The 131,037-nt window shown below is 38.0% G+C and overlaps 5 protein-coding genes across 7 annotated transcripts; 3 read left to right on the top strand and 2 right to left on the bottom strand.

Moving 5' to 3' along the window:
- Positions 1-9,851: 9,851 nt before the first annotated feature.
- lrrc17 (leucine rich repeat containing 17) lies at positions 9,852-48,862 on the top strand. Its single transcript, XM_033990340.2, has 6 exons — positions 9,852-10,177; positions 22,004-22,068; positions 22,679-22,991; positions 24,902-25,400; positions 40,686-40,841; positions 47,687-48,862. Exons 3-6 carry the CDS (start codon positions 22,695-22,697, stop codon positions 48,103-48,105), a joined length of 1,371 nt encoding a protein of 456 aa, XP_033846231.1. The 5' UTR covers positions 9,852-10,177; positions 22,004-22,068; positions 22,679-22,694; the 3' UTR covers positions 48,106-48,862.
- Positions 48,863-50,376: 1,514 nt separating this feature from the next.
- Positions 50,377-61,008, bottom strand: LOC117391852 (ras-related protein Rab-19-like). Of its 2 annotated transcripts, XM_055231978.1 has the most exons (5): positions 60,778-60,998; positions 60,367-60,656; positions 54,559-54,742; positions 53,282-53,385; positions 50,377-52,664 (listed from the first exon to the last, which is right to left on the bottom strand). In XM_055231978.1, the coding sequence occupies exons 2-5, from the start codon at positions 60,562-60,564 to the stop codon at positions 52,482-52,484; spliced, it is 669 nt and encodes a 222-aa protein (XP_055087953.1). In that variant the 5' UTR covers positions 60,565-60,656; positions 60,778-60,998; the 3' UTR covers positions 50,377-52,481. The 2 variants fall into 2 exon arrangements, with proteins under 2 accessions (XP_055087953.1, XP_033845668.1); XM_033989777.2 differs by having other exon boundaries at positions 60,367-61,008.
- An 820-nt stretch (positions 61,009-61,828) lies between these two features.
- Positions 61,829-67,853, top strand: LOC117392254 (tetraspanin-8-like). The gene is made up of 9 exons (XM_033990291.2): positions 61,829-62,037; positions 62,680-62,745; positions 64,969-65,082; positions 65,886-65,960; positions 66,054-66,152; positions 66,224-66,310; positions 66,387-66,446; positions 66,574-66,657; positions 66,755-67,853. Exons 1-9 carry the CDS (start codon positions 61,957-61,959, stop codon positions 66,857-66,859), a joined length of 771 nt encoding a protein of 256 aa, XP_033846182.1. The 5' UTR covers positions 61,829-61,956; the 3' UTR covers positions 66,860-67,853.
- Positions 67,854-68,416: 563 nt separating this feature from the next.
- Positions 68,417-77,008, bottom strand: LOC117391452 (tetraspanin-8-like). The gene is made up of 9 exons (XM_033989273.2): positions 76,785-77,008; positions 76,038-76,103; positions 74,645-74,761; positions 74,057-74,131; positions 72,540-72,635; positions 72,366-72,458; positions 71,265-71,336; positions 71,047-71,130; positions 68,417-70,083 (listed from the first exon to the last, which is right to left on the bottom strand). The coding sequence occupies exons 1-9, from the start codon at positions 76,842-76,844 to the stop codon at positions 69,949-69,951; spliced, it is 798 nt and encodes a 265-aa protein (XP_033845164.1). The 5' UTR covers positions 76,845-77,008; the 3' UTR covers positions 68,417-69,948.
- Positions 77,009-85,590: 8,582 nt separating this feature from the next.
- On the top strand, positions 85,591-94,403 carry pus7l (pseudouridine synthase 7 like). 2 transcript variants are annotated; one of them, XM_033989537.2, is made up of 9 exons: positions 85,591-86,527; positions 87,454-87,613; positions 88,149-88,353; positions 88,428-88,526; positions 89,333-89,414; positions 89,503-89,668; positions 90,427-90,547; positions 91,294-91,347; positions 92,815-94,403. In XM_033989537.2, exons 1-9 carry the CDS (start codon positions 85,786-85,788, stop codon positions 93,169-93,171), a joined length of 1,986 nt encoding a protein of 661 aa, XP_033845428.1. In that variant the 5' UTR covers positions 85,591-85,785; the 3' UTR covers positions 93,172-94,403. The 2 variants fall into 2 exon arrangements, with proteins under 2 accessions (XP_033845428.1, XP_055087952.1); XM_055231977.1 differs by having other exon boundaries at positions 85,724-86,527; positions 88,461-88,526; positions 92,815-93,471.
- The last annotated feature ends 36,634 nt before the right edge of the window (positions 94,404-131,037 follow it).

Here is a 131,037-nt window from a genome sequence, read left to right as displayed (position 1 = left end):
TGACACTGCCATCTCTTTAAATGGCTTAACACTGTATTCAAAAGCTAATTAAAATAACATGAAGTGACGATACATTGTAGTAGAGTTTATGAGGCATGGAGACAGACTGGTTCTATTCAAAGGCACTGAAGAGAGTCTCTTTGAAAGTTGAAGGACACAAAAATTATGATGGAATGAAAGTTTCTGTTCATAATTCTGTCAGGACCCACAGCATTGATTAAACTGTTCTAACAGCTTGTGTATAATGAAACATATGTTTATAAAAATGTCTGATTGCACCAAAATAAGAGGTATGTATATCTGTAATCCCTCAGTCGTCCAGGTCTGATCCATAGTAAAAGCCAAAGTGAAATCTGTGAACTGGACAAAACGTTGTAGGAGTGAAGACGTTTCGCTGCTCATAGAAGCCGCTCCTTCAGTTCTGAACTGAATGGTCACTACCTAAACCCCAGCACCTGCAGCTAATCATTAGTCAGTGCTAGTGCCGCCTCTGCAGCTCAGTGAGTGAATTTTAGACGTTCCAAGCTTTCACATGAGGTAAGATCTGCACATACTGTGAATAGGAACATTTGTATGTGTCCTCTTACAGGTTAAAGCACTGGGAATGGTTCAGTTGTGATTGTAGAAAACCATCTTCAAAAAAGAAAAAGAAAAACAACTGTGCACATTTTCTTTTTCCTTTTTGAAGTAAATGTTTTAAATCAAGAGTGAAGGCTATACCATACATTTGAATGCCAGCAAGATGACATCATTAATGGACTCAAATCTTATGCATAGTTCATATACACACATAACGTCTGGTACTGTGACTCCAGTACAGCATCTGTGTTTCTCTCTCCTTTCTTTGGCAGAGAGAAAGATGAGTCTGGTGATGCAACCGTTTGGATCGTGCTTTGGACTGAAACCATCTCTGCTCAAGAACAAAGACGAACAGAGGTGAAAAGGATCCTGGGGCAAAGGGAAGAGGCTTTGGCTGTGAGTGGTGATTTTTCATAGCGCTTTGGCTGGATTCTTCAGTGGTGGCAACAGAAAGCAAAAACATAACACTTTTTGTTCCAAGATAAGCAGTTAATCATGTATGGTTTTAACATGAATATCCTCTATTAGGTCACTGTTTAATCTTGACAATATTAAAACAATGCGCAAAGAAAGATGCAATCATTTTCATAGTTCTCCATGTTAATTAATTTTGTATGTTAAATGAGCATACACACTAACAGTCAAAAGTTTGAATACACCCTCTCATTGAGTGTTTTTTAGTTTTTATCTTTCTGCATTTTAGATACATACAGAAGACATCAGATACATGAAGCAAGATATATGGAATTATGTAGTAAAGAAAAAAAGTTAAATACCTGTACTAAATATTTTTCAACAAAACCAAAGGTGGCTACAATGAGGAATGTTTTTTCTTTGCTATATAATTCCATATATCTTACTTCATGTATTTTATATCTTCTGTATGCATCTAGATAAAGGGGGAAAAAATTGAATCAGATGGTGTATCCAAACTTTTGACTCATATATTTTAAATAGATTAACTTAATATCCTTATTATACCTACAAAAATTAACATTTCATTTTTTGTGTATTTTGAATAACTGTCAATATTTCTTTTATGATTTCCCAATCAGTAGTGCTCAGTAGTGCTATCAGTGTGCTTAAGTCTGCCAAAACATACAAGCTCACACAGGCGACTATCTCCAACAGCACCAGAGTAGTACCAGAGACACAGCTTATAGTGAACATGTGCAGTATATTCAATTCAATTTAAGTTTATGTATATAGCACAATTAGCTTCATTTGACCAAAGTGCTTCACAAAAAACAAACAAACAAATTAAACCCAACAAATATACAGATAAGGCAATAACTAGGAAATGTACAATAAAACACCAAGATATGCTGTCTAACTAGTATTAAATGCCAGGGAGAAAAGGTGGGTTTTCAGTCAAGTCTTAAACTGAGCTAAAAACTGAGAGGATCTTACATGCAAAGAGAGGCTGTTTCATAGTCTGGGTGTTGCTACAAAACAGGTTCTGTCACCTCTGGTCTTGAGGCTGGCTTTGACAGCCAGCAGGAGCTGGTCAACTGACCTCAGGGCTCTGGGGGAATTATAGGGCTGCAGTAACTCCCTGAAAGTATAAGAGTAATTAGCTAAATATTTGCCGGAGAAGACTAAACTACCCTGTATTTCAGGTCCAATTAAATGTGGTGTGCCCCTGATATTGTCCACACGGACTTATTAGACTCCACACAACACGTTTTACTGCTTCTGTGAATGAACCCAGGTAGAGTAAAAAAACTATTTCCTGAAAATACCCTGTAGGTAAATTTTATTTCATTCTGAAGATTTAATACAGTTGTTTTGTACATTTCTAATTCCAAAGTGAAAGGTTTTTATTCTGCACTCCACTTAATGGTAAATTTATGATGACAAAAGAAACATGGACTGATGGACTTTTATTAGACATAGTAAAGTGACAGGAAAGTATTTGAGAAGTGACAGGAAAGTTTTTTTGTAAAGTAATGGGAAAGTTCTTAAACTAAGCAAGACAGTGTTTAAAGAGGGCGAGAGAGAGTTTTTAAAGGGTGCAAACGAGTGGGTGAGAGAGTTGCAGATTGGGTGATTTTTTTATATTTTGATTTGTGTGATTTTAATGTCTTTCTTATTGTGTAAAGCACTTTGAATTACCTTGTGTACGAATTGTGCTATACAAATAAACTTGCCTTGCCTTGAAATAGGAGAGAGAAATAACAAATATAATGTCCTTTAAAACTATAGGTAAGTAGTTACATGGAAAAGTCAGGCAGATGGGTCCAAAACATGTTTAAAGAGCCTATTTTACATTATTTTCTGATCATAACAACATCTGAGGTAACAACATTGTAACATAGTTTAAAGCTCGCAAGCTCGTCAATTTTGTGTAATAGAGGACCCTTAAGTCTTTTATAATTATATTCACAATATGCTCTGTACAGTTGCATCTTAAAGCAATACAAGTTTATTTTAAATCATACAAAAAATATTCCTATTTAAGTATTATTTGCAGCTGTTACTGACATAACTGCTCTTCAAATATACTATTAAATGCTTATTTCAGGCCATCTCATGTTTAGAAGTGAAAGCAAAAAAGATTCAGTTCTGATTTATGACCATCCTGCAAATTGTATCTCCTTTCTGATTGTATTTATATCATGGTAAATGGTCAGTCATCACATTTTTATATAGCGCTTTTCCACCTTTAAGGCACAAGCACTTTACAACGAGGAACCCCTCACACTGGGGGGAGAATCGCACCGCCAACTTGTGGGTCAGTGGATCTGACTGCTCTACCAAGGATTCAAGGATAGTTATAATTCACTGTAAACTTATTCATTTCAGATTTGTTGGTTTAGCTGGTTTTAATGATTCGCACATTCTTTGTGTGGGGGAAAGTTTAATTAGTAATACTATAACTGTAAAGTAAGACAGTTAGATCATAGTTTGGATATGCACTCAATACCATTTGCTAATTTGTTTCGGTCCTAACTCCCACTCATAACCCAGTTTCTTAAAGCTGACCCAAAGTACTGTACATTTCTGCGATGTGCTTCGAGGAGGCATGACCCGACTTTGAATCCTCATATACGATTTTGAATCTGCTGTGCTCCTCGTGTGTGGTGTCAGTGTGACTCTGAGCTGCTCTGTCATATCGTAACCACAAAACATCACCGTGGCAACAACCAATAAAACAGAGCACCAGGGGCAGAGGGAGTGAAGAACAGAGAAGCATGATACAAAGAAAGTCTAGAAATTGTGAAAAATAGTTATGTGACTTTACTACTCCCCCCCATAAAGTTGTAAAGTTAAACGGCAGTATTGTCGCCCATATTATGCATTAGAATTTGTCTTCCACAAATAACGACACCCAATTCACAAAACAGCGCAATTAAAAAGGCAATAACATTTTCCTCATGTGGCCTGTTTACATAAATTCATTATTAATTTTATTTCATATTTTTATTGTCATTGTAGTTCCGCATTTTGGAACTATAGCTTCTCAAGTATTTAATTTGTCTGTCGAATCCAAATGTAAACACAATTTTGCACACAATTTTAGTCAATGCAGTACAATCCTTACTTAAAGTCCTAAGTCAAAGTCTAAACTCACTACTTGGCTCACAGTCAGTTCACTTTTAAACACTAATATTAGCCAACATCTGAGAACTTTGCTTATTTTTGCTGTGACACAATAAACTCCTCATGTGGTTCTTATTACATAAATCCACACAGAGAGGATCGCGGTGAAGCTGCTGGTTTAGTAAACACGATCCTATTTCCTGTGTAGTTTATCGCCAGCCTCCTGTGCATTAAAAACTGTTATCTGAACTATTGAATCACATTTCACAAATAATAATAAAACAGTTTTGATTTGTATCGAAACGAGAAGTACAATGCTGTGATTTTTTGTTAGCTCATAACTTTTAGTTTGTGGTGTGCGGTCTCTTCGCTGCCTTATCCCACTGCAGTCTTTGCTCACGGAAATTTTAAATCTCATTTGATTCTCCTCATGTCTGTGGTCTGTGTTTTTGTTGCATGTTTAAAAATCATTTAAGACCAACCGGAAGTCCTGTAGTGTATGGCAGGCTTAAGGCTCAGTGAAATAGATATTTACATTTATCATTTTGATTAGATTAGATTAGCCTTTATTGTCATGCCACATATAGAGACATATAACATACAGCACATACACACAGTGGACACATCGATTAATGCAGTTCATAAGAAAAACAACCATTCAACATTTGATAATATTGCACCTTTCTCATAATTAGCATATTTTACACATTCCCTAGGGCCTAAAAGTGTAAGGGTGAGTATTGCACATTCCCTGGGTGCATATAATATTGCACAGTCCCTGATGGCCATACAGTGGAGCATTATTTCTTCAAGGTCAGTAAGGAAATTGAAAGGGGAATAAATGAGTGCTTAAACCTGTTTAGTGTGTTACTCCCCAGTTTCACTAGTGTCTCTTGAAAGATCTCCTGAAGAGGACAGGGGGCCATGCTAATTATTTTACCTGCCCTTTTAGCCAACCTTAAGATTTGAGCTTTCAATTTGACAGATAGGTTGCCAAACCAGGTAGACATCCCATAACGAATAATAGACTCAATACATGATTGATAAAAAAGAAGCATTACATTTTTGTTCACTCTGTAAACCCTCAATTTTCTTAAAAAGTACAGGCGCTGACTGATTTGTGAGCAAACAAATTCTACATGCTTGCTCCAGTTAAGTTGAGAATCAAAATAAACCCCCAAATACAAGTCACCTGCTCTATATTCTGACCCTTAACTGCAACAAAACTGTGATCACCAACAGATCTTGGATCAAAAATCATTTCTTTTGTTTTGTCAGCATTTAAGACAAGATTGTGTTCTTCACACCACTTTACCACTTGTTCAATTTCCGATTTGTAGACAGCAATGTCTGTGTTTTTATCAAGTAAGCTAAGCTTTTGACTTGGTCTTGCCTTAAGCCGAAGTTAACAACCCCTATAATTTCAGTCAAGTTTGTTTGTTTAGTTTTTTTAGGCAGTGGCTTTCTCATTGACATCTTTTATAGTGACATTGCAGGATAAACAGTGATGAATTGGGCCCTTGGATCAACACCAATCACTCGACTTGCATTCACTATATTAATACATGGGCAAGGTGGGAGAAGTGTCTTGCCCAATGACTCAAGAATTGATTTGGTGAATGAGTGCCGCAACCATTAAACCACTATTGCCCCAAATATGTTTTTTGTCTAGTTGTATACTGTATAAATATAATTCTGATTTATTGAGATCCAAACAGCACAGTATAATGCCAACATGTCCTTTTGCAGGTTACTTTATTTGACCAAGAAAGTTGTTATCGCACTTCCAGGAGAGTTCTGGCCCAGGTGACCCTGTGCTTGTTTCTAGTTGTAGGTGAAACCTGGATGGAAACTGTGCACAGGTACAGAACGGGCATGCAAACAGAAAGACCTAACATAATTTCAGAAATCAACCATTTTGTAGAGAGGCAGTAGTGGTAACCATGAGCAAGCACCACCATATTGTAAGTTATGCTATAAAACATGATATGCATTTGTATTGCTGTATATTGCTTAAATACAAAGAAAGTAAAGCTGAACCCGTGTTATAAAATGATTATTTAATTAGATGTAACACTATTCCCACAAAACAATATGTCCACACGAATAACAATACAATACCTAAATTGTGTGATGTAGTTGACAATTTTGATCTCATAACTTTTGATTAATTTGAATCTGCAGTTTGGGAACTACAGCTTTTCAAAATATGTAACTCATAGCATTTAACCCTTCTTTGTCTAATCCAAATATAAACTTACATTTATAATTTTTCCAAATATAATTTTACATTTTATCTTATCAGATCTTCCCCCTTCTCCAGTCACAATGCATTACACGTGCTTACCCACACACAAAATATACGGCATATGTTCTCAAAATACTAGCAGCATGTCTAAACTCACAACCTGGCTCGTACTCTATTCAACTTTTCACTGTTAAACACTATATTCAATATTCGCCAGCATCATCTGAACACTTACCTTATTTCTGCTGTGATGTAGTCGATTAATATTACTGGCACCTGCGAATCCTTTATATGTTCGCTGAAAATACAGTGAAAAGATTCAGGCTTGTAGAGATTATTGCTATGGCCAGAAACCACACCTGGTCTGAGCCCTCACATCTGGTTTTAGAAATACAACTGTACAGGAATGAAGCAGCATGGTTCAAAAAGAGATCTAGGGAGTCATTTTAACCTTAAAACGCTAAAAAACTAGAAAAGCAGACACCATTCACTTAAGATTTAAATGGGTTGACAGTAAGGGACTAGCACTGGTAACAAAAGTATCCAAATTGCAGGACAGGGTCTCATGTTTACATTATATCATGCTGCCAAAAACAATAATTTGAGCCAATAAACATGACAAGTGAAGTGAATTCTCTACCTCCCAGAAGGCTTATTCCTGAGGCTCATATTGACAAAGAAATACTTTTAGTGCAGCTATTAACATCTAACTTCCTACTAATTTGCATACTTGTGGTTAATTTTATGTTAATTATTTAATCAGCCCTAAAACTGCTTAATCTTATTCTGCTGCTAATTAACCATTGCTAACATGTTAACATATCTTCTTATCAATGCACTTGTTACATATAGTGCTATATTTATTAGCATTAGTAATAAGCTTTTTTAATTGTACTAGCCCTTAAAGAAGACGTATTGTGCTCGTGTTTGCTCTATATGTACACCTGTGGATCATTATGTTATAATTTGCACATTTTAAACTTTAAATATTCATCTGTAACGACTTAATAATAGAAACAAGTCCGTTGACTTCCGCGTTACGGTACTACGGTACCCAATGGGACCTGGCGTTGCCGTAAATGTCATCACAACAAAGAGCTGCCACCTCAGATAGACAGCTGCACATCACGCTAGCAAGTTTGCTTTTTTTTCATTTGAACCAAAATGACTACGCAATGCTGCCGAATCCTGCGCATATCACAGATTAAGAAAATAAAATTGGAGAACGAAGTGAGTACAGAATAGTGGGCGTATGCCGGTGGTGGTGAAAACGGTGGAAAAAGATTGGTCAAACATGCACAAATCACTACAAATGCGAGTAAATGATGAGGGGAAACAACTATAACAAGGTTAAAAGCTCCGAAAAGTGGATTTTGCATAATAGGTCTGCTTGAACAACACCCTTATTACCTTAAGCCTTTTTTGGTCAATTCTTGTAGGACAAAATCTCCTAATAAGTGGCTTATTAAAAGAAAAGTGTTTGTAAATGTCAAACGAGTTCTAATTATTGAATTAACTATTAACGTGTATGCGAATTAGCAGCTAGTAAGATTTTATACGTGTACCCTGAAAGAAAGTGTTACCAAAATCTTCTAATCCTGTATTGGTGCTGTTAATGGGAGCACAGTATTGAAAGCATGCACAGTCTTTGCAACATTAAGCTAATAGGCTGTGGTTTGTACATGATCCAAAAGACACGAAGCAAATGCACTATAATGTTTGTTTTGTCGTTTTCTTATTTTGACTGTTATTGTTGGAGACTACTGCCTGTCCACTGCTGATTTTATAGTCACTGGGTCTCCACTGTGGCCCCTCCCACTCAGTGAAAATAGTTACAAGTGCCTACAAATTGTTTGAAGTGTACGCAGTAAACAGAACATTCAGGACAGTACAGAAGGCTGGTCCTAATATGGAGGCTTAAGAGAAGATGGGTAGGAGAGGTTCAGCTGCATTTTGTTTTTTGTTAAGTGACCCCAACCAAATACTTGTTACAACAGATAGTATAATTCTTGTGGGAGTGGCTGTGAGTCAAAAAGCAACTGGTTTGTGTCAGTAACAAGTGGTGATAGTGTCCATGGTCCCTGTGGGAATGTGCAGTGTTTAAATATACAGACGAGCTGCAGAGTCAACTGATAACACAAAAGGTGTCTGGACATAAACTAGAGCACATGTGCCCTCCACATCATTTTATATGGCCCTCAACAGGGTAAATTAAAAGGTATTATGGTCTTAAAATGTCATTTTATTAGTAGATACACAGTTACAGAGCCATATTTTTACATCTAGGCAAATGCATATGTAATATTTGTAACTTGAATAAGTAATAAATACACAAACAGTTAATTAACTAGTTAAAAAAGTAGTTAGATGTATTTTACATCTGGCCCTTTGAGAGCAGCCATTTTGCTAATGTGGCCCTCAGTGAAAAATGTGTTTGACACCCCTGAACTAGAGGATAGTTTTGTTAGTATACAGTATATAAAATAGAATATCTGTTTAAATAAAATATATTGTAATGACCTGATATATTGTGTTTAGTTCAGAGTTGATGCCTTTTGTTCTTGTAACTGTTTATGTGTTGTTGTTAATGTAACTGCTTTTTTATGTGACACTTGGTTGCTATGCTGACAAGTTGACATAAATGTACTGTACTTCAGTTACTTGTCTGTTTTGGTGACTGGCTCTAGTGAGTTGAGACTGCTGTTGTTGTGGTAAAATTGATTGAAAATCATATTTATCAAAGCAAGCTGATGCATTAAAAAGTGGGCTTTTTATAAAACAGATCCATTGCATCATGTTTTTCTGTGTCCACTGGTCAGCTCAAGCTTTGTCCCTTAATACAGCTCTTAATACAATTTTGATTCTTGCAAGGATTGCTGTGCGCTATAGTGGTGTTGTAGCGTTCAGATGTAAAGAACCATGCTAAATTGCTTCTGGTTGTATATTTTCTGAACACAAGGGCTACTGTAGGTCATAACCCATGCCAAAACAACTGTAAAAATACTGCATTCTCAACTCACTAGAGCCAGTCTCCAAAAAAGACCCATAACTGACAAAAAGACCCTTCATATCAACTTGTCGGCATAGAAAGTGTCACATACAAAAGCGTTGCAGTATTTAAATAAAGAAAAAAGCAAGTGCTCACTGAAAAACTAAGACATGAATTCTTTATTCTAGAAATAGTATTAAAGCTATTATCAAAAGCAGATGTTGGGAATGCACTATAAGCTGCATTTTACCAATGCACTTTTCTGTTCTTTCTTTCTTTTGTTGATAGTAGACCAGCCTTTGCCACTGCCACCCAGTTCATTAACACAATACATGTTTTTTTTTTCCTCCCAGTCTAGCGGTCTGCAGTTGGAGGAAGTGCACTCATTTATTACACAGGGGACGAGAGCGGGGGTGCAGCCCTCCATGTGAGTGTAAAAGTGTAATTCTAAACCAGACACAGCTTTGTAGGTCCCTTGAGAATCAACTTTTACTTATAGCTCATACTTTTGTCTATCTCTTTCTTTTCGCACCAGTTGCAGCGTGATCCAGATGAGTGGGTGAGAAGCAAAGGAGCAAGAGGAAAGGAAGGAGAGAAAGAGGCTGAAAGAGGAGGAGGGAGAGAGAGAGAGGGCGAGGGAGAGAGAGAGATTGGAGAAGCCAGTTGTTCGTCCTGCAGTCCTGGCTGGCTCTTTTAGTTTACAGGCAGCCAGGCAGAGTTTCTTGGCTTGCACACAGCTCTCATGACAGGACTAGGAGTTGGGGACGCGGGACCAACCGGAGATCTGCAGGTCCGAGCCAGATTCTCTTCCTGTGCAGGTAAGAGCCTAAAAACTGACTTATGTTGAGAACTAGTACAATACATAATCAGAGGTAACAAAGGGATTTAGTCAGCTGCACAAGGGAATACACAAGCTTGCCACACGCACCAGCCAAGAACAGTTTTGGCAAAGCACATAAGAATACCATTGCAAGACATGGCTTTTTTAATCTCAGTGTGAAACAAGATGCAAATTGGGAAACTTTGATAGTAGATTTGAAAATAATATGCAAAAATGTGTCTTTGTTTCTAAATGCTCAGATGAAAATATAGCATGTGTTTTTGGAGCTATTCCAAAGCTGGTAGCTCATTTAGATTTGAGTCTTTTGATTGTTAGCTGGAAGGTCGTAAAGATAACATGCAAGCCTTCATTCATTCATTGTTTGCCCAAGGAGTAACTTAGTGCTCAATATCCACACACTTCTTGCACAGGTATTTGTTGGGACTGGTACTTAAAGAAGCATTCATCTTAATTCCCCTTCAGAATATCCAAAGAAAACAACCAGTCTATATGTTTTCCGTATGCTATCGTTACATAACTGGTCGGTGGTCTCATTCATCAAATCTTAAAAATCCTACAACCACAGACTGCCATGTTTACAGATGGAGTTTCCTGTCTAGTCCAATGGAGAGCACCCACCACACACAATGAGGAAGGATTCATTTCCTTTTTATTTGAGACTTGGACTGGCACATTCTCACAAAAAAATTAAGTTGGTCCTGGTCTAGTCCATGTTTGATGCTGATATAATCAGAATTTTTATGTGGTGAACACACCCTTATATTGACCCTAGTTAAAGGTACACTATGTAACTTTTCTGGTGGAAGTGTTCCATAGATGTTATTTAAGTTGTCTGTTTCCTTGAAGTGAGGCTTCTATGCCAAGTTACATGTCAGATCTGTGGAGAGGTGACCTATGAAACCCATGATCCATGAAACACCTGTAATTGAATAAATGCAAGATATACATGTTTAATGCCTTACTATGGAACATTCCAGGCATTAACATCTCCATGGAGACAAATAGATGACATACCCTCCACAAGATATCATACATAGTGTGATAGTTTGGATTTGTTCATTGGTTCAACCTGTTGAGTTTGGGTGTGTTTCTTTGAAATTTGATCTAATTTAATTAAAGATAAGATCTCCCATGAAAACCATATATTCTGTGAAATAATATTTGGTGTGAGAAGTTTAACTATTGGTTTTAAATTACAACCAAATGTGTGTGCCCCAGCTGTACACACTGGCACATGTGTTTGACCCTAAGCATGAAGCGGGACACGCTTCTCTGTGCATTTTAGTTGAATTCCAGTCTCTATGGAGAGCGGTGTGGAGTTTCACTGAAGAATTCTCCCTAAAAGAAGTGACTTCTCTGGATTATCATTACAGTGAGCAGGAGACCCTTCCGCCTGCGTTTCTGCTGGTTCAGCTGTGCCACAGTTACTAGTTCTGAGTGGAGCTCTTTGTAGTTAAAGTTTGAGGTTCAGAGTTGTCTGGCAGTCATCCAACCCAATCAGCGAAAAGCACAGCCTGGATCACAAACTGAATCAGGGAGCTGTTATGACCATTTAAAATGTCAAATTTTAGATGAACAAAAATATATTCAAGTATTAAATAGCTTGGATTTTTGAAAGCCTTACATTAGTTTCACAAAACTGAATTCACTGGTATCCTTTATTGAATAGTTGGCTTATTTTACATTTATCTGGAATAGATTTAAATGGCATTGAATGTATTTCACCTAGAGGGATGAAAGTATGTAAATGCACATTTACAGTACAGTTACAATACATTTGCAATAGTAGAAAACTTGCTTCATATTGATTTGGTTTTGATGAAATGGTAACATGCGTTTTTGTTTTTTTAATCTTTCAAAGAAAGGTACATTTATTTAGCTTTTGGCCAACATCAATTGACAGGTATGACGGTGGCGTCCTACACTGTATTTTAAATCTGCTGCCATTTCTATTTTTTGGAACCTATGGAATTCTTGGGCCGGCATAACACACATTATATGGTTCGGCTTACTACTGACAGCCAGTTACTGCCAGAAATAAATGACATCAACTGGGCCAAATTCAAACATGACAATAGTGATTCTGGCAGAACTAGAACAATTTAGTTTCTTTTCTTCTTACTTATTGGATCCAGAATTTGATTAAACTGATTTCTCAAAGAACAAAAAAGAACACAAATGCCGTCACTTCCAGCCTGAAGTTTTTTCTTTAATCTTAACTATTTTGGGTTCACCAGCACTTTTCTGTCTGTCTCTACACTCATTCCCTCTAGCCTCTGCACGGGCCAGTGAACTTGTCTGTTTTCAATTAGGTTCTCATGGATGCCAGAGAGAGTTCCCTTTATGTCTCCTGCCTCTCTCTCTACATGAATATATATGTTTATCTCTCTCCCTTTTGCATTTTTTTGACTGTGGTTAGACTTTTTTCCACAGTTTTTGCTGTGTCAGTCTTTCCTTGTACAGTATATTTATTATGTGTCATTGCTACGGCTGCATGTAAGATGGGAACTAGCTAAAGACCACTGGGCACACACTCAAATGAAACAAAATGGTGAAATGGATGGCTGTTTGGAACATAAAACCCACCTTGGTAACACTTTATAATACAGGTACACTTTCCAACTGACCGACTGACTTCCGTGGCTACTTTATCCACGCTTAGAAGGTGAATATTTGAGATTTTTCAGTAAGCAGAAAAGGCATATTCGACACATGTTTTCACAGACTCTCCTTCTTGTTCTTGTTTTGCTGCAACAGAGGTGGCCTTGTGTTTCTTTTTGAGGTGTTTCCATTAAAAGTGCCCTGTACAGCGTAATTAGAGCATGGAGGGGCTGCGCGGGTAACCACCAGAGAGGGCAACAACCACGTTGTCCATATGTGGGAGGGTTTGAAATGGTCTAATAAATACTTTTTCTCAACAGTTATTGTTTTTGGTTGGCCTGAAATGTTTTACAGTGTAGCATTAAACTTATAACTCCACTGAGGCAAGCAGTTGATGACACCAGGCCAAATAACAGGTCAGATCTACAGAAAGGAGAGCAAGCAAAAATGTTTAGTTATTTTGTAGCAATAAAAAACACCTGTAAGTGAATAAAAAACAGATTAATTTAATGCCATACAGTGAAGCATTCCAGACAAAGCAATAATATTACCATAAAGACCAGCAGTTGACAGAAGAGTTACTTATTGCATCTTTACAGTCCAAGAGTTATTGTTGAGTTGTAAGATTTTATTCCTGGAATGTAAACAAATGTATGCATTGTGTTGTATACTGTACACTGACAATTTGCTGTAGGTGGTTTTCAGATTCTGTGATGTGATAATGTCAACTCTCAGACAGGGAAAAGAGGCAGGTTTTTACTATTAATTACATTATACTTTGCCATGAGGTACAGGTAAATTCACAAATGTTGAACTTGATTGTCCAGTGAGATTCCTCTGGACTTCCAATATTTTATTTTAAATCGTGACCACTGCTAGTGAGAAGTCCAATCTGTCAGGTGTACTGTGATCTAATCTGAAAACCTAGCAATATATCAGAAAATTCAGAGTGATGGAGAAGTAGGACCGTTGCCATAGTGATTAACTAAACAAAAAAAATGTAATCTTGTGCATGTGAAATGGTCCTCAGATATTGCAGGTAACAGGAGTTGCTATGGGTTACCGCATAATCTTGCAAATAGAGGCCCTGGATTTATTTTAACATGCATAAAAACACCAACTACTGGCAGTAACTCAGTTGGTAGAGTGTTTGTCCACTGATCCAAAAGCTGGCAGTTCGAATCCCGCTCTAAACATAAAGATCATTGGTTGAGCGGTCAGATCCACTGACTCACAGGTTGGCGGATGTGATTCCAGGTCCCACAGATGAATGCTGTCGTTGTGTACTTGGGCAAAGCACTTAACCCACCTCCCCCCAGTGGCTGGTGGCTACACTGGTGGTTGAATGTGTGTGTGAATAGGTGAGTGGTTGCTTGATGTCAAGTGCTTTGAGTGCCCTGAAGGTGGAAAAGCACTATATAAAAATGTGACCATTTGCCATAATTGGACATATCTTCTATTTTTAACTTTTCCCTCAAAATATTATCCCCATTTAAGGTCAGGCCTTAGTGATTTTATGGGTGACCGCTGGGAATATCAAGTACCATAATGGGCCAGCAGTGGCTCTAGAGGAAACTGTTTTTGTGTCCTTAAGCAAGGCACTTCCCTCACATTGCCTAGTGTGAATATGTTTCAGCTGGGTTGTTTTAATTGTTTTTGTGCACATTTCAATGTTAAGGCAAACTCACGGGATGGCTCAATGCAACAACCAAGATCAGACGGGCATTTGAGGCAGGGTCCTGGTTGGGACGAGTATCAGAATGGTGAAAAATCAGAACCGTTGCCATAACAATTACCAATTTAAAACAAAATATTATACCTTCTGAATGGTGAAAAGTCCTCAAAATGCCACAAATAGGCTACGTAGAAGATTAGGAATAGGCTGATGAAGGAGAACCAAATAGGACATGCAAGTCCACACAGCCTGGAATTCAGACCCAGGAAATTTATACTGAGAGGCAAAAATCTAACTACATTCCCACTGGTCTTGTTATGTAATGTCCCACAAAAGCAAAGATGGCAGATAGTCAATTTCTTTTTTGGTTTAACTTGTTTTATTACGTCTAGAATTAATACTACAAGTTAAACCAAAAAAAAAAAAAATTACTATGTGCCATTAAGTTTTTATTATGTCTAGAATTAAAACTTGTGTTGTGGTGAAGAAGGAGCTGAGCCGGAAGGCCAAGCTCTTGATTTACTGGTCAATCTATGTTCCTACCCTCATCTATGGTCATGAGCTCTGGGTAATGACCAAAAGGACAAGATCACGGATACAAGTGACCAAATGAGTTTCCTCTGTAGAGTTGCCGGGTGCACCCTTAGGGATCCCATCAGAGGAGCTGGAGGACGTGTCCGGCGTGAGGGAAGTTTGGGAGTCCCTGCTTAGGCTGCTGCCCCCACGACCCGGCCCGGATAAGAGGATGAAAATGGATGGATGGATTAAAACTTGTCTTGAATTGGCTCATTGTTCAGTATACTCAGCCAATAGTGTAACATTCCCTGTAATGTTTACAGAGACCCTTTCTTCACTTGGTCAGAATGTTATTGTTTATTGAGCTCATTTCCATTGTGTTTACTTTCATTTTCACCCATGCAAATTTGTAGGAAAAAAAAACAAAAACAACACTCCGTATTGCTTTATTACATAAGATTTTGTAACTGGTTTGTTTAAAGTTTCATTATCTAACTTTTCTGGTAGCAGGTCGCCACCTGCTTGTCTCCATGAAGGTGTTATTGGTTGGCCTGAAATATTCTGCAGTGTAGCTCTTGTTCTGAGGTAAGCAGTTGATTCCACCAGGTCAAATTACAGGCCAGATCTGTAGAGAGGAGAGCAAGCAAGGAATGCATGTTTAGTTATTTTTGTGGCAATAAAGACACTTGTAATTGAATAAAAAACAGATAGATTCCATTAATGCCATACTGTGAGACATTCTGGACTAAGCAATGATATTACCACAGAGACCAGCAGTGAACAGAAAAGTTACATAGTGCATCTTTAAAGAGGAGGTATTATACAAAACAGATTTTTTGAGCATTCCAGCATGTTATAATATTGTTCCCTCATAAAAAAAAAACAAAACAAAAAAAACTGTACACAGCAACTCAACAAACCTGATGTGTAATAGTTTCATCAGCGAAATGGAAGCTGATTGTGAAGTGACTTAGCAGGGAGACCAAATTGAAAGTGAAACTTGTAAAATATACATTAATACATTGTTTTTCACTGAATATAGCATTTTCAAAGCAATAAAAGGTAACATGGTGACCTAAATATGTAATGTGTTAGCAGTTAATACCACAGAAGTAAAATATCCCTCTTTAAGGAAGCTGATGCATCTGTTCCTGTACTTCAATGAATCTTTTGTCCCTTGCCATTCGTGCATAGGCTGGATGTGGTGTTGAGAAACCATACAGTTTGACTGTGGGGATGCTAATGCCAAATGACCCATAAGGCAGAAGACTGGTTTAAAACATTCACGTTACGGTTAATGTAATGTACTTTTACACAGGTTTTGCTATGACCTCTGGCTTTCTTACAAACCAATACAACATCCTATTTCCTTGGCAAATGGCTCCACTGATGTCATGCCAAAATGTCTACTTGAGTTATACTTTTCCCCGAAGTTACATAAATGATTTTGCGTGAGCGTTGCTACTGAACTTTCTCCATGGGCACACCTATAACTTAATTTACTGCCCCCACTTCTAAACCAGGTCAACATAAATTGCTAGATATCCAAGAAGATTAGTGGTTCCCACAACCTTCATCCTACAACAAAATCTCATAAAGGTGCACTTTGTAACTTTTCTGTGTGCTCATGTCCGTGGAGATGTTAATGCTTTGCCTGCATGTTCCACAGTATGGCATTAAATTTAAAATCTATGTTCATGAAAAGGCGAGCACACTCACCATAACAATGCATGTATTTTTATTGACTAAATACAAGATAATAAGCTTTAAAGTTGCCTTCACTTTGTCTCAAGATTACATGTATTTTGAGTAAATTCTATATAAACTGTTTTGGATTGAGTATACGTCTTAACTGGATTTTCAAGTCATTGCTTTTTCCACTTGGTCGGCACTTGCAGACACAGTAGCAGTTCATTTTGTTTAGAGTTTAGCCCATTGTTTAGTTTTACACAGCTGACAACATGGCCGAGCAGACTGGCAGGAATCACACTTTGGAGTTTTGGACTTTTACTGCACTTTTACTGTTGAAAACTTCCACACGTAGACAAAAGGTGATGTAATTATTGAACTTGGTTTTAAAATAAATACATGGATTTATTGGTTGTTGCATTTTTCAATTGTGTGGTCCAGTTACAAAATCATTCATTTCTGTTATTAATCTGAAAGGGTTCATTACCATAGCAGGCTAGTTTCACATTTGCCATCTCACTTGTTTACCCCTGAAGTCCATGTTTCAAGGTTGATTCTTGGTCTGAAGATTATGGAGGTCTGTGTTCTCCATAACTGGATTGTGAAATTGGTTGAAGTGATTACTTTTTTTTAATGCAACATGGCATTTTCCTGGAATCCATAAAAATTCCCCTAAAAATGTCACCAGCTCAAAACTGAAACATATTGCTGCCACATTTCATAACTAGACCAAACTTTGAACTGGCTTTGGGCGTGCGGCATGCCACGGTCTGTCTCGTATTCTAAACTATAACGCACAGGAAAAACAGTGGAAGATCATTCAAAGTAGGGCTGTGTGGTCAACGGAAGAAATGACTGGTCCATTAAAGGCATGCCTTGTCGATTCATCAGTCAATTAAAGGAGGTGCGGCATGAGACTGGCAAAAGTTTAAACCTGTTTAGTATCTGTAAGATCTGACCATATCTGTACTCACTAGACTACAACTGCACAGAAGTTCACTCATGCAAAAACAAGTATTTGCACAGAAAAGTTCTAGGAAATTGTTAATTCATAGGTAAAAAGGAATATTAAATGCCTTGTAGCCATGTTTTTTCCATGTATTTGAGGAAAATGTGTCTTACCTCATAAACAGAATAAGAAGTATAAGAAGTCTTTTGCATGCTGTCTGCATCTAATTATTATCCAATAATCAGGAAGTGTGCATTAGCATGCTAATTGGTGTTACCTTTACCGTTATGGCAAAACGGTACTCTGGTCTCTAAGAGTGGTAAAAAAAATAATCATGGTGAAAAATTAGGATGCTCAGAATGCAAAGGTAAATGAGGGATAACTTTATACCACTGCCAACTGCAAACTTAAAATGCACTAGTTCTGTTTTTCACAATTTTAAGATAGTACAAATCTGGTACATTGCCTTTAAACTCATGATTCACTTCCAAATCGTCAGCTATCTCACTCCATGCTTTATCCTTTCTGCTGTTGTCCAATAAAAATCCAATAATACAGTCGACAAATACAAAGTTTGGCTGACAAAAACATTGACTGATGAATCAACTATAAAGCCTGACAGATCTAATTCAAAGGGATGTTTACATTGGACAGCCACTTTTGTTTGGGTTCCTTAGACTGTAGTTGGAGACTATTGTTAATCTAAGGAGCACAGGGAGAGCAGCCTGAGTGGGTTTGTTATGGACACAGCTGGACAGGGTAGTTTTCGTAAAAGGGCTTTTCCGTCAATGTAGCTGTGATGTGGCCCGGATCTAAGCAGCAGTCTGTAGCCCAAACAATTAAAAATAGCAAAGCCAGCGTCCACCGGTTTATTAGAGATCTTAAAAAAAGAATATGAGTCATGCAGTGAATCTGCCTTTAATTTGTTTTAGTTAACATAACAAAGCTCCCTGTTGCTGAGGGAGTTTGAACCCAGTTTAGTTTAGATGTGGACTTGGTTTGATCCTGTTATAGTCCTGGTTTAGCTCTGATCTATAGTCCAGGTTCAGTCCCCATTTTTGATGTGGTGAGTGTGCAATTTTTAATGCACCCATAACTTGCCTGAGGTTTACCAGTTACCATAGCTAGGGTTTAATTTTATGCCACTCCCATAGAAATGCAAAGGAATGGCAATCTGGCATATAAAAACTCAAATTTAATTATTGTATTGTTGTGGAACGGTCTAAAAAAAATGGGGAAAAAAATGTAATTAAAAATGAAGAAATTGGACTGAAAGTTTAAAGAAAAATATTACTAACTTTTATCGACAAACTGATCTCTTGGACATGCAGAAACAGAGCCAGCTTGTATTAAATCATTGTGGTGAGGTTTCTTTTGGGTGGCTGTTTTTTTCCATGGAGCTGTCATGCACCCAATCTTAACATTTAACTAAATTAGGCATGTTTAAGAGGATGCGGCTTCACAGCGAAGAGTGTTTACTATAGGCTGAAGCCATAAACTCAACTATATAAGTGCCACTAGCTCAAATTGTAGTGCCGCTTCTTTCCAAAACATACAAGTCCAAGAAAAGGCAGATGATTCCTCTCAGTTTGGTCGTTTTTCACCCCATGGTTCCAGTCTGTTTTAATTGGCACCATTTAAAGACATGTCCCTCAACATACGCCATCACCATTCAGGCTTTAATAGACAAAACGCAGACTAAATTAAAGGTGCACTATACAACTTTTCTGGAAGAGGGTCCTCCACCTGTTTGTCTCCATGGGGATCTTACCATCTTGCCTGGAATGTTCCACAGAAGGACATTAAACCTATCTGTCTTTATAGAGATAGTAGGGTTATTCCACAAGGCTAAGTTTCAGTTATATCTATAGAGAGTTGATTTTGGTTGCTTTTCAAGGTATTTTTTCCACAATAAAAACACCTATAATTGAACAAATATTTGATATGTTAAATGCCATACTGTAGAATATTCCAGGCAAAGCGCTAACAACTCCATGGAGACAAGCGGGTGGTGGACTCCTGACCAAAACAGTGACATAGTGAACATTTGTAGTACCCCATGCTTTAATATAAATATAAAAATGTAGACAGCTGTGACTTTAAAGATCATTAATATTGCATTAGGACAACTTATATTTCATTAGTTGTGTGTTATTGAATGGAACGGCTGCAGCGGAGTAAATGGCTCTTTTATTTGATGCGATTGATAGTTGTACAGTTGGACAGCTCTCAATAGACTGGAAAGTACGTCCCCCCCGGCTGATGCATTCCCAGCTGTGTCTGCTTCCACGGCTAACATGCCCTCACTGTTATATATGCACAATGGAATGGCAACATCTGCATTTGACAGCCTTGTTCCACTGTGGGAGAGACACTGGGAGGCTGTGGTTTGGTACAGTCGGGATAGGCGTGCGTGTGGGGGGAGCTGCTATTTATGACACTGTGGGGACTGCAATTCTGTACCCAGTCTCTTTATGGGGACTTTTAGCTTTGTAGGGACCAAAAAAATGGGTCCTCATAAGTAAATACTGCAATATTTTATTATTGACATACAGATAAGACATTGGTTAATTTGGTTCATGTTACGTTTTAGGTTAAGGTTAGCACAGTAGTCATTATGGTTATGGTTAGTCCCCACAGAATGTAAGTCGATGTAATGAGTAGCAAAGCATGAAAACATATGTGTGTACATGTTTATGTCTTATGGGGACTCACTTATGTTGTTATGGTGATTGCTTTCCACTATCAACCTAAAAATATGGACAATATGCTAATCCTTAAACTAATCAAGAGCCTGTCTCAAAATTGGGAAATAGTGTGGGTGGTGCACTGCACTGTTCCCCCAGTGGTATGAGCGAATAGATGGATCAAATATGGAGGAAAATCTTCATTCATTAGCCATTAGAACAGACAATAGGTTTACAACACCATGCTCACATTTCAAAAGTTAGAAGAAGTAAGGTTGAGGCAGTAAGTTTGGTAGGTTACGTTTCAACTTCAGAAAAGCAATGTATGTTTATCCTAACCCTATATAATGTCCTCACAAAGCACATGGACCTGTCTGTATGTGTACGTGGTGTTCTTTGGCAGACCTGAAAACTTTTTCTCCCTTCGCTCACGGCAAAGACCCATGACTCATTTATTTTGTCATAAAACACAGGCAGACAGAGCAGATGCCAGATTCATGGACATTGTCTACTTTGGTGAGCAGCATTACAGTAGATTTGATTACACAATCTATGTTAAATTTATTCTGTTTACAATTATTTGAATTTAAATCAGAAATGCTATTGTTTTGCCTAATATTTTTGCTTATGTGCAAGTTGCAACCACGCTCTGCATGTTACTACAAGAGGTAATATTTCCTTGAGTATGTAGACATTTGTGTAAGCATTGGCAAAAGGTAATGCTTTCTTTTCCCCTGAAACTAAAAATGAAGCCAAAAGTAAGATTATACTAGAACAAAATTCATACTTTACTGGGTTTTTTTTGTACCTAGCAAAACTAGACATTTGAGTACATCGTGTTTCAATACTTATAATGTGTGGCTCACTGAACATTGTGTTGTTGACAGGGAAGACAGACTCCATTGGTGTCATGTTTATCTGACACAGCACCTATTTAAGATGAATGACACAAACTTTGGCTTTGAACACTGTGATTGTGTGTTCACTCACAGACACTTGATCCTGAAAAGCAACATAAATTATCCTGTCATCTTTACAGCTGGTCAGCAGACACGTTCTCTCTGTTCTCAAAAAAACAAACAAAAAACAACTAAATATCATACATTAAGATTTGATAGTTGGTAGTTAAAGGTGCACTATGTAACATTTCTAATGGTGGGGTCTGCCATCTTCTGGCTCACAAAGATCCATTTTGTGTAATATAGGACCTTCAATGCCATACAGTGTCATACATTACAGACAAAGCCTGGAGACAAGTGAAGAGCCTCCACCAGAAAAGTTTGATAATGTAGCTTTAACTTAGTGTTTAGGTGGCATAATATGAAATAAATAGCAGTACTAGATTATTTAGGTGAGACAAGTGATACTGTGAGTGTGTTTCAATGACATTATTGTTGCTAATTGGACTACAGTGCTGGAATAACATTTGAGTCATTAAGACTTCGAGAAATGGCTGAGGTTGATGGTAGAAATCTTTTTAGTGAACACCGCACTTAAGTGTGGCTACATTTAAACTTTATGTAAAAGCTTGTTCACACATTACAAACACCTTTTCCCTGTTTCCTCTCTACTCTCTCCTGCTCTAATACTTTGAGCATGTGCTGTTTTCCCTGTTGTCAGCACAGATTTAAACATAAAGTGGACACTCAGAACCTGTAAACTAACACCTTTCCCTCTTGTCCACAGCTGTGACCGGCCCACAGCGCCCGGCACTCATAGTCTGACAGCTGAGGTTGACCTGAGGACCAGAGGTGAGTTGAGTGCGCACAAAACATCAACCAAAAATTGAATTACAATACATTGTAATTCATTTTAAATATTACTTTTTTTTTAAGTTAAGCTGTAGCAGGAATAGTGTGGTGGTAAAGAATCTGCCCGGAACGACAGATTCCAGGTTTAAACAGAGGGGACACTTAATACACTAGGTTCTAAAAATAGTACTAGTCTAAATAAAATGCTTTGATTATCAGATTTGATATGTTCTACAAAGACAATAATACATACTGTCAGATGCTAAACTCGTCAAACTTCTCAATAAATGATAAACAGCCATAGGATCTGGTCACAATTTTTTTTGCTAATGTGATGTGCCTATTAGCTTTTGATTGAATAATTTATTATTGATAATTTATTATTGATTCAATCAGAATGATGAATAAAACAGGAATCACTATAATAAAACATATGTAAATTAAGAAGGCTTTTTATACATGAGAGATTTAGTCTAGAAGTGTCAGAAATGTCACCCCACTTTTACTGGCATAATGTGAGACATACTAGACAAAGCAACTGCATCTCCATCTCAATTTAGTCATTAAAGTGTTGGTTACTTACTTCTCCTCTTCTGTGCTGCTTTCCCAGAATCCTCTGCTGCACCATGCGTGTGCTTCCGGCCCTCCTGCTGCTCCTGGTGCTGCAGGCGGTGGAGCCCCGCAGGCGCTCAGGGGCAGGTGAGCGGGCAGGTCGGCGGGCGCGGGCAGGTGAGGAGGAGATGGGGAGCAGAGTGCGAGGCAGAAACAGAGCTGCAGTGAACAGGCGCCAGACTCCACAGTGTAAAGAGTATGAAGAGGCCGGAGACAAGTACCTTGACTGTCAGGACAGACAGCTCACCACCGTCATGCAGGACTGGCCCACTGACATACACCACCTGCTGCTGGCCCGCAACAAGATCCAGGTCAGAGCTGCGAATAACACATGAGCTACAGGCTAATGTCTGTTTACTCAAGCCTTACACAGGTGAATGGGGCGCACATATGTAAATGGTAGCAAAAATGTTAGAACAGTGTGAACTTCATTTCACATGAGCATATAATCAGAAATTGTTCATACTATGTCAGCCGTTACAGGTTATTTCTTTTTTAATGTAAAACTCAATGATCACAAGAATGAAAATAACAGTGTGATGATCCAAATGTTATGTAAAAGTCCACTTGGGTTTGATAAATGTCCTGTTTATCTTATTACAGTCTGAGGCCTATGGCATTGGCCCTGGATGGTTTCAGTATTGTTGATCCATAAACATCTGTGCACCATTTCCATAAGAATCACATCAAAGACAGTGCTCCTCATGCATTGTGTGTGTGTGTGTGTGTGTATATATATGTGTAGATGTGTGTAAGAGAAATCCTCTCCACGTGTGTGTCACAGGTGCTGACAGAGATGAACAATCATTTGCTGCTGGACAATAAATAAAAACACAGTAGTGGTGAATTTAGGGCAAAGTTTCCTGTAAAACAAACTTATTTGAAGATTAGATTCAACTTCATTGTCATTGCACAAGTTCAGTGTACTGTACTGTTGCAACAAACTGAGGTTCAGTATGAAGCAACAAGTATGTGTATATGAGCTAGAAAAGATGATGATTCCCACTAGACAAGATGAGATGTGAGATTAGGTCCATGAGAACGAGAGAGGATAAGAATTTAAAAAAAAAAACAATAGTGCGGTTTAGCTCACAATTGTGACACAATATTAAATAGTTTTGTTGTCATCATACTACAGTTACCTTTTATGTCTGTGGCAGTGCAGCCTGCAGGCAGGTTCAGCCACTTCGGTGCGATCTAACAGTTAACGCTCCCTTTCCTTTCCCCTTGCCCTCTGACCTCACGCTTTTACTTCCTGTCTCCTGTTGTTGGCACCGCTTGTTCACCGCATGGAAGTATAATCAAATCTTATTATAGATCTATGGTTCACCACTCTCAGTGCTTGCTGCCATGGGCCCACGCGGTTTTCTGTGGTGCTCTTGTTGTGTACCGCTCATCATGCCAGCTAGCGGGCGGGCGGTCTGGCGTGTGTCTGTCACAGCCTTTGCCATTTTTGTCCAACGACTAATACAGATGTGTGGCGTAAAATCGGCCCTCAAACATTCACTTAGTTGTACAATTAGGGTAAACTTGCATTTTACTTTATAGTTCTTGAGTCATGAAGTTAAATTGCACAGTTGCTGCCTTGACTTACCCAGCCCCTTATGTACCTGATTATCTGATCAAGTCAAGTTTATTTGTATAACACAAAGTAATTCAAAGATCTTTATATAATAAGAAACACATTAAAATCAAAATACAAACAAATCAAAACATAAATAATCATTAACATTAAAAGAGAAGAGTGCAGAATAAAAAAACTTTCAGTCAGGGGCCTGTCTCACACCTTCAGGAAGACTGTTCCAGATTTTAGCTGCATAAAACTGAAACGCTGATTCCCCATGACTCTGGGCACATGTCCATTCTGCAAATGTGTGCGTGTCATATAGTACACAAGACAGCTGTGGGGAGGAAGCTGTCCCTTAGGGTGCATTTACACTTGCTCAAACACCACATTATAATTGAAACTAAACACACACCAAACCCAGTACAAACTGAACTACACCAGGACTAGAACAGAAACAAACCAAGTCTATATCAGAATAAAACTGGACTCAAACCCTTAGCCTCTAGCCTTCATTAGCAATGTTTTATAATACATGTTTAAAGTCATGCGAGCTGTGTAGATTAAATGAGCAGAGTAATGTAGGGGTCATTCATAACATGCCCATATTACGCATCTATTTTATATTTTAACCCACTGTGCTCTTACTCTTCACAGGTTTTGCGAGACAACATGTTCTCCCAGTTCACACAGCTCAAGAGTTTGGACCTGCAGCAGAACATGATCTCATTGGTGGAGGAGCAAGCCTTCAACGGCCTGTCCAAGCTCACCACTCTGCTACTCCAACACAACAGCCTCAAAACAGCGTCAGAGGAAGTCCTACTACCCCTGCCTCGCCTCACCTACCTCCGGATCTATGACAACCCCTGGCACTGTCAGTGCTCTCTGGACAGTCTCATCAGGACCATACAGGTGCCGAGCAAACGCAACCTGGGTAACTATGCCAAATGTGCTGAACCGATGTCGCTGAAAGGGCAGAAGCTGAAGAAAATCGATGCGGATATGCTGTGTGTGGATAGAAAGCCAGGTGGAGGTGGACAGGGTGAACAGCAGGGAGGGGACAGGCCAAAACCAACCAAACGACCCAAAATGGATGCTACGTCAATGTGCCACACGTATATGTTCCCCAGACCGGTGCTAGACTGCAGTCTCAAAGGTAAGCAATTACACAGGAATGCAACCCCATCTGAAACACAGGGAAATGCTTTGGATGAATGTAGCCTCAAAACCTGCAGAACATATGGCTAGAAACTCCAGATAGAAGTACGATTTACTGCTTAAACTGTTGTTGGAAATGTTTGATATGTATTGCAGTTGGATTTGAAGAGTTCATTTTCAAACAGATCAGCTCCTTTTAAAAAGGTATGGCAGCTTGGTCTTTCCTCAACAATGTTTTCAAATGCACATTACATCCATCATTATATTCCGTCTTTTATTAATAAAATTCACTTAACATAATTTTCATTGCTAGTATCAATAGAGAATGGTAACATACTTTGGCATTTTTCCAAAATAGAGATGTTTTTGCTGTTGAACTCTATTCACTTCAATTAAATGAAATTATATTTATAGAGCACATTTAAAAATTACTTCAGCTGTCCAAAGACATCACACATCTTCACATAAAAGTCAACAAAAAACAAATACACAGATAATATGATACATAGGAAAAGAACATTAAAACACCAAGATATCCTGTCCATCTAGTATTAAATGCTAGGGAGCAGAAGTTGGATAAGCTTATGTAAAGTAGTTTAAGAGCTACTTTAGAGTTCATAAAAGATACACAGAAGTGGGTTAGGGATTGCTAAACAAAAACTCTAGAGTAGTGTCAATTTCATAAAACAAGCCTGAAGTGGTTGACTTTTTCATTAAAAACCTGAACATAGAAAGTCCATTAAAATGCATGGGATGTAGGCTTAGAAATAGTCAATACTGAGATGTGCAAAGAAGGCCTCTAAGAAGTGCAACTTTCACTTTGCAGATGGCTAACCTGAGTGCTAAAATCTGATATTTATTGCAATATGTGTGAAGAATAATGCTTAAAGGACAAACCTTACTGTTGAACCTTACAAACTCATTCAATTTCAGCATTGACACAAACATAGACAAAATTAACCACTTGGGATTGAACATCTTAAATAGAACCTTACAGGCAGAACTCACCATGTTTATTTAGTGGGATGCAACTTCATAAAGGCAACATTAGCCAAAGTAATTTCCTAAACATTAAACAAATGAGCTGTGGATCAACTTCTTCATCAGCTGAACCACTACAAGTCCCACCCCTCAATACTGCTGGGGAACGCTGTCAGTAATAGTGGACAAGATAGTACAGCCCCCAGGGACCCTCCTCCAGATCTTTGGCTAGGCTTGGTCAAGATAACCTTAGGTGGAATACATTTGTGTGAAGGCTAGTACCAGTATCACCAGTATCTTAAAGTCTCCATTTGCTTACTTCTATACCAACTAGTTGATGAGTAAACTATGAGTAAATCCCTATCTCCATTGCCCCTTTTCTCAGCCTGTTTTGCAATCACTCTTGGCCTCCTGTGTGGTCCTCTTTAGTCCTTAAATCTACCAAATAAATGTTTTTAATCTATTCAAAAGGATTAAACGTCTTTACATTTATTCATGTATTTGTCTGAAGACAGAATTACCATCTGGTTATTCAAACACTGAGTCATCATTGTAGACATCAGTCAAAATAAAAAAAGGATTAGGAAGGGAGGAGGGAGGTTGTGGGGGTTGCTGAGAGGAGGAAGGGAGGACTTTTTTTCCGAGTTCACATCTGGATCTCTGTGTAAAAATACCACTATGAAGCTGCTATTGTAGTGCCTGTAACTTCGCCAGTTCTCCATAAAACTTGTAACAAACCTTGAGAAGGAAGTAGATTTCAGATTTCTAGCACTTTTACGTGGGGTTCTCTGTTCTGGATGGCTCACAAATTCTCCCTTGGCATCATTTTATTCTAGGAAATCCAGTTAGGGCCTCAAAGCACATCAAATGAACATGTCAGCGCCTCCAAATGAAAGATATATGTGTCCATGGTTTGGATCAGATGATTTCCCATATTTAATTACTGCCATAAATGCCGAGCCCAGCAGAGAGAGCCATCTTTCATGGAGCATCAATAATATGCCAAAACCTCACAATGCACCATCTGTCTGTCGGGGGAAACCTTTTGCATATTTTCCTAATTATTTTCTCGCTCCAAAACTGAATCAGTACGTTATCTGAACCACTATAAAGGCGGCTTTGTCTGTGCCATCCATCTTGCACCATTTCAGTCTTGAAATCCTAAACCTCACCACACTGTAAAAAGTAATTTGTAATGTGCAAGAGTGACAAAGTGAACCAAGCTGCAGGATTATACTTGCTTTTAATGAAGTCCTTACTATGCACTGTAGAGTTGCCTCTAGGCCAGGCTTATAATGTGATAGCTGTAGTTTTAGCATTGTGTTATTATTACATTATTGTTGTTCTTTTGTTTTTGTTTTTTTTTCCAATAACTCTTTGACTAAACCTGGATTGAATAAAGACAAAGAGAGAGAAAAGCCAAGACTATAAATGAATTTAAAGGGTCTGTGAGCAATTTTAAACTATGAATGAAAAAATGTTCCTGAACTAATTGTGAGCCCCGCCCACTCAGACCCTTCTCTCAGTCAGACGTTTAACCATGGCAGAGGAACAACCATCTGGTATAGTCACAGGGATGTTATTTTCACATGGTTGTCAACAGTGGTGTAATGTAACAAAGTAAAAGTAGTAAAGTAATTTACTTAAGTAAATGTTAAAGCGGATACTTTTTACTTTTGCTTCACTTCACTTGAGGGCAGGTGTCTGTATTTTCTACTCCACTTTTTGAACAGGACTGTGTTGTGGAATTTCTAATAGTAAAAACCTTAAAAATATAAAATCAACAGAGAAGTTGTCTTGAATCAAAAAGTCGTTTATTGAATCAATTGTGCACAGTCGTCAAAGAGCTGTTGTCCCTAGTAGTGTCGTCTCACCATCAGCTGACAAATGTAAATACAGACAGTGTATTTACACCATCAAAACAATCACACCCGTTTAGTCTAATCAAAGTGACTGGAGGCCGCTAGACGCACAAACAAGAGATACACCCACACATAACAACAGATGGTATTACGAAGGTTAGGTCAAAAAGATCCATAACACTACAAATAAAGATTTAAGGTCAAGAAAGCCATAACAACTGTATATTTTCATCATTGTTTGAGACCTGAGGGACTTATTTTTAACACGTTTGTAGTTTGATCAAACAAAAATATACAAATAAAAACATATAGAACTTTTTTTTCTACATAAATCTCCATCTTGAAGCCATTGACGCTTTATAAAAAGCCAAACTCTGCGCAAAATTCTAGACAGATAGATAGTCATGTGAGAAGCCATCAGCACATCGCCAAACGTATTCCCTTGACAGCATGCTTCAAGCGAACAGAACCTCATGAATACGCACACACTTACTTCCCTGGCTCTGGCTTTTCTTTCACCTGTGGCTAAACGCACCATCAGGACTGTACGCACTGGTGACAGCAGAGGAAAAGCTTTCTCATAGACAGACTCAGGCTTAGCTGTGCAGACAGAGGCAGTCGTTAATTTTAAGTTCATCCAAATATCCTCGTCAGACGAATGTGTCAAATCGTAGACTGTGTAGGTCAGCCTGAGGTCAGCCGTGTTGTAGTAAAAAAAAAAAAAAAGCCTTTAAATGATCTAGAAGACATAAAAGTCAGGTACAGACCATTTAAGTAATAACACTCTTCAAACTAATATGATCAAGCCAAAAACCTTTTACTGATATATGAAACAGTCTTTATCAATCTTTTGCCTCTCAACTGAGATGTTAAAATATTGGCTATACTTGGCCTATATAAGTTTAATATACTCAGTTGGACGATTAAAAACTGTAGAAATGGCAGAAAAAGTGACGTTACCAAAAGCAAAGAAAAACAAAAAGAGAAACTTCAGTATCTGAGTGGAAAGTTTCTCTAATCTCTCCGTCTCCACACAATATGTTTCTGAGCTCTCGGGTTTAAAGGCTGTTACCCTGAGGTCTACCACACAGATCCCAGGCTCCACACTGACGTTAATACTGAGTCGACTCAATGCTAACAGACAATATGGAAGCTCTTATGAGGCCTTTATTAAATATAGAACTGTGGTGCTAAGTCTTCTAACATATGGACGATATTACTGTCAAGTGTCACTGCTTTGAGTTGAAATATGTTTGACTAAACCAGACTACCTAAGATACCACTGATCCACACAATAGATTAGGGATGGAAGTAGGATTGGTTGATCAGTACCTTTGTTTATTCAGATCACAATACAACAGTAAGAACTAAAAATTGAGAATTTTATATGCAAAATAAATCATTTCAGTTCGATCTAAACTTAAAACTAAATTTAGGGTTGTGTTTTTTTCATTTAGCTGTTTAAGTTTAAGTTTAACATATTACATTTGTTATGTTAGATTTCATAAAGCTGGCCACATATAGGGAGAAATTAGCATTTCAGTAGTGTAAATGAAAGTTAATTAAGGACTTAACTTTTGCTTGGTGATGATGTCAATGATTGTGAATTGCCAAAATGTTTTTTCACAGTAATAGCAAGTTGATATTGTGACCTCCTCACAACAGAACATACTATAAACTTGACTAGTATGTCCATTAGGGTTGTACTGATACAATACTTATACAATTAGATATTGGCGCAGATATTGAAAATTTTGGTGGATTGAATATCAGCTTCCAAGATATCAGGTCAATCGATATCCCATTTTGGTTTATAAATTGGTCTAATTTATGTTTAAAGGAAATACATGTTTTCAGTCAGATACACACTTAAAGCCTAAGTATCAGCATTGGTATCGGAACAGAACAAGCTGGATTGGTGCATCCCTTATTTCCATTACTATTTAACTGTATCATATTTGATTTGATATTATTAAATGAAATTGCTATACCTTAGACATGCTTGTGCTTTTATGGGAAGTTCATGCAAAATACATAGGTAACATAGAGCTTGAGCATGACCCCACTTGGCTGCATTAAAGTTGAAATCTACGGGATACTGTATAGGCCTACACTATAACTCAAATTATGACTAACTAAAGATCATTATCCTCCCTCATCTTTGCTTCACATTGGCAAGCTATTTTCTAGATTTATTCAGTCCTTCGTGGTTTCAAAATATGTTTCAGGCCATGAAGATTGCAAATTTATTGTTAACTCATCAGACCTGACTCATGTTGCAGTTGTTTTGGCACATTCTCTCCTTGGGCTTCACGGTTCCCGGAGGATGAAATAATGAATCTTCCATGGTGTCATCTGAGGTAGGGGCTGAACAAGGGACAGTGGGACAAGTACTACATTTTCCAACAGTATGTCTATCCTGTCTATCTATCTTAACACCCAAATGGAGTTCCCGCAATAGTTTATTGATAGTACTGGGTCAAGGTTAAATAAATGTTATCAAGTAGAAGCAACTCTAACTCTAAATAGATCACAAACCAAAAAAAGAGCTGATATTTGTTGTTATATCATGCTCACCTCTGAAGGGTTATGCACATAATGTAATGTATATGGGAATCAGCAAAAAGTTAATACATTTTTAATACTTTTTTTTGTGTTTATTTTAATTTACATCTGCATATGACAAATGAACAGTTTAAAAGACCTCTTCCTTTCATGGTTTAAATGTGAAGCAATTCACATAATCCAGGTTTAAACATTAGGGATTTACAGTGAAGGGAAATTACAGTAAGATGGTGATATCGAGATTTTGTTTGTTTCTTTGTTGGATCAGGAACTCAATGCTGCCATAGCAACCCAAGCACAATCAAAGTATTGTATTGCGTGTTAACTCTGGCCTGATTATGAAAATGAAAAAAAAAAAAAGTGGTTGGAAAATGATTCATATTCTTTCATCTGCACGATTTTTAACCAACACATCCAGACGCCAACACATCACCCCAGTCCTTTATTCACTCCATTGGCTTCCTGTTACTTTTAGAGTTGATTTTAAAATTTTACTTTTTGTTTTTAAAGTTCTTAATGGCCTCGCCCCGCCCTACCTGGCTGAGCTGTTGGTGGTCCGAAATTCAAACCGGGCCTTGAGGTCATCGAATCAACTCCTTTTGGAAGTTCCAAAAACTAAATACAAACAGTGGGGTGATCGGGCTTTCTCTGTTGCTGGGCCCAAACTTTGGAACAAACTGCCCCCTGATGTGCGCACCATTACTGACTTTGGTCTTTTTAAATCCAGGCTCAAAACATATTTATTCAGACTGGCCTTCAACACCTAGTAATGTTGTGACACATTATCATTATTTATATTTTGTTGTATTAATGTATTTTATTCTATTTTATTCTCCTATTTTACTGTTTTAGTATGACTTTAACTTGTTTTAATTTGATTTTACTGGGAAGCACTTTGGTCACTTTGAGTGTTGTAAAGTGCTCTACAAATAAATGTTGATTGATTGATTGATTGATCTGCCCCTGTCCCTCTCTGACATCAGTACATTTTGTATCCTCTTGTTCATAATATAATTTTTTTAGAGCTTAAATATCTTTTACATGTAGTATCTTTATATCCCCTTTAGGAGTTAACTAAAGCTATGAGCTGTTTCTTGGTTCATAGTCATTGTGATTGGTTAGATCCACCTGTCACTCAGAGAATGACAGAGCCTAACCAATAGTTTGTGAGTAAAAGTATGAGAATGTCACAAAAATTGCATCACAAGGATCAGATCACTACTGCACCTATTTATGGGTTTCAGTTTGCTGTTTTTTGAGGACATTTTACCATTCAAAAGATGCCATATTATTTCTTGCTAATAGTTTTTCAATCATTTTTCATCATTCTTAAACCAATGGATACATCTTCCCTGGTCGTGTTCTTCCTCTCCGCCTCTTCACTGGCAGTTCTAACCTGTAGCATACTTCTTCTCATATATATTCACTTTTTTCCCTCATATGTTCAAACCATCTCAATCTGACTTCTCTTTGTCTGCAAATAATATATAATACACTTTCCATCAGATGTACTCAATCAATCCCCATGCCGTACCCCATTCGGCTTGGTTGCAATTTAAAAGCCATATTTTCCCTCTGCTTTATATCCAAGTCGTCTATTTAAGATGTCAAATCGCAGCTCCTGTGTTTCGTTTAGTCTCAAGTATATGATAGATAGGATGATGTCATTATGTTTAAAACAGGCTTACATCATGTATAAATGTATCACGATTTGTCAAAGTAATAAACATGGCTAGCAGTAAAAAGTGACTAAAAGTACTACATCAAAACACAGTGTTTAGATATAATTCATCTAATGTTTTTCACACATGGCTAGTAAAGTAATTATGGTTTATGGTCTAGGAAGCGTCTCCCAAAAAATATTTGAATTGTAAAAATGCATTTGCAGCTCTATAATGTTCCCATACATTAAAGCCATGACCTTAAACTATTAAAAGTAACTCATTTTTCCTGGCCATCCAAAACTCACATATGTGAAAAACTGCTCTCATTTCCAGAGTCTAAACATTAGCAGATATATAGTTCTATATCTTATTGAATTATAGCACGAGAATCCATATTCCTTGTCATATTAGAGTGCATGATGATCCCCACATACACAGGATAAAATAGCATGCGTATTTCAACTTCATAAGCTGTGTTTTAGGAAGCTGTTTTATATCTTCTGATAAAGAAAACTAACATGCTTAGTCTGCAGGCCCTAAAAGATGTGTGTCCTGTTCTCAATTCATACTACGGTGCCCTTGAACAAGACACTTAAGATGGGATTGCCAGAGATGTACACAGCTGGATGGTATCGGTAGTTAATTTCAGCAGTGGGCTATTAAGAAGTGAATGGATGAAGCACCACAAGCCAATAGCAATATTTTTTTCTTTACATATTATTTTTACCATTTTGGTTCAGTGCTTTTCACCTATAGAATAAAATCCAGAAAAATATATATAGATTTGTTGTGGGCTGTATATTAAAGAAGATGCACTGTTACTGTAGTTGTGCTTTGGTCCACCCTTTACAACTAACGAGAGGTTGACGGTAAAAAAAAAAAATCAACTATTACATTAACTGTAGGGCCCCAAGAGGCATCCATTTTTCACTTCACAGTATTTCGCACTTTGCATTAGGAAGGTTGAGTTACTATGATTTGGTCAAGCAATTGTGGTACAGCTAGACAAACAGCCACACAAAACCTAAGCTTTATAAATAATAATAACAATAATATTCTGCAAAATAATTAACATATTGATTCATAATTAATTTCCCTGTACATGATTTTTTTTTGATGAGCTGAGTAACATTTTTCTTGCTCCACTAAAGGTATATTGTATAAGCAGCTACTACTTTTATCCGAGAATCAGGAAGTGTGCGGTTACTGTGATGACAATATTCCGCTCGGGCCTCTGAAAGTTGTAAATAGCGATTATAAAGTCATTGTGGTGAGTAATTAAAATGAATTAGGCCTGTCACGACAAGTTTTGAAGTGTGATTTATTGCTGAAGTTAATATAGACGATAAACAATAATACTGACACCAAAAAATAAAGCAGAATTATCCCCCAATAAGTATTCTAGATGTACAAAATTATAAATAAATAAATAAATATGATATGAACTACAAAATAACAGAATGCAAAACTAAAGTGAAAACCTCAGAATTCAACCTTCTACAGCTCAAATCTCATCGTAGTACAGACGAATAACCAAAAAATTCTCCACAAGTACAAAGAAAAAGTACCATGATAAATATTCTCCCCCAAAAATAATTGGTCAATCTCTCAAGCATTGAATGATAAGTCGATATTGTATTATCGTGACAGTCCTATAATAACTTTGGACCACTACAAACCTAACATGTGTGGAAAATTACTATTTTATCATAGGGCTGTATTACCATATGGCGGATGTCATGATGTAGGTCCCTTTACTTTTCTCCATTTCTGTCTTGTGTCTTTTACCTACACTTTTCCATGCAGAGGATTGTCAGGTCTAATCAGGTTAAGCTGCAGATATGTACACAAGTATAATGTCTGCAGCAGATTCATCCAAATGGCCATCGCAGGCATGAGTGAATCACCGCTGGCATGTTTTCTCTCGTTCTCTGTTCTCCCATCCAGAAGGCTCTTACTGCAACTCAACAGGAAGAGGTCGTTATAGTTACAAGATATGCTCTAATTATTAAAACATGTGGCTAATAACATGTCTCACTTTACCAGTCTGACAGCTGCACTGGTGTTATCAGTAGTTTAATATTATGCAAAGGTTCTGCTTGAGGGTGTTTTTATCTTTTGAGTATGTTTCCTTTAAAATGGAGTTAAAACAACCACCCTCCATACTCTACTTAGTCATATACAAACCTCCCCAGCACTGTCTACATTTTATTGATGATTTTACTGAGATGCTTTCAGTCATATGCACAGACTTTGATGGTTTAGTCATTACAGGTGATTTTAATGTACATGTGGATAATGTGTTTGACAGAAACGCTAAAGAACTCAGTTCTGTCCTTGAAACCTTTGGTCTAACTCAGTATGTCAGCGAGCCCACCCACAACATAGGATACACTCTGGACCTATTCATTACGAAAGAAGTAAATATTTCAAATGTCAATGTGGTGAATGTTGCTTTGTCTGATTGTTTGATCATTTCTGTGTCTTTTTTGACATTTTTGTTATTCCCAAACCAGTGGCTGGTCCTACAGTTGTTTGACTGTTCTGTGACTTTGAGTGTTTTGAATGTTCTGGACATCATTGGCTGGATGTAGGTTAAAATGGTTAAAGATAAGCAGAAAATGCCAGGGAGGAAGGACTGACTCGGTCAGGGCACAGAAAAGGGAGTGCCAGAGGGCCGAGTGGGAATGGCTCCGGGTTCATTTTGACATTTACAAAAAAAAGATGTACATATACAACTATAGTGAAGGGAGAGGTATTTTTCATTATTTTTCAGACAAAGTCGCAGTAACAACTCTCATATCCTATTTACAACAATAAACCAATAAATAAACCCTTCAGCTCCACTGCTGCTAGAACAAGTTCAGTAAGTTTGCAGTATTCTTTAATCACAAGGTTCAGGGCTTTAAAAATGCCATCAATTCAACAACGTGAAAAACACCCCTGCTGACTCACTTTACATCTGTAACTGACAAACTCTCCAAAAGATCATCGCCAGTCTCAGTTCATCTGCATGCTGTCTTGATGTGCTACCTACTAGATTTCTAAAGTCTGTGCTCAACGGTTTGCTATCACCCTTCTCTTGCATAGTTACCATGTCACTTCAATCTGGAACTTTCCCAAGAGCTTTGAAAACTGCGGTTATCAAGGCTCTCCAAAAGAAGAGCTGCCTTGATGCCACAGTACTGAATAATTATCAACCCATCTCAAATCTTCCGTTTTAAACAAAGTCCTTGAGAAAGTTGTTTAGAATAAGAAAAGAATAAATAAAGAATACATTTGAAAGTCTCTCCATGTCCTAGCACCAAAGTACATCTCCAACTTGTTAGTGAACCATCTCGCACTCTGAGGACCTCTGGGACCGGCCTCCTGCTGGTGCCCAGAGTCAGAACTAAACATGGGGAATCAGCTTTTCAGTTTTATGCAGCTAAAACCTGACAGTCTTCCTAAAGATGTGAGACAGGCCTCTACTTTGACAATGTTTATATCCAGGCTCAAAACAGTTCTCTTTAGCTGTGCATATGACTGAAATGTTTTTATTCCGCACTCTTCTTTTTTAATGTTAATTTTATGATGATTATTTATGATTATTTATGCTTTTTGATATGTTATTCTTATTCTGTAAAGTACTTTGAATTATTTTTCCCTTTCCCTTTACCAACAGCCTATTAACTTTCTCCAAATGAACAACTCCTTTGATATTTTCCAGTCAGGTTTTAGACCCCCACCACAGCACTGAGACTGCTCTTATCAAGGTGACAAATGATGTCCGCCTGAACACTGATGGAGTCTTGATCCTGTTAGATCTGAGTTCTGCCTTTGACACTGCTGAACGTGGGATCCTTTTACAGAGACTAGAGGACTGGGTGGGCATCTCTGGCACTGCACTTAACTGGTTCGAGTCCTATATAGAAGACAGGGAGTACTTTGGTGAAATTGGAAAATCTGTGTCTCAGATAAAATGGGGTGCCCCAGGGGTCAATCCCAGGACCCCTGTTGTTCAATCTTTACATGCTGCCGTTAGGCCAGTTAATATGCAGAAATATGTATAAATGTATAATGTGTCCTACCACAGCTATGCAGATGATACTCAGATCTATGTCTCACTGGCAGCAGGTGAATATGGACCAGTGGATTCGCTGCCACTGCATCCAACAGATTAGTGTGTGGATGCAAAACAACTTTCTCCAGCTAAAGTCAGACAAGACTGAAGCCATAGAAACAAAGAGAAAGTGTCTGCAGTCACTCACATCTGCAGCTTTTTACCATCTAAAAAACATCACAAAAATCAGTGGTATACTGTCAAAACCAGACTTGGAAAGACTTATCCATGAATTTGTCTCCAGTAGGTTAGATTACTTTAACGGCCTTCTCACTGGCCTCTCCAAACGAGTGTTAAGACAGCTGCAGTGCATTTAGCTGCTATTCGAGTCCTGACTAGAACCAGGAAGTACAAACACATCAGTCCTGTGCTCAGGTCTCTGCACTGCTTTCCTGTTGCTCAGATAATATACTTCTAAGCAACTCTGCTTGTGTACAAGTCTCTCCATGGCTTAGCACCAAAGTACTGCTGGTCCCTAGAGTCAGGACTAAACATGGGCAATCGGCGTTTAAGTTTTATGCAACTAAAAATTGGAACAGTCTTCCTGAAGATGTGAGACAGGCCTCTACCTTGACAATGTTTAAATCCAGACTCAAAACGTTTTTATGACTGTGTATATGACTGAAAGGTTTTTATTCTGCACTCTTCTTTTAATGTTGATTTTAATGTTGATTTTATGATGATTATTTGTAATTATTTATATTTTGTGATTTTAATGCCTTTTTTATTCTGTAAAGCACTTTTAATTACTTTGTGTACAAATTGTGCTACACAAATAAACTTGCCTAGCCAATGTACACAGACACGATGGGTGAGGTGGGTTTAGTGTCTTGACCAAGGACACAATGACAGCATTCATCTGTGGTAGCTGGAATTGCACCATAACCTTCGGATCAGTGGACAATCCAACTGTCGCCCACAGTGGGTCAGTTGTTTATTTCATTGTAAACAGTTGGTCTAGGGGTTCAAAGTTATTCCTTACTTACCTTATGCATTGGGAGTATTCATCACAATGAAGTTTTAAGTGCTTTTCACAACTTTCAGAGGCAAGAGCAAAATTTTGCCCATCACTGTAAAACTTATAGCTACTAAAATGCTAATGCACACTTCCTAATTATTGCGCAATAAAATGTTTCATAAGTACAGTGCAGATCTGCTTATTCAATATATCTGTACTAAATTGGAATACTGCGAAAGAACAAAAGATGTTTTGTGTATTATACATTTTGCTATATTTATGCTTATGTCTTTTTCTCTATGCATGTTTTTACATACAATACTGTCCAAATAAAGAAAGACTCATAGAGACTCAACAAAGATTAACTCATTTATATTGGGCTTAAATCTAATCATTTTTAAACCTTGGCAATAGACAATACAACATTTAATGTCACTGAAACAAGAACAGCTGTGTCTCTCTTGGACAGAAAAGCAAAGAAAGAAGTCAGATGTGCCACAGGGGATTCTGGGAATTTGAGTCTCTGGGTAAATTGGCTTCATCATAGATTTATCTCATAGGCTCTTGGGTTTTTGTCGTGTTAAAGGGTGAACAATGTGTTTTACTGTACTCACATAAAAAGCTGCTGCATGTGTCCAATAAACATGTCAATATGCAAATTTTGCCTAAATATACAAGTTATGTAAACAAAGCTGTGAAGGAAATGAGGATTCATGCAGGCTTATCCAAATATACCATCACGGTTCAACCCAGTTCGTGTTTAAATTATGTTTTTCTGTAGGAAAGCGCTTGTAAACATTGTAATTGTATGGCTGTCAGTTCCTAAAACATCTCATATATGATCAGATTCATTTAAAGCATCATGACTTGTTGAGGGATTTTCTCTCCCAGTTTTTTGACTTGATTTGAACAACAGATTTGGCCTGAAACGCAGATTGATTTTGTATTTTATCACAAACTGACAGGCGTAACAGTGGAAAACACATTCAAAATGCATTACAGTGTTGATCTGATTTCAAACTAGCCAGCTGACTCCCATAAGGCACCATGTGTAATGCTAATCTTCAGGCAGAAGGATGGAAGAGTGCTTATGATCTCTACCCAAGTAAACATACTGCTACTTGAAGTGCTAGGACCTTGTAGAACTACTTTTGATCCTCCAAAGTACTTTTAAAATAATTACTGCTGTCAATAGGTCTGCCGTAACTTCTTAATACAACCACACTGCTTCTAAATTTAAACTGTCTGATTTTGTGCTATCCTCTTACATTATGCTAAATTGACTTTTTGTGAGCTTTTAGCCATGTTATAATGCTATTACCTCATCAAATACATACCTGGAGCTGTGTTTTGTTTCATTCATACATGTTTGAGTAATGCCTTATTATCAGTCTCTTTACATCTCTGAAGCTCAAAATACTGTTCCACCTTGTGATGGCATGAAGCGGTAGTTAACAGCTACCTTTTACCTTTCGTTTAGTAGAGGTCGGCAAACCACGGCTGAAATCATCCAAATGATTCTAGTGAAGATGTAGTTTAAAATCACAGTGGAGCAGTTCCTGTATTACCACATGACATCACAAGGTGGAACAGAGTGTTTTCACTTTGAGAGAAGAACTCAGCCTAAATATGCAGGTTTTGAGTGTTAAACATGTGTGAATTCAACAAAACACAACTCCAGGTATGTTTTTAATGAGGAAGCAACATTTTTACATAGATCAGAAAATAGCATAATATGGGTCCTTTAAAATATATAAGAAATATAGCCTGTATCACCTACAGCTATATGTCTCTATTGATCTAATCTCAGTTATAGGCGCTTATTATAGAGAGATTAAATTTTAGCTGTATTTTAAATTACTACTAGGCCATGAATTAACAGTGCACTGCTATCCTGATGTCTCTTGGGAGTGCAGATGGCCAAATAAATCATAATTAAATCTTTTCCATCTGCAATTAGTCATTACTTCTGACACGATTTTAAAAAATTTTTGTTTGTCTTTCTGAACCTCGGCTTAGAATCAGTGTACAAAACCTTGAGCACTCGTCACTCCGTCTCAATGTCTGGGAAACACCGGAGATGCACCAGTGAAATGTTGTAAAACAGGCTCTCACATGTGTCTCCATCTTGAAAACGTTAAATGTTTCTCAACCCACTCACCACATCTTGAAAATGTATGCAGGGCTGATTGGATTTGCAGTTCTCCTGGAAACTCTGGGACATTACGTTTACTGTTCAAATACTGTTTGTCAGGCACATCTGTTTGTAACTCTATTAACAACATGTAGATATGCTGGAGTCTGGTATCAGTGAAGTTTTGTTAAAATCTTGTTCAGTCAGTTCAGTTTTTGTCAGTAGAAGAAGGAAGTCTGTCCTCAAATTTGAAAGCAGGAAATGTGGAAATGTAACAGTTGCTCAGTTGGTAGAGTGTTTGTCCACTGATCTGAATGTTGGTGGTTCAAATCCTGCTCTTAACGTAAAGATCACTGGTCAGGCAATCAGATCCACTGACTCACAGGTTGATGGTGTGATTCCAGCTCCCACAGACGAATACTGTCATTATGTCCTTGTCTCCTTATTATCCCACTTTGCCGCAGTGTCTGCGTACACTGGTGTATGAATATGTGTGTGAATGGGTGAGTGGTTCCTTGATGCAAAGTGCTTTGAGTGCCTTGAAGGTAGAAAAGTGCCATATAAAAATGTGACCATTTACCATTACCAAATAGAAAAAGTGATATTTGTTTATGGAAATTTGACAATGGCGGTATTGAATCTAGGCTTTTGTGTGTTCGATTTGGTCTGCAATGATCAGCATCCAGGTGCTCCATATACATATATATATATATATATATATATATATATATATATATATATATATATATATATATATATATATATATATATATATATAAAGTTGTGCCTATGTTGCTGGAGTGCTGCAAGAGCTATAATGCACAGGACTGAATTATGCCATAAGTGGGGATGAAGAATGGTTGATACATTCAGTATATTCCTGAGGCTAGGAATGCAGCTCATGAAGCTGACTTACATGTCCAGTTGCAACCTATACTTTGGTGCAGCACTGCATTGGTTTTCATAGGGCTAGAGTTTAGCTGCACATTGGTAATTATGTTTTGTATATTTTCACAGATTTGAAGAACGTCCCATCCGACCTGCCCTCTGACATAGTAAAGATGGATCTGTCCAGGAACTCTATCAGAACCCTCAGGCCCAAACAGTTCTTGCTGTCCAAAGACCTCAAGCTGCTCAATCTAAGCAGCAACAGCCTGCAGAAGATCGACACAGGTCATTATAACACACTGATATTATTATTATTATTATTAGAACTTATTACAATTATAAATTATTACTGTTACCATATTGCAGGTAAAATTGCTACTTTACCATCCTTTGAATGCTTTTTAGTAATGTATTATCATTGGTGTCTAAATATGGATGATGAGAATAAAATTACATCATTCAAAAAAGTGAATTGTTGACCCTTAAGTATAATATGCCACTATTTCATTGTTGATGTTAAATGCATATATTTATTTTAATCAGATCAATCAATATATTATTTGCTTTGGATTAACTGTGTAAAGGAAAACTGGTGACATCATGTATTTATTTAGAGTCAACATTTCATTTTTTGATTATAATACTTGTTAGCAATCACATGTATTCAGTGTTGATTTGCAAATGTGACACTTTTTTCCTTCATTAATAAATTAGCTGTGTTTACATTTTTGCTCTGGAGAAAAGAAGTGGTTTGTTGCGAAATGGCTGGGGACAGACTTAGGTTTATTGACAGCTGCCTTAGGCTACCGTCTTAACACCCGTTTTTGCTGACATTAGTGCTAATGTTAACAAAGCTAATCAACGCTTCAACACTTTTCTGCCCATGTCCATTAAAAACTGTGACAAGCTCTAAGCTGGGTTTTATGGACTTGTGTTGTGTTTGTAATATTTTATTAACATCAGAAGTAGGGCTGTCACAATAACAAATGTTGAAGTGTGATATATTGCTGAAGTAAATATAGACAATAAACAATAATTTTGAAACCAAACCATAAACCTGAATTATTTCCAAAAAAGTATTCTAAATGTACAATAAAAAAGAATAAATAACAGAATGCAACATTTAAGTAGTTAGTGTGCATCTATAATGAGTCATAGAAGTTCATAATTCAGCCTCTTTCAGCTCAAATCTTATCATTGTACAGAAAAATAACCAAACTTTTCACAGTAGTGCAAAGAAAAAGTACCCACGATAAATATTGACCCCCAAAAATGATTTGTGCCATCTGTCATGTTTTGAATGATAAGTCAATATTGTAATTATCTTGACAGGTCTAATCACAAGAGGTGGAGACAACACCTATTATTAAAAAGTATGCTCATAAAACTCCAAATTACTACTACACTTACCAACTACCTTCATCAAAATGTCTTGGCATATTTTCAAAATAGGCTGTAGTCTGTAAATGGTGAATCATTAAATCAATAAAAACCTAAACCTAAAAATTAACTACATGACCACAAATTTAAGCAAAAACCTACCATGACTAGTAGAACTACTACGATTATTACTACTGTTATGACTACCACTACTAGACTATAGCTGCTGCTCTACCATAATGCTTTAATTAAACCAGTTCCCTCTTTCCAAATATCAGCTCCTCTAAACCATGTGTTGCTCACTTGTCATTTTTTTCACTTTCTGCAGCTCATTGGCCTTTTTCGTTGCATAAAACTTTGGACTTTGAAGTTTAACCAATATGCTGCCTTTACATTACCCAGCCTAAACAAAGTAATCCATTATAGAGCTGTCAGGAATTCATTTATCCACAAAACACCAGGGAATTTCATGTTCAAAAGATCAATTTCACCCAAGCTGCTTTCTTACCCTGCATACTAATCTCGCTTCAGTAAACTGGCACTTTCCTCCATGTTCCTGTTCAAACCCATTATACAAAACTGCCGACTCATTGCTCTTGCAGCCTAATGATCTCTGGGCTAATGTCTTCCTGGCCAAGAGGGAAATCCTTTACCAAGCCTTGTAGTTGTATTCATTATAGTTCGACACATGTAAACAATCTTCCGTGTACTTCCTTGCAGCTTGTTAGGCTAACTGACATGTGGACTCAATCATGGCACATCCTTTTCATCATACATTTGAAAGTGACTCTTGTTTATGTAGGAGAAGAACCAGGAAAAAGAGAGAAAGCAATGACAACACATCTGAAATATTAGTAATAGACGGTAACGTTGTTTGAATGCTAGCCAGATGGTTCTAGTTTCTAGCACCATAAAGCATAATGGGCCACTTGCATGTAACAAAGTGATACCCAATTGATGGTACTTTTCTATCATTTTCCTATTTTATACTTTTAAGTAGCAGTTACAATAAGAGGCACTCATTTTAATCCCTGTTGATCTATAACTACTGCTTATTATTGTAAGTGATTAGGAAATGTTATCATCAAAACGCCTGCAGTTTCTCAATGAGTCGTGTTATTGGAAAGATGCCATTTCTCTTTAGTAAAACACAAAGCTGTTTCTGTTTGAGCGTTTATTCATGGTCAATAGAGGTTTCATTCATACAAATAAAAACATTAGCTGGCAAATCGTAAGAAATCTATAAATACATTAGCTACACAGTCTTGCCTTGAAGCTTTATCTTGATCGGAGCGTATTTGTTTTGTTCTTTGGTGGTTCCCACATTCAAACATACTTGTTTTTAGTTGGGAAAAGTTCTAATCACTCTTCCTATTTATTTTGATGTGTCTTCTGTTTTCATTCTTGCTCACTTGCTTTTTACCCTGAGGAACTGCAAGGGCTTATCCAGCTGTTTTTGGATGGATTATAGTTATTTGCTGACAAACACACACCCATGTATCCACTGTATTCATTATAAAACTGGCTTTTCATCGTGTATGCACCTATAAATGATGGACAAAATGATAATATTGCTAAGGGACAGCACAGGTCAGTAGCAGTGGTGGAAGAAGTACTCAATGTTGTTACTTAAGTAAAAAGTACAGATACCAGAACAAAGAAATACTCAAGTAGAAGTAAAAGTATCAGATGAAAAAAATCTATTTAAGTAAAAGTATTGAAGTACCTGTTTGAGGATGAGTAAAAAGTATTTTGCGTACATTTTGAGTTCTTACGAAGTTTCAAATATTTTAATGTTTAATGTTTTAATACATATTAGAGCTGAATTTTGCTCAACAGAAACAACTGAATTGATAATGTTTTTCTACACACATGTTAAAAATAAACCGCTCAGGCTTTTCAGCAGGTCTCAAACAATAAAAAAAAAAATATGCAAAAGTATAGTGAAGTAGAAAGTACAGATACCTTCTCTCAACTGCAGTAAAGTAAAAAGTATCCACTTTAAAATCTACTTACAGTTACCTAAAATGTATACTTAAGTACAGTACTACTACTTTTATTTTGTTACATTCCACCACTGATCGGTAGCGCCAACACTTACTAATCAAATTTGTAAAGATAGTGTTACTGTGTTTGGACTTATTTTCAACTGCTTTTCATACAAAGATGTGATAAGAGGATTTCAGTCAGGATTTTACCAGCCAGTCGTTAATTAAGTATGCTGGAATGGTATGCCTGTTGTTTCAGTCAGCATTTTACAAGTTTAAGGATTGTTTTCCATTTCAAGATTAATCCGTGGGAGAGGTTGGCAATACTGAAAAAAACATCTATTCATTCATTCATTCAAGTTTTTTATACTACAGAATGTAATTTTAAACACAAAACAATAGTATTTATGTGATCAGCGCTTGCTCAAATGTGTGTCCAATTTTAATACCAGTTTTAGTATCAATTAGTCTGGTATCTTTTTTTCTTGACAACCCTTTTTATGGGATTTAGTAATGTTTTTTGTGGACACCAGACAAGCTTAAACCCATGCAAAAATGTAACAAGATTAATGGAGGTCTTGATGATCTTTCTTGCCATTATCCTTAGTTCGTTTACCCTCCACAACGGCACGTGTAACAGATGCCTTCTTAGTGTTGTCATAGTTACGGCCATGTTCTCTCTGTTTATTTGTTGTGGAGACAGAAGCCAAGATCCACACAGAGGAGCCGGCCTAGGGGCAGATCCATCATTTATCACCTCTGCTGAAGGCTCGTGGCACTCTTCCTTCAGAGTGAATCTAGGGCTGGAAAAGCTGTTGATCTGCGTCAGGTTTTGGGATTTGTTACACTATAGACTGACGAGGGTTTGGCTTTTTGAGAAATGTTATGACACAAACTCTCAAACTGGCATCTCTGGGGTATTTAATTTAAAGTTATGTTGTGTGTGTTCTGTTGCGTAATGTTTGTATAAAAGTGTGGTCTCGCAAAATGGTCGTGAAATCTAACCTGTTTTTGTCTGGGGCTCTAATTAAATAGACATATTTTCTACTTTAAAGGTCTACAGTGTAACATTTCTGCTGTAGGGTCCATCGCCTGCTTGTCTCCACTGAGATGTTATTGCTTGCATGAGATATTCTGCAGTATGGCATTAAACTTACTTATTTTCATTGTGATGCCAGGCCAAGTTACAAGTCAGATCTATAGAGAGGGGAGCCCACTAACAGTGTGAATGCATGTTTTTTAAGGTATCAAGCAATAAAAATTTCTGTTTAATGAGTATAATGGCTTAATAGTTTAATTGTGGAACATACGCAAAGCAGTAACATCTCCATAGAGACAGATTGATGGCAGATCCTCCACCAGAAAATGTACATAGTGCACCATTAAGGTTTAGCAAAGTGTTGCTAGTGCTCAATTCACAAAAATGAGTCTGGCTTGTCAAATTATTGAGAACACTGCCAGTTTCAGAAATGATTATTTTCCCCCTGTGCTCATGGCCATGGAATTCTTTCATGTGGAGAGATGAAAAAAATTGTTTACTGATCTCCCATTACAACTGAAACAAAACAATATAAATCAAAGTTAACCAAGCTGTTTGTAAATTACCCGGATATTCTGGATGTTATCAGTCTCAGCGCGCTTTTAAATCAAAACAGTAGCTGAATGTAGATGCTAGACGTTTATTTGCAAAGATAAAACCTGAGAATAAGACTACTCCCTGTCACTGATGCAGTCATTTTACAGTACCATTACTCCAAATGGACAGTGCGGAGGAGGGGAGCACGTCTCCAGAGTGCTCCGTGTCCTTCCTGTAATTTCTTCAAACATTTGTCCATCTCTGTAGTCCATTGGCTCCTCCTTCTTCTTCCAATCCTCCCTCCCTTTTTCTCATCCACCGCGACATCAAAGCCGAGCCCAAGGCCAGTGGACAGCATGGAGTCCTCCCTATACAACTCAATCTGCTAACAACTTCTGCAAGTGATTAGGCATTAGGTAAACACGTGTCTGTGTAGGTGAATGTAAAGACTGGTAAATGTGGTTGTTGCTCATTTAGGGTCTTAAAGATGCTCCAAAAACAGCTGTGTATCATTATTATGTCTTATTTAAGCGAAGTGAAGGCCCCTGACGAAGAGCAGGTGCAGGTATATGGTGTGTTGGTCCTGTTTGAAGACTCACTATACAGTTTACAGTGTACATTTAGCCTGAGAGAAGGGCTAATGAACTGGGTAACTAATTGGGCTTTTAGTCTGTGAAATATTCATGTATGACAGAATATTATTAAAGGTCCTATATTACACACACTTGACTCTTGTGAGCTTTGAGCCATGTTAGAATGTTGTTACCTCATCAAAAAACATACCTGGAGTTGTGTTTTGTTTCCTTTGCACAACTGCATTCTTAGTCTGTCCACATTTACATAGCTCTGTTCCACTTTGTGATGTCATGAAGTGGTAGTTTTCACGTTAACAGCTGCCTTTTACCTTTTGTTCAGTAGAGAGGGGAAATTCTAGGAGCGATCCAAATGATTCTAGTGAAGGTGTATGGAGTTTAGGCACTTCCTGTATTGACACATGGCATCAGTTTGAGAGAACACAGTTTAAATATGCAGGGTTTGTGTGTTAAACATGTGTGAATGAAAAGAAATACAACTCCAAGTATGTTTTTGATGAAGAAACAATAGTATAACAAAGATCAAAAGACTGTGTAATATTGGTCCTTTAAATGTAAATTATAACCCATCCTGTACTGCAGATATACACAGACCTCTTCATTCTTAGGAGCATGCTATTGTTTGTCATGGGAATTGTAAGTAATTTTTAGTGCCATATACTGTAGGTTTAAGATAAGAAATTCTTTCACAATGTGGGCTCTATAATAATAATAATAATAATAATAATAATAATAATAATAATAATAATAATAATAATAATAATAATAATAATAATAATAATAATAATAATAATAATAATAATAATAATAATAATAATAATAATAATAATAAAACCTTTGTTGTCCTTATACCGTATCTTAAACTTAGACACAATAAAACAAGAGCAGTGGATCATCCTTCTGTTTAGAAATGTGACATTTGATGCTTTTGTTTACACTTCAGATATTGTTGATACTTGTATATGTATGTGATCCCCACAAGCCTATTCTTCCTGGAGTCCAAAGCTGTCTATAAAGAGAGTTTTGAATGAGTAATCGCTAAATTCCAACCTACTAATTCACTCAAATAAATACACTACCAGCCAAAGGTTTGGACACACCCTCTCATTCAATGTTTTTTTTTTTTTTCTTAGTTTACTACTACTACTACTACCCAAATATATGACAATATATGGCATTATGTACCAAAAATGCTTCATATTCAAATTCTTCATAGTATCCAACCTTTGCTTTGTTGACAGCACTGCAAACCCTTGGCCTGGTCTCAATAAACTTCATGATGAGTCTCCAGAAATGGTTTTCACTTCACAGCTGTGCCTTGTCAAGGAATGCCAAGAGTGCAAACCAGTGATCAAAGCAAAGCGGGGGCTATTTAAAAAAACAAGATTCGAGTTATTTTTTGTGCTGACTAAAATTACATTTATGATTCCTTCAGTGAATCCACAATGTAAATCATCATGGAAATAAAGAAGACTATTAAATGAAAAGGTGCATTCAAGCTTTTGACTGGCAGTGTAAATAAAAATTCCAATGGTCCAATGGTTCATAAAACCTGGCTCAGTATTTATCCCTTTTGTCTTCTCCTCTTCACAGCTGCTTTTGCCGGTCTACTGTACCTCCGCGAGCTGGACCTGTCCAACAACAGCCTGCAGTATTTCCAGTACGGGGTTCTGGAGGACTTGTACTTCCTCCGGACACTCTCCCTGGGCTACAACCCCTGGATCTGCGACTACAACATCCACTACCTGGTCTACTGGCTCAAGCACCACCCTGGGGTCTCCTACTCCGGTCTGGTCTGCTCCGATCCACCCGAGTTCAGAGGGTGGAGAGTGGAGGATTATGTCAAGACCTACAATGGAGAGTGTCCCAAAGAAAAGCAGACGGATTTTGACACGAGTCCCGGGGTGCAGGGGGGAGAGAATGAGGCGCAGGAGGTGGTGGTGACAGAGGGTGGACTACCACGACCCATCAAAGAGAAACCAAACAGGATTGAGATCATTAGATTAAATTAGATGCAGTAAAATTAGGCTCTTTCAATGTTCAAATTCTCTCAATCAATGTGGACAATAATATGACCTTACATGTGATCTGCTTGGGACCCCACTATAAAATGAAATAGATGGCAAGTGTACATTTTAGGTGTAAAACATTTCAAATCCGATTTCATAACTCTTATTTAAGTATTTTATTGTGTTATTTGATCTAATTCCCCCAAAATGTACAGTTTACAGTGCATTATTTATTCACTCCACACTTGATGGTGGTAGTCACAGCTGCCCTGGGTCAGACTGACAGAAGTAAAGTTGCCAATTCAGCCACCAGTAACAATCACGACTCCCATCCAAGTACTAACCAGGCCCGGCTTTTTAATTAATAGTATTGGAAATGAGATTTGTTTTAATGCCTAGAACCATCTTGATTCAGGACTAAATAAAGACTAATTATGTTAATCATGACCTATTAAAAAAAGGACTTGTGAGGACCGCCTTAGATACTGTAAAAGTGTAACTTCATTTTTGTCTTGTTTATTTGTAGACCTTTCCCATTCGAGTCTGTATCAGATATTTGAACCTTCTTCTTCATTTTGTTTTTAATCTTTGTGAACTACAGGTGCTGCTTTTGCTACATCTAAATTAAAATTGAATTCAGGAAATTTTGAGATAGCGTTTGTTACTGATAAGATACAGTAGTTTTTGGTCTTGTTTTGGTATGTTATAATATTGTTTGCTCATTTTCTGGGAAATAAAATGGCGTCTATTTTTTCTGAAAGTTTGTTTTGTTAATTCATGACACACTCCATATTGTCCTCTGGTGCAGAAGTGATGAACTGCACTGCTAGTATTACTCGACCTCCAAAATACTGAGTTCTTTCTACATACTTTATATAGGCAGTGTTACATTACTGCCTTTACGATCTACATTAAAATCTAGTTTGTAACGCATTTTGTCATATGGGCCAGAGGATTATAGTGTAAAAACATGAAATATAACAGCTTCATGTTTTTTCACTGTTTGTTATGCATTTATTTAATTCTAATTAGAGGAGAACAGTTCATGCAGCTTCCTCTTATATGCCACATTTTGAGGACATTTTCCACTTAAAAGATTTCATATTTTGTTATAAATTGTCAATTGCTATGACAAAGGTCCTAATTTTCCATCATTCTTGAAGTTAGAAGTATGATCAAATACGTAATCCTTTGATTTTGTTCAGTTTTTTGTCCAGTTGACAGATTTAACTTTGGCTTTTACTATTTAGTCTTCTACCATCAAATGAAATAGTAACTGTGCTGGAGTTACTCACAATTAGTGGTACAGTACTTAGGCCTGTCACGATAATACATTTTGAAGCACGATATATATTTCTACAGAGATATACTGCGATAAACAATAATATTAAAACTACTTTTATGCCACTGATACAGAAACAATAATGCAATACAATCCCAGTAAAACATTTTTTTAAATAGACGATATCATTCTGAAGGCTTGAGCTGCAATAGATAGCAGAATGTATCAATAATTAGCCACAGACATTACTGATTCAATACTATACAGCTAAAATATTTTCATATTACAACTAAAATAGCAAAACTTTCCCCATTATTGTCAAGAAAATGTACACACGATAAATATTGAGCCCCAAAATATATGGTTCCAGTGTTCAATATACATATTGGTATGTCGATGTATAGTAATTATTATGACAGGGCTAGTAGTACTCCAAATACCCATTTTTAGAACATGTATTTAGTTACGGCCTACGTCCCAACTTTGTAGATCAAATGTAGAAGCTGTTGCTTATAATCAGTGATGAAGCAAAGCGCTGTGAAGGATAAGTAATTTAAACTGGCATTGACTACAAACTGCATTTTTGAGCAAGACAATTGGATACGCATTATCTATTTTGGCAACACACTGTACATTTCAAGCCAGTTCACAATTGAAGAAAAAGAAAAAAATCTGAGGGTCTTTTTTATTAAATTAGCTTCATGGCATGGATTCAGTGGGTCTTTGATGCCAGTATCTATTTTGATACATTGGCAGCAGTAGTCAGAACCTCAGCCAGTCAAAACAAAATAAATAGGGAAACGGATCAACTCTCTCTGTGGCCTGGGATTAATTTAATAACAACCAGATTGTTTAAAAAGAAATTTCTGCCAACTGAGCTTTTATTGTATCCCCCATAATATCCATGCATTTTGGTTGATAAAAGTGAACAAAGATGGGACAGATGACGATGCAACATGTGTTTTGTATTCAAGTAAAGCCAAGTCACCTTTAGACATTTTAAATAACTGAATGTTTAATGTCAGAGAGAACTGGTACAGTAGAAATGTAATAGCACATCGCCCTCTGCTGTTCAAAGCAGTCTCTTCACATTATTCCTGTGAACAGAATACAACATGGAATCATTGGCAATTAATTCACAGTCTTGCATCATTTGACACTCAAGATTCATGAACTAAGGAGTGGCTGAGTAAGGTTGCATGGTAAGTAAGGTCACTTTGTAAAAAAAGAAATCTTTTAAGTTTGTTTATAGTTAACTTTTAGTATTACTTATTATTCTGTTTGGAGTAGGTAAATTTAAAGGTGAGAAAAAAATGAGGTTCAGTTTGTTCATGAAAAGAGTGCAGATTTTTGTAGATAGGTCTAAACAAGACACAAAAAATATGAATTGTTAAAATGAATTTGAAAAAATATCCCTATATAAAGACCTGAAATTCGATTTATGGTTAGAAACATACAATGTTAGCTATATTATTGCATTTAATTAGGCAATTTTGTGCTGACCTACCTGAGATGTGTACTCAGTTACCATAATATATTTAATGCTGGTCTATGTAACCTTTCTGATGGAGGTGTTCACTACTGGATTGTCTATGTAAATACCACTGCTTTGCCTGGAATGTCCCACAGTATGACATTAAATGTATCTATCTCCATGGAGAGATGTGACCCCGCTTACAGTAAGAATTTTTTTCAAGAATGTTTTCCATTTCCAATGTTTTTTGAGTAATAAAAACACATGTAATGTAGCACAGGTTTAATGATATACTGCGGAACATTCCAAGCAAAAAAAAAAAAAAGGATTTATCAACCCCCCCTAGAAAAGCAAGTCCACCTGCACTGGAAAAACATAACTTTTTTGGGGGGTGAGAGAAGAGGATGCAAAGGAGAAGGTTTGATTTGCAAACACAAATAACAGAAATAATCTATGTGTGAAATACAACTACTTAATAAAAAGTCCATAAAATCCATAGTACAATTTTCTTTGAGTTTGAATGTGAGATGTTTTGGAGTGGGAGTTTCAAGCTCATATAATAAATAAACGTGACCTCATATAATTTCACCCAACAATGATTACACACCCATCGCCACTCAGCAGTCTCTCCAAAGGCATGATGGGTAAACAGACCAGCACTCAAGGTTTAATTCAGTCCTTGTGGCAGCAGCACAAACAAAACGATCCTTCATGGCACCAGGTCATTTGTCACAGAGAAGTACTTTGTATCCACTGCGCAATGACAGGGGTGGAATGACAATGAGGAAATATTCAAGTTACTGTAGTAGAAGTAGTAGTAGATTTGGGAGTAATAAAATTTTTTTAAATACATTTTAGTTCCATTGAGATTTGAAGACCAGCCAAACAAAATCTAAAAATCTAAAAATTATATTGATATGGTCTATAATCAATTTATTTTTCATTACCAACATGTCTTCTATGTTCTTCTGTTTTCTATTGATCATTTTTTGTCTAGTAGTAGTAAGATTCAGGACAATTTAGGGCTGCTATTTCATCATAATTTTGTGTAGTTTTATAAAAGATGCAATCAGTTATTTTTAAAGTACATTTTAAGGCTGTTATTTCAGTTTTCACATTGATTTGTGCTAGCCTAGATGCCTTTAGGGGCAACAGCGTCACTATCATTAAGCATAAACCTTTCAATCAAAAGGTTGCAGGTCCAAATCTCGTTGAAGCTGAGAGGCACACTGCTCCATTGATCCATTGCCCACTCCAATTACATGTATCTATGATGATCTATGTTATGGAGAGAAGGGCATATGGAGTAAAAAATCTGCCAAATCACCATTCTGAATAAACAAAGGTCGTAGTTCAGTTGATTTTGCAGGGTGCTGATGCCAAAGTGAATCATTCTCCGTTCACTCATATAAAGTCTGTTTCAGTTTTTATTTTCACGTGGGTATTTTGGGCCATTTAACACTATACTTTAAGATGGTATGATAAAAAACAAACAAACATTATTTTTGTAGCCTCTGCTCAATACTTGCTCATTGCTTAGTTCACAAGGCTGCCACTTGCTTAGTCCACAAAGCAACATTTGTGTATCTCGATCCATCAGTCTTGCTTTATCTTTTGCATATTTCAGCAACATGACTTCTTCTCTTCCATTGTGTAGCCGGATGACGCAATGTCTATAGGTTTGGAGTTGGTCCTGAGCAGAGACGGAGACACGCTTATCCCGTCCCCCTGCTGGACATAAAGGCCATTGCGGGACATCAGCTCTCTGGCTATCATCATGAAGGCTTCGTCTACGTTCTGGCTTTCCTTTAGAGAAATATGCAAGGAAAAGGCAGAAATAAGATTTTGTTTGAAAGAAGAAGAATGATGAATAGTTAAAGTTAAAATGATTGTGTTTACGCATAGGTCTGGCTATGCATTTGTCAGGCGCTGGATATAGGGACAGAGCTATTTTTCGCAGTGAAATGTGTATAGTAATGTAAGGTAAAACTATCAAAAATAAAGTTAGTACTAGAATTTCAAACTTGATTTCGATATGCAAAGGGCTTGATTCTCCATGCTAATTTTAATATCACAATGATAATAAAAGAACACTAAATAAACACAATAGAATGCAATTTGGAAATAATGGTAGTTTCTTAGTTATACCAGTTCTGAACTAGAAAAACTTTTTAAAACTCGTCCAGGAAAGGTCCAAATTTGTCCTATTTATTGTTAAAATGAGGGTCTAGTTTTGATTGTAGATTAGTATTGATTTGTTTTTTTGGTTTTGTCAATTTGCTATCTAGGTATTGATTTTTTACAACCCTAAAAGATAGATAGACTGATGAATGATGGATGGATGAATGGATGGATAGATAGACAGACAAATGGATGACAGATGTAATAAACAAGAACCATAGACGTGTGTTTCGCTGCTTTACCTTCGCAGATGTCTCTAAAGCTGCTAATAATCCTTTGTCTTTTGCCAGAGTACAGGCCTCTTCAAACTGAACCTGCCTCTCCTCCTCCAGGTCACATTTGTTCCCTAAAGTGGAATTTCATGAAATTCAAATATCACTGTTTGAACTGTGGAAAGGTTATTAATACTGAACAAGACATGAGTTTGTAACACAGTAAGATACAAAAAGTACCAAATCATTACATTTTAATTTGAAAAGTACAGAACAAAATAATTAAAACCTCAAAGAACAAGATATTTACAAGTTAATTACAGAAAATAGCCACAGCTAGAAATTAAACTTTAGATAGAGTCTATATAATGACAGGGCAAAGCAATAGGTATCTTGTGATATTAAATAAGATCATACACAGATTGCTAGATGTATCCAACAAGCAAGGACTTTTGACTATCTTGGACACCCTTACCAAGATCTATTGCATTACTTATATTTTAAGGTAAGTTTTTTTTTAAATCTCAAACTTTAGATTATAACTGTATAAATTATTTGTCATAATAATAATGAGAAGCCATCTATTGTAGGACAACTTAAGAACTTATAACATATGTTTTTTGAATAATCCTGAGTTTTAAGCTGGGATGTACAGAAGGGCCAACATAACTACACATGTTTGTTAAGTTATGTTAAATTGGGAGTATCATTTTTAGAAAACAAAATTTCATATAAAAACCTTTCATATAAGTCACTTATTTGCACTACTAGCTTCATTTCACTAGTTTGACTTTCTTTCTGTACTCAATTTTGGAGATATAATACACATGCAGACTTCAGCCTCTACTTTGAAATCTTTAGATCCACACTTTTCACTCAGCACTACTTGATAGACTGCCTGAATATCTCACTTGTTTGTTGTACATTGATACAACTGAGATGGGAAAGATGGTTTTAGGCTGTTTTGCTTTCCAAAAGTTAAGTATATTTCATGGTTAAGCAAAACTTGATACTTTGGTGCTACAGATGCAATGTAATAATCTGGTGATAAATATTTATACTCACATCTGCACCTGTTTTAAATGGACCTATGTAGTTATTTGTTTGTTTTTTTTGTAATTTTCTGTATTTGAACAGGGCGTCCATGAAAAGGAGAGTCTGAGTGCTCTCATTGGGCTCTCTCTGTATAAATAAAGATACATTAATAAATCTAATCTAATAATATATTTAAGCAGGCAATGAGTAGGTTTCACAATAACAGGAAGTCAGCCTATTATAATGTATATTTATAGGAAGTCATAATTCACCTATTAGTGCCATGGCTACATTAGCGGCTCCGTACAGCTCCACCTCTTTGATCCAGTGCTGCACAGACTCAAAGGTTCCTCTTCGGGTGATGTCGTAGGCGATCATAGCGGCATGAGCACTGCGATAGTAACTCTGAGTGATGGTCCTGAACCTCTCCTGACCTGCAGTGTCCCAAACTTGCATCTGGAGAGTGGAAGAAAGAACAGTGTTAGGTAGACCTGTAGATAATACTATATACTATATCGACTATATTATACAGCTCAAAAGATGGGAGCTGGAAGAATCATTTATTGCGGGTACTTTTTCTGTGTACTAGTGCAAACATGTTGGTTATTTTTCTGTACTATAAGATTGGAGATGTAGAAGGTTGAATTATGAACTTCTATGACTCATTATAGACATAAACTAATAACTTAAGTGCCGCATTCTAACAATATTGTACATTTAGAATGCTTTTTTGTGGATAATTCTGCTTTATGGTTCAATAGTAGTGTTTATCATCTATATTTACTTCAGCAATATATCACACTTCAGAATATGTTATTGTTACAAGCCTTATCGTGGGTACTTTTTCCTTTCTACTAGAGGGGAACTTTTTGCCATTTTTTTTCTACTTTTTCAGCTGCATTAGGTTGAATAAATAACTTCTATGACTCATTAAGTGTTTCATTTATTTATCACAGTTCATGTTCATTAGGCAAGGCAATACAAGTTTATTTGTATAGCACAATTCATACACTAGGTAATTCAAAGTGCTTTACAGAATAAACAAGACATTAAAATCACAATACAACAAGCTGAAACATAAATAATCACAAATAATCATCATAAGATTAACATTAAAGGAGAAAAGTGCACAGTACTGTACAGAATAGATTTTTGGGGGAGATCCTGCTTCAGGGTTTTTGTGTCAGTGGCATGATCGTTTTTAATATTATCATTTATCATCTATATTTTCTTCAGCAATATATCCATCCAATTTCTTCCACTTGTCCCGGGGCGGGCCGTGGGGGCAGCTGTTTAATCAGAGACTCCCAGACTTCCCTGACCTTAGACACGTCCTTCGGTGGGACCTCAAGGCCTTCCCAGGCCAGCCAAGAGACATAGTCCCTCCAGCGTGGCCTTCCAGTGGGACATGCCCAGAACACCTCCCCAGGAAGGCGTCCAGGAGGCATCCAGAACAGACGCCCGAACCACCTCAGCTGGCTCCTTTCAACAGTATATCATATTTCAAAATTTGTCATTGTGACAGTGACAGGCCTAGTGTTAGGATATCATATTTTAACAAAACTGCACCCATAAATATAGTTTAAAATATATTTGTAGACCATGACCATAGACTGCATAAAATACAAATGTGATTGGATACAAAATCCAAGATTTTTGCATATATAAAATAGAGCAGTCACATTCACATTTTTGCTCTAACAATTTTTTATTTTATTTTATAGTTTTGCTTGTTTATAATCTATGGTTGTGACACTCCAAAGTGGTGTAGGTTTAATTTGACCCAATTTATGCCAAATTAATCTGGTGTGTGTGTGTATATATATATATATATATATATATATATATATATATATATACTGTTTTGATTTGTTTGTATTGTGATTTTAAGGTCTTTCTTATTCTGTAAAGGACTTTGTATAGCACAATTCTAATAGACTTGCCATGCCTACCTACCTTAATCCCTCCTGTCATCTTTAGTCAGAGCTGTGGTAATTGAAGTGTCAAAGAAAAGTTATATTTTGTTAAAATGCTGTTGCCCGGAAACCAACAACTGTATCATGTTTGTATTTTTTGTAGAAAAAATCCATAGATAAAATTCACAAAAAGTTTGGAAATATGTTCGGCTACAGTTAGTATTTTATTACTCTGTCAGTCTATATATACTCCTTTTATCTATTATTTGTTCAGTGAATTAAAAGAAAAATATATTGTGCACATGTGGAAAATTAACTTACCTAAGATTTTTCTCCCCATGTATTTACATTTGACTCAGAAAAAATGGGGTTAAGTGCAGGTAAATTACACCAAGTCCTACAATGAAAGCAAAACAGAAATTAAAAATAAAAAATAAATAAAAATAAAATGTTAGGGCTAAAACGTTAATTTCAATAATTGAGTATAATCAAAATTTATTACTCTGATAGTTTTTGCAGCCCTAAATTCAATGTGCCTCAGGGGCCTCGACATCTGCACGGTCACTGTATTTATGCATACTGTAAATGTGGATCCCTGTTTGGAGAATAGTCCCAGAGCAACAGCACGTTCTCATGGTAACAGCTGTCATAGGAACAGACTCACTGCCAAGCTGGTTCAGTTAGCTTCACAACAATAATAGATCAGTTTGCCTAATTTTTGGGGGCGTTGGCTGAATTAAGAATCTACACCAGTTATTACTATCTTAATATAATCTCCTAACATGTTCAGATCTTTGAGGTAAATCAATAAAACCCAAATGGGATAAAAAGAGTAAAAACTGGATAAGGCAGGTTGACAGAAGGGTTATAAAAAGATACTAATCAATACTAAAACTAGTATTAAAACTACATACTCATTTCATCACATATCGATACTGAACAAAGATCGCACTGGACAGAAATGGACCTTTATGATGGTAAGAATTACTATAAGACCACATGATAATTACTGGTACCTCGATAATCAGCTCAAGTAGTTACCGGCTTCACTCCTCCCAGTTGCGAGTTTATGATGTCACTTGATAAGTTTAAAGGTCCTATATTACGATATATTGACTCTTGTGAGCTTTAAATCATGATCTAATGCTGTTACCTCCTCAAAAACATACCTGGAATTGTGTTTTGCTTCATACACGCATGTTTGAGTTATCCATTATTGTTAGTTGGTCTATATCTCCAAAGCTCAAAATAATCTGTTCCACCTTGTGATGTCATGTAGTGGTAGTTTTCAAATTAACAGATATCTTATTATCGTGAGTTTTGTAGAGTGTGGAAATTCCAGGGCTGAAATTTTCCAAATGATTCTAGTGAAGGTGTGAGGAGTTTAAAAACACAGTGTAGCACTTCCTGTGTGACATCACAAGGTAGAAGAGAGTGTTTTCTGTCTGAGAAAAAAACTCTAAAGTGTGTTGACCAGGATGTGTTTATGTTTTCCTTGGGAGATGCAAATGGTTTTATAATGTGATATTTTGTAATTTTATTGTTTTCTGCTGATTGTATTGGCTACTACGTTGGCTAGGTCAGTTTCTGAATCTCAATGGGACCTCTTGGTTAAATAAAATCAAATTTAAATAAAATAATTATAATAATAAATACAGTACTAATGTTTTGCGTTGAAAATAACAAAAAAGATGTGTTTTGTGGCATCAACACTGGAACTGAGCATTGGCCCTTTCTCTTAAAAATCAAAATTAAGTTTGAACTTTTCTTATTGTACCAGTATTTTCCATCATTGCACTAAAGAATCGTGGTGCTGAACGTCTCCACCTATGCAGTCTTCTGTACAGTTTACTTGTGTCATAGGACATAATGGGAGAAAGCTTTTGTCCTGGGGCATTCAAACTAGTTTTTCTGCACCGAAGACAATGGAGCGACAGCATCAGCAGTTATGAAATGTTGCATTTGCTCTGTTTAACTCACTCTTCCGTGCTCTGAGCCTAAGGAACAGAAACATGATTTGTGACAGTCACTTTTTTTTTTTTTTTTTTAATATATGGGGACTGTTAATTATTTCTTTTTTTTATTTATTACATAATTTAATGGGAAAACTATTAACTAGACCTGTCACGATAACATATTTTGAAGTTCGATATATTGCTGAAGTAACTTGATGAACAATAATATTGTTTCATGCCACTGACACAATAACCCAAGAGTAGATTTAAACCACAAAAATGACACTAAATGCACAATATTGTTAAAAAAAAAATAAAAAAATCTATACCTACAATAAATAAATAGCATGAAACACTGGTACTTAGTTTGAATCTGTAATGAGACATAGAAGTTATCAATTCAACCTTTTACAGCTGAAATCTTATCATATGCACAGCAAATAATCAAAAATGTTCCAGCAGTGCAAAGAAAATGTACATACGATAAATATGGACCCCCAAAAATATTGTTCTAACTTTCATAATAAGTTGATATAGTAATTATCGCTAGTATTACCATATTACAATCCTTTTAGTCTGTAGAACCATGCAAAATACAATGATGTTGGCCAACTCTATTTTCTGACACACTGCATTACTTCTATCAGTTTACTGACCAGCCAAGACAACACACTTGTACAGTACTTCAATACAGAAGGAGGGGCTGCCTTGCCTGGTAAGTAAATCACTTTTGCTGGCCCATTGTTCTCCTTCCGACACGTCAGCGTTCAAGACAAAACACTCTCTTTAAACCACTAACAGCTGCAATAATGAGCAGATAATCACGTTCACCTGTGATATAAATAGTCTGGATATATTCTGCTCTTTTAGGCATTTGTATTTGGGAACATTTAGGCATTTAATTTTCCATGACAGTAGAAGCAGGACAGAAAAACCATTACCAAGTTTTTTTCTGAATTGACAAAAGCCATGGAAACCTGAGTAACCTGTATCTCTGGGCCTTCATGAGATAAACCCGTTTGTCTAGTTTTGAGTCTAACTGACACACTAACCAAAGGGCACATCACAAATATGTTCTGCTATGGACGTAATAAAACAACTTGATGTTTACTTTTCAGATAACCGTTGATGCAAAACAGTCCAACACAGCATCCTCCTTCCACCTTCCTACAAAATCACTTTAAAGTTTACAGTTTATGATGTCAAGGCTTGTGGATAAAACATGCTAAATAAGTGCTATTGAGTACATTTGTGTTTTGTGTCAATTTTCAGTGGTAGAAGGTAATGGAGTCAATTTTTAAGTTCAAGCTTCAACTTTGACCAGACAAAAATAAAAATTCACACAAAATTCCTAATGAAAATAATAAATTGATGTATATTGCTACTGTTGACCAAAATATGTGTCATTTTTAATCTATGTCACTACATTTAACACTTTAACACATTAACAATTGTGCAAAACACTTTTTACTTTTTACTCTTAACAGGTACTTACACACTTATACTTAAGTAGATGTTTTCATGTGATACTTATACTTTTACTTGAGTAACTGTTTAAGTATCAACAGTCCATCCAACACTGTTTATATTCAGAGTAGCCTTTATATAAACTTGATTTTTTTATGCAGTCATTTTGGATATAAGTTTTGGCTAATCTGGGCTTTGGCTAACTTTGTATTGATTTGTACAAATGATACAGCACTTTACAGCATAGTAATTGCATGGTAACTAAATTTAAATGTGAGTACAGTTATTACATAGCTATTTTTCATCGAAACCAATCACATTTGTCACTTTTGTAATAAGATTTATCCCTCTCACTCTAAAATGAAGACTCTAAATAAGGACACATGGTTAATATCTTCTTATTAATATGAAACAGGGTGGCAAAAAGCACTAATACCTAATAATTGGCAGTTGGCACGCCTGTTTCAGTAAACAGTTAATGTGTGGGAGTGATGCATTGCAGATATTGTGCTGTGACCTAATAAACAAATTAAAATAACTTCCTCAATGTTTCACCATACCTATTATACCAACGCCACACAGCTATTCTGTGTTTACAGTTCAACTTAATTCCTTAAATCCTCAAATCAGTTTTCAGAAATCAAGATCTTGGGTTTAGATTATTAGACTGTGGCTTTTCAACCCTCCCATTTCCTTGCTTTCCCAGTTCCAAATGCCACCACACAAAGTAATATCAACTTACCTTCACTCTTTTCCCTTCGATATCCAGTGTCCTTACTGTGAAGTCCACTCCTATAGTGTTTTGCTGTCTTTCTGCAAATACTCCAGATTTAAAGTTTTGCACCACACATGTTTTGCCCACATTTGTGTCTCCAATGAGAATAATTTTAAACAGGAAATCAAAAGTGTCATCATGCTCTGGTCCAGGGGTCTGCTGCATCCTGGAGGTAGCAGTTTTGGTCTTTTTTTCCTCAAGAACAAGACAATACGGCCCAGTAACTAATTCACCAAACTGGATCTGTTAGGTAAATGCTGTGTAAACACATAGGAAGCTCAATCAGGCAGTTAATCTTGTGCTTTCAATAAATATCCAAAAATAATAAAAGTTGTCTTCTCCTATATATTGGGTTATAAAAATATTTTCAGCATCTACCATTCTCTTGGGCACATCCTCGTATCTGGGTCGATTTTCCAATAAAGAGCAGCACCTATGCAATCAAGTCCAAACCAAAATAGCCTGACGTAAGTTGCGTTTTCTTTCTCTTCTGTCGTTATAGACTTATCTCTTCGGTTTCTATACGTTATCTATAATCCAATCCTTCCCCTCGATGGTTTCAATAGAGAGCGATAGGTTGCCCCCTGATCATTCGTTTCACTCTCATTCACTTCCCTTTCACCTGACACCTGTTTTGAAGAGAGCAACCCCGCCCTAAAGCCCGAGGAATTCTGGGAAGTGTAGTAATTTGCAGCTGGCGCGTAACGTGAGCACTTTTCTTACTTTACTATCTACTCCAGGCAAAAATATATAAATATACAAACAAACAAATAAATAAACAAAGAAATAAAGAAATAAATACATAAATAAATACATTTGAATAGAAAGACTTGGCAGGCATTAAGCACAAATAACAATGACATTAGCCTAGAAATTTAGGCTAAGTGAAATTATTAGCCTATCAGAAACACACGCACATCTGACACCTGTTTTGAAGAGAGCAACCCCGCCCTAATGCCGAGGAATTCTGGGAAGTGTAGTCATTTGCAGCTGGAGTTTAACGTGAGCACTTTTCTAACTTTACTATCTATTCCAGGCAAAAATAAATAAATATGCAAACAAACAAATAAAGAAACAAACAAACAAATAAATAAATAAATAAATACATTTGAATAGAAAGACTTGGCAGGCATTTTGTACAAATAACAATGACATTAGCCTAGAAATTTAGGCCAAGTGAAATTGTTAACCTATCAGAAACACACGTGCATCTAACGTCACATTTTAAAAAGTAAGTACACCTACAACTTCAATAAAAATAAGTACCCCCTTACAGACAATCAACAAATTTCTACATTTTAAGCAAAGAAGAAAAATCTAAAATGTAAAAATCATGTCTGTAATTTCCAATCTTCCGAGCTGCCCCTGAACGCCTCGGAGGCTGCTGATCACTCCGCGCATCCTCGCCGTGACTCGTCCTGCGCTCTGCCCCTGTGCGGATCTGAATAGATAGATGTCCTTACAGCTCTCCCCACACGTCTGTAGCCTCCTTGTTGTTGTTGTTGTGTTATTTCTGCACACATTACGGCGCTTTGCAGAGAAGACGGACGCGGCAGTATGCAGCACAGTGCCGTGGTCGTGGTTGCGGACAAAACCAGCCTCAAAAGGCCGTTTATCTTCGCAAATGCTGTCAATATGGTACGTTGAATTCATGTGACTCTCTTGGAAATACTGGGCAGATGCAGGCCTGTACGTTTTTCAGTTACGTTCAATTTACATGATTTAAATCGCTAAATGTATTTGTAATCACGCATATATTCTTATAGATGAATAATATCCCACCATTACGCAATGGTAAACGTGCGTGCTATGTATTATTAGCAGGGAAGATGCCTAGCAAGCAATATAACACCAACGTGCAACTAAAAAGCAGCAATATAAAAAGAAATCCCATTGTGGAAGTCTGTCTAAAGCTAATAAAAACCCAGACTATGTACTCAATACTGCAATTTCTTCCTGAAGCGACCAGTCAAACAAGGCTGTGCAATATTTATATTCCCCCTGGACCGACCACAGTGTGTCCACAGCCACATGCACCGCAGCTCTAGCGTTAGCCTCGCAGTGATTTTAGCTCAATCCGCTCAAATCACTGTGACTTTGTTAAAACCTAAGATAGTAATATCATCAGATGCAGCATGGTGGAGAATGGGTATGAGTTTTGTCTCTAAATCACGCATTTCCCATGAATATGTTATCTTACACTGACTAACTTTAATTTCTCATGTGAATTATGTAACTGTGTTGTATCTTAAATGTGTGTGTGTTTATTTTCCATTTTAGGCATTGTGCTTCTTTATGCTGACAACAACAGTGGCTTGGCACAAAGATGTAATACAAGCTGGTCAGGTGAGTAGTCCACCTCCTGTCTATCACTATAAAGTACAGTGGGTAGATGTTGTTATTGATACACTTTTAAATGGACAAGAGGCACAGACAACAAGCAGTGGACAAGCTGCATCAAGAATCATTATAACTGCAGATTTGGTATGAAGTGTAGTTGGCATGCTTGTTAACAGTAACTTAATATAGCTTTGAACTTGATTTAATTCATATTGGCTACTTGCTGTTTTAGATTGAATCTGTCCATAGTGTCCATTGGAATGCCAATTCTGTGCAGAGACTGAATATATGTTTAAATATATGTTTCAAATAATGGTACACTTAAAGGTGCACTATGTAACTTTTCTGGTGGACGGTTCGTCACATGTTTATCTCCATGGAGATGTTATTGCTTTGTCTGAAATATTCCACAGTATGATATTAAACGTATTGTAGCATTCTGGTGTAAGGAAACACCCCAAATTTCTTCAGTTTGTTTATTTCTTGTACACAAGGGCCACTGTAGGCTGTAATCCACGTCAAAACAATGCCAAATGCAACATGGGTAAGTTTAATACCATACTGAGGAACATTCAGTGCAAAGGTATGACATAGTCACTTATACAGTAAAGGCAGATCACTTCTTGTGTTTGCTGCTATTAGCTGTAATTGGACAATCAACAGATATCGCTTATATAACATCCATGCCTATATAATTTCACTGTGATCTTCACTTTTCTGATTTAAAAAATGGCCATTGTGAACTGTAGCCTCCATGATTACATGCTTTCCTGTTGTACCATTACAGGACTAAAATATGAACATAAACACTACGTCAGCATCTGTTTAACATTTAGCAAAAGGTCACAGATAAAAATATTCATCTTATAACATGTTAACCTTTCAATTTGTTCTTTTGTCTTGACTTGTCCATTGGCTTTGTATTCAGCTAGAGACTCTAATGTATATTATCATATGTTGTTATTTAAAGGTTTTATTACACAAAACTGACTGCTTTAAGCCATGTTAGAATTCTGTTTTTGTGTGTTATGTGTTTTGTTTCATTCACATGTTTGAGCAACCTTATACATTAGTCTGTCTACATCTCCAAACCTCAAAATGATCTGTTCCACCTTCATCAAGCAGTAGTTTTGAAAGTTAACAGCTATCCTTTAATGTTTGTTCAGTACAGATTGGCAGTTCCATGTCTGAAATAATTAAAATGTTTCTAGTGAAGGTGCATGGAGTTTGGAGTATTGAGTAACGACACAGTGGAGCACTTTTTTTATTACGACCATGGTGGAACAGAGTTTTCTGTTTGAGAGAAGAACTTAGCCTAAATATACAGAATTTATATGTTCAACATGTGCAAATGAAACAAAACACAACTCCAGGTATGTTTTTGATGAGGAAACATTATAACATAGATCAGAAAATAGTGTAATATGGGGCCTTTAACACTGTTTTCCAGTATGTCTATCACAATAATTATTATATCTAATTATCGTTTAATAAACTGTAGCATAACAATATTTTTTGGCTCAGTATTTATTGTGTGTACCTTTTCTTTGCAATAGTGGGGGACTGTTTTTAATTTCTGTAGTACATTAACATTTTAGCTGTAGAGGGTTGAATAATTAACATAGCCATGACTCATTCTAGATATTAACTAATTTCTCAAGGGTTTTATTCTGCTGTTTATTTTGGGCTCCTCATGTCTCATTAGAAAGAGGTGTACTGAGAGAGTTTGCATTAAGGTTATTATAGTGTGTCTGTGTTATAAAGTAGTTTAAGTGTTATTGTGTATTTTTTGTAGTGATATATCACATCTCAAAATTTGTTACAGCAATGGCTCCAGTTATTTAGGTAGCAATAGATTGTCCTTCGCAAAATATCCAAGTTTAAACCTCTACAAACATGTTCTGAAACGCACAGGGGTGGGATACTATTTCATTCTTCTCTCAGAAATGTTTCTTGACCTGTTTAAAATATACTAAAATTGTCATTTTCAAACATAAATTGCAAATATAATCGCAATACTAATACTAAGAACTAAAACTGCAATTAGACATTTAGATATTTTCCGGAAACCTTGCAGCCTTAATCACTGTTAAATAAACTAGACGTCATCACATCATCACCACATGCACAATATAATATAACTGGAGATATGTCTTATGAACACATGTAAGTATCCAGTTAGTGCACTGGAAATCCTCCCTCTAACTGTGGATCTGTCTTCATTCACAGCTCGTGTCCAGTGCCTCTGTGGTGATCATGTACATTCTGGAGGTGGGCTGCATGCTGCTGTCTCTGCTGGGGGTCCTGGGAGCCTGCTGGGGCAAAAGATGGTGCTTGATCCTGGTACAAACTGGTTTACACTTTGATTATTACAAAACAGTCAATGTATTCTGTTTTAGTGGTATAATTTAAAACATAGTTATTGATTGATATATTGGGCAGTGAAATGTTTCAGAGTATCGAATTTAGCTGGATTGGATGGTCGGTAATTCATATCTTTGAGATATTAAAAATATGAATGATCAGTGCATTTACCATTATTGGTTTATGGTTATTGTTTGATTATACATTACATTCCAATAATAATAATAATAATAAGATGATGAATATATAAAAATATATATACAAATAAAGCAATACTAATGAGAAATAGGCTTTTCTATATTAGGACATTGCTTGATTTATAGGCTCTCTGAAAATTTTATAACAGTGCAGCATAACAGTGGTAATGTCATTGTGATGTCATGAAGCTGTAGTTTTCAAGTCAACGGTTACCTTTTACTTTGTTTCAGTATAGTTTGGCAATTTCAGGGCTGAAATCAGCCAAATGATTCTGGTGATGGTGTATGGAGTTAAAAAATAAAGTGGAGCACTTTCTGTATTATCACATAACATCACAAGGTGGAACAGTGTTTTCTGTTTGAGACAAACTTAGTCTAAATTTGGAGGGTTTGTGTGTTAAACATGTGTGAATGAAACAAAACACAAATCCAAGTATGTTTTTGATGAAGAAACAACATTATTACATAGATCAGAAAATTGCGTAATATGGGCCCTTTAAGTACATGTATGCGAGTTTTACTACTGAAATACATCTACACCATTTCTTTCAAAATTGAATGAATTTTTTGTTTTTCTGTTTGCAGTTTGCAGCTGGGATGGCAGCAGCAAGTCAGACAATTATTGTCAAAACAGCACTGAGTTATCAAGAGATCTACGAGGTAAAGTATGATTGGGATACAGTATATATATAAAATTCAATATATCAAACTTGAAAAGATAAAGTAATATTATGTAACATTGTTTGTTGTCAGAAAGTGGTGGTTCGAGAAGAGACCAAACTGCTGTCCATGATGCCTTTGAGTGCAACTAACAAAAACAACAGAACTCTGCTCTACAGCATCCAAGCACATGTGAGACAAACATGTTTAAATGTTGTAAGATTTCATAATAAATGCTGAAAAGTCAACTTTTTTTGTTCTAGTTCAAATGCTGTGGTCTTGTGGATGGGTATAAAGACTGGGGGTCTACTATCCCAGTGTCCTGTAACTGTCAGTATCCAGGAAAATGTGTAGGTATTTTTAAATTTATATATATTTTTGTACCTTTTTCTATTTTTTAAATACCCCTTATTTGCCATTGATCAGATTCGGCTACGAGGAAGTGCTACTCTCGGAGCGCCTAAGAACGTCTATGTGTATCAAGAGGTAATGACTTATTGATTATGTGTTAAGTGGTATTGTGCAAAATAACAATAACTAAATACTCTTTAATGATCTCTTTTATATTGCACAAGTGCCAATATCTCACTATGGTTTTGTGTTTTGTCCATAGCCTTGTTTACCAATCTACGTTTCTGCTCTGAAACGGGGATTCACGTTATCGACAGGGATACGTTTTGGCAGTGGTATCTTCTGGGTTTGTGTTCCTTTTATTTTCTTTAATGTAGCAGATTATGTAAACACATTATGTTAACATATTTAATATTGACCTCTATATTAACCATTATCTTTAGGCGGTGCTGATGGTGATGAGTATTCAGCTGATGGTGCAGCTCAAAAGGAAAGAGGACTTCATCGCTTTGCTTCAGTCAAACAGATACGTGCCCGGTGCTTTCTAGAAGAACTCTTTTTAAACACTGTTAACTATTGGCAAGCTGACCTTTTGCACATTTAACATGTTATGCTGTATGCTAAATCTGGCTAATTCTGCTTCATAAGTTACTGATTTTCTACACCTATTATTGCATGCATCTGATTGATTGTAAGCTACATGCATATGCCCACTTGCTTCCTTTCTGCTGTGGAACAGCACAGCTTCATCCAATAAGACAAACCAAAGTCATTACCACTCTCTGAAGGTCTTATTAACAGTATCAATATTGTTGTGGCACTTTATATATTTATAGAAATATTATAACAAAGTATTACCTATAAGGGTAAAGTGCTGTTCAGTGTGTACACGTGTGTAGTTACACTTTGATTCAGAAGAACAGTAATGCTGCAGTAATGTACAAGGTATAACCTCATAAATCATTAGCTGTACAGGGGCCTGTCTCAATGACTGCCCAGTAGTTTTGTATTATACAATGTCATATATGCCCCATAACTTTATTGAAGTGATCAAGCTATTATATATATCCTGCATATTGTATATTTTAACTTCACAGCATTTAAAATGTTTATTTTCTTTTGGTGAAGTTCAATGCATTTAACTGATGTTATCTCCTGGCTGCACTTGATAGTTTTCAGTGGAAAAGAACAGATACCATTTATAAACATAACATTAAATAATAAATGTAATATTACGCACTGAACCATCACCACTAGAAATAAACATTTGAATCTTTCTATAATATCCTACAGCAGTGTTTACAGTGTGAGAAATGTATTTGTTATAAAGCAATATGCCACTGGGCTCTGACACAGGAATGAGTTACAGCTGAATGTTAAATGCATTGTAATGCATATTGTATATTTAAAGCACATTTACTGAGGCTTCAGGGTTTTTGGTTTGGTTGCACATTGAGTAGACACAATTTATTTGAACATAAAGGGTTGGTATATATCTGATTATAATGTTCTCTGGCGATATTTGGAGGCTACTGCAGACAGACACAGGCATATATATATATATATATATATATATATATATATATATATATATATATGTTATGTATGTTAGAGAGTTTGACACAGCCACTCTCACCACAGTAGCCTTTCTGTTACTATGCTTCTACTGCTGCATGAGCTGCCTGCAGGCCAATGGCTCCTTGACTTATGACTTAACCTTCAGACTTCAATGTGAAACAGCTGATCCAATGTCTACTGTGCACTTTAACCACCTAATGCCTAATATTCTGTATATTGCAAAGTATTTGATTTCAGTCACACACTGTTTTGTTGAAGGACTGAACTGGTGTAATATTTTGTAAATATGAAAAATAAAGATGTACCTTTTGTTCCTTTAACTATTTGGCATTTGCAGTATTTTTAGAAATAGTACAATTGTATTAAAATAGTTTACATGCATTATGTTCAAGAGTGCCAGAGACACGTTGCAGTCTCTCATACTTAACCACTTTTCACACTTGTTTACAGACAAACCAAATCACCAGAATTTACACAGAGACAAATAATCAACGTTTAAGTTCAGAAATAGCATGGAAATAGTTCAGGTTCACAGTGAAGAGGTTCAATTTATTAAACAATAAAAAAAAAAGTTATTGACAAAATCAAAACAAACAAAAAACATAATCGTGAAGGCACCTGGAAACTCATTCTACTTTCCCCCCATTTACTTGCACATGAATTTATATAGCTGCTTTGGTTATTATGGCCAATTACATGGTACAATACCAGAAGGTAGGAATATCTTTATTTTTCGACCCAGTGCTTTTAAAATCCATGCATAAAACTTCAAGTGTGACAACTAAATACTGAGTTCCTAGTAACACAAAACACAATATTGGCATTTTGAGAATGTGTGTAGCCACCTTCCTTGGGACCCCCTCGGAAGAGCTGGAGAAAATTTGGAGAAGGAAGTTTGGCCATCCTTGCTTAGACTGCTGCCTCCACGAGCTGGCCCCGGATGAAGAGGATGAAAATGTAAGGGGAATCAGTAGAATGTTGTGTAAACACTCAATCCAACAATGAATGTGAAAAAACACCACATAAAGCAGCAGTCACCTGTCAATAAATTCAGAAATCATTCATTTGTTGCACTAGAAATGCAATGATTTTAAAGGTGCACTGCGTCACTTTTCTGGTGGAGGGTCTGCCAGTTGCTTGCCTGTTCCACAGTGGAGGCCAAGATACAAGAGAGATCTGTCGAGGGATAAGTCTGCTCATAGTAGGAATGCATGTTTTTAAGGTATTTATGAGCAATAAAAACACCTGCAATTAAATAAAAGTGAGACAAAGGTTTAATACCATACTGTGGAACATTCCAAGCAAAGCAAGGCGTACCATCCACTAGACAAGTCACATAGTGTAACTTTAAAGGGCCCATATTACACTATGTTATGATCTATGTTATAAGGTTGTTTCCTCCTTAAAAACACACCTGGAGTTTTGTTTTGTTTTATTTCATTTACACATGTTTAACACAAATCCTGCATATTTAGACTGAAACAGGAAACACTCTGTTCCACCTTGTGATGTCATGTGGTAATACAGGAAGTGCTCCACTGTGTTTTTAAACTCCATACACCTTCACTAGAATCATTTGGACGATTTCAGCCCTGTAATTGCCAAGCTCCACTGAACTAAAGGTAAAAGGTAGCTGTTAACTTGAAAACTGCAGCTTCTTGTCATCATTAGATAGAACAGAACATCTAGAACTGTGGAGATGTAGACAGAATAATAACAAATGGTTACTCAAACATGTGTGAATGCAACAAAACACAGGTATGTTTTTGACGATAACATGGCTTAAAGCTCACAAGAGTCAATTTTGTGTAATATAGGACCTTCAATACAAAATGGCATGTTAACATTCATAGTAAAGCAATTTCAGTGCTTATCTTTAGTTATTAACTACATTCAATAGATATTTTTTGGAATTTAAAACTGATAATGCCTCAAGCTTTTATTACAGGTATTTAGTGGTCTCTTTGGTAAAGTCTGCATTACTGTAAGAAAGGTATTAAAACATGTACTATAAAAGTGTCCCCCATTTGCAAATAGGGAAAAAGACCAGTGGGTTGAATCATGTGAGCTCAGAATCATCTAATAGAATGGAGTAATTTCCCGCTTTGGCCTCGGGGCTGTAGACCACCGTTGGAGTGTCCTCTTTTCGGTTCATCTGACACAGAGTCACAACACACAGGACCACCGACAGAACCTGTAGGAGAAGAGGAGAGAGGGTCATGTATGTGCAATTCAATGATTACACTGAACTTTTGAATATGTCCAAGTGTATAATAGATCCAGGAATAAGGGTCCCTGAAGGAAAAGATTAAAGCATATGAATACATGTATTATACGGCATAAATCAATAAAAAAAATGGCTCCGATTTACATTGTGCTTTCCAGACGTGACATGCTTTGTACAATGGTAAGTGGTCAAATTTGTATATAGGGCTTTTCCACATTTAAGGCGCTCTCTTTATATCAAGGAACCACTCACCCATTCATACACACGTTCATGCACCAGTGTACGCAGACACTGGGGGCAATGGGGGATAAGGGTTTTGCCCATGGACACAATGACAACGTTCGTCTGTGAGAGCTGCAATCGCACCGCCAACCTGTGGGTCAGTGGATCGGACCCCTCTACAAATGATGTTTTATGTCGGGAGTGGGATTCGAACCAATAGCTTTCGGATCAGTGGCTTTACCAAATGAGCTACTGTTACCCCACTTGCCAGTTCTCAATTATTCTCAGGAGGCGAGGACCAAGTTCTGATATCCTGTCCTGGGACATATTGACAAAACTGTGGCAACATATAGGGCACACCTGGTAGTAAGGGTTTAACTTTAGCCTTTCAATTAAATAATAGCAATGGTGGTGGTACAAGAGTTGGTATATGTATTTCACTACTTGATAATTTGTCTTAAGATAAAGGATTCATTCACTAACATAGACGTCATCAACTGTCTAAAACTATAAATATCTTTTGGCAAGAGGAAACCAGTGGGAACTCAGCCACACACAGATGTAATACATTTGTAAAGTGAGCTGTGAAATGAAAAGTGAACCAGACAAAAGCATACAAATCCACTAAGTTGCATTGTGTTTTAGCCAAGCAAAGTGACAATAATCTTATGATTTACACTGGCAGTTCAAAAGTGACCAAGTACTTACCCATAGTGATAGTGTGCCCAGTATTACTCCTAATAGCACATCTAAGGCATACAAAATGTGGTCTGCCAGGTAGGTGATACAAGGCTGAAACATGGGATACAGAAACATACTGTCAAACCACTTTAATGATATCACATTCACAGCAATCAAAATATAAATAGGATATATTGTTCAGAAAAGATCGTTTGTGATGTTGAAAGGTGGACAGTTACACTCACCTCTTTGTAAATCATTATAGGGTCGTCTGTTTTTGCGTTTTCAAACAAACTGCTGTTTCTTGGTGCTGCCACCTGCATCACAAACAAAAGCCCCACGAGGTTTCATTAATTTTCAGGACTTGAAAAGCTGTTGTATAACACAGACATAATAGTGATATATTATTTATTTATCGAGCAAACTTTTGAACCAAACCAAATCTACATCAAGACTACACCAGATCAAGTGTGAATACACCAGCAGCTAATTGCCATCATGATGTTATTGCTTTGCCAGGAAAGTTCCAAACTATGACATTAAATTGTGCTTGTGTCTGCTATATAGCGATAATATATGATGCCGTGGATCATTATGTTATAATTTGCACATTTTAAATTCCAATATTAATCTAAAACAACTTAATAAAAGAAACAAGTCGATTGACTTCCGTGTTAGAAAACTGCCGTGCCCATTATGAGCTGACGTTGCCGTAAATGAGCTGTTTGGGCTGTCAGCCAGTCCTATGGATAGCTGTAGATCACACTGGCAAGTAGCAGATATGACTACACAATGTTGCTGAAGCATATCATCAATTAAGAAAATAAAATTGAAGAAAGAAGAAAGTACAAAGCAGTGGACGTATGTCGGTGGCAGTGAAAACAGGGACTGTCAATATGGTGTTCTGAACATAAGTGATTGAAGATTACTCAAAAATGCAGAAATCACTCCCGAAACAACTTTGAGAGGGTAAATGAGAAGAGCAATTATAACATGGTTAAAAGCCATTAAAAGTCAATTTTGCATAATAGGTCTGCTGTAAACTCACGGAAACCAGCAGACCAAGTTACAGGTTAGATCTGTGAAGTGGAAATTTGTTTTTTTGCAGTACAGACACAAGTAATTTTCAAAATTCAAGATAAAATGTTATAACAATAACATCCCCACTAGAAAAGTGGACCTTTAACGTATTCATTCTAATCAGGGTAAAAGTGGACCCAATACATATTACATATAGCTAAGCCTACATAGAAATACATAGCAGCGTACATTGCTTTTAAATGGCTAGTGAAGTTAGTGAAATGTGCTAAATTAGCTGAGTCTGTATTATATAACCACATACTTACACATGGGTGAACTGCATCTTCCACACAGAGACAGGCCTCCGAGATGTTGTAGCCCCAGTCCTGATAACCCTGATACATCCCACAACACTGTAACTGAAAAGCACCAAAGAAAACCATATTAAATGTATAGATACACTGTATAAATCCATGTTTTATAAATGAACTGGTACATACATCTGTTTGCAAGTCATTGATACCATCTATGTCCTCTTTACTGGCATTAGAGAAAGGAATTACACCCAAATAATGGGCCTTTATATCTTGAATTACCTGCAAAAAAGAGAAGAAACACAATTTGAATTAACTCGTACTATACTATAAATTGTTAAAGGTGCATATAACCTTTCTGATGAAGGGTCTGCCACCTGCTTGTCTCCATGGAGATGGTATGGCTTTGCCTGAAATGTTCCTTAGTATGATGTTAAATGTATCTATATAGCATTTATTAAAGAGCTGTTTGTCTGTTTTTTTAATTAAAACCATGCATTGCTATTATGAGAGCAGGGTGTCCTCTCCACAGATTTGACCTGTAACTTGGCCTGGTGAGCTTGTTGTTTCAATGGAGGTAAACAAGTTTAATGCCATATGGTTGAACATTCCAGATAAAGCACACACAGCTCTATTGAAGAGCAGATTGCGGATCCACCCACCAGAAAGTTACAGTGCGCCTTTAATACACAGCATTTATAGCTTTATCTGCTATTAGGCTACCAAGCAACAGCATGCACCAACTTGAATATATATCTCTATTACATTTTATCTATTCATAAAGTGTATGACATAATTTTAAATTTCAATGCACATAAAACAGAGGGCGACAGAGCCACAAATAGACTATATACAATAAAAAATAGTGGCCACAAGAAGCCCAGATGACAATTGTTAAGCCTGTTAAACTCAAGCTCAAAGGGCCCATATTGTGCTATTTTCTGATCTATGTTTTAATGTGGTTTCCTCACCAAAAACATACCTGGAGTTGTCTTTTGTTTTATTCAGTTTAACACACAAATCCATGCCTATTTTAGGAATTCTTCTTTCAAACAGAAAACTCTCTGTTCCGCCTTGTGATGTCGAAATGTGGAAATACAAGAAGTGCTCTGCTGTGTTTATAAACTCCATACACCTTCACTAGAATCATTTGGATCATTTCAGCCCTGGAGTTGCCAATCTCTACTGAACTAAAGGTAAAAGACACTTAAAATTTGAAAATTACAAGAACAGAGCATTTTGAGCTTTGGAGATATAGACAGACCAATAATAAAGGGTCACTCAAACATGTGTGAATGCAACAAAACACAACTCTAGACATGTTTTTTCTGAGGTAACAACATACAATGGCTTAAAGCTCACAAGAGTCAATTTTACGTAATATAGGACCTTTAAATGTCATACTCTGGAACATTCTGGGCAAAGCAAGAAAAGCAGATGGAGAACCCAACAGTAAAATTACATAGTACACCTTTAATTGTAATACATAATCCACCAGGGGCAACTATATGCAAAGTAACCACTATTTTTAATATTTGCCACAAATCAATTGCAAAATGACATGCTAATTATCAGTTGGTGCTTCAATCCTAAGAAATGTAACTCAAAGATATTAAATGGAAACTAAAACAACATCTACTTGCATCGACATGTCTCACGTACAGCTTGTTTACATCTTGTCATGTTGTGTGGGAATGTGTTACCTTCGGTCGCCCTGTCGCTCCGTGAATGCCTAACACTCCCAGTAACATGGAGCATAGCGTCATTCCAACAATGTACTGAAAATGAGTATTGAGAAATATAAACAAACAATCAACAAATAATCATAAAGATGCTGTAACTGATTTATTCCCGTGTATTTGCAGCAGTACAAATATATAGTATAAGCAGCTCTTAATGTTAAATTATGCCAAACGTGTGCTGCCTGCATCTAATTTAACAGAATTTAACTGGCCGATAATCATGAAGTGCGTGTTAGCATGCTAGTTGTTGTTAGCTTTACCATCACAGCAAAGGACTCCGCTCTGGTCTCTGAGAGTTGCGAAAAATACTTAAAGGGCCTATATTACGCTACTTAAACTCAAAACTCAAAACACAACTGCAGGTATGTTTTTGAGAGGTAAGCGCATTATAACATGGCTTAAATATCACAAGATTCAGTTTTGTGTAATAAAGGACCTTTAATTAAACTCATCACTGTGAATAATTAGGATGCTCTGGATGGATGAGGTAAGTAAGGAATAACTCTGAGGTACAAAATGAGGTACAGCACCTTTAATTCTTCTACTTACACATATTAACATCCACTTCTTTCGTTTGCAGACTCCATACAAACCAGTGGTGACGAGGAGGATAGTAATAAGAGAGGTTGCGTACATGACTTGAAGCTCTGGGAGAACGTTCTCAATCTGAAAACAAACAAATATACTAAATCACATCAGTGGATCACATAGTACTACTAGGCCAGACAAGATAAGAGAAGAGCATGTTTAATGAGTAAACTGGAGCTCATAGTTCATACTGTCCCTGTGTTCTTGGGCAAGACACTTCAGTCAGTTTTGTTGCTACTCTTAAAATTACCATCATTTACAGTAGATTTTACACATCCTGTTATTTATTATAAAGTGTAATCTTTCAGAACTGTTAAAAGCAAATGAAGTATTTTTCCTAGAGGAGGGTCCACTGCTGAAATGTTCCGCAGTATCACATTAAACACATCTACCTCTAACATCCCCAAATGAGTCTTAGTTAAAAGGTCCTATATTGCACAAATTGACTCGTTGTAATGCTGTTTCCTCCTCAAAAAGATACCTGACGTTGTGTTTTGTTTCATTCTCATTCATATTAGGCTGTCTACAAACTCACATGACATCACAAGATGGAACAGAGTCTTTTCTGTTTGAGAGTAGAAATCAGCCAAAATATACAGGGTTTGTGTGTGAATGGAACAAAACACAACTCCATGTATGTTTGTGATGAGGAGAAAACATTTTAACACAGGTCAGAAACAGCATAATATGGGACCTTTAATTAAGTGCTAGAATTAAAGTTTTATTTGATAAGATTACGAAAGAGTGTTTCTTTGTGTTGTCTGAACTGAAAAAAGAGCAAATGTCAGGCTCTATGTAGTTCCTGTTACTTTTTGTACCATGTTGACCCACCAAATATTTTTGCTTCAGTTGTAAAAATAAGGGTTTTGCGTGGCATTTGACACTGTAATATCACAACATTGCCAATTCTGTTTCATATCTACTTTGAGTGTATCATCACAATCATGATACAATAAACCTGAGAATATTACTGTTCTAAACCATCAAATAATATCCCACTATTGATACGTGCCAGTCATGTTATGCTAAACTTGCTGTTAATCTAGAGGTCTGAAGAAGCAATATTCCATGAGCGCTGTGTGGTGAGACCCTGGGGTGCTTTTGAGGTCAAAGAGTTATGGCTGTTTTGCTCCTCTTGAGTCTACCATTGTATATTTTTGGTGAGCTGTCTCTCAATGAGCTTTGAACCTCGGGGAATCCAATAAACAGTCCCCCCCCACCCCCCCACCCCCCACTGTTCACAGACATGCATGTGTTTGGTGAATCAGTGACTTTGCTATAATATGATCATGGGAGAATAAATGATTGTTGGTCAGGGTATAGCTTCTAAAATGAATTATTTGTTATGCATTACCTGTTCATCCTCATGGAAGTATCCGTGAGTGAACAAAGTGATGGCCAACAACAAGGCACTGAGAATCTGTAACAAATGTATAAAGTTAAGATTGATTAACTTCATCAAATCAACATCACGTGTAACCTACTTTACAGGATTAGATTTTAAACCCTGTCAGTCCTCAAAGTGCTTGAGAGTATTAATGACTAATAAACTCCAACATTTCCCATATGAAGTGACTTAAATCTTGTGCCATTCATCCAGTACAAAAGCCGTTAGAAAAAAAAAAAAAAAAAAATACACATGTTGCATAACGTATTTCCAAGAAGCGTTCAAAGATTAACATTTGGCATTTACATCCAATAGCCAACTAAACCTATCCATTATGATCAAAATGCCAACCGAGACTAATCCACACAATCCACTGCTTCACCACTAAACAGATTGCAACATTTGAACTGAGATTTTTTTTTGGGGTTATTACAGGCCTATTCTATTTGATAAGTCTATAACATAAGTTTAAATTGACTTAAACAGACGGACACCAAATGCAAATCGTAATGCAACATAGAGATTGAACCATAAACCTTTTGTTATGACGCGAAAAACGAGTAGACAACAGAACTGCGACTATTTTTCCAAGTTTGAAACAACGTTATGAGCCACACAGCGTTGCCCCTGTCAACAGGATGAGGCATGATGTAGTTTACTAAAGCCCAGTTCACCTTAACTTGTAAAACAGTTGGTCAAATCTGCAGCACTTACCGCTATGAGGCTCGCCACGGTTATGTAGCCCCTTTTTACGCACGCGTTCACCGTCCCCATGTTTCCTCTCCTTCGCGTCTACCCCGCTGCTACAGGTCCAGTTCGTTTTGCTTTGTTGTTTTCACAGTTGTACGAAAGTTTTGGCCACGTACAGCTTTGGAGTAGACGCGCTTTTCGATGTTGTTGCACTAACTGCTGTTTATTCTTGGGGAAAGGGGGAGTTACTGGAAAGCCCTGCCCATCGGGGATAGAGGGCGCGTGAAATCAGTGCATCTGAGGGGTGAGGTTAGTTCAAGTGAAGGGAACTGACCGGTTCAGTCACTTCTCATCAAAACGCATCACAAAACATAAAGCTAAATAGATGTTGCAATAACTGCTAACTTTGCATAGGAAGGTAAAATTTGCGTATTATTTATTATACTAATATAATGTCTGAATTATGCCAACAAAAGAAAAAAAAAAATCCTGCACTCCATTATTAACTATAGTTTTATAGATTGAACCTTTACTGAAAGTGCCTGCCCAAGAGCAGATCCCATTTAGTGTATGGATAAACCTACATAGAGAACAAAATGTGCACAAAATGGACTCACCTGGCCCGGGAATCAAACCAAGGATCATCTCACTGTGAGGTGGAAATGCAAACCACTATGCTCAGGAAGGGTTTTAATTTATAGACTACATAGATCTATATATGCATACTTTGTTTACTCGCAGAGGCTTAAGTTCATTTAAAAGAAAAATGAAATGTTTTGGGCTTGGCATTAATCATACACTTGAAATATAAGCACACTCTAATGTCATATTGCTGCACCAGAAGAAGGCCTACATTTTTGACTGAAACATTAAACATTTAAGGGTCTGTAAGCATTGGAACATTCAGCACAATTCAAATCAGGACAAATTAATTAATAATAATATGATGCAACAATGTGCTGCTGTGTCGGCACGGTCTCACCTCCCACTATGCCAAAAGGGAGAGTGTTTCACAAATGCTTCCAGTGAATGGTTGAATATTTGCTTACCGTAACAGTAGACCAAGTGAGGGTAAATAGTTCGAAACAAAAATCACAATGATCTGAAATATTTCTGAACAATTATTATGGTTTAGTAATGGTTGTGTTTCTTGTCTCAAGCTGTAAGCATTTTTCAATACAATCTCATGAAAATCACTGCATTCAAACGCCGTAATTTATGCGTTTGTGTACAACAGCATCATTGAGAATATATAGCATTACTGTACAATAATAATAAGCTGCTTTACGAGCCTCAAAGCAGCTTTTGTCTGTCGTTGTGTCAGTCACAAAGACACCAGTCAGAGTGTGTCCAGTCACATGACCTGCCCCCAGCCCCTCACTAACTGTACATCAACAAAGCATCAGTCCAATGAAGAGGATTTTAGTGAAACTGTAAATGATCCAGAAAGAGTCATTACAATCTTAAATCACATAGCTTCAATAATAATGATGGATTTAGGCTTTGTTTTGAAGACTCCTTACATTGCATTATTCATTCACCTACTTCTGTGTGTTAGTAGCTGTCATGGGACTGATGTGGCTGCTAATACCTCTCCAAGCGTCTTCAATCGCTCACCCACTTCATCTAGCTCATTCATATGGCACTGGATAGTCAAGATCAAACTGCCTGCCTCGCAAGTAATGCAATAGATACGGGGTAAATGAAGATAAAAATAAATAAACAGGAAAATAAGTTAAAGGTCCAATATTACACAATATTACACCTTAAGCCATGTTATAATGTTGTTAATGCATCAAAATATATATACCTGAAGTTGTGTTTTGTTTTATTCACACGTGTTTATTACTCATTTATTACATTTCCAAAGCTCAAAATGCTCTGTTCCACCTTGTGATGTCATGTAGTGGTAGTTTTCAAGTTAACAGTGACCTTTTACCTTTAGTTCAGTGAAGGTTGGCAATTCCAGGGCTAAAATGATCCAAAATAATTCTAGTGAAGGTGTGTGGAGTTTAAAAACACAGTGGAGCACTTCCTGTTTTACCATATGATATCACAAGGTGGAACAGAGTATTTTCTGTTTGAGAGCCTGAATATGCAGGATTTGAGTGTTAAACATGCATGAATAAAACAAAACACATCTCCAGGTATGTTTGCGATGAGGAAACAATATTATAACATAGATCAGAAAATAGCATAATGTGGCCCCTTTAACAAATGCAGTGTTAATGGACATAAAGTTTAGGTTTGTCTAAAAAGGCCAGTTAATTATTTCAGTGTTTTAAATCCTGACAAAAAAAATCCTTTAATAACTTCAGCCTGATTCTAGATCTGCTGTTTGCCCTTGTTGTTTGTGGGAACATCTGGACAGCATGAGACACAAACACGTTCGGAAACACGCTCCCTGCTTCTCAGTCAACCTCAGAGGGACATTTGACACACGCTCACTCAACCGAGAAACAGAGGACATTGTATGGACACAGGAAGTCAGTGGGCGGCGCAGTCTGTGTGCACACTGGCCTTATTCCAAAGATACAGGAGAAGTAGAGATTTGATGGAAAACTGATGTTGCAAAGAAGAAGCAGGAGATCCTTAAAAGTAGACCATTTATTGTGAAGAAGAAAAAGAAAGGATTGTATTTAGGGTTGTAGAACTGAAAAATTGCAAAAGCATATGAGCAAAGCAGATGAGAACAAGAATAAGACCTCATGATAATATAATATATAAAGTACTATTATTTTGAGTTTTAAATGACATTCTATTACTAAATGAAATTTCCACAACCAAATTTAATTTAATTTTATTTTTTTACATTTTAGCTTACCTTAAGTGTTTTTACCCCAGAGGCACATCCTTATCAGAGCTTAGAACTAGCACATAAAGTACACTTATTTGTGACCCCTTGACCTGGAGTTTGACAATGAATGTATTTCTCATTTAAATCAAATATATATCCTTTAAAAAGATAGCACAAGAGAATGTAAATAAAACATATCAATAACTATGTATAGCATCTGTCCCACTGAAAAAAAACAAAACAAAACGTTCAAATCATTTACACACACAACTCCTGGTCTATTTTGTTGTGTTTTTGTTGTTTGGCATTTATTTCACATTCAAAACATATTTTCTGGAATTTTTCAAATGAGATGAGTTTTTCTTTCCTGCAAATCCCTTTAACTTTTGGTCCCGTGAGACACAGCAGACCCACAGCTGCGCTGCTATTTTGGATGGCTATTTAAACAGATGCACTGCACTAGATTACAATGTTATCCAAGAAACTAAGATTACTACCTAGATGTGAGATCGTGAAATCTGACTATGGTCCTTTAAGTATTTAGAGAATTAACAGCTATTGGTGACATAACTGTTGTTATGATCCATGTGCACTCCTCTCAGACAGGAAGTTGTGTAAAATCCTATAGTTCTGAAAGCAACCTCTGCCCTGAAGAAAACAGCTCCAGCTGAGATTTAGCAGATGACTTTGGACCCAGTGAGGAGTCGCAAAATCAATGCACTGACGTCTGCCGACTCACATCTGTTTATACTCAACAATGAGTTTTATTTAAGTAAAAAAGGCATTCTTCAATGATTCTGCACAAAGTGGATTGTTTCTTAATAAAGAGATGAGCAATTTTATGATGAATTCAATATGATTTTTATAATGGTGAGTAACTGCTTTGACACCTTACAAAATAGTGTGGTTTTGCTTTGTTTGGAAGATCTTTGGTTTGCAGTAATCAAAAAAATATGCTTCTTCCATACAGTTGCTATTACTGTAGTCAATTGTAGATGACTGCATTAAACCCAACCCAAATGACAATCTGAGTCCTTCCACACCCAAAACTACACTAAAACTAAGATTCACAAAGGCAAAGGAGGGAAGGGGGTTATGTGCCTGATAAAAAACCCCAAAACAAAACACAAAGTTTTGACATTTTGATTTGATGGTTCAGAAGCCCCTTATGAAGAGAGTTAAATCAAGGCAAGCTACGTGGCCCGGACCGGCGTTACCGGGGCCCCACTGTGGAGCCAGGCCTGGGGTGGGTGCTCGACAGCGAGCGCCTGGTGGCCGGGCCTTTTCCCACGGGGCCCGGCCAGGCTCAGCCCGAAGGAGTGACGTGGGGCCGTCCTCATGTGGACCCACCACCCGCAAGAGGATCCGTAAGGGGCCGGTGCATGAAGATCTGGGCGGCAGTCGAAGGAAGGGGCCTCGACGACCGGATCTCTGGACATGGAGACTGGCTCTGGGGACATGGAATGTCACCTCACTGGGGGGGAAGAGCCGGAGCTTGTGCGGGAGGTTGAGCGTTACTGACTAGATATAGTCGGCCTCGCCTCCACGCACAGTTTGGGCTCTGGAACCCAACTTCTTGAGAGGGGCTGGACTCTCCATTCCTCTGGCATTGCCTGCGGGGAGAGGTGGCAAGGTGTGGGCTTGCTCATTGCCCCACAGCTCAGCCGCTTCGTGTTGGGGTTCACCCCGGTGAACGAGAGGGCCGCGTCCCTGGGCCTTCGGGTTGGGGACAGGTCTCTCACTGTTGTGTCGGGCCAAACAGCAGTGCAGAGTACCCGGCCTTCTTGGAGTCCCTGGGAGGGGTACTAGACAGTGCACCGACTGGGGACTCCGTTGTTCTCCTGGGGGACTTCAACGCCCATGTGGGTAACGACAGTGACACCTGGAGGGGTGTGATTGGGAAGAACGGCCTCCCTGATCTGAACCCGAGTGGTGTTTTGTTATTGGACTTCTGTGCTAGTCACAGTTTGTCCATAACAAACACCATGTTCGAGCACAAGGGTGTCCATCGGTGCACATGGCACCAGGACACTCTAGGTCAGAGGTCGATGATCGACTTTGTTGTCGTGTCATCTGATCTCCGACCGCGTGTCTTGGACACTCGGGTGAAGAGAGGGGCTGACCTGTCAACCGATCACCACGTGGTGGTGAGTTGGATCCGCTGGCGGAGGAGGAAGCCGGGCAGACCTGGTAGACCCAAGCGTATTGTGAGGGTCTGTTGGGAACGCCTGGCAGAGTCTTCTGTCAGAGGGGTCTTCAACTCACACCTCCGCGCGAACTTCTCCCTGATCCCGGGGGAGGTTGGAGACATGGACTCCGAGTGGGCCATGTTCTCCACCTCTATTGTCAATGCGGCCGCTCGTAGCTGTGGTCGTAAGGTCTGCGGTGCTTGTCGCGGCGGCAATCCCCGAACCCGGTGGTGGACACCGGAAGTAAGGGATGCCGTCAAGCTGAAGAAGGAGTCCTATCGAGCCTTGTTGGCTCGTGGGACTCCTGAGGCAGCCGATGAGTACAGGCGGGCCAAGCGTGCTGCGGCTTGTGCAGTTGCAGAGGCAAAAACTCGAGGTTGGGAGGAGTTCGGGGAGGCCATGGAGGAGGACTATCGGACGGCCTCAAAGATTCTGGCAAGCCGTCAGACGCCTCAGGATGGGGAAGCAGTGCTTCACCAACACTGTTTACAGTGCGGGTGGAGAGCTGCTGACCTCGACTGGGGATGTTGTCGGGCAGTGGAAGGAATACTTTGAGGATCTCCTCAATCCCCCCGTCATGTCTTCCGAGGAGGAAGCAGAGACTGGGGACCCGGAGGCAGATTCGTCCATCACCCTGGCTGAAGTCACCGAGGTGGTTAGCAAGCTCCTCGGTGGCAAGGCTCCGGGGGTGGACGAGATCCGTCCCGAGTACCTCAAGTCTCTGGATGTTGTGGGACTGTCTTGGCTGACACGTCTCTGCAACATCGCGTGGCGGTCGGGGACAGTACCACTGGAATGGCAGACCGGGGTGGTGGTCCCTCCCCTATAAGAAGGGGGACCGGAGGGTGTGTTCCAATTACAGGGGGAATCACACTCCTCAGCCTTCCCGGTAAGGTCTACTCCAGGGTACTGGAGAGGAGAATCCGACCGATAGTCGAACCTCGGATTCAGGAGGAGCAGTGCAGTTTTCATCCCGGTCGTGGAACACTGGACCAGCTTTATACTCTCGGGTCCTCATCGGGTCCTCGAGGGTTCATGGGAGTATGCCCAACCAGTCCACATGTGTTTTGTGGATTTGGAGAAGGCATTCGACCATGTCCCTCGTGGTGTCCTTTGGGGGGTGCTCCGGGAGGGCCGGAGGGGGTCTGGTACGGGAACCACAGGATCTCATCTCTGCTGTTTGCGGATGATGTTGTTCTGATGGCTTCATCGAGCCAGGACCTGCAGCAGACACTGGAGCAGTTTGCAGCCGAGTGTGAAGTGGCTGGGATGAGAATCAGCTCCTCCAAATCCGAGGCCATGGTTCTCGACCGGAAAAAGGTGGTTTGCCCTCTCCAGGTGGGTGGTGAGTCTCTGCCCCAAGTGGAGGAGTTCAAGTATTTTGGGGTCTTGTTCACAAGTAAGGGAAGGATGGAGCGTGAGATTGACAGGCGGATCGGTGCAGCATCTGCAGTGATGCGGTCACTGTATCGGTCCGTTGTGGTGAAGAAGGAGCTGAGCCGGAAGGCGAAGCTCTCGATTTACCGGTCAATCTACGCTCCTACCCTCACCTATTGTCATGAGCTCTGGGTAATGACCGAATACAAGCGGCCGAAATGGGTTTCCTCCGCAGAGTGGCTGGGCGCACCCTTAGGGATAGGGTGAGTCAGTCACACGGGAGGAGCTCAGAGTAGAGCCGCTGCTCCTACACGTTGAGAGGAGCCAGCTGAGGTGGCTCGGGCATCCTGGACGCCTCCCTAGGGAGGTGTTCTGGGCATGTCCCACCGGGAGGAGGCCCCGGGGAAGACCCAGGACACGCTGGAGGGACTATGTCTCTCGGCTGGCCTGGGAACGCCTTGGGATCCCACCGGAGGAGCTGGAGGATGTGTCTGGGGTGAGGGAAGTTTGGGAGTCCCTGCTTAGACTGCTGCCCCCACGACCCGGCTCTAGATAAGCGGAAGAAAATGGATGGATTTGATGGTTTATAGTTTAATAACTATTTTAATGTTTGAACATTTGTCAATGCAAACAATAGAAAATTAAATGTAAACATGTTTTACAATCACTTTGAACGTGCGCAAAGTTTTTGATATTTAACTGTCAAACTAGAACAACCCAGAGCCCTAATGTCAGCTGACGAGCTTGTGCTGCCTTTGCCTAAAGCCAGGTTCAATACCAGAGGCCTTGTCTGTGGCAGTGCCAAGACAGGAACAGCCTCCCTCTGCCTGTCAAATCCTCGCAGTCTTTAATGCAATTTAGGACTAGACGGAAAACCCACCTCTTCTTCCTGGGATTTAATGCTAGCTAGGATATCTTGGTATTTTATTGTTCTTTGGCCATGCATTATGTTGTCTGTGTATTTATTTTTGTTGACTTTTATGTGAAGCTCTTCGGTCAGCTGAAATTGTTTTTAAATGCTCTATATAAATAACATTGAAAGAAAAAAAAACCACACAAACTGTGAGGCAACAGAGGGTTGACTTGTGATTTAGTTCTTGCCTTGATCCATTTTGGGATATCCCTGTAAACCAGAACTAGCCCTGGAGAAAAGCAGCAACCTGCAACATGAAACTCTACAACACTTGAACTGAAGCCAAAACCAGACTTTTAAACAACAAGTCCCAAATGCATTTTTATTCCGAGTCATTTGAGGAGGAGTAATAGTTAGGATCCTTCCCGTTGAGTTTTCCATAAAGCCTCTTTGGCAGTCGGGATAAAAACTTCATCATTTCTCTGAAACCTTTTCCCTTGACACATGAGAACAGCCAGAGAAGTGACACAAACATTTTCACCAAGGCTAAATCCACGCGCTCTTTCTTTGTCACTGTAAATGACAAAAACTAAACAAAGGCATTCGTACTGCATTGTTGAAGTTGAGGTTCAAGGTTTGTAAAAATATGACTTACATTCAGGATTCTCAGAATTGACCTCATTAGCAGGTACTTGCAATGAAGTCTGATCTTCCTGATGTTTCTTCCTCATGTGGTTGTGCGTGTTTGAGGTGCTACTGAATCAGCGTTTCAATTTTATGCAGCTAAAATCTGGAACATTCTTCCTAAAGATATGAGACAGGCCTCTACTACTATGTTTAAAGCCAAGGTTAAAACGGTTCTGTTTAGCTGTGCATATGACTGAAAGGTTTTTATTCTGCACTCTTATATTGCAATTTTAATGTCTTTCTTATTCCGTAAAGCACTTTGAATTACTTTGAGTATGAATTGTGTGATACAAACAAACTACTTAAAAATATGAGATTGACAAATATGGATTTAAAATCCAAGAAACCGATAGCCCATAAGCTCTGCCAATATTTTTGGGCCAATATACAGGGGCAATTTTTATTATTTTCCCATATTAATTGTTAACAGTTGAGAAGTCAGAATTATTTCAACCAGTCATTGCAGTCCCTAAAGTGGGCATAATATCTAGTATAGCCTACCTGTGAGAAGAGCTTGCTTGTTTCTCTTGGTCTGGATATATATATATGGTCAGTGATTGATTTTAATTTTATAATCACACGGTGCTATCTTCCGAAATGCTCCCAGACAGGAGACCTGCAGCTTCAACCATTCACCGTTATTTCTAAAATAAATAGCATGAAATATATCAAGCAAGCCATTTGTCAACTTTTTCTAAAAAAAATAATAAAATACTACTACTACTACTACAACTACTACTACTACTACTACTACTACTACTACTACTACTACTACTACTACTACTACTACTACTACTACTACTACTACTAATAATAATAATAATAATAATAATAATAATAATAATAATTTAAAAATGCCGGAAACACTTCCGGAAGTAAACGGACGTAGTTAGTCATGTGACAGACACGTGACATTTGTTTTCTTCTGGCTCCGCGGTGCCATGCTGTACGGTAGCTGTTCTGCTAATCTCTGGAGTTCTGCTATTATTTGCTTGTATATCGAAATTATATAACTACAGATCAAGGCTGAATATTAACCATTGCATGTAGGATCGTTGGATAATGTTAAACAATGCAAATCGGTGTGCAATTTAGCTTTTTATTCAAACAAAGCCGTATAAGATGATGGCTTCAGTTTACTTAATGTCAAAACACGAGGGTTTTACTGGCAGCATAAAAAACTTCACCAGAGACTTTGTAGTGACGGAGATAGACATTTCTGGAAATCAGGTCAGCAAATCAACTATTTCTGAAGACGTACCCCGTAGTTTTGTTGAGAAAACTAGAGAATCTGTTAAGGAACCTGATGTTTCTCCTATTATACAAAAGACTGAACAAGACTGTAACTCACCCAGTCCAGAGATCTTAGATTTGGCTGTCATTTTGAGTCAAGGAATCAGTGATAAGCTGGAGCAGTTTGTATCTTCTTTGAAAAATGGATTCTCATCAGACCAAGAGTTAAGTTTGGGAAGTTTCACTGACAAGCACCAAAGGGCAAACGTGCATAGAACTGTCAAACTTCGCTTTCCTTTTTTGATGACAACAACCAACCAATGTGAGATAAAAGTTCAAGAAAGCCAAGACTACAAAGAGCTCAAGCAATTGGTTTCTGAAGAGGAGGCAGATGCATTCTTCAGATTCACAGACGCTAAAGTTAGTGGATCCTCATATACGTTTTTACCTGATGATAGTAAGGAACATAGGACAGCTGTGCACCGCTTCCTGAGCCGAAGGTTTGGGAAATTGGTGGAGACAAAGAGCTTCACAGATCAGGGCAAAACTTCAATCTCTGTGAGACTGAGGGAGAGAGGGAAGCCAAAGAAGAGGACAGCGGAGGACTGCAGACAAGAAGACATTTACACAGGTAGGTGGTACAATGTGCATTTGATTGTATAGAAGTGACAATAACTGTGTAATTACAAAAATGCAATGTAAAACCACTGCACACCAATAAACAGTACAACATGCCATCCTTAATCTAATCAATATAGTGTAAGGTAAGGTATAAAAATCCACTTGTTTTCAGATCCATGTAATACTGGGTACATTTGCATGGCCAGAAAAGAAGAGATAACCAGATAATCCAATAAGCCAATAATTAGATATGTTTTTTTAGTGAATGTTTACTTTGGTGATGTGTCGAGCAGTCAATAGAATCAATAGTAACTGTTGTATGTGGAAGCCAAAGTACAATGACTTTAAAAATAACTTTAACATTTTTCTTTCATTTTTATTTACCACTTTAGCTTTCCCTTTTTTGCATAATTTTCCTTGTCCAAACATACACACATGGGGACAACTGGAACGAAATCAGATTTCAGATGCAACTGTGTACATGATATTTCAAGAGAATTGCAAATTTGTACTTATCTAAAAGTACAGTTACATGACTAAAACTGTAATCAATTACAGTACAAGTACTGCTTCCAAAATTGTACTTAAGCAAAAGTAAAAAGTACACATGAAAAATACTTACTAGTTACTAGAACATTTTTTAACAGATTTTTTGCTGCATTTTTGATCATATTTTATATAAATCGAACAGTTTAAAACTGAATTTGTACATGAATTTAAACATGAGTGTACATGTATTGCTATAAATATGAAATTGGGATCTAGATTTTAAGAAAATTGTGATGGTGAATTTTGTGGCATCGCCCACCTGTAGGGGTGGAAGTAAACTTTTAAAATTACACAATATTACAGTTGCACATCTTTTCTTTGTCAGTTGTCAACTATTATTCTGCTAATATGATTTCATTAAACTATAATTATGCCCCTATATTTCAGCATTCACTTTGTGTAAGGAGAATCTGGAGACTTTAGAAGCTATTAGCTACATGGCCACTGAGCTTGGAGTTCTGCCGTCAGACTTCACCTATGCAGGCATCAAAGACAAGAGAGCCATCACCTACCAGTCTATGGTGGTCAAGAAGGTGTCTCCAGAGAGGTGTGTGATCATATACAGTGCTTAGAAGATGTAATATCTATAGATCTAATTAGGAAAGGGAAATATGTAAAATGTAATTGTTGTTTGGCTGACTCTGTGCCAGTTTTGATTTGCCTCTCTCACTCCTCCTATTGGTCAACGTCTGTCATTGTCTGAATAAGTGAAAAGCAGATTTAAAGATGCACTTAGTAACATTTCTGGGAGAGGGTCTGTTACCTGCTAGTCTCCATGGAGATTTTATAGTTTTTGCCTTGCCACAGTCTGTTATAATATGCATCTCCATAGAGTCAAGCAGATTACATTATCAGACCATGTGTTTTTGTTTTTGCAATAAAAACACCTGTAATTGACTAAATGTAAGAAAGATAATGCTATGCTGTGGAACATTTCAAGGAATGCAATGTAAGTGTAACAGAATTGTGATAAGCTCTAAATAGCAACCAAGGTTTTAAGGAAATGATGATGTGATTTGTTTTCCATATAGTCCACCCCTTGATAAAGTAGTTTTGATATTTTGGTATTGTTTTGGTTTTAGGTTGAAAGAGAAGGCTGCAGAGTTTGAAAGAAAAGGGATCCAGCTTTTTGCTGTTCGATCTGTCAGTGAACCACTGAAGCTTGGGCGGCTTCGGGGAAATCATTTTGATATTGTTGTTCGGGGCATAAAACCGCATATTTATGATGGGCCCGTCCCACTCGCCTATACGGAAGACCTGGTGAAGGCAGCAGTAGAAATGGTCAAGGTACTGTAAAGAATAATTTTAAATATTTTAGTTTCTTTTAAGCAAATGCTATGACTTTTGTTTTCCTCATTCAGAACACTGGATTTGTAAACTACTATGGTCCACAGAGATTTGGCATAACCCAGAGAGTTCAGTCTGACCAAATAGGGCTGGCACTGCTCAAAGAGGACATGGTAAGTTAAAAATATTTTAATTATGTATCCTTTCTGGTCCGCAACCTTCTTGTCCTCATGGAGATGTTATTGCTTTGTCTGGAATGTTTCTATTTCTATAGTAATCTATCTCTATGGAGACAAACATGTGATACTATCAAGCCAGTTCAGATCTGTGGAAGGGCAAATAGTACAGTAATATGTACTGTTTGCCCTTCCACATATGCATTACAGTAATGCATATTTCACAAGGTAATTTTGAGCAATAAAACCATGTGTAATTTAACAAGTTGATATACAAGAAAAGTTACATAGGCAAGGCAAGTTTATTTGTATAGCACAATTTGTACACAAAGTAAATTTACAGAATAAGAAAACATTCAAATCACAGTACAAACAAATGAAAATATAATTAGTCATCATAAAATTAACATTAAAATAGAAGAGTGCAGAATAAATACCTTTCAGTCATATGCACAGCTAAACAGAACTGTTTTGAGCCTGGATTTAAACATTGTCAAAGGCCTGTCTCACATCTTCACGAAGACTGTTCCAGGTTTTAGCTGCATAAAACTAAAACGCTGATTCTCGATGGTTAGTCTAAGTGTGAGAGGGTTCATATAGTACTGACTTATCGGAGATGTATTTGGTGCTACGCCAAGGAGAGACTTGTTCACAAACAGAGCTGCTTTAAAGTCTATTCTCTGAGCCACAGGAAGCCAGTGCAGAGACCTGAGCATAGGCATACATAGTAAGTGCCCATTTATACTGCTGGACTTAATGAATACATATGAATTAAAACAAAAAGATATCTTGTGCTTTTTCAGGTCAGTGCAGTACATCTTTTCTTTACTCCAGACAAGGGAGACGAGCCTCAAAACCAAGCTAAGCGACATTTTCTTGAAACAGGTAAGTCTTGACTGGAAGTTGCTTAAAGGACTGCTAGATCATGTAAAATAACACCGTAGCTCGGACTAGTTTTGTTTTCCCGCCGCAGGAAATGCAAAAGAGGCCTTGTTGTTGATGCCAGAATCCAAAGCAAGGGAACGTCTAATGCTTCGTGCTATGAACCGTTATGGCACAGGTCCAGACGGCTGTGGTCAAGCCTGGCTAAGTCTGCCCCACAGCACCAGGATCTTCTACTTGCACTCGTACTGCAGCAGGTATGAGCTTACAATAGCACTTATGTAAAATGAACATAATACAAAATGAACCATGTTTGTTCAATACACTAACTTTATTTGTTTTATTTTTTTAATGACAAGGATAGCACATAGTTGGTGACTTGGTTGGGTATAAATAGAAAGAAATATTTTAATGATCTGTGAAAGGAGACTTTTGTTCATAAGAATAATAACTACACACATATTTTTTGTATTTATGTTAATAGATCGGTGCTGGCTAAATAAAATAGTATGGGATGATAAATAAATGAATACACATATTGGCCAAACTATGCAAACATAGAATGTGCCAGAGTAAGCCAACAATCTAGGATCCATCTGTAGTCTTTTCCAGATATAGAGGAGGCACCCTGGGAAGAGGGGTCACAGTCAGACATATCATGGTTAAACATAGAACATTTCACAGATTAGTATTAGATTAGCACAGCAGCAGCAGGACATGCAAGATGAATGTTAAAATTGGTTACAAGAAACCAGACAGAGCAGCACAGTGATATATATCATTAAATCAATATCATTAAAACAAGAAAATATAACCTAATATAGAAATAAAAGACAGTTTACTACCATAGAAAGAAATGTATTTGTCTAGTACCCAAGTTATGGGGTAGTTGGAGTGTGAGGCAAAGCTTAGAGTGTATAAGCAACAGTAAAACAAGAAACATTCAGGTCAAAAGAAATCATATCAAACGTAATTACATGATTGCATTATGTTTGTTTTATTATTTTGTTTGTAGAGTGTGGAATGAAGCTGTGGCACATAGACTGAGTATTTTAGGCCATAGTGTTAAGCAAGGAGATCTGGTGCAGGAGGTGACTGGCACAATGGATGACAGTGCTGACACGAGCTCAAACCAGGTAATTTTGCACATACACAACACATTCTTATGGTGGTCAGTTTATTTTATTAATTGAAGAAACTGGTGAATTAACACATAAATGGCTCTATGTTAAAATGCTTTATTTTCTTGAGTTGGGCTCAAGGTTCAAAGTTCAAGTTTACTATTGTACAAACAGGTAAATTGTGTTTGGCAGTGAGTCAGCTCATTAATTCATTTTTATATCTGCATCTGAAAAAGTGGCATGTAGGTAATAAACCTAAGCTCAAACATTCTGCCATAATAAACACACTGCTACTTCTCAGGGAATTGGAATGGAATGTTTCAACTGTATTGGCTGCGTCTTTGTACTTATATTGGATGCAGCAGAGGTGTCAACCTAACATGGCTTTAAATGGTAGTGTTACAGTGAACAGTGTATTAATATTTGACATCTTTGTGAAGCATGTTAGATGGGGTATTAGTTACATACTATGAAAACAAATATAAATCTAAATCTTTTATGGTGGGAGGGTCTGCTTGTCTCTATGGAAATGCTACAGCTTTGCCTGGAATGTTCCATGGTTTAACATTAGACATCTCCATGGAGACAACCAGTTGACACCACCAAGTAAAATTACAGGTAAGATATGTGGAAAGGCAACCCCTCTCACAGTAAGAATGCTGCACCTTTAAAAGTAATATTATTTATGCTTTCTAAGATTGTTTTGTACCATCATTTTTGCCTGCAGTTTTATTGCTGTCTATGTCTGCCTGTTTTTCCAGATCCATGTGGTAACAGAGGAGGAGGAGAGGGGGAGAGTCTACACACTGGGACAAGTATGTTAATTCTGTCAACTGTTTTTCAAGGGGCTATACTTAGAAAATATATGCCACCCCCTACTGCACAACTTTCACCCAACAAATGGTACATTCCAGGCTGTAAATTCGATGCGGTGGAGACAGTAGCTCAGTTGGTAGATCCAAAGGTTGGCGGTTCAAATCCTGCTCTCGACATAAACATCATTGGTTGAGTGGTCAGATCCACTGATCCATAGGTTGGCGGTGCGATTCTAACTCACACAGATGAATGCTGTCATTGTGTCCTTGGGCAAGACACTTAACCCACTTTGCCCTCAGTGTCTGCGTACACTGGTGTGTGAATGTTCCTTGTTGTAAAGCGCTTTGAGTGCCTTGAAGGTAGAAAAGCGCTATAGAAAAATGTGACCAAATGTATTTTTAAAAGGCAAATCATTTGCCCTGACAACCACAGACAATCTCAATACTTGCATTGTTTTTGTTAAATTATATACTACATGTAGGTAGTAGAAATGAAACTTAACTCCAAACACAGTAATACTATGATTTCAAAATATAGTTAATAGGCTTTGTGCACAGCAGCATGCTTGCTAGCTCACTGCATCTCAAACTAACAGTCACTTTTTATAAAATCATAAAACATAAAATAAACAACCTATTAAAATTCAAATGAATAAAAAAAATACTACCCAATTAAAATACTGGGCATGTCCCACCGGGAGGAGGCCCCGGGGAAGACCCAGGACACGCTGGAGGGACTATGTCTCTCGGCTGGCCTGGGAACGCCTTGGGGTCCCACCGGAGGAGCTGGAGGACGTGTCCGGGGTGAGGGAAGTCTGGGAGTCCCTGCTTAGACTGCTGCCCCCGCGACCCGGCCCCGGATAAGCGGAAGAAAATGGATGGATGGATGGATAAAATACTTAAGTTTGCAGTGTTGTTTTAATATTCATTATGCCTCAAAATTTGCATTAGCTTTAGCATTGAGGCACAAACGTCTCTCTAAACACAGAAGTGTCCTCCGGTGAAGTATTCATCTTAGTTGTGTAGTTTTTAAGATATTGTCAGTGACATCCATCCACAGCTCCCTGTCCACTTTCTTATCTTATACACAAGATAATATAAATATTTATTAATTTTGGCATAACTCTGAAAAATCCTGATAGAGATAGAATTGGACAGAAAGTAGTGACACTAACAGTGAGGTTCCAGAGCGCTGTTGAGCACAAAGCCAATTGCCTGTATTATAAATGGATTCCCTAATGACTGCTATACTACCAAACCTAATCATGCATCATAGAGTTTTTACTGTTGGGCTACATTAAGAAACACAAAGGGTGTATGTGTACATCTTTCAGAAATGTAAATCACCATTAGAGTTACATAAACCCCTGCCATCCATCTGAAATTATGACATCATTTCTTGTTAATGACCTTTATTGGAGAAGTTCCTCACCAATTTAATTATCATGTCTTTATAACATATTTCAGGTACTCCTCCCAATGCCAGGAAACACAGTGAAATATCCTGAAAACGCTATGGGGGCCTGGTACAGAGAGAGACTGTCTAAAGATGGACTGGAGAGCTGCAGGTTCAGAGTCAACAGCCTCAAACTGAATGTGCCTGGCTGCTACCGCCCTCTACTGGCCTTTCCACGCAACCTCGACTACAGGCTGCAAAGAGAGCAAGAAGATGGAGTGGGAAACTGCACGGAGGCGGTAGATGAAGGGGGGAATGACAAAACAGAGGACCAAGTCAAACTAAATCTTACTTTAAATTTTGACCTCTTCCCTTCCTGCTATGCCACTGTGTACCTCAGAGAAGTCATGAAGTTTATGGTAAATTAGTCTGAAACACATTTTGTCCAATTTTGTACCATTTCTGCCTTTACATTTTACAATTGGAAATGTATTACTGTAACCTACAATTTTGTACTGACACCTCACTAGAATAACAAACAAAGAGTTCAATTGCGAATAACGATAAGTGGCATTTTAAAAAAGTCATCATGTTTCTTGGTAATATCTGTAGAAGATGGTAACAAAAAGAAATTAGAAAGAAATACTACAATTTTTAAAAAACAAGATCTGTTTTAGCAACTGTACTTACATTTGCGTGAATTCACCCGAAATATTTAAATTGTTCAAAAACCACTATGATAAACGTTTTTGCCTGACTGGTATAAGTACATAATGATACCATATGTGCAGTGTTATTTGAAGTTAATTTTATTTAATGATATCCAAATTATAGATGACCTATAAGTAATAAAATACTGTACAGATTTGGTTATTGTCATTGTACGCTTTGCTGCAACGGACACTAGATGGAGACAACAGATAGGAATTTGCAGATTGGCGGTATATAGCTCTGAGTTTAAGTGATACATTTATCAACAGGAACAAGCTAAACTGCATCATATGAACACAGTATCATTTATTATCTTGGCTAGTAGTTCTCAACTGTTTTGTCTCGAGTACTTCCCAAACTTTGTCACACATTCTGAATACCTCCCAAAATCTATAATGGTGTATTAATCTGTTAACTAATATATTATCAAATTTTACTTCCTTATATTTTGTTGTTTTAATGTCCAAAATTACCATTCTCAAAGATGTACATTTTGTATTTAAATGCTATGAAAATGCTCACAGACGCCCAATATTTTACACTAATGAAATTATTCCCGGCTAACCAAAATGCAGTCCTTTAGAGAGACAGTTTAACACATGCATATAAACCCATAATTACCCATAACTGTCTGCTATAATTACAGTCAATCAGTGTGTAACTAATTTATAGATTTTTTTATGACAATACTGAAGCAGAGTTAATTTCACTGGCTGTGCTTTCAGATTATTATAGCTGGAGGAAGATTTGGAAACGGTTGTCATCAGATGCAACTGCCTGATAGAGTACTTGCCTTTGAGCTACACGACACATTTGCTGTAATGAGATTCTGCACTTTTTAAACTTTAGTTTCTTGTGACACTCTATCCATCAGGAAAGTGGTTTATAACTGAAGACTATGCAACCTCTTTCCTTGATCTTTGGCTATATAATAAATGACTTGAATGTGTTTTTTGTTGGAAGCCTCAGGGGTCCATTTTGACAGGTGATTAGCAGTTTGGTCCAATGTTCTTGATACTTTATTAGAACCAATAAATCTAATATATGTCATATATCATATACTTTTAATGTTCAGTTGTTGGGAAAATCCTAAATCTAGTAAACTGATATGTGAACAAACACAAATAAAGGTTTCCAATTGGTTATTCAGAAAGCGTGGGGCTTGCATGTCCTCTCATTAACCCAAAATGGCACATAGACCAAAAATATGCCATAAGATCCAGCTCAAGATTTGGAGAAGTGTTCTGCGATTCTGCCCACTCCACCCGGCAAGTTGTGCCTGTATCATTGTGGTATGGGTCAAATGCAGAGAGCATATCATTACACCACAAAATATGCCATAAACATTTAATTAATTACATATTTTTTTTATTGCTCAAAAAACAAAAGAAAAAAAAAAGAAAATTAAGTGAGCTCACCTTTTCACAGATCTCACTTGGCCTCATGGCAGCACCTCCATAAGCATGTTTAATGCCATACTATGGAACATTCCTCGCAAAACAGTAACATCTCCTAGTGGCAGGACCTCCTCCAGAAAAATGACACAGTGCATCTTTAAGTTGACACTGGCACAAAACTACAGTGTGTATGTGCAGTTTCTATAAACAGATGTTAATGTAAGTTTCTGAGCCTAGTTCAGGGGGCCTGCCTGTATTCTGGGCCCTGTCATCCACACTGCAGTGTAGTCTGCAGCTGACAGTCTGTGTATACAAGACCATAGGCTGCAGAGGGAGGGGTAGCATAAGCAATAATGTTGTTTCAAGTCACTGTGCATTCAGAAATGAAGCACCATAGCTACAGACTTACAGCTTCTTTGACATTTTGAGTTTAGTTTGACCCTCTTGTGTATACATAATATTGTATTAGGTTTAAGTCAATGATTTATTGGAATTGCACATTGATGTGACATTTGTTGGCTTTATTCAACAGTGCATGAAGGCACAAGTATTTCGATTTAATTACGTGAATATCAGAGCTTGGGCTCTGGAACCCAACTCCTTGAGAGGGGTTGAATGCTGCTTTTCTCTGGTGTTGCCTGCGGGGAGAGGCGGAGGGCTGGTGTAGGCTTGCTTATTGCCCCACAGCTCAGCTGCCACGTCTTGGAGTTCACCCCAGTGAACAAGAGAGTTGCGTCCCTGTGCCTTCGGGTCGGAGACAGGTCTCTCACTGTTGTGTCGGCCTACGGGCCAAACAGTGCACAGATTGAGCACTTCATGGGCCCACATGGGCAACGACAGTGACACCTGAAGAGGGGTGATCGGGAAGAACGGCCTCCCTGCTCTGGATCTGTGTGGTGTTTTGTTATTGAACTTTTGTGTTAGTCCATAATGAACACCATGTTCAAGCACATGGGTGTCCTTCAGTAAACATGTCATCAGGACACACTAGGCCAATGGTCATTGAACATCTTTGTTGTTGTGCCATCTCACCTTTGGCCACGTGTCTTGGACATTTGTGTGAAGAGAGGGATGTCAACTGATCACCAACTGGTGGTGCCTCTGTAACATCACGGTTGGAGACAGTGCCTCTGGACTGGTAAGCCAGGGTGGTCCCTCTGTTTAAGAAGGCACACTGGAGGGTGTGTTCCAAATACAGGGGAATTTGCCTCCTTAGCTTCCCTGGTAAGGTCTATTCCAGTGTAGCGGAAAGGAGAATCTGACTGATATTTGAAGTCCAAACCTTTGACCGTCCCTCGTGGTGACCTTTGAGGGGTGCTCCGGGAGTATGGGGTCCGGGGCCCTTTGCTAAGGGCTGTTTGGTCCCTGTATGGCCAGAGCAGCAGCTGTGTTCGCATTGTCGGCAGTAACTCAGACCTGTTCCCAGTGCATGTTGGACTCCATCAGGGCTGCCCTTTGTCACTGGTTCTGTTAATTGTTTTCATGGACACAAAGGCCTGAGGGGGTCTGGGTCCACAGGATCTCATCTCTGCTATTTGTAAATGATGTTGTTCTAATGGCTTCATCGAACCAGGACCTGTGACATGCACTGGGGTAGTTTGCAGCAAAGTGTGAAGCGGATGGGAAGAGAATCAACTCCTCCAAATCCAAGGCCATGGTCCTTAACAGGAAAAAAGTGGCCTGCCCTCTCCACCTGGGTGGAGGACTTCACGTATCTCGGTGCAGCGTCTGCAGTAATGCAGAGCTGAGTCGAAAAGGCAAAGCTGTTGATTTACTGGTCAGTCTACATTCCTACTTTCACCTGTGGTCATGAGCTTTGGGTAATGACTGAAAGGACAAGTTCGCGGATACAAGCGGTTGAGATGAGTTTCCTCCACAGGGTGCCTAGGGGCTCTCTTATAGATAGGGTGGGGAGCTCAGTTACACTGGAGGAGCTTGGAATAGAGCTGCTGCTCCTCCGTGTCAAGAGGAGCAGCTGAGGTGGCTCAAGCATCTGTCGCAGATTTGTTCCAGGATTCAGTGTATAATCTTACAAACTTGTAGTTATTTATTAAGGTCACATTAACTTAAGAAATAATATAACTGTACCGTTTATGGTGCTTTCCTTATTCTGTGTAGCAAACTTTAAATGACATTGGTTCACATACCACCCATGCATTCTGACCCTGGGTTGTTGGGACAGTGCCATGTTGAGGCTGTAGAAGTAGAGGCTGAGTGTACGTCTCTGGAACAGGAGGCAGTTTAGTGGGTCACATGTGGAAACTGCACTGACCCAGCTATCGACGAGTGGAAAGACTAGCGCGTATCAGAGCAAAATGATTATTGAATGAGGTAATGCAGCTATGTAAAGGCTGCACTGATGAGTCATATTGGACATGGTAAAGATCTATAGTGTAGTGTGACAAGTTTATAGTGATACAGACAATTTGTCCTCAGGGACAGTGTTTATTTAAATATTTCTTTATGTATTTATTTATGTGCATCTTTGAAGTCAAAATACTAGATAAGACAGAAAAAGCTATACTGAAATTGGTATTTTGTCAACTGCAATGAAATACACCATAATAAATGTAATATATGTCAAATGGTTGTACAGTGTGTTTGATGTATACATACAAATGGAAATATAACCCATTTTTATGTACAGCATATGGATTAATTGACTGGCCCAAAGGAGAAGAGCTGAGAGCTGCTTATTCATGATTTAGATACAGTTACATTGTCCTTTTTTTCTTCTGGCATAGGCTATGTTTGGTCATTTGGTGATGTATTTCAGTTTATTTTTGTTGTATCCACATTTAGCCCAACTGTAATCCTTAATGACAGCAATTTGGAAAGCTTAGGTGTTGATTTTGCTAGTCAACCAAATTTTGTGTTAATATTTTGTCGTAGTGTGAATATCAGGTTACTCCATATTGCTGTGAGCTTTTTCTTTCTAAACTCAATGAGAAAAGCTGCTGAGCCCAAGATACAGTGAACACATACACCACAGTGTGGTGGTTGTGAGCTGAGAGAGGTGCAGGAACGCTCATTATTTTTAATGGAGAGACTGAGATGAACCAAAAGTCTGCTGCCAGTGCTGTTTCAGAATTCAGCCTGATGCCCAAACACACAGCCCTGTCACCACCAATACACAGAGACAGGCTTTCTGCTGAGCTAGGAGAATATGTGCAAAATATAGCCACTGATGCCATTGCTTCTGCAGACTTTGCAATAAATAGGATCCTTTTACACTGTAGTTTGCATGTACAGTTTGCCCATTGTCTAAACATTGGGCGTATTTGCACATGTTTGGGAATATTTTGAGACCAGAAATTACATGTCAGAAATTATATAAGATTGAGTTTATAAACAGATAGGACAATGACATGAAAACACTGCATAGAAAGGCCCAGTAGTCAAGCCCAAGGCCATCTTGTTGTTAGTGCCAGTTGGGCCAAAAATTAGGAGGGACAGAACTCAACATCTTTATAATTTATAGCATTCTAAAATAATGTATCTAACACTCCACTTCAGCTATTACTTTATAAAGCCCCAGCCCCATGTTCTGCCATTACGTCAGTTCTGCCTCTAGTGCTGTATTTACCCTGTTGACTCTAAACTCCACATGTTCATATAATGCAAAGTTAAAATCAGGTTTGGAGAGGAGCAGCTGCTGTTCCCTGTGCCCTCTGCAGACAGGAGAAAGACCTGCCTTTGGTGATTGATGGAGTCACTTCCTGTTCTACTCTAGAGGTTACTGAAGATCTCTGAGGGACCAAGTTATTTCCTGATTCACTTATATATATCCTGCATGGATTTTCCCCTTTCACTTTCTCTTCTCAAAGCACCTCCATCAAACTCTCCCTTCACAAAATCATGACCGATATTGTTTATATATGGCCTGCTGATATCACTATAGTCCACATTATCTACACCGTGTCTCACATGCAACCCTGCTCAGACCATTAGTTAATATGTTGAACAGAGTAAAAAGCTGCATTTATCATCAACTGCTTGGCTAACATACACATAAAGAGGCTAAAATTAGCTATGGCACATATACTATCGCACATGTACTCTCTCTACCCACACAAACAGCCAGACATGAGGCTGAGGGACCATATATCTTCTGTGTTTGTCCACTCCCAACGTTTGGTCCAACTCCCAGTTCTTTTCCATGTGTTATATCTGCCTTTGTTTTCCCTAAGAAACTGCTATAGGCCTTTATGTGGATCTGCAGGGGTAAAAAACAAAAAGTACACATCTTTGGTTTAGGAATTGGAACATTACCGGTAACTTACCTTGTACATCAAGACTGAACTCAGAGAGCTACACATATGAAACTGGCTTCTGTTCATGGGACACCTTTTCTATCCACACTATAACAGAGTGTTATAATTTTCACAGTGATTTACTGTAATATGAACAGTACCATACTGTAAGCTACTTTTACAGAAGGTAAACTACTGTAAAGTAAGATACATAGTCCTGTAAAAAAATACAGTAAACTACTGTAAAATATACAGTAAGGTTACTGTAATACTTACAGTATTACTACTGTAAATATTACAGTACAGATTACAGATACTGTAGTAGCATTACTGTTCTTCATGGAAGAAAATTAGTAAATATATTTACATTTTTATTATTATTTACAATATATGGCTAAAACAGAACAGTTATTAGTTCAGCAAAGTTAAATAGTGAAAGTTATTATGCAAATATGTGAAATATTGATGCTAATTTAATTTAGTCCTGGTCCCATTGCCTGTGCTAACCTGGTACCCCTAATTGTACAAAAAGAGTTATATATTAGTCAACTGTCATTTTCAGGCTGACTCACACTGAAACAGTCAGTCAGTACTGTAAGTCTGTATTACCTTTTCTCTGCATTTTTGGACCCTGTGATTAGCCTAGTTAGACACTGATAAACGATTTCCACTTTTGTACACTGCAATCATAACTGCTGCTTTCCACACATTAGGAAATACAGTCTCAGTGATGGAATGATTGAGAATTTTGGTTACTGGACTGTGCAATGGATATACTTTCATCTTGGTTGTAAAAAAAGGAATTAGTTAACATTTGTGTATGCTTTTTCCTCTGTAAGGGTTTGGTAACATTACTTCTATTTGTAAAATACACTGACTATACATAGTACCTATGGGCTCACTACCTTCTCTTAGAGCCAGTACAATGATAATTTATATATCGTTACATATTATGTATGTTAGACCAGTATTTAATTGTATTGGATTTCCTGAGTAGTATTGTAAAGTCTCTCTACAGTATCACTATACAACAACACTAAACCAGACTTGCAGAAACATTCGTGCATTTGTCTCTAGTTGGTAAAACTATTATAATGGCCTGCTCACTGGCCTCTACAAATGAGCAGTAAAATTGTTGCAGTACATCCAGTGCTGAGGTCTCTGCACTGGCTTCCTGTGGCTCAGAGAATAGACTTTAAAACAATTCTACTTGTGTACAAGTCTCTCCATGGCTTAGCACCAAAGTACATCTCCCACATGTTTTAAGCAGTTGTGTGCAAATAAAACCTGGAGCAGTCTTCCTGAAGATATGAGACAGGCCTCTACTTTGACAACGTTTAAATACAGGCTCAAAACGGTTCTTTTTATCTGTGCATATGACTGAAATGTTTTTATTCTGTGTTGTAAATGTTGTGATGATTGTTTATGTTTTGATTTGTGATTATGTGATTTTAATGTTTTTTCTTTCTTATTCTGTAAAGCACTTTGTGTACGAACTGAGTTATACAAATAAACTTGCCTTGCCTACTAACCTACTGTACAAATGGATTACAGTTACTGTATGTTCACTGTATAGTATCATTCAATGTATTGTATTTTACAGTATCACTTAAGTACTGTATCACTTTACTGCAGTAAGTAACTGTCATCCTGCTGCCAATAGGTTACTGTGATATCTACAGCAAATCTTTTACAGATAATTGTAAAATCACCAAGTGGTTTGTGGCCTTTACAACTTTGAGATAAATTTACCAATAAAGGTTTTATGTATCTAGATATTACGCCCTGCAGTGACTGCAGTTAAGTGTGTTCTAAACATACAGCATAAAGACATCATGAGGTATGTCTTGTGTTACAGTTCCATTCTTTTCAGAAAAGCCTTAAATTAAGCATCTAAACTATTCCCATTCTTTCACTGTAGACAATCATTTCAGTACAGAGTAAAAGACAAAAACATTGTTCATCTTGTTTTTAATAAACACTGGGACTGTATGTCATTAACAAAGCACATCAAATCCAGCATCTTAAACAGCAGGGGCCTAAGGAGATTTGTGCATTTAAACAGCAGGGTTTACATCTGTATTGTTATAAACATTTTGTGTCTAATTACTATTGCAATATATGAATTTACATAAATTACAAACAAAATGTAAACTAAAACATATCACATCTAACTGAGCACTGATGCAGAGTAAAGCAGCCACTAGGTGTCAGCAAAAACATGTTATTTAACTTTAAAATTCACCCAAGCCTAAAATTAAAATGTGTGGTATTCTGTGTATTTCACTATATATTATTGTCATATTAAACAATTTCTGAGAAACTGTGACCAACATCAGGTTTGGAGCAGTAACAGAAAGTACATATTGTGCTTAGTTTAACACGTAATTACATTAAGCGGCTGTGGTGGCTACAGTATGGCCATAGTTAATTAAGGGGAAAAAAGCAAAGCATAAGTTCATTGAAGTAAATGTATTTGCTACTTTTGAAGAAGTTACTGCTAAATTGAAAGGACACAGGGTCAGACTGGGGGAGGCTGGTTTTATTTAAAAAACTGTTCATCATTTTGAAATAAAAGTGAAAATGTGATGATGCTGACGAAAACAAATGGGACCAGATGTCGTGATTTGTGGTTTGGGAGTTGGACCACACACACCGAGACATACATTTGGACTATAGCTCTTTATGGAGATAAACACAATGATAAAAAACCTATCTCTCTCTGGTTTAGAAGCTACAAAACACCTGTGCATTTCCCTTGGTTGGTGGGACCTCTTATCTGCTTCTTGTTATGATTTCAGGATGTATACAAACTCAGTGAACCGCCATAGCCTCTTCTTTAATTTGGCGATATGGTTTTTAACTGAGGACAAAGCCTGCAGTACTCACTCATCTCCTTTAAGGCTTTATAAAGACATCAACATGAGCGTTGCACACGATTTAGCCCCAAAGGATCCTGTACGTCAACACCTGCCTACCTGTCAAAACGGGCCACTATCATAGAGAACAAGTGTGTAACTGGGAGACTCACGCAATTATTGTGAGAAGAAAATAAATGTAAAATTAATTTTCAATAAAATTTCAATACAACATGTGATTTTACACTGTTCTTGAGCCATTCAAAGTAAAAAACAAATAATAATCACAATGCATTGAACTATATAGAGCCTTTCAAGTTACCCAAATCACATTATTCACTTCACTTCAGTGGTGGTAAGCTACTGTCTTGGGGTAGACTAATGAAAGCAAGACTCATACTAGGCAGGGTGGGTGAAGAGTCTTGCCCAAGGACACAATGGCGGTTTCCACTAGAGCCACTGGCGTCCCACTGTGGCACCTGGAATACCCAACATTTTCCCATCCAAGCATTGACCAGCCCTTGCTTAGCTTCTGAAATCTGACCAAATCGGGCACTGTGAAGACGGTATGGTTACAAAGTTGTTAAAATATCTGTCTTCCAACCCAAAGGATGTCACTTTGATCCCAGTTAATGGTATGGTTGAAAACATCAGCTCGCCAAATGAACACGTGCCTGTCTCTGTATATGTCCCAGTACAGCTATGGCTACTTTAAATAGACATACAATCAATCAGATTACAAAAACACATGTTTTCACTTTGTCTGAGCTTGGTTGACTTTTCTATTGTGTTGAGTCTAAAGGTATAATGTCATTATAATGTTGAAGGGATTTCAAAATGTTCCATCATCTTGTTGGTGATTGGACACAAATGGTCAGCTGTTTCCAACATTGTCTTTGAACCCGATGTAGTATTTTCTTATAACTGAGCACTGAAACACAAAATAAAAACAACATTGTCTAGATTAGGCACTTGGCTGGATATATTCCCTCACCAGTTTGTAATGCACGATCGTTTCCTGTGCTAATACAAGGAAGGGCGGATCAAAGGAGAGGACTTAAGTTATGACGACATCTAACCTTTCGTTTAATGATGTCTGTCTATGTCTCTAATCTGGAACAAACAGGTATTATTTGAGAAGTGTATGTGTATAGCGTATGGCATCTGGTCTCATAAATAATGCAACTGATGTGAATTATTACTATGGAAAAGCGTATCTTAACTCAATCTTAATTCGGCATGACTTTTCCCACAGTGACATGAAAGTAATAAACCTTTACTAATCAGGTAAACCACATAAAGAGTGTAAAAACGGTCATTGAATAAGAATGCATTAGTCTTATATAGAATGATTTTGGATAATCACAATTGCTTTATATTGCATTTTTCATCACACACCACATTTATAGGCAAGGTGATAGTGAAGTGTCCTGCTCAAGGGCACATTAGTAGCGTGCATGAAGCTGGAATCTGACCATTAGATAACAACTACTGTGTTCTATCACTACTGTCACCCCAACACCACAATTTAACACCAGAAAATTATAAAATAGCGTATGCAATCCAATTAAAATATATTACAATACATTACACTGGAAATTCTGACAAGTTAACCCTATTACGTCAACTATTGGGTCCAGACTTCAGCCAAAATGTTTTTTTTTCTCCTCTGTGAAATTTGGTGCATGTCCGCACTATGTCTGACCTTCCTGTGGGTGTTTCCATAACTAATAAATCCAAGACGATCTCAGTCTCGATGGACGTGTACATTTATTTGAGGTTTCTTGGATTATCCGCAATGTTTCCAGCCAACAAACTGCACGAGATTCAATTTTACTTCAATATCAACATTCAAAGCTTTTAAATATCACTCTCAAAAAAGTGGTCTTAAAGGGAAGTGCCTGTTTCCATGGAGATGTTTTTGCTTTTCCCTGAATGTTTCACAATAAGGTATTAATTTTCTGATGATGCCAAATTACAGGTCTGGTCAAATTACAGGTCAGATCTGTGGAGAGGTGATCCTGCTCACAGTAATAACGCGTGTGTTTCAAGGTATTTGTAAATGTATTTGTAGAAAAGTTACATAGAGCAGCTTTAAACAAAACTGTGGATAAATGTTTTTCTGCTGTTTTGCATTGTAGGTTAAATCAGCTCTATCCAGTTTGCCATTTGATGATTCAGCAACGCTTTTACTCCACAATTTTCAACCATTATTTTTGGTCAAATAAAGATTCCCTGAACCCAATAAGTGGTTTACATTTGTCAGACTGGATCATGGGAACATAGCTTAACACCACGTCCAATCTCTTGCGCTATACAGGAAAATATGATATGATTCAATGTAAACATGTCCTCCGTACTCCCAGTGCCCTCACCTCCGTCACATCTGGGTTATCGGGCTTGCCTTATTCCTGGAGCACCCTTGGGATCCACGGAGCAGAGCCAGAGCGGGGGAAATTACCCTACTTGGGTATATTTAGAAATGACCCATACAGAAACATTATCTAAAACGTTAGCGCCGATAAGATAGAAAAAGAAAACACAAAGGCCTTTTGGTAATTATATAACTGCTGGCCCTTTAATTCACCTTAATTCCAGTGGTTTTAATGTGGTGACTTCTTTTGGGATTAACAGTCCTGAGGGTCTCGTATGAACCAAAGTATAAAGAAATAGCACCAAAAGCCTCCGTAAGCCTCTCATGAGCTATGCCCTCTCCATGGCCATGTCAGGAAACATACATGGAGCCAATTACATGGTTAAGACACATGACCAGAGTTTAAGCAAATATACCCCACACTGATTGAGTCTTAGTCTATTGTTTTCCAATGGCTTAAGTACTCCAGTTTGAGTTAAACCTTTGCCATAATAGGATATGACAAGAGCTTATACAGTATGTTGTTGATCTGCAATGTTAGTTATAGTAAATGAATGTACTTCTTGAATATTTATGGTATGTATGACACGGCATCACCTTGCATTTCATTGATTACGATCAGTTTTATTGCTCAAAAATACTTTGAAAGGACATGCATTCTTACTCTGAGCAGGCTTGCCTCTTCACAAAGTTGACAAGTAACTTTGCCTGGAGTTGTCACCTGCTTTAAATAGTGTTAATTACATACTGCACAACCTGACCTGCCCTCCACCTTAAAGGGCCCATATCAGGATATTTTCTGATCTATGCTATAGTGTTGTTTCCTCATTAAAAACATTTCTGGAGTTGTGTTTGGTTTCATTTAAATGTTGCATTTTTAGGCTCTCAAACAGAAACCACTCTTTTCCACCTTGTGATCTCATGTAGAAATACAGGAAGTGTTTTTAAACTCTATACACCTTCACTAGAATTATTTGGATGATTTCAGTTCTGGAATTGCCAGTCCCTACTAAACTACTTTGAAAAGTACCTCTTCATGACTTCAGAGCATTTCGAGGTTAATAAATGGTTACAGAACACAACTCCAGGTATGTTTTTGATGAGGTAACAACATTATAACATGGCTTAAAGACTTTTAACCTTTCAAATGACATAAGTGATATGTTGATGTTATGTGAACCCAGCCTATTAACTCTAACAGTTTGAAGTGAATCTAGAGAGGCACATATTGTAAGAGGGAGGCTGCAGGAAGTTAACACTGTGCAGACTTTGATGACTCAGGCGTGATGTGTCCATGAAATAATGACAATGACTCATAAAAACACAATACATCCACAGTTCCCTCTGATCCTGTTCAACGCTGTTCTAAGTAAATAGTTTTATGATGAATGGCAGTTTATGACATGTTTGACAGCATGTGATGGTCAGGCATATTAAGTGGAAATTATTAGCTTAAAAGACAATAAAACACACAGTGATTTAACTTTGTGAGAAACAGTGGCTCTCTGTTTATGCATAGAGACTGTAAAAAGATAAGTGTACCATAAAATGCGGGATAATGTTGCATTTATAATATAGTTATGTACAGAGAAGACATTGGATTCTGCCCATTATAGAAAATATGAACCAAACTTCAGCAAATTCACCCAAAAAAATATAACAGAAGTATAACAAAATAAACGTTTCAGCTCAGATCAAGACTATATACAAAAACATTGAATAAAAACAAAAATATTTCACTTTAAATATATCATGTCAAAATACAAATGTTCACCCTTTTATTATCTCTCGATTTCCAATCATCTCTTTAGATCCAGTTACCTCTTCATGTCAGATATTGGACACATTATGGCGGGTCTGGTTTTGACCCAGAGAAAATCCCAAAATGGAAAACACCAATATAACATGTGTGTCTTCATGTTGCGTGGTTACTACGAAGTGCCAGAATACACTGACACATTGACAAAGGCTCAGGTTCAACTGAAAGTGTGACTGAAATAAAAGTGTGGTGTTGATTTGGGTTGAGGGCCGGGACAAGGATCAGGAGTGGAAATATTAGGTGGGTTACACGGCTGCAGCAGCTGTTAGCGCTTCCTGAAGAATTTAAATTGTTGCATAGTCCAAGTTCTTATGGCCAGTGGGTATCTTTGTTTCAGCCAAATGGGTCTACGCTATTCTACACTACAGTGCTATTCAGAGGAGACATCACATTATGACGACCTTCATAGTATGTAACAGTGGACCTCTGGCACCGATCTTCACAGCAATTTGCAAAATGGGGAGAGAGAATAGAGTTACATCATAATTGCCTGTCAAATTTAGAATGGTATCGCTCAGTATTTTTTATATAGATTGATATCACTCTGGTTCCCACATCCTCTGTTATGTTTCAAGCCTGGTCAAACGTGATAATGGAATAAGATTTTTTTTTTTTGTTTTTTTTTGTAGCGCATGTGAAACAAAGAAGCTCATTGGTCACCAGCACCTGTTTTTAATGTTTTATATGGACTATATTATACTTTTTCTGTTATTATTTATTTTAAACAGGGCGCCCATGAAAAAGGGAGCTTGAGCTGTACAAATAAAGGTAAATAAAGAAATAAAATAAAATTTATCTCATCTTAACAGAGTTTAATGCTTGATCCATTGATTGTGTAGAAATCTGCGATGTTTTTCTGCACCCTGTGATATTTCTTTCTTTTATTTTTTCCAATAGGGATGGACAGCGCGTATCCCCGATTGGCTAAACCACCCATCAATCACGCCCATTTGAAAGTGGCGAGATTCACTGGTGACCAGACTCACATCTTCATAAAGTATTGAAGAAGTGTGTACTCTGGATCCCAGGCAAAAATCCTAATATTATTACAAGTAAAAATAAGCCATCCAAATTATTTTACTATGGCGTATTTACATAGCAGAAACTATTTGCAGTTTGTGTAATCTACAGATACCAACCAATATAACTGTGAACTCCCAATGAGAAATTCCCTTTTGGGGATGGTCTGATCCAATCATCTTGTCATTACATTTTTGCTTTTGTCAAACATTCAGTTCCAAGTTTATCCTGTTCTTTGCTCAAAAGCTGTAAAAATAGCAAAGCTTGTATCCATGGAGTTGTTATTGCTTTGTCTAGATTATTACATAAAACACTAAACTATCTCCAAGGAGTTAAGTTAGTAGTGCCATCAGATCAAGTTGCAAGTCAGTTCCGTGAAAAGGCAGTCATGCTCACAAATGATGTATTTCTGAGCAAAAAAAAAAAAAAAAAATCCAGTATACTGAGATGAATGCTAAATAGATAAGTTTAATGTCATACTGTGGGGCGTAAGGTAAAGCACTAAAAAAACAAACAAACACTGTCTGTGGCAACAAGTAGGTGGCGATGTGGACATAGTTCGTCTTTAATTTATGCTTCCAAATTGCAGTCCCTTTGCTTTAATGAGGACATGTATTATGTTATCATACACCTGCCAATGGTCATAATGTTTGATTGACACTTGATTAATATGTACTATTAATATGAACTACTATTAAAAGTAAAAAAGATATCAAAGATATCTTACTCATACTAGACCAATTGGTCATGTATTCTGTCTCCTGCGGGAGTCGGGCCTACCTTGTCCTCACAGGTCCCAGTGCAGTGTCTGGGTGTATGATATCAAATGACACATTCCCACACCTCAGCTGGAGCGTGGGAGAGTGGAGCTGAGTGGAGCAGACAGCATGAGGAGGCCCCACACGCGCCCTCTGCCTCTGTCAGGATCGCCCCGTGTGGAGAGAGCTGGTATTACACATGGAGATAATCTGTACTGATGTCCCCGAGAAGGCAGTAAACGCACCAGGAATGTTGGAATGGAAAAATGTATCTGTATTTGACCTAAGACATAAAGTGAGTAAATGGACCATATTACTGTAAATGTTCTTGACTTATTATAACTCCACGCTTTTTACATTAGTCCATTATCCATTCAATCAACAATCACAGGATCACATTAAATAGGCAATGAGTCTCTTGGAAAACAGCACAACAGTATGAAATACCATTGAGAGAACCAATGCTGCAGTAGACACAGAGGACAACATGTAAAGTTCAGACAAACAAATTCAGGGAATTGAACCCAGGACATTTTTCCTGTAGGGTGATAGAACAAACCACTTTGCCATTGGACTTTACCAATATTGCATATCCAGTCTAGACATACACAGATTACACAGTTTTATTTTTATTTATTATTATTATTATTATTATTATTATTATTATTATTATTATTATTATTATTATTATTATTATTATTTTATTGCATCAAATCATTATTTTTACTTGTAAAGGTGCACTATGTAACTTTTCTAACGAATGGACCGCAGCTTGTCTCAATGGAAATGATATTTCTTTGGCTAAAATGTTCCACAAAATGTAATTCAAATGTTCCACAAAATGTAATTCAGTGTATATGTCAAGCAGACCAAGTTACAGGTCATATCTGTGGAGAGGCAAGCCTGCTCACAGTGAGAATACATTTTTTCTCAAGGTGTATGTAATTGAAAATAGCAATTCCAGGCAAAGCACCTCATCTCTATGGAGACAAGCACGAAGTGAACTCCCCACCAAAAAAGTTATATAGTGCACCTTTAAAAAGTATTGATAACAATAGACAGAAAAAGTGTACAGCTCCTTGAAAAACTGCAGTCTCAACTCTTTGCTCTTTAACCTTTCCTTAAGTGTGTACAATATCTTTGGTTCCATTGGGACCCTTAGTCATAAACCCCTCCTTCTTTTGCTTTTACAACGCCCCCCCGAGGGTCGTAATAGTGTACAGGTCTCCACAGTGAATCCTTACCAACCCAGTTCTCGTGATTCCAATAACTACAGCCATTTTACTGTCAAGAAACTTCCCATGAGGGGGCATTTTAGCAAGGAATAAACTCCAAACCAAATCTGTAACCAATCCATTTCACCGCATGCATCTTGCTGGCTTTTATGACACCACATGTTCAGCACCGCTTGGCACGTAAACAAGCATGTGTTTGTGATGTTTATTGTCTCTGGCCTGAGGTTTTTACCATGAGATTACGGTTTCATCTGGGAAGTACAGTTGGAGCACCCCTGAAGGACAACACTGATCAGATACAGATCAGCTGAAACAAAAGACAAGATTTTCAGGCCCAGTATTGGTCAAATCACATAAAAATATGCTCCATGACAGTATTTGGCCCTTAGGCGTGGACTGAATACTAGGCTAATATGAAGATTTTCCAAATTAATCATAACTTAAGGCATATTTCTGATTGAAAGCAATAATTACCATAATTTTGACCAGCGCAGTCCCATAGAGACTGACTGATTGTACACCTCCACCCGTGTAGGGCTGGCCAAGGCTTTTTGACTGTCTGCTATTCTCAGATGTCACAGTCAAATTAATAACATGATCTCATTCCCTGGCATACCTTAAACCATTGCAGTATGCCAATATTTTTCTAATAAAAGTGTACACTGCTAAAAAGGAAACTCAAGTTCAAATTGTGAATGTTAATCTTGATTTGAAATGTTTAAGCATCATTTTAAAGGTCCACAATGCAACTTTTCTGGGAGAAGATCCACCATCTTGTCACTTATGGCATTAAACGTATCTATACTTATGGAGACAAGCAGGGGACACCAACTGAACAAGTTACAGGTCAGCTCTGTGGAAAGGCGAGCCCACTTTCAGTAAGGTATTTACTTTTGAACAATAGAAACATACATGCAATGCAATGATTGATACCTTTAATACCATACTGTGGAACATTCCAGGGAAAACACCAACATCTTCCACCCCCACCAAAAAAAGTTACATAGTGCAGAGAACAGAGAACTACAAGAACAAGAATATTTTGAATTTAAGTAGAAGGTTTTTAGTCCCAGTGGGTGGTTGGTTATTAGTGTCACAGGGCATCACCTTCACCCAGGATTAACTCTTCATAAAGAGCCTGACCAGTGCCCTTGACCAAACTCTATATGACAGGATTTACTGAAATGAGGCTAAACTTGCGTGTGATAGAGCTCTAATGACTTTGACCAAAAATCTTTTCTTTTAAGATTTGTTTCCATGGTAAAAGTATATCCTGCCAATGTAAACGACATATTTCCTACCTGATGAAAGTTAGTGTTAAGAATCTAATATAGGAATTAAAACTCGCTGTCTAAAAAGCCTGAAAACCACAGTTAACTTCGCTTACATTGCCAAACCCATTTCATGCTGTGTGAACAAATATATGATATAATGGTTTGTTCATACTTGGCTCCATGCACAATAATGGATCTCTGTCAGTGTCTGGCTTTTAATGTGATAATGATTTCAGCAAAACTGGTTGTCATGGATATTGTAATGGTTTTCTTCATTGGTTCATAAACATTGACTGTCTGCGTACCATATCGTTGTGTAATCCCATGTTTGTTTAAAGCGACAATGGCCTAGTGGATTAAACAACTCCCCATGATTTGGTTAGTGTTTTGATTCCGGTACTGAAGTATATTGTATTGTAAGTGTATTGCTGTTCTGCCTTTGGGCGCACCTATATTTATGCTGACACACACTGTTACCTCTGCTCCTGCTGTTCAGTAGTACTCAATTTTGTTACTTAAGTACAAGTATAGATACTAGAACAAAAAAATAAATAAAAAAAATAAACATAAAACTGAAGTAAAACTATCAAGTGAAACAAGTATACGTTACAAATTTACTTAAAGAGTAAAATGTAAGAGTATTTCAAACAGGTTTTGAAGTCTTATAAGTGATTTTGAAAAGGATTTGTGGTGAATTTTGCATAATAGAAACAATTGAATACATTTTTTTTTTTTGCAACTGTTTTTATTAGTATATTTGTGCTTGCTCAAACTATACACGTATTAAAAATAAATCCGTCAGCCTTTTTCAGAAATATTTTACAAAAATAATTTAAAATACTTTTACTTATCAGTCCAGTTCAAAGTAGAAAGTACTGATAGCTGCTAATAGTAAAAAGTATCCACTTTCATATTTGCTTAAGTAAAGTACAGATACCTAAATTATATATCTGAGTACAGTACTACTTTTATTTTGTTACATTCCATCACTGAGAATCCTCATTTCTCACAAATTAAGACATAATATTTGATTCCCTTTTGAGAATGGCACTTGCTTAGTAGACAAGTATTTGCCCCCTAATCACAAAGTTGACAGTTCAATCTCAGCTCTGGCCAGTGCATGTTGCTGTTGTGTCATTGAGATAGAGTTCATAGCAACAGAAAATAGAATTCTGTCAACTGGACAAAATATTATAGTGAATACCTTTCTCCACTCACCCAAGCATCTTCACTTCTGTGGCAATGTGGCAAAAAAAAAAACAACAACAAGAAAAACCATGCTATGTTCAAAAATATGTTCTGGGATCAGAGCATGTAGTAGGCTGTGAATACCATTGATGTGCTTGGAAAGAGTTAGATATCTGTAAGTACCTTCCTCTTTCGCTGTTTTACCATCAGGTATGCAAGCTTTAAGATAATTCAAGATATGACGTTATTAACAAAAATACATTTCACAGTGGACAAGGCCTATACATGTGCACAGATAAAAAGATGGCTTCTATTTGTTGCGGGAGATTAAACAACCTGTAAGAACATGTTGTTTTTACTGTCTCCAAACCAGAGCATTATCTTCCACTGCAGCTCGGTTTACAGCTACTTTAGACACAACTTTGATTCGTGCCAACTCACATCCTGTGCACACGGACACCTACACTTTAAGTATTTGTTACAGGCACCTGGCACACCAAGAGGATGAAACCATCAATCAGCATTTTATGAATCCACACTAAAAGGCTTACAATAGGAAGCACATGTCTGCATTAACATTCCTAACCAAGATCTTCTCATAGTATTTATTGGGAAAGTTATAAAAATCCACTCTGGTTTGTCGACTCGAGTGACCCCTGTGTGCTTTTAGCTGTGTGTGTGTGTAAATCTCGACAATCGCAGGTGCCAAATAAAAGATTATCTTGGAGTATAAAGGGCTGTGAATGCTTCAGTGTTGATGAAATATGATATAAGCAATGAGGCTAGTGCTAATTTACTCAAAGAATGAATATGGCAGACTGACAGAATGACAAATTACACATACTACACCGTCAATAAACTTTTACACAGCTGGAAGGAGAACAGAAATGAGTCGTCAATACGGGGAAATTGCTTCTGCTTTCATAATTACTACTCTTAGAACAACTCCTGTGGCCTCATCATAATATTATTACACATACTACTGTCATTCTTTTGTGATTAAAAATCATTTGCTAAGCGTTTTTTTGCACTAATAATTATACTAATACTAGGCCTGTCAAGATAACAAATTGAAATGAGATATATTGCTGAAGCTGCTGAATACTGAAACCAAACCATACAGCAGAATTATCCCTTAAAAACCCCTTTAAATTCACAAAAATGATTTTAAAAAAAGAACTGAACTGCAATATATTAATAAATAACAAAGTGAAACACTTAAGTAGTTAGTTTTTTATCTACTGCATAATGAGTCATAGAAGTTCATAATTTGACTTTCTACAGCTCAGATCTCATTGTGGTACAGAAAATGAACCAAATATTTCCCATCAGTACAAAGAAAATGTACCACAATTAATATTAACCCCCAAATACTATAGTTCCATTTGTTACGTAAGTCGATATAGTATTTATCGTGACAAGCCTGACTAGCCAAGTCACTTTATTTATACAGCACAATTAAAAACAACAGAGTTGTACCACAGTACTTCACAAATAGAAAAACAAAGGGTAATATCAGACATTTGCATCAACAAGACAATAGTAAAATATTGGCACTAGTTAAAAGCCTGATCACAGAGGCGAGTCTTTAGTAGAGTTTTAAAATGTTCAATAGATGTGCCATTCTTTACATGGATCGGTGGCTCATCTCAAATTTTCGGGGCTATGACAGAGAAGGCCCTATCGCCTTTGATTTTGACACAGGATGCTGTGAGGGTGATCTGAGGGCCCGAGATACTAGTACATATATAAAGGTTGAGGTTTACAATTTTCAGTTAGCCTAACCAGTGGAGATTTTAGAATGCTAAATACCAAATTTTCTGTTCATTCAAAACCCTTCTGATACTATATTTGTTAGATAAATTCAATTTCTGTGCCTTACTGAGGACACTCACTGCCAGCTCAGTCCTTGTTATCTTGGCCTTCGTCATCAGAGGTATAATACTCCCTACAACTGAAGCATAGTCAGACTGGACTACAGTAGACTGGAATGGACAACGCTATCATAATGTCCTGAGAGTTTATGTCTCTGAGTGCTGGAGACCATACCATAATTATATGGTATGGTCCGTAAATAAACCGTAAATAAACTTTTCCTGCATTAGAACTCAAGCCCCATGCCTCTTCTTCAACTCTTGGACTGCAACAATTTATTTTACAAAAATGTGATGAAGTAGTGACTAAGCAGCTCATTGGGTTGTTTTACTTTTCATATCACCATCTCAAGTTTTTGACATTTGATCTTGAGCTTTATTACCATTGGTCATACTCATTCTTTTTACTCGTACTACCACTGCCACTACTACTACTATTACAACTACAACTACCGGTACTATTACAACAACAACTACAACCACCACTACTACAACAACTACTACTACTATTTAACATTACTCTAAGGCTCCCACAAACCAAGGACATGATGTTAAACAATTACTTTCACTCTTTCATTTATTCTCCTCAACAATTCTTAATCACTGCTGTAATTGAGGGTAAGCCTATAATATGTGATGTCAAAGATTACACAAGCTACCCCAAACTAAAATGTGACCAAACCCAAATTTCACTACAGTTTTCTATTTCGGGGCACCCAACGCACACACAAACCAATCATGGCACAACAAATTGCACACTTAATAGAAACAATATGTTGCGAGTCAGCCAATAGCCATGACTTCTCGATGCCTAGCTTTCTTTATATGCTCCCCAATTTTCCACGCACTGTTCTGGGGAGGGTAGTTTCCATGCTAGGGTCAGACGCTAACTCCACGGATACATCTGACAAGCCCTTGGCAAGTTCAAGAGAAGTTCAAGGGAAGTCTACCATCATTGAGATAATTTGTGCTGCTGTAAGTATGGGGTACCAAGATGGAGGTTTTTGTTTAGCGTTTATTACCTTCTTTGTGAGTCAGTGCTGGGCAGGTCAGACCAGTTTTTGTTGTGCCGAGATGTGTAATCAAATCGTTAGTGTCAATAATGGTTTTTAAAATGAAGTCTGTGAGAAAAGGTCAGTCCCTGTTGGAGCAATTATCTTTTGTTAAGTAGTGTTTTTATTATTTGTTTGCATGGCTTAAGGGGTAATGCGCAAATGTAGCATAAAGGTGTATTATGTAACTTGTCTGGTCTAGTCTATTGTGAGCTGTTCAACTGTACAACTTTCAATCACATCAAATTAAAAAGTGATTTACTCTATTGCATTCGTTCCATCCCATAACCCACAACCAGTAAAACCCGATGTAATCTTGATAATTTATAGAGTCACAGCTGTCTACATGTTTTATAATTCTTTTAAGAGTGGGCTATTTTAAAGATGCACTTTGGAACCTTTCTGCTTGCTTCCAATGGAGCTTTAACAGTTGCTCCGGTCCCAGTTTTGGTGTAGTATCACCTTCCTTCAGATAGATAAAAGGCAGTATCCACCAGCAATCTGACTAGAACTGAAGAAGCGGCTTGGATGAGCAGCGAAACGTCTTTACTCCTACAACGTTTTGTCCAGTTGACCGTATTTAACTTTGGCTTTTACTATGGATCAGACCTGGCTGACTGAGGGATTACACAGACATCCGGCCCCAGAAGTAAATTTTCCATTCATTTTTCCCATAGACTTTTCCAAAAAAAATCTTATAATAAGAGTATTGTGAAGGCTAATCAGCTACATGCTAACTAATATCCATAATGTGGCCATTTTAAGTCTGAAAAGCACATTTAAACACAAGAGTCTGTGAAATGTTTGAATAACTTTGGAATTTATAAAGTTTCAGCAACATATTTTAAATACAAATATATATCTTATGGTCATTAGTTACTACATAGCTGATTAGCCTTTTTATTTATTTATTTATTGACAGAAAGTCTATGGGAAAAATTAAATTTAGTTCTGAACCGGGGGGTGGGCGGTCACTGTTGAACTCCATAGCTTCTTAACATCACCGAGTGTGGACTGAATGAATGATGACAGTGTAGCGCTTTAAGAAACTTCGCCAAATGACATTAAACTTAACCATCTTATTCAATTAAAGGTGTTTTTATGACTCAAAAATACTCAAAAACATCCGGTAAACACACTCTGACCTGTAACTTGGCCCGGTGGTGTCCCTCCATGTCCCACTACATTCAACATGTCCCTCTTTTTGTACGATTTGAGGCGGTCGCCCTGTCTAAAGATGGTGCCTCTGTGTCTATCATGTGGTTTGTTCATCTTGTATTGTAAAGCCAGGTGGGAGTAGTTGGTTACGCAGCCTGTCCAATAAATTCTTAACGTTGGTGGTGAGGTTGGCGAGTAGTCGGACTGTCGCTGTGGAAACAAAGAGAAAAACTTTTTTTTTTTCTTCTTCTTAAGGGTCAACAGAAAGACAGGAAGGTGCCATGGCCTGTCAAATAAATCTTCACATCACCCCAAGTGTCAAATGGAGAAGTGTAGGGTGACTTCCATTTGTATTTCTATGGTCATATTTCCGAGTCATTTCCTTTGTTGTAGTGCCCTTGTTAGCCCACTACCTCATGATTTAAGTGAACTTTTCCTATATTATTGACTGCATTGGTCATATTAAAGCCACATAATGTAACTTTTAGCCAAAAAATAGTCTAAAATAAAATTTGTTTACGTTTATTGCGCTGAAGAAGTTCAACATATGTCCTCACTGTGAGCAGGCTCGCATCTCCACAAACCTAACTCTCACTTGGTTTGGAGTAAGGAGTCCTCCTGCATGTTTCTATATTTCCAATATTCCACAGTATACAACGTACCTATCTCCAGTGTGAGTTGCTTTTAACCCTCTGTTTCCATGGACTCATGCAGGTGCTGTGCCACATCCCGAAAGTTGCATACTATATCGTTAATAAAGTAACTTAAGTGTCATTTTCTGAAATAAATGTACAAACAATCCATGTTTTTCATGTTTGTGTTTAATTTCATAGCCTTTTCATTTTTTGTGCAATACTTGAAACTCAACCAGGACGTTTAGAGGCACATTTCTGATGAATGAAAATATGATCTGATTATCATCATTGGGAAAACCAAAACATATGTAGCTTACAACAGCCAAACTCACTCCTCACGCCATCCCTGTTTTGAAAAACTGCTGCAACGATAACACATTACAATCTTCAAACTCTGTCAAATATTTATTATTTAAAATTATTTGGGTTCTTCAATGGACTTATAGGCTACTCCTTACTGTAAACAACTGTTCATAAAAGACTTCAGACATTTAAGGCTGTGACTTAGCGGAATCCTGCCAGAACTGAAGAAGCTTCTTGGACGAGTGGCGAAATATATACTCTTAAAATATTGTGTCCAGTTGACAGAATTCATTTTTATTTGGCGATGTTTACTAATTAAAGTTAAACACTGCCGCTTAAAAGTATAAAATGTTGTCTTTATATGGACAGAGCAAAGTCCACAGTGAGTTAAAGGAGGAGGGCAGAAATAGTGAGAGGAAATTCTTCTAAATGTCTGGGACAGATTATCCTTGGACGGCAATCAATCTTGGCTCCATGTGCGCCCTCTGCGGGGGGGTGTCTATATAGGCCCCGCACCAATATACATACAAACATTAACTCATCTTAACCTCAGCTGTCTCCTCTTTTAATCTCTCTGTTTGTCCTTTCACCTTTTCGCCAAACTATCCATTGCTTGTTGTTTGGTCCAAAATTTCAAAGCCAATTGCAGATAATCGTGTTTCTCAAGGTGATTGTTTAAATAGAAGGGTCCCCATTGAAACATATGGCTGCAATTTTGGATCTTTTGGGAAGAACAGGCGACAGGGAAAGAGAGACGGAGAAAGGGAGAGAGGGAGAGGGGGGGAGAGGGAGAGAGGAAGTGAGAGAGAGAGAGAGAAAGAGAGAAAGAGAGGGGTGGGGGGCAAAGAGAGACAGGGAGAAAGACAAAAAAACAGAAAGTGGGACAGAGAGAAAAACAGAGAGAAAGGAAGAGAGAGAGGGCAGAGAGAGAGAGCGGAAGAGGAAGGGAGAGAGGGAATGAAAGAGACAAAGATGAAGGCAAAGAAGGACTGTGAGGCGGCAAAGAAAGAGACGAAGAGAGAGAGGGGGAGGGGAGAGAGAGCTAGAGAGGGAAAATCAGAAAGACAGAGAGAGAGAGAAAGTGGGGAGGAAGACAGTGAGAGAGAGATAAAGGGAGAGAGAGAATAGAGAAAGAGAGAAAGAAACAAAAAGGGGGACAGAGAGCAAGAAAGCAAGAGGAGTACGACAGCAACAGAGAGAGAGAGAGAGAGAGAGAGAGAGGAAGGGAAAGAGGGAAGGAGAGAAAGTAGGCAGACAAAGAAGGAGAGGGGGGCAGAGAGAGAGAGAGAGAGGAAGAGAGAAGGGGGTGGCAGAGAGCAAGAGAGGGACATACAGAGAGAGAGAAAGAGAGAAAGGGGGAATACATCGAGAGAGGGAAGAGGAAGGAAGAGAGGGAAGGAAAGACAGAAAGATAAAGACAAAGAAGGAGAAAGACGGGGCGGAGAGAGAAAGGAAGGGAGAGAGAGGGATGTGGGGCAGAGAGAGAGGAAGGGAGAGAGAGAAAGGAAGAGAGAGGTGGGGTAGAGAGAGAGGACGAGAGAGGGCAGAGAAAGATAGAGAGGGAAATGGTTAGGGTTAGGGTTAGAGGGGCAAGACAGTGAGAGAGAGAGAGGATGGGAGAGGGAGAGAGGGAAGGAAAGAGAAAAGTGATAAAGACAAAACAGGAGAGAGAGATGGCAGAGAGAAAGAGGGAGAAGGCAGAGGGAGACAAAGAGGGAAATTCAGAGACAGAAAAAGAGAGGGGTGGACAGAGAGAGAAAGAGACAGAGACAGAGAGAGAGAGAGAGAGAGAGAGAGAGGGCACTAGATCCACGTGAGCACTGGAAAACGAAGACTGTCTTAGCTTGAGCTTGAGATGAGCTGAATCCAGTCCTGTATTATGTCAACAGCCTGGGATTTGATAAAGCGTGACACCCAGTTTGGAAAATACAGAGATTCTCCACAAACTGCATATTTTTGTGTGCCATTTTTCTTATTTTATCTCCTTACTTGTCTGCTCTCCCTTTTTTGAATTTAGGTTACAACGCTGACAGTAGGATAAAGTTTACCAGATGAGATTGGGTCACATATAAATTATTCTCTACTGTTTTTAAGGTGCAGCGGTTATGATGAAAGATCAGACATAATCGATTCATTTTCTGCAGATGTTTCAGTACCTCAAAACTCCTTCCTCTTAAATATGGATGCCACATTGTAACGCTAGTGCAGCAAATGTCTTACAGGCATAGCTAAGACAGGGTCAGACATGTAACAGGGATCCTAAATCACGAGAGACTTTTCCCTTTTCAAGTGTTTCATCAGATTCAGTGTCACGGTTCAAATATCTTAGGTTTCTTTTCTTCATTGCAAAAAAATAGGTATAATTAGGCAACTGAGAGATTGGAATAGGCTGTTGAACAATGAATAATATCTTTGGAGTGTACTTTGTTCTCATTAGCAACTGGATTCAATGTGAGCGGCGTATTTGTCACTTGTCTGGCAAAAAACTTTAAAGCTAAACAGAGGTGGAGCTCAGTGTCTAGACTTATTAACTGTAGCCTAAAGAGATACAGCAGACTACAGCAGCCAATCAGGAGAAAGGACTGTAGAAACCAGGTGGATAAAGTAGACTACCTAATTGGCATGGTTCTCTTAATTCTGTAATGTGTTTTATGTAATGCTCAGTTGGATGAATTTGAGGTTTTTACATATTTTTTACCCTAATTTCATCACTAGTTCTAATACAAACACATTGTAGGACCTATATTACACAATTTTCTGATCTATGTTATAATGTTGTTTCCTCATCAAAAACATATCTACAGTTGTGTTTTGTTTCTTTCACACAAACCCTGCATATTTAGCCTAAACTGTTCCACCTTGTGATGCCATGTGGTAATACATGAAGTGTTCCACTGTGTTTTTAAACTCCATTCACCTTCACTAGAATCATTTGGATGATTTACGACCTGGAATTGCCAAACTCTGCCAAACCAAAGGTAAAAGGTAGCTGTTAACTTGAAAACTACTGCTTCATGTCATCACAAGGTGAAGTAGTATTTTGAGATTTGGAGATGCAGACAGACTAATGATAAAGGATTACTCAAACATGTGCGAATGAAACAAAACACAACTCCGAGTATGTTTTGAGGAGGTAACAGCATTCTAATATGGCTAAAAGCTCAGAAGAATCAATTTCTGTGTAATATGGAAGCTTTAATGAATAAGTATGTCCAGTTCTGCAGCGTTCTCCTGTTTCCTGTGTAAAGTGACTCAGTGGTCACAGATCAGTGGTAACTGGAGTGATTGTGTGAGGTGATGCATTATTCCTGTGTGAACCACTTTAAAGGCCACAACACTCAACACATTTGACTCAATCAGATTTGAGACTCGGAGCAAACAGCACAGTTCTTCTCCTTCTGTGGCCTGCGATTAGATTTAAGCATGACTGCTGCAGACCACACACATGTGATCAGATAGTCCATGGGTGTGGGGGTAGATTTTCATCACATTGTGGGGACTAAGAAGACAAACGTATGTAGCATGTACCCGTGACATAAATCCTCTGTTATTACATCAACAACATGTTTTAATGCTGAGTTTGGGTTCAAATTGGTTAAGATTAGGATTTAGGTTAAGGTTAGGCAAGTAGTAACTATGATTAAGTATAGCAGGAAATGAATATCAGCCAAATAGCACAGAAACCAAACATGTGTGTTGTGTCGCCTAGTCAATAAGTACCACTGTGACTCCTCATTAAGACTGTACTCCATCCTATGTGTCATGATCAGTTAGTAACTATTAACAGACCCGTCAACAGAAATTTGGGGACCTGGGGCAAGAAGCCTCACATGCGCCCTCTCTAACATAAATTAATAGGAGGAGGGTCCAGTTGTGGGAACCTAAGACCCTAGGGCCTGAGACAACAGACCCCTTTGCCCCCCTGTAGACCCCCCTAACTATTAATAAACTAAAAATCTGAAAAAAATAGTTAGTAATAATAGTTTTCCGTAGCTTTGTTTTTTTTTATGGGGACGACATTTCATTGGGTGATGCTTTTTTACTCATGTTTAACCAAGTCCTTTATGGAATTGCTAATCTAAAAAAGCAGGCCCCAAACTGTGGAACTCCCTTCATCATTAGGGCGGCTGTGTTACTTCAGAGCTTCAAATCTCTAACACAGATGCACTGGCTTCCAACACAACATTTGGATTGTCTGATCTACTTTGTATTTTGCTCTCATCCATTACTAGTTAATCACACTGGTTAATCTTCCCTTTATTTATGTAAGTATTTCCCCTGTGCTGGAGTGTACATGTGTCTGCTGTCCATGTTTAAGTTCTCCCTGTGTTTGATCAGGATTTGTTTTGTGTACACTCATCTCAAAAGCCTCTGCCACAGCATTTGTTAACATTTCTTTGTACTCTGACTTTACACAAACATCTTTTGGAAGATCTCTCTCTCGATCCCTCTGTCTCTCTGTCCCCCTCTGTCTCTTGTTTTACTTTTCCTACTCTCTGTTGCTTTCTGTCTTTCTCTCTCCTTTCTTTCCCTCTATCTTGTCTTCTCTTCTTTTCTCTCTGCTTTCTTTATCTCTTTTCTCTCCACCCTCACTCTCTCTCTCTCTCTCTCTCTCTCACACACACACACACACACACACACACACACACACACACTCACACACACTGCAGTTCTGTGATTGATAAGACGTCTGTTCAGAGTTCTATCTGATCACTTCAACATGCTGGCTGCTGTCTATTGTGACTTTGCCTGGAGTTCTTCTTGTTCTTCTATTTGTTTTATTTCATTGGGCCGTGCCAATCTCCATGTGCACTTTTTATGTTATTTGTACTAATATTATTTAAAAGACACTCCCTGTTACATCATTGTGTATTTATTAATTAAATGTGTTCATTATTGCACATGCCAGGCTGCTTGTCCTGACTTTACAATGTATTTCAACCAATCACATGTATTTATATAGCGCCAGTGGTGGATGAAGTACTTAATTTTGTTACTTAAGTAAAAGTACAGATACAGAGGTAAAATGTTACTCAAGTAAAAAAACAAAAAAAAAACAAACCCAAAACTACTTAGTTTAAGTATTTAAGTACCCATTTAAAAATGTATATGCCAACATACCAAGGAGATGTACTGTCCCCACTGCTGTTCTGCATAGGTCTAAACCCCCTCAGCCAAATCATCAACAACAGGAATAGGGCCACCGTCATTCACCTCCTCTACATGGATGACATCAAGCTGTATGCCAAGAATGAGCGAGACATCAACTCACTGGTCCACACCACCACTATCTTACAGCACAGACAATGGAATGTCATTCGGGCTTGAGGAGTGTAGCCGGCTGGTGAAAAAGAGAGGAAAGGTAGTCCACACAGAAGGGGTCTCCCTCCCAGAAGGAACAATAGCAGACACTGAGGACAGATACAAGTACCTTGGTATCCCACAAGCAAATGGCAACCTTGAAGAGGAAACAAGGAAAGCAGCCACGGCCAAATACCTCAGACCAGTAAGGCAAGTCCTAAGGAGTCAGCTCAATGGCAAGAACAAGACCCAGGCAATAAACAGCTACGCACTGCCAGTAATCAGATACCCAGCAGGAATCATAAGCTGACCAAAGGAATAGATACACACCACAGATGTTAAGACCCGAAAGCTCCTGACAATGCATGGCAGGTTCCATCCCAAATCAAGCACCCTGAGACTGTACGCGAGCCGTAAGGAAGCAGGCCAAGGACTAGTGAGTGTGAGAGCCACAGTCCAGGATGAAACACCCAAGATCCATAAGTACATCAAGGACAAGGCCCCAACAGATGACGTGCTCAGCGAATGTCTCGGACACTGGAGTGCAGAGGAAGAGGTGCTGGAGGAACCATCATGGAAGGACAAGCCCTTGCATGGGATGTAGCACCGGAACATAACTGAAGTGGCTGATATCAATAAATCTTACCAATTGCCTGAGAAAGCTGGACTGAAGGACAGCACAGAGGCTCATCCTGGCTACACAGGAGCAGGCCTTGAGTACCAGAGCGATAGAGGCCCAGATCTACCACACCAGACAAGACCCAAGGTGTAGGTTGTGCAAAGAGCCCCCTGAGACAATCCAGCACATAACTGCAGGGTGTAAGATGCTGGCAGGGAAAGCATACATGGAGGGGCATAACCAAGTGGCGGGCATTGTGTATAGACCGTACGGAAAGAGTACGGACAGGAAACCCCAAGGTCAAGGTGGGAAACACCTCCAAAGGTAGTGGAGAATGATTGAGCCAAGATCCTGTGGGACTTCCAGATACAGACTGACAGAATGGTGATGGCAAACCAACCAGACATTGTGGTGGTGGATAAACAACAGAGCAAAGTCGTTGTGGTGGACATCGCAGGACCAAGTGATGGGAACATCAGGAAAAAGGAACATGAGAAACTAGAGAAATACCAGGGGCTCAAAGAAGAGCTGGAGAAGGCCTGGAAGGTGAAGGTATTGGTGGTGCCCATGGTCTTCGGAGCATTCGGGGCAGTGACCCCCAAACTGGAGGAGTGGCTGCAGCAGATCCCAGGAAAAATAGTAGACATCTCAGTCCAGAAAAGTGCAGTACTTGGAACAGCAACAATACTGAGATACTGCGCAAGCAGCTCTCAGGCCTCTGGCAGAGATCCCGAGCGAGGGTGTGGAGGAGATTTTTAAATTTATATATATATATATATATATATATATATAGTTTGGTCAACAGTCTATTTTTTATTTTGTTTGTATTTTTGTATATTTATTTTTGATTGCTCATAGCTGAAGGTTGAACTCAAAAACTCCTAGTCAGGATGTTAAAATGCTTTCAAATGTAGTAATGTACATACCTAATTCCACTTATGTACAGTACTTTATTACTATTTCTACTACTTGTTCTTCAATACCTTCCACCACAGTATAGCACATTTTAAAAGCAGCCATGGCTGACCAAGGTCCTTCACGGGTTTAATATGACAGAAAAATAAATAAAAACAAATTAAATGCACTACATGTTGTCTAATGAAAAACACAAATTACAGACTTTGTAAGGGGCCCCTCCCTACACTGGGCCCTGGGGAAACAATACGCTGTACCCCCCCAGTCCAACACCAGCAGCCAGTGAATAAAAATAAGTCTTAAGTAAAATATTAATATGCTCAGGATTGTGCAGCTGTAATGTAGCATTACGACAGCACTACAACTCCGTCACAGAGGCCTAAACTAGTTTTGTGTGTGCTTGTATGCTTGTATTTTCACATTGATACACTTTTCTTTGTTCATTGTGATTATCATTCAAACCCATATTTGACTTTGTTGACAATGCACTGGACATGTTTATATCTTACTGCAGTGAGATAACTGGCTCTGGTGAAGTGTGTGTGATCCAAGCAGAGGGCTATCTCTATTGTTGCTCAAGTACAAGTTTTTTTTTGGATAAGCAGAGGTCTGAGATGTAAATGTTTACACAGAGAGTAGATGAGTTCTCTGGTGTTTAACAAAAGAGGGAAATAAAAACTGGGAGATTTTGTGCAAACTAATAAGGCAACTGGATCTTTTACCATGGAGACAACTAAAGGACAGGGATATTATATATATATGAAACATACATACATGCGTCATTCGGTGTATATCTGAAGTTATTCACTAAAACAAAAATGGAATTCCATGTTATTTGTTTGTGCATATTCAAATAAAATATTATCCACTGAACTATATCCACTTGAAATAAAAAATAAAAATAAATAAATAACAATAACAACATTATTATTATTATTATTATTATTATTATTATTATTATTATTAATATTATTAATAATAATAATAATAATAATACAGATTTAGAATTCAGAGTTCAAATAGCATTATACAGTATCTACCATTGTCAGTGACCAAAACAATCACACAAATTTCTTAGAAAATTTTTAAACTAAATGTAAATGTAACAACAAGGATGCTTTTATTTGGGTTTGTCCATACACCGGGGGAGCACTACTTTCAGAAATACACTGGAAATCTGAGCCATTTTTCAGATGCTTTTGGGCGGGTTTGGTCTCTGATACTTGGCAATGCTCGGAATGTGCTTTGGCAGTTGGTCCAAACATAAAACAAGTAATGACACCATTAAAAAAGAATAATAATAATAAAACAAAGTATCAAGTGTTGTGTAACATCTCTCACATTCAAACCCATTGTCAGTCAAACACCCAAAACTTTTCACAGTTGAATTGCCTAAAGACAGTTAGAAGTAGTTTGGACATGTCTGAAAGACATCACTTTTTTCTGCTTCCTTCAATTTGAGCGTCTGTCGTCTCATCACTCAACATTCCCACTGTTTGTTACTGTGTTGCTGTAAGTTTGACCTTTGACCTCTGCGCGTGTCTCTTTGTCTGTGTGTACAGTTTGAACCGTGTCACTCATTTGTTCTTCAAACCCACTTCTGTCTGTAATGCCTCTGAAGGGCTCTGCTGGCTTAGACTTGTAGTAAAGTAAACAAGAGTGAAAAAGCAGTGCATACAGGGGTAATAGCAGTAGCCGTAGTAGTAGTAGTAGAAGTTACAGATATGTTTTTGTAGATGGGGAACATTCCAGGCAAAAAAAAAAAAAAAGTGTGTATATATGTGTATGTATATATATATATATATATATATATATATATATATATATATATATATATATATATATATATATATATATATATATATATATATATATATATATATATATATATATATACACACACACACACACACACACACACACACACACACCCCCACACACACCCCCACACACACACACACACACACACACACACACATATATATATATAAAATTTTAATGGAGACTGGTAAGTGATGCACCCTCCGCCATCTTATCAGATCTTGGAAGCTAAGCAAGGTCTGGTTAGCACTTGGATGGGAAACCGCTGGAAATATCGGGTGCTACAGTGAGGCACCAGTGGGTCAAATGGAAACTGTTATTGTGTCCTTAGGCAAGACACTTCACCCACACTGCCTAGTATGAATGTGTGAGTGAGTGTTGATGATGGTTGGAGAGTCTGATGGCATAGATTGGCAGCCTCGCTTCCGTCAGTCACCTCCAGGGCAGTTGTGGGTGCAATTGAGTTTAGTGAATGAATAATAAAGGGTGTGTGTCCAAAGTATCAAAAAAAAAAAAAATTCACTATATAAATCAAAGGCATGATTTAAACCCAAACTCTAATGATTTTTTGCAGGACTTTAACTTGCAACATCACTATTACCAGAGTCCAGATTTGAGTTCTATGCTCCCTTCTGTCTTTAATAGAACTTACTTTCTTCTCCAATTCTTCCTCATCTATCCCTCCTCATTCCAGTGTGTCAGACAGTCCGGGTCATCCCAGCAGAGGCCTGAATCTGTATGCATTTGTGTGAGTGTATATAATATGTAGATAAACGATGATAGTCTCTTCCTCCCTCCTGTATCCGGGTGATCTGCTAAACTATCTCTTTCTTCTGTCATAAATCTGCCATAGCAACTGAAAAATCCCATAAGACACAATGCAACAGCAGGCCACATTTTAATACATTACTGACAAAGCCTTATGACCCATATAGTTAATGGTAATGCTTAATGAAAATGTTTTTCTTTTGTGGCTTTCCAACATGGGAGTGATCATTCTCAGTGATAAATCAGGAGTCTCCTCTACTTTGTGTATATGAGGCAGTTTTTCCACTGCACTTACAAACTCTAATAGTGATTCACACAGACAGAATTAAGGCCTACTTTTTATGGCTGGAAAATAAAATGTACATTAAATTGTGAAAAAATACTATAAATTTTAAATTGTATAAGACTGTATAAATAAGATTAAATAAGCATGGATACCCTATACACTTAATCATAAAGTCATTATAAAGTCATCAATATTTGGACAATGTTTGTTTTGTCACAGTGACTACCTTTGAAAATGTTTTAGCTATCTGTACTTTACTTAAGTAGATTTTAAAGTGAAGACTTTTTACTTTTACTTTACTACATTTGAGAGCATGTATCTGTACTTTCTGCTCCACTACATTTTTTAACTGGACTGAACAGTGAAAGTATTTTTTTTTATTATTGTTTAAGACCTGCTGAAAAGCCTGAGGGTAAATTTTTAACATGTTCACAATTTGAGTAAACAAGAATATACGAATATTTTTTTTTTTTTTAAATCAACACAATTGCTTCTGTTAAACAAAATAAGCTTTATTAGATCTCAAAATCTGAGCAAAATACGTAATACTTAATACTTAAGCACATTTCTAAACACATGTTTTAATACTTTTACTTAAGTAGATTTTTTTCAATTGACACTTTTACGGCTCCTCGGATTCAGGCGGAGCAGTGTGGTTTTCGTCCTGGTCGTAGAACACTGGACCAGCTCTATACTCTCCATCGGATCCTCGAGGGTTCATGGGAGTTTGCCCAAACAGTCCAAATGTGTTGTGTGGATCTGGAGAAGGCATTCGACCCTGTCCCTCGTGGTGTCCCTTGGGGGGTGCTCCAGGAGTATGAGGTCCGGGGTCCTTTGCTAAGGGCTGTCTGGTCGCTATATGACCGGTGCAGGAGCTGTTTGCATTGCCGGCAGTAAGTCAGACCAGTCCCAATGCATGTTGGACTTCGCCAGGGCTGCCCCGGGACAGGAGGGGGTCTGATTTAGGAACCACAGGATCTCATCCCTGCTGTTTGCAGATGATGTTGGCCTGATGGCTTCATCAAGCCAGGACCTGCAGCAGGCACTGGGGCGGTTTGCAGCCGAGTGTGAAGCGGCTGGGATGAGAATCAGCTCCTCCAAATCCAATGCCATAGTTCTCAACCAGAAAAAGGTGGCTTGCCCTCCACGGGTGGATGGTGAGTCCCCGCCTCAAGTGGGGGAGTTCAAGTATCTCGGGGTCTTGTTCATGAGTGAGGGAAGGATGGAGCATGAGATAGACAGGTGGATCGGTGCAACGTCTGCAGTGATGAGGTCGCTGTATCAGTGTGTTGTGGTAAATAAGGAGCTGAGTCAAAAGGCAAAGCTTTCGATTTGCTGGTCAGTCTACATTCCCACTGTTACGGCCCTGGGCCTTCAGCTCCTATATGCCCATGTGATGTCTCGCCTATCTCTCCAAGACCTCTTCAGGTGGTGCTCCTCCAGCTGGCTGTTGATTGACAGCAGGGCCTGCGTCTGATTGGAGCATCAATTAAGAGCCTGGCCAATCAAGATCTTCAACCTGTGGCAGTACCCCTTTAAAAGCACCCGCCCCTTGCCACTCCTGGCTGCTTGGTTCTGGCTGGAACAGCATGCCACTTTTGTACTTTGTGATTCTTTACATTTGGACTTTGAAATTGTGATTCTCCTAGATTTTTTTTTGGTTAATTCTGAGACCTGTTTATTTTGTGCAGTTGTAACTTTTGGTAGTTTGTTTGTTCGCTGTGTTTAATTTACACATTGATCTACTCTGTTTAGAGCCTCTTTTATTAGTTTTTACCATAACATTCCTTTTAAATAAATTATAACTTAAGTTTACAATTTTCCATCTTGTTTTGTTACTTCCCCTTTCCCTAGCAGTGCTGGGTCGTAACTTACCCTCACCTATGGTCATGAGCTCTGGGTAATGACCGAAAGGACAAGATCGCGGATACAAGCGGCCAAAATGGGTTTCTTCTGCAGGGTGGTTGGGAGCTCCCTTAGAGATGGGGTGAGGAGTTTGGTCACACGGGAGGAGCTCGGAGTAGAGCCACTGTTCCTACACATTGAGAGGAGCCAGCTGAGGTGGCTTGGGCTTCTGCTCAGGATGCCTCCTGGACGTCTCCCTAAGGAGGTGTTCCAGGCATGTCCCACTGGGCCCCCGGGGAGCTGGAGAACGTGTCTGGGGTTATGGAAGTCTGGAAGTCCCTGCTTAGACTGCTGTCCCTGTCACCCGGCCCCTGATAAGTTGAAGAAAATGGATGGATGGACTTTTACAGTGTCTGTACTTTTTTCATATGATACTTTTACAGTGTCTATACTTTTACTTAAGTAACAAAATTGAGTACTTCTTCCACTCCTGGATAAATGAGGGATTACACAAACTAAAATATACAAAGTTTTACAATCACTGTATGCAATGTCAGTAGAGGCAGCCTTAAACCATTGCTACCAATTTATCAAGTCCTTCTGGAACTCAAAAAACATCCACCTTGTTAGTTTACTGCAACAGCACAACCTCTACCTCTCTATATAATCTTCACCAGTATTACTGACATGTGCAAGCAAAGAATAAAGCAAAACATACTTTTAAAAAAGCTTTCTATCATACTGTAACATTGTTCCCTTATCAAAAACATGTCTGAAGAGGTTTTAGATGTCATCCATGCATGTTTGAGTAATTTAGCAATCTTATTCAAACCCTTCTTACAGTTAGCTGTAAGATTCTACCCAATGCTCTGAATGGGGAGTGAGAGCAAAGAGAGGGAATGAAAAGAATGAAAGTAAAACTTATTAATAAGTTGTTTTCACCAAATATAGCATTTTCAAAACAATAAAAAATAATATGGTTGTCTAAATGTTAATACCCCATAGAATTAAAATACCCCCACTTTAAGTACACTTTCTTGTCATTACAAGAAATTTGACCTCTGCATTCGACCCATCTTTCAATGTTCCTGAGGCAACCTGTCAGGAGGAATGCAGTGCAGCCTCCACCAGGCCAAGATACCCAACAAATCTGTGGAGATGCAACCCCACTCACAGTACTAAAGCATGTTTATAGATAAATAGGCCATAATGTGGAACATTTCAGGGAAGGAATAACATCCCCAAGAAGACAAGAAGGACACACAACACTCAATGGCATTAACTAACTGTTGTGGCCATGTCCTTACTATAAGTAAGTAATAACATTTTGGCTGTTTAAATAAGGCCCCAGTGGGATGGTGCAGCATGAGGTGTTCCGGATTATTCACACACAGAGCAGTGTCATCTCAGGACAGGGCCAAGTCCAGATGGGACTGAATCATCAAACACACAGGTGGGAGAGAGAAGCCAAAGTTTGGACTGAAATAAGAGTAACATTACTTTAAAATAATCTTACTCAGGTAGAAGTATTTCGTTTTATGTTTCTGTATTGAACCCTGTGTAAACAAGTAGAAACAGTGCACAAATGTGAGCAGTGTGCTCACGACAGCAGGAAGCTCATTTTCAGTTTTTCTCATTCTCAGTATGTGCACAGGCCATGCCTCACGTGAACACACAGAACCTCCAGAATTCACTGCAGAGGATGCACTGGGACTGATTCATGATTGGCTGCAGGTGCTGGGGTTTATGTAGTGATGATTCAGATCAGAGAGAGTCCTTCTAGATTTAAACAAACTATCCATACTAGACAGTGTGGATGTTAACAGTAAAAGCTTTATTTTCATTTGAACATGTTTACCTTATATCTGGGGGATAAGTCAAGTTTATACAATTTAAACAAAAAATCGTATATGCAGTTCCTTTAATAAGCATTATATAAGGTCTTTAACATGTTTGTCTTTCTGTCTTCTTTTTGTATCTCCTCCATTTGGATGAGAAAGCAGTGCCATTAGTCACTTGATTGTTGATAAAATAACAACAGTAGAACAAAATTGCTTCAGAATGCTCAAAGGAATGTGCATTATGAGAAAAACAATCATTTCTCATCAGCACAAAAGAAAATATGCTAAATGTCAGGCATAGTGAAAAATGTCTGGTCTGGAAGAATAAACCACTTTATAGGCTCATCTAAAAGTCATACTGTGGCTTTAAGCACTTATGAGGACTGCTCCACTCAATCTCTTCATTGTGTTCACATTTCTGCCCCTCTGTCTTTTTATACTGGGCAAGTATTCAAAGTGTTGTACTGTAACTAAAAGCAACTTCAAAATATGACACAAGTTTCATTAAAGGTAATTACTTTCTATTACTAAGATATGTATTTGTACAGCACACACATTTTGGAACAACTTTAAGACATGCATTTCTCAAATACAACTACTATTAAAGGTGGCGACAGTAGCTCAGTTGATCGACTGCACTGATCCAAAGGCTGGTGGTTCAAATCCCGCTGTTGACATAAACATCATTGGTTGAGTGGCCATATTCATTGACCCACAGGTTGGCGGTGCTCTTCCAGCTCCCACAGATGAATGCTGTTGATCTATAAAATCTAAAATCTATAACCTGACTTGGTGACATCACTTGCTTGTGTTCATGGAGATAAGTTTTATTGTCATACTGTAGAAAAGTCTATACAAAAACACCTCCATGGAGACAAGCAGGTGGCCAAACCCCACCAAAAACTTAACACAGTACAGCTTTAACTGGTTTAAAAGAATAAAGCAAAGCCACTTCCCTCAAAACGTACTCCTAGGACCTTTTAGACATG

This window comes from Periophthalmus magnuspinnatus, chromosome 23 (assembly GCF_009829125.3).
Source record: "Periophthalmus magnuspinnatus isolate fPerMag1 chromosome 23, fPerMag1.2.pri, whole genome shotgun sequence".
Lineage (NCBI taxonomy): Eukaryota > Metazoa > Chordata > Actinopteri > Gobiiformes > Gobiidae > Periophthalmus > Periophthalmus magnuspinnatus.
The sequence above is the reverse complement of the archived record's forward strand: the minus strand, read 5'-3'. Positions and strand labels throughout refer to the sequence as shown.

Bases quoted from the DNA above. Each gene is read 5' to 3' on its own strand.
- lrrc17 (XM_033990340.2), top strand. From the start codon at position 22,695: ATGCGTGTGCTTCCGGCCCTCCTGCTGCTCCTGGTGCTGCAGGCGGTG. The intron at 25,401-40,685 runs GTAAGCAATTAC...ATATTTTCACAG, and splicing joins GCTAGACTGCAGTCTCAAAG to ATTTGAAGAACGTCCCATCC. The intron at 40,842-47,686 runs GTCATTATAACA...TCCTCTTCACAG, and splicing joins CCTGCAGAAGATCGACACAG to CTGCTTTTGCCGGTCTACTG.
- LOC117391852 (XM_033989777.2), bottom strand. From the start codon at position 60,564: ATGCAGCAGACCCCTGGACCAGAGCATGATGACACTTTTGATTTCCTG. The intron at 54,743-60,366 runs GTAAGTTGATAT...TCCACTCTCCAG, and splicing joins TCGAAGGGAAAAGAGTGAAG to ATGCAAGTTTGGGACACTGC. The intron at 52,665-53,281 runs GTAAAGCAGCGA...ATTTCTCTAAAG, and splicing joins CTTTAGAGACATCTGCGAAG to GAAAGCCAGAACGTAGACGA.
- LOC117392254 (XM_033990291.2), top strand. From the start codon at position 61,957: ATGCAGCACAGTGCCGTGGTCGTGGTTGCGGACAAAACCAGCCTCAAA. The intron at 62,038-62,679 runs GTACGTTGAATT...TTTCCATTTTAG, and splicing joins TCGCAAATGCTGTCAATATG to GCATTGTGCTTCTTTATGCT. The intron at 66,153-66,223 runs GTGAGACAAACA...TTTTTGTTCTAG, and splicing joins TCTACAGCATCCAAGCACAT to TTCAAATGCTGTGGTCTTGT.
- LOC117391452 (XM_033989273.2), bottom strand. From the start codon at position 76,844: ATGGGGACGGTGAACGCGTGCGTAAAAAGGGGCTACATAACCGTGGCG. The intron at 76,104-76,784 runs GTAAGTGCTGCA...CATTTGTTACAG, and splicing joins CCGTGGCGAGCCTCATAGCG to ATTCTCAGTGCCTTGTTGTT. The intron at 70,084-71,046 runs GTAAGTACTTGG...CTTCTCCTACAG, and splicing joins TGGGCACACTATCACTATGG to GTTCTGTCGGTGGTCCTGTG.
- pus7l (XM_033989537.2), top strand. From the start codon at position 85,786: ATGATGGCTTCAGTTTACTTAATGTCAAAACACGAGGGTTTTACTGGC. The intron at 86,528-87,453 runs GTAGGTGGTACA...CCTATATTTCAG, and splicing joins ACAAGAAGACATTTACACAG to CATTCACTTTGTGTAAGGAG. The intron at 90,548-91,293 runs GTAATTTTGCAC...CTGTTTTTCCAG, and splicing joins CTGACACGAGCTCAAACCAG to ATCCATGTGGTAACAGAGGA.